The 144179-nt window shown below is 41.2% G+C and overlaps 4 protein-coding genes across 14 annotated transcripts in view; 3 read left to right on the top strand and 1 right to left on the bottom strand.

Moving 5' to 3' along the window:
• Nucleotides 1–30358: 30358 nt before the first annotated feature.
• Nucleotides 30359–46311, bottom strand: mettl6 (methyltransferase 6, methylcytidine). 11 transcript variants are annotated; one of them, XM_048557740.2, is made up of 8 exons: nt 46214–46307; nt 44036–44170; nt 41634–41719; nt 40777–41136; nt 38715–38849; nt 36655–36825; nt 36030–36171; nt 30359–31051 (listed from the first exon to the last, which is right to left on the bottom strand). In XM_048557740.2, the coding sequence occupies exons 4-8, from the start codon at nt 41113–41115 to the stop codon at nt 30897–30899; spliced, it is 942 nt and encodes a 313-aa protein (XP_048413697.1). In that variant the 5' UTR covers nt 41116–41136; nt 41634–41719; nt 44036–44170; nt 46214–46307; the 3' UTR covers nt 30359–30896. The 11 variants fall into 11 exon arrangements, with proteins under 11 accessions (XP_048413697.1, XP_048413691.1, XP_048413683.1 ...); XM_048557734.2 differs by lacking the exon at nt 46214–46307 and adding an exon at nt 46015–46150; XM_048557726.2 differs by lacking the exon at nt 46214–46307 and adding an exon at nt 45422–45955.
• eaf1 (ELL associated factor 1) lies at nt 45375–60276 on the top strand. Its single transcript, XM_048557809.2, has 6 exons — nt 45375–45793; nt 49270–49364; nt 52562–52698; nt 53668–53834; nt 56793–57077; nt 58957–60276. The coding sequence occupies exons 1-6, from the start codon at nt 45691–45693 to the stop codon at nt 59001–59003; spliced, it is 834 nt and encodes a 277-aa protein (XP_048413766.1). The 5' UTR covers nt 45375–45690; the 3' UTR covers nt 59004–60276.
• A 5314-nt stretch (nt 60277–65590) lies between these two features.
• mturn (maturin, neural progenitor differentiation regulator homolog (Xenopus)) lies at nt 65591–102991 on the top strand. The gene is made up of 3 exons (XM_059652790.1): nt 65591–66044; nt 93823–93945; nt 100796–102991. The coding sequence occupies exons 1-3, from the start codon at nt 65883–65885 to the stop codon at nt 100904–100906; spliced, it is 396 nt and encodes a 131-aa protein (XP_059508773.1). The 5' UTR covers nt 65591–65882; the 3' UTR covers nt 100907–102991.
• Nucleotides 102992–136431: 33440 nt separating this feature from the next.
• The window catches only part of znrf2b (zinc and ring finger 2b), a 217518-nt gene continuing 209770 nt past the window's right edge, over nt 136432–144179 (top strand). The window contains exon 1 of the mRNA XM_048522155.2: nt 136432–137875. Within this exon, the coding sequence (XP_048378112.1) occupies nt 137404–137875 (472 nt within the window). The 5' untranslated portion in view covers nt 136432–137403. The remainder of the gene's footprint in view (nt 137876–144179) is intronic.

Below are 144179 nucleotides of genomic sequence, written 5' to 3'. Positions count from 1 at the left end.
CCTGTCCCGCAGGCCCGACCAGTCCCCCTCCACTGACACCCTCATCCGCCTAGCCTAACTCGTCCTCGCCCTCAACAACTTCTCTTTCAATTCCTCCAACTTCCTACAGACAAAGGGGGTGGCCATGGGCACGCACATGGGCCCCAGCTATGCCTGCCTCTTTGTAGGTTACGTGGAACAGTCCCTCTTCCGCACCTACGCAGGCCCCAACCCCACCTCTTCCTCCGTTACATTGATGTCTGTATCAGCGCCGCCTCTTGCTCCCCAGAGGAGCTCGAACAGTTCATCCACTTCACCAACACCTTCCACCCCAAACTTCAGTTCACCTGGGCCATCTCCAGCACATCCCTCACCTTCCTGGACCTCTCAGTCTCCATCTCAGGCAACCAGCTTGTAACTGATGTCCATTTCAAGCCCACCGACTCCCAGAGCTACCTAGAATACACCTCTTCCCACCCACCCTCAAGCAAAACTTCCATCCCCTATTCCCAATTCCTCCGCCTCCGCTGCATCTGCTCCCACGAAGAGGCACTCCCGCACATCCCAGATGTCCAAGTTCTTCAAGGACCGCAACTTTCCACCCACAGTGGTCGAGAACGCCCAATTCTCAAAACAAATTATCTGCTCATTTGCTTCATTTTCTGTTACAGGAGCTTGCTGGGACTTCATAAGTACTTTATTGATTCAAAAATTGTTTTGTACATCCTAAGGCATGAAAGGGACACTGTAGATTCCCAGGCCCCAAGATGACTTTCCATATTAAGCAGATGTGCACATCTGCCAATGTGGTATACTGCATCCACTGTACCCGGTGTGGCTTCCTCTACATTGGAGAAACCAAGCGGAGGCTTGGGTACTGCTTTGCAGAACACCTCCGCTCGGTTCGCAATAAACCACTGCACCTCCCAGTCGCAAACCATTTCAACTCCCCCTCCCATTCTTTAGATGACATGTCCATCATGGGCCTCCTGCAGTGCCACAACGATGCCACCCGAAGGTTGCAGGAACAGCAACTCATATTCCGCTTGGGAACCCTGCAGCCCAATGGAATCAATGTGGACTTAACCAGCTTCAAAATCTCCCCTTCCCCCACCACATCCCAAAACCAGCCCAGTTCGTCCCCTCCCCCCACTGCACCACACAACCAGCCCAGTTCTCCCCTTCCACCCACTGCATCCCAAAACCAGTTCAACCTGTCTCTGCCTCCCTAACCGGTTCTTCCTCTCACCCATCCCTTCCTCCCACACCAAGCCGCATCCCCAGCTACCTACTAACCTCATCCCACCTCCTTGACCTGTCCGTCTTCCCTGGACTGATCTATCCCCTCCCTACCTCCCCACCTATACCCTCTCCACCTATCTTCTTTACTCTCCATCTTCGGTCTGCCTCCCCCTCTCTCCCTATTTATTCCAGTTCCCTCTCCCCATCCCCCTCTCTGATGAAGGGTCTAGGCCCGAAACGTCAGCTTTTGTGCTCCTGAGATGCTGTGTTCATCCAGCCTCACATTTTATTATCTTGTTACATATATAATCTCACTTCTCAAGCACACTGGAATTAAAACCATATTCAAGTTAGAGTTTTACAATGCCTCACCATTTTTTATTCCTAAAATTATTTTTAACAAATTGCAAAGAAGGTGCAGGTATACTCACGGGTCCTTTGGCCCAACTGGTCCTCTCACTTGCAAAAACTCCTTTCTATCTAACCTGATCAGTATAACCTCTGTTCCTTAGCTCCTTTGTGCACGTTTTTGAAATCTAGCTTCCCTTTTTGTTTGTTCATGATGTTGCCCAACTTTATACTGCTTTGTGGTCTGTACTTTTTCAGATGCATATTCTGCAATTTGTGATGTTTTGACCAAGAGATTCCCACAAGTTGACAAGGACTTTGCCTTTTCCAGGGAGGCATCCTCTAACAGTTTCTCTACCCTCCTGATAACTGCTTGTCATGGTGAAGCTCAGAATGGAGATCAAGGGATTTATCTATCTTCATGTTTTTCAAAATTTCTAGCACATCATCCTTCCAAACATCAACCTGTTCGAGCATATCTGCCTGTCTTATGCTATCCTCACAAAAGTCAATGTCCCTCTCAATGGTGAATACTGAAGCAATGCATTTATTAGCAACCTTCTCTACCTCCTCTGACTCCGCGCACAAGTTCCCTCCACTATCCCTGATCAGCTCTACCCTCACTCTGGCCATTCTCTTGTTCCTCACAGAAAACCTTGGGGTTTTCCTTAATCCTACCTGCCAAGGATTTTTCATGCCCCCTTCTAGCTCTCCTAAGCCTATTTTTCAGTTCCTTCCTGGTTACCTTGTAGCCCTCTAGACCCCTGTCCAATCCTTGCTTCCTCAACCTTAAGTAAGCTTCCTTCTTCTTCTTGACTAGATGTTCCACATGTCTTGTCATCCAAGGTTGCTTCACATTATCATCTCTTCCTTGCATCAGTGCAACAAACCTATCCAGTACTCATAGTAACTGCTCCCTAAACAACCTCCGCATTTCTGTTGTGCATTTCCCTGAGAACATCTGTCCCCAATTTATGCTGCGCAGCTCCTGCCTAATAGTACTGTAATTCCCCCTCCCGCAATTAAATACTTTTCCATATTGTCTGCTCAGTATCACTGAAATGCTCTCCCACCGAGAGATCTGACACCTGGCCTGGTTCGTTGCCGAGCACCAAATCCAATATGGCCTCTCCTCCAGTCGGCTTATCTACATATTGAGTCAGAAATCCTTCCTGGACACACCTGACAAAATCTGCTCCATCCAAACTATTTGCATTTAGGAGGTTCCAATCAATCTATAATAGGAAAGTTGAAGTCACACATGACAACAACCCTATTACTTCTGCACCTTTCCAAAATCTGCCTCCCAATCTGTTCCTCAGCATCTCTATTGCTATTGGGGGGGTCTATAGAGAACTCCCAATAAAGTGTCTGCTCCTTTCCTGTTTCTGACTTCAACTCATACTGACTTAGTAGACTAACCCTCCTCGACAACCTCCCTTTCTGCAGCTATGATAACATCACTGGTTAGCAATCCCACTCCCCACCTCTTTTACGTCCCTATTTCTTTTGAAACATCTAAACCCTGGAACATCCAACAACCATTCCTGCCCCTGTGATTCCAAGTTACCATAATGGCCACAACGTTGTAGCTCCATACTTTAAGTTCACCACCCTTATTCCTGACACTTCTTGCATTAAAATAGAAATAGATACACTTCGACCCATCACACTGATTGCAACTTTGCCCTATCACCTGTCTTTCCTTCCTCACAGACTCTCTGCATGCTGTATCAGTCTGTACACCAGCTATCCCATCCTCTGATGGATAGATCTGGTTCCCATCCCCCTGCCAAACTGGTTTAAAGAGCTCTAGCAAACCTCCCGCCCAGAATGTTGGCACCCCTCCAGTTGAAGTGCAACCTGTCCTTGTGTAGGTCCCACCTTCCCTGGAAAGTATCCCAATGATCCACATATCTAACACATTGGTACAGATGTGTACCACAACATCCTTTAGACTCAATCTGAGACATCCCTGACCCTGATACCCAGGAGGCAACACATCATCCGGGAGTCTCATTCACGACCACTGAACCTCCTGTGTGTTCCCCTAACCATTGAATCTCCTATCACTGTTGTTCTCCTATTCTCACCCATTCCGTTCTGAACCACAGAGCCAGGCTCAGTGCCAGAGAGAGACCTGGCCACTATGGCTTTCCCCGGTACATCATTCCCCCCCACCCACCCAACAGTATCCAGATTTTAAAAGAAGTGATCTTACACAAACAGGATTAAAGGAAAGCATAAGCATTACTTACAGAGGTAGTTACAACATAGTGAAAAAATTTTAAAATACAATTATTTGTTGGTAGGTATTCAAAGTTGTTGTTTATGTTCTTCATTCAGAAGATCATTATTAGGATCTGATCTCCTTGTACTGCACTAATTTTGTTATTTTGTAGTATTTTTAGTTGATTAAAGTTATTGCTAAATCTTTATAGTTGTAAGGATTCTTATCCTCATACTAGAACTGAAAGCATTTTAAGTTGTTAATGTTTTCAATGGCGTTTTCAATGTCCTTTCTCTTGATTTTCTTTAATCCTGTATAATCTTAACTTGCTGTTTTCTGTCAATCAGTAAATTGTTTAAAATGTTGTTATTGTACTGTTGGAAGTCTTCTGTTTGTCAACCTCACTTTACGGTTGGAAATGGAACTTTTTTGTCTCTTCCCTCAAGAGAATAAATCTGCTTTGGATGTCTCATAAGCAGCCACTTCTCACAGGTACTTAATTCATAATTATCCCCTTAGTTGCTGGTGGGCTTTTACTGCTCTCATTGCTTTTTCTTTAAAATGAACATGAACTGACTGTAAAGGAAACATTTTGAGATATACAGTCATCTGGTGGTTTTTCTCTGTAAGCGTATTCTGTTCAGAGGAATTTCCTTTACAAGAGTTGTTCAACTCTTCGGCTTTTCTGATTGCTAGCTGGTCTTAAATCTGCATCAATGTTACTTGGAAGAAATACTATTTGACTTGTTCACTTCTCCAGATGATGGCAAGCCTCTTTCTTGATGTTCAATGCTGCGATAATTTTCTAGGCATTGTATCCCACAGCTGCCATTATCTTTTATCATGTTGGTGCCACACTATGGGTTCAGATACAAGACTTGACTGGTTAAGGGGAAGGCAAAGACAACGACTGTTTTCAGGATTACTCTGAAAAGTAATACTAATCAGAATATAGTAACATTGCTGGAGTTGTGATGGTTGAGGGAGGCTGTCAGAGGATACAGCAGGAATTGAATCAATTAGAAAATTAAGCACAGAAATGGCAGGTGGAATTTAGTCCAGGCAAGAATGGGATGATGTATTTAGGGAGGTTAAATGGAAAAAGGAAGTATACAGTAAATAGCTGGACCATTAGAGGCATTGAAGGATTTTGGGGTCCATGTGCATAGCTCCCTGAAAGTGGCTATGCGAGTAGATAAGTTGGTAAAGAAGCTGTATGGCATGCTTGCCTTCATCAGTCAGGGCATTGAATATAAAGGAACAAAACCAAAGTTGCTGGAAAAGCTCAGCACATCTGGCAGCATCTGTGAAGGAAAAATCACGAGTTAATGTTTCGGGTCCGGTGACCCTTCCTCAGAACGTTGTTGGCATTGAATGTAAAGATTGGCAAGTCATGTTGCAGCTTCCAGATGCTTCTTCTCCACTTTGGGAGGTCTTTGGCCAGTAAATCCCAGGTGTCTGTAGGAATGCTGCACTTCACCAATGAAGCCTTGAGGGTGTCCCTGAAGTGATTTCTCTGTCCACCTGGGGCTCGCCTGCTATTTCGAAGCAGGAGCTCCTGCTTGGGGAATCTCATGTTAGTCATGTGGAGGACATACCAGGCCCATTGTAGCTGATCAAGGGTGGTCAATGCTTCAGTGTTGGCCCGGTCAACCTCATTGGTGTTGGTGTATCTTTCCTCCCAGCAGTTTCAACCTGCTCTTGTAGCCAATGTGTAAGATAAATCCCTGGGTCTTGATGGGATCAATCCCAAAATTTTGAGGGAGACAAGATAATAAATTGCTGGAGCATTGACAGACATCTTTGTATCCTCTTTGGTCACAGCTGAGGTCCCAGAGGACTGGAGAATAGCTAATGTTCTCCCATTGTTTAAAAAGGATAACAGCGATAATCCAGGAATTACAGGCCTGTGAGCCTCACATCAGTGGGAGTGAAATAATTGGTTCAGATTCTTAGGGACCGGTCTATAAGCAATTTAGAAACAGATAGACTGATTAACAATAAACAGCATGGTTTTGTGCAAGGGAGGTTGTGCATCACTAACTTGATTGAGATTTTTTTGGAGGTGACAAAGATGATTGTGAGGGAGAAGCAGTTGGTGTCTACATGGATTTCAATAAAACCTTTGATGAAGTTCCTCATGGCTGACTGGTACAAAATGTAAAGTCACATAGTATCAAGGGTGAGCTGGCAATATGGGTACAGAACTGGCTTAGTCATAGGAGACAGAGGAAAGCGGTGGAAGGACGCTTTTCGGAATGGAGGGTTGTGACTAGTGGTGTTCCACAGGGATCAATGCTGGAACCTCTACTGTTCATGATCTTATGATCAGGGGAGGCAATGGCCTAGTGGTACTGTTGCTGAGACCAAGATAACATTCTAGGTTCAAGTCCGGCTAAGGCAGATAATGGAATTTGAAATAAATGAAAAATTATCTGGAATTATGGATCTAGTGATGACCATGAAGCTGTTGTCGATTGTTGGAAGGGCCCATCTGGTTCGCTGGTGTCCTTTGGGGAGGGGGATTGCTGTCCTTGCCTGGTCTGGCCTACATGTGACTCCACACCCACAGCAATGTGGTTGACTCTCTGAGCAACTGGGAGATGAGCAATAAGTGCCACCAAAAAAGCGACACCCTCATCCTGTGAATGAATAAAGGATCCACGTAAATGATGTGGATGTAAACGTAGCTGGTCTAATTAGCAAGTTTGCAGACGATAAAATGATTGATGGAGTTGTGGATAGCGAAGAGGATTATCAGAGGATACAGCAGGATAGTGATCAGTTGGAGGCATGGGCAGAAAAATGGCAGGTGATGTTTAATCTGGACAAATGTGAGGTGATGCATTTTGGAAGGTCAAGTACAAGTGGAAATTATACAGTGAATGACAGAACCCTTCAGGGTATTGATATGCAGAGGGATTTGGGTGTGCAGGTCCACAGATCACTGAAGGTGGCAGTACAGGTAGATAATGTAGTAAAAAAGGCCTATGGCATGCTTGCTTTCATTGAAGGAGGCATCGAGTATAGCAATAGACATGTTGTGCCGCAGCTTTATAGAACTTTAGCTAGGCCACTCTTGGAATATTGTGTAAAGTTCTGGTCACCACATTGCCAGAAGGTTGTGGATCCTTTGCAGAGAGTACAGAAAAAATTTACCATGATGTTGCCTGGTATGGGGGATTTTAGTTATGGAGAAAGATCAGATAGACTGGGTCAGTTTTCACTGGAATGCAGGAGTTAGAAGGGCGACCTGATAGAGTAGCGAATGCATGGATAGAATGGAAAGTATGAGGTGTTCTCCAAGGGTGGAGTGAACAATTACAAGGGGACACAGGTTCAAGGTGCGAGGGGAGTTTAAAAGCCATGTGCGAGGCAGGTTTTTCACACAAAGGGTGGTGAGAACCAGGAACTCTGCCAGAGGAGATGGTGGAAGCAGACCCAATAGCAGTGTTCAAGAAGCACCTGGACGAATACATGAATAGATCATGTAAGTGAACACAGTTTTAATATGGAAGGGTAAAATGTATTGGCCTAGACTTGGAGGGCCAAAGGCCCTGGTTCCTGTGCTGTATTGTTCTTTGTTCTTAAATAATACTAGACATGGCAATCCAAGCTATGAATCTAAAGCTTCATTACAGGCATTCTTGATTTATGAACGCACAACTTATGAATGCTCATAATAACAAAAGCAATCCCATATGATGGCTCAGTACTTAGCTCCGCTGCCGCACAGTGCCAGGGATCTGGTTTCAATTCCACAGTCAAGCCACTGTCAGTGTGGAGTTTGCAACATTAATAGTTGCAGTGTAGTGTCCTATGGCTGGTAGAGATCCTTTGTCTCCTGGGTGTTTAAACTAAGACCGCTTCTGTCATATGCCACTATGCCTACATTGACGATGGAGCTTGGCTTTTTAGTGTACACACAGGCAAATATCATCAGCAATCTGCAGCTCAATGACGTGGTAGAAGTGGGTTTTAGTTTTGGACTGGAGGTGATGCAGGTTGAACATTTTCTAGCTCAAACTGTGGAGCAGCTCCATTTCAGCATGAAGCTTCAGGGATATGAGGTGGAGTGTTGTAGTGAGGAATACGATGCAATGACACAGACTTGAATGACTCCAGTATGCACATGGAGCAAATGCAATATCACCACTGACATGTGGGAATCGATTGCTCAAGAGAGGAAGCATCTGTGAAGATGGCAACCATTTTCAGCAGGCCTTCGTCGAGGTCAAGCACAAACAAGAGAAGGCGTATGTGAAAACTCAAACTCCCATTCACCCATCAAACACTACCTGTCCCAGCTGTCCTCAGATCCAACATTGGGCTGTTTTGTCACCTCAAGATCCACAACTCAGAGTGGTAGTCCTGATAGACTGCCCGAGCAATGAGAAGAAATTATGGTAGTGTGGTCCACATTCATACCACTCTCTAGGTAAAGAAATTTCGCATGAATTCTTTTATGGAAGTATTAGTGATTTAATTATATTTGTGTGCTTTCGTTTTGCTCTATCCCACAAGAATAGACTACCTTTTCTACATCTACTTTCTTAAACCCTTTAATTATCTTAAGACATCCATCAGTCCATTTTTCTTTTCTGGAGCTAATCCACAGAAATTCTTGCTATTGTTGTGCGAAATACCATGTTCTGAGAGTCGATACAATGTGATATTTCCCTCAAAGATGAAATGAACAATGTTATAATACTAGACATCACACTGAGTATTTCCATTACTGAACTTTGTACTTGCTGCTGCTGAGACAAATCCGTTATACAGTAATTTTCTTTTGCACAAGTTATTTTTAAATAGCTCATTTCAACCAAAAATTATTTGATGCGTACTGAGCATTTTAGAAAAGTGGCCACACTCACTCAGTGGCTAAAGATAGACTGAAAGAAAGAGCATCTCATCTAAAAGTGTATGGAATGAATGTCAGCCGGATTTCATACTGACTCAGAGGCAAGTGTGCTACCAACTCATTGAGCCTCTGCTGTAAGTATTCAAAAAACATGTGCAGAATAAATTTTCACCACGGGTACTTCTGTTTATTCTGAAGATCCTTTCACTCAAGTATCAGCACTGAGGTGAAATAAATGGGGAATGTGAGTGATTAAATTCATTTATTAGATGTATTCTCTACAGTGGATAGTACTTTGATTTTTGAAGGGAGACATTTTGATGACTAATGCAAAAGGACAGGAAATATCAAAATTCTTGAAAGCGTCACTGGTTTCTACAAATGAAAATAAAACAGTAAAATTTTTGTAATTACAAGATAAACACAAAACATGCTAGAAAACACAAACATTTGTGTGCACCTGAACAAAGAAAAGATTGACTACTATCTCAGGTCGAATCTGTCGGAATCTTATCTGATGCATTGCATCTGTATGGGAAATTCACTTGTGTTTTCATTTTCAGATACGCAAGAACCAGATTCATGTTTAAAGCACTTTTGAGGATTTTTAGGAAAATTTAAATTTCTGACAAGTTCTTTATATTTCAATACTTTAATTGCAATCATCTTTAGGTTCAATGTTGTTTTATCTTTTGTTTTGTTTTAGGGTCATGCGTCCTTCATTATTGTCACATTTTTTGAATGTTTAGAGCATGGGAGGGTTCAGAAATGCATGATGTTAAAATATATTTTTGAGTTGAATCTTACTTTAAGGAGATTAAATTCACAAGACAGCTAATAGTTGTAATCACTATTTAGATGGTTTGTCCAAAGCCAGTGTCCTTGAAATGACAAAAGATAATTTACATGTTTCTCAGACTATTCTAGAGCATACCTATTGTATTCAAGGGAACTCATAAGGGTTCTTAGCCAAAATTAGGTTGGTGAACTCTTTCCTTTGGGAGATGGTGGCATTTGGTTTGGAGAAAAAGTTGTTATTGGAATAAAGACAAAATACCACTGATGCTGGAAATCTGAAACAAACACAGAAAATGCAGGAGAAACTCAGCAGATCTGGCAGCATCTGTGGAAAGAGAAACAGAGTTAACATTTTGAGTCTTGTTTGACTTTTCGTAGTCAGCTTGTTTAAACAAAATTCCAAATAAAAGCCGAAAGAACTGCGGATGCTGTAAATCAGGAACAAAAACAAAGTTGCTGGAAAAGGTCTGCAGGTCTAGGCTGCAGCTGTGAAGGAAAAAGGAATGAGTAATGTAATTTTTCCTTCACAGATTCTGCTGGACCCACTGAGCTCTTACAGCAACTTTGTTTTTGTTGTTGTTGTTGTTAAACAAAATTCTACTGTTGTTGAGTTTGGGTTCTAGATGGTCTCGCTGCAAGGTAAAGATATAGTTAGAACCTTGGATTTTTTAAAAAAATTATAGAACATGGAACATACAGTGTACAGCACAGGAACAGGCCCTTCAGCCCACCATGACTGCGCCGGCCAGGATGCCAGTCTAAACTAAGCCCATTGCCTGCAGATGGTCTGTCTCTCTCTATTCCCTTCCTGTTCATGATTCTGTTTAAATGCGTCCTAGACATTGCTATTGGAAGTGCTTCTACTACCGCCCCTGAAAGCATGTTCCGGTATATATCACCCACCATGCAAAAACCTTGCCTCACACATCTCCTTTAATCTTTCCCCCTCTTTTCTTAAAACGATAGACCCTAGTATTTAACATTTCTACCTTAGGAAAAAGACTCCAACTAACCACTCTATCCATGCCTCTCATAATTTTATATAATTCTCTAAGGTAACCTCTTAGCGTCGGATGTTCTAATGAAAACAATCCAAGTTAGTCCAACCACTCCTTATAGCTAATACACTCCAATCCAGGCAATGACCTGGTAAACTTCTTTTGCACCCTTTCCAATGCCTCCACATCCTTCATCCAGTGTGGCGAACAGAGCTGTTCAAAATGCTCCAAATGTGGCCTAACTAAAGTTTTACACAGCTGTAATGTTACTTGCCAACTCTGGTATTCAATGTGCCAACTGATGGAGGCAAGCATGCCATATGCCTGCTTTACCCTTATCCACCTGTGTTGCCACTTGCAGGGAGCTATGGACTTGCAACCCAAGATCCCTCTGTATATCAATCCTCCTAAGGGTCCTGCCACTTGCTGTGTCCTTTTCTGTTGCAGTTGACCTCCCAGAATACATCACCCGAGACTTGTCAGATCAAAATGTGAGAAACGATTAAAAATGTGATATAATCTGAATGTGCATTTTAAAAATCCAAACATTAATAAGCAGAGTTCTTACTATAAACTTTGCACTCTACACAAAGTCTAAGCTTGCTCCAAGAGAGTAATAAAACAGTAAATAATAATTGGAAACGAATGTCGTATTGGTCATTTATTTCAGGTAAATAAGGTAGCTCAGACTAGTAGCTTGGAGATAGTAAGGACTGCAGATGCTTAAGCTAAAGTTAATAAATGTGGAGCTGGAAAAGCACAGCAGGTGAGACAGCATCCAGGAGCAGGAAAGTCATCATTTCTGGCTGAAACGTTTTGTTAGGACTGAGGAGGGGTGGGGGGGGTGACCCCAGAACTAAATAGAGGAAGGGGTGTGGGCTGAGGGGAGGGTATTTTCCTTCTGGGAATGCTCCTTCACTTCTCTTCCTGAGTTTCTCTTCAATGGTTGTAGCATCATCAATGACATTGCTTCCACAGTACATTCTCAGTCATTAACCCTTTATTAAAAGCAGACACAGGTAGGTCAGGCAATGAAGAGATTCAAGTAAGTTCTTCAAGGATGGTCAACTACAGCATGAGAGGTTCTGTTCTGAGCAGTTGGGCATGATGCTGAGTGATTAGCCTCTTTATTCAACTAAAATAGCCTATCCATATGGAAGTAGCAAAGCCTGCTCCTTATTTCATGTGATTATGCTCATTAGTTGTACCAAGTGAACTAAGTGACACTAGGCACACATCTGCACATTACTGTGAAGTAAATTAACTTTATACTCAAATTTGAAGGTGTCTTAAAGAAGCTCAGCCTGTGTTCAGGGGGAGACACATCTGCAAAAAAAAATAGTATCCAGTACAAATCATGAGGAATCTCTATTATTCTGTACCTAGACTATGCTTTGACACCAATATGTACAGTGCAGTGTTACGCAGCTTGCAGACAATCAGACTACTTTTGAAAGGAAAGTTCTGAGCAAACTAAAGCATTCTCCAATAACTCCTAGGTTCAGCTCGAGAGTGCAGTTTGATTGACACTGAGAACAAGTTACTTAGAAGGGCAATAGGGGACAAAAATTTCAGAAAGGAAATAAACTAATAGAAATTAAAAATAGATGTTAAAAAGTTTGGTTTCAAAACTAGACTGTCCTCACGAGTTTGAATCATGCAAGACTCTGTGAAAATAATGTATTTAGCTGACTTTGTGTGACCAATTAATATTTGTTTCAGAGGCTATAATCCCTGGTATTATTTTAAGGTCAATGTAACAACAACTTGCCACTAAAGTTTACTTTCTCAGAAATTTACAAAGTAGATTACTATGGTTCTTACAGTATTAGTTCTTATCTATTCAAGTACACTGACCCTATTGTACGTACTTCTTGAGAAAATGGCCTTCATTGTGTAGCTATCTCGGAAATGTACTTGGTGTTGGGTGTATTTTTACACAAGTGTTTCATTTTATTTCCCCTGCCGTTCTGGGTTTAAAACATTCCTTTCTACTCACGAATAAAGCCCATTGTACTGGAATTATTGAGCAGGAATCTATCGATATTCTACAAAAATGTTTAAAATGTTTTTCATTGAATACAAACAGTAACTTTTCTGATTGTTTCTTTTCTCCAGCCTTAGTTCAGTGTTGTCATTCTTGCCTCTGAATCAGAAGATCATGGGCTACAGACTCACTGCTGAAACTTGATCACATATTTCAAGCTGGGACATTAGCGCTTGAGGCAGTCCTGTACAGTCACAGGAGCTATACATTAAGTAGGGTTTTAAGCCAACGTTTTGTTTGCACACATTGCTGGGCATTATACATCCCCCTTTTCAAAGAGCAGGGATGCTGTTCGACAATGGCCAACATTTAACACACAATCTACACCACTGGTCTAGCGTTACTGGTCATTACCCCATTGCTGCCTATGGGAGCTTTCTCTGTACAAATTGACTACTGTACTTCCTTACAGTACAGGAGTAATCACGCCATAAAATACTGTGGAAAACTCAAGATCATAAAAGGTGCTATGTGAGTGCAATTCTTCTTTACTACAATATGTGAAAGAACAATGATAGAGAAACCAATTATAATGCTGGTTTCAATCAAACACTCCCAAGTTGAGCTCTTGGGTGAGTCGATATTTTTGGTTTTAATGTCAGAATAGTCCAAGAATCGTGACACATCTTTTCCCCCAGACATCATTCACTCATTAATGAAACTCTATACATCAGCTTCTCAGCACTAGTTACATTTTGAATGTTTTAGTGAGAAGTCAATGTGAGTGATGATGCTCTGGAAATAATCTGGGACTGTGGACAAATGCAGCAGCGGATTCTGCTGGTGACATCCGAATCTCAATGTCATTTCTTGACATTTAGCGCTTGCCATAGAAATTAAGAAAGACTCAGAGAGCAAGGGACCTTTAAACAGGTCGCATTGCCCCTCTGCCTCCTACATCATCAACTGAAAGTGGAGCCCTGTTCTTTTGGTCTCTGATTGGGTCCTTCCCTGCTGGGTGACCACTAATCAGCCATACAATGGTGGATTGGACAAGCTGATATGGCAGGAGTGGGAAGTGGCAGTTGACACAGCACTCAGTTTCTGTTTCACATGACTCACCCTCAACAAACATAAATTCTGGCCTATTAATAATCAGCCAACCAATTCTCAAAACAAATTATCTGCTCATTTGCTTCATTTTCTGTTACAGGAGCTTGCATGGTACTTCAAAAGTACTTTATTGATTAAAATTCGTTTTGTACATCCTAAGGCATGAAAGGGACACTGTAGATTCTTTTCTCTTTCTATCAGAAGTAAAAGCTGAATGGAAATAAAGTGTTTCATAAGCTGGTGTGGTTCTAGAGTTCCTGCAAGAAACCCAACAGGAAAGAAACCAGATTTATTGTTGAACACCAAAACAGAGCAACTGCTAATGGTTTACTTAGACTCGTCCCAGTCTGGGGCAGACAATTCTACAGACCCATCCCTGAGTCTGCTTTGTACAGGGCTCAGGTGATGAATTCCAGCCAGGCAGGCCATTGCCTGTTACCGAGCGAACTCATGCTCAACAAGGTCCACAGGGAGATAAATTAGTAATTAGCAGAACTGAAGGCTTAGACTGTATTTGCTTCAGTGCAAGAAGTATAACAGGTAAGAAAGATGAACTTAGAGCCTTGTTAATGCATACAATTATGATATTGTTGCTATCATAGAGACATGTTTGAAAGTGGGACAGGATTGGCAGCTTATCGTTCCAGGATATTGATGTTTTCGACGAGATGTGATGTGGAGGTGCCAGTGTTAGACTGGTGTGGACAAGGTCAGAAAGCAGCAAATTACCCAGACTTCAGGATAACATCGATCACAACACCACACAACGCTGCCATGGCAACCTGTGCAAGACATGTCAGATCTTCAACATGGATACTACCATCACACTTGGGAACACACCCACCACATACACGGCAGATACTCATGTAGCTCGGCCAACGTTGTCGACCTGATACACTGCAAGCAGGGATGTCCCAAGGCATGGTATATTGGCAAAACAATTCAGATGCTATGATAATGGATGAATGGACACTGCGCAACAATCACTAGACAGGGATGTTCCCTCCCAGTGGGGGAACACTTCAGTGGTTAAGGACAATTGGCCTCAGATTTTTGGGTAAACATCATTTGGAGTACACAACAGAGTCCTCGAGCAGAGACTGATTGCCAATTTCAGCACCCATGAGGACAGCCTCAACTGGGACCTTGAGTTCATGTTGCACTACAGGTGATACACCACACTTACACTCTCTCTCTCTCTTTCGCGCGATCACACACACACTCTCACACAGATCCTCTCTCATACACACAATGTCACACACACATACACACACACAGTCTCACACAGATCCTCTCTCATAAACACAATGTCACACACACATACACACACAGTCCTACACAGATCCTCTCTCATAAACACAATGTCACACACACATACACACACAGTCTCACACAGATCCTCTCTCATAAACACAATGTCACACACACATGCACATACACTCTCCCACACACACATACTTTCTCTCTCTCAGCGTGCACGCACACATACTTTTTTTAATCTCTCTCTCACACACACACAAATCTATGGGGTGAATTTTTATTTGCAGATACATTCTATTTGGTTCGAAAGTGCACAATTTATAGACAGTCAGTCAATGTGGTGTTTTATAAATTCTTACATTAGAAATAAAACCAGTCTGACTCCAAACCAAAACACAACCATATTCCAAACAAGGCCTCACACCTAATATGTATTGTCTGACCTAAAATCTCACCTCTCCTTTATACTGATAAAACTTTTAGATCTCTCAGGACAGGGGCTTGAAAGGAATTCAGGGATTTACATATACATATTGATCAATTAAAACCTTCTATTGACTAAAGTTTTAACAGCATTTTAGGTTTTTTTATACATACTCATCAATGATGTAACCCTTTGATCTTTTACATATAAATTCTGTGTCTGACACTACCTCTCTCACTAACACCTGAAGAAGGAATAAGACTCTGAAAGCTTGTGTTTTCAAATAAACTTGTTGGACTATAACCTGGTGTCATGCGATTTCTGACCTTAGATGAGACAATGGAGGAAGCAAGAGAGGTGGTGGCACTGCATTACTGGTTAGGGAGCATATCACAGCTGTGTAGGGGAAGGACAATCTCACGGGATCTTGCAGTGAGATATTATGGATAGAGCTCAGGAATAGGAAGGGTGCAATCACAATGCTGGGATTGTACTACAGATCTCCCAGCTGCTTGTGGGAGATAGAAGAAGAAATACGTAGTCAGATTCTGGAAAGATCTGAAAATAACAGGGTTGCTGTAGTGGATGATTTTAACTTCCCCTATATTGACTGGGATTCCCTTAGTGCCAGGGGTTTGGACAGGAGCAATTTATTAGGTGAGTCCAGGAGGGTTTTTTGAAACAGTATGTGGATAGTCCAACAAGGGAAGGGGCCATATATTGGAAAATGAACGCAGCCAGCTGATCAAAGTTTCAATGGGAGAGAATTTTGGAAATAGTGATCGTAATTCTGTAACTTTTCACATTCTTATGGATAAGGACAAGAGTGGTCCTTGGATAGAGATGTTTAATTGGGCAAAAGCCAACTATAACCAAATTAGGCAAGAATTGAAGAATGCTGATTTGGAGTGGCTGTTTAAGGATAAATCCACATCTGACATGTGGAGGTCTTTTAAAGACTAGCTGGCTACGGTGCAGGAGAGGCATTTTCCTGTGAAAATGAAGGGCAGGAATGGCAGGATTTGGAAACCTTGGATGACAGGGGAAAATATCAGCTTATTCAAAAAAGAGGAAGCATACCTAACATTTAGGCAACAAAAAAGGACCAAATCTTTTAAAAATATAAAGATAGTATGAAGGAGCTCAAATGGAGAATTAAAAAGACTAAAGGGGCCATGAAATGCCCTTAACTAGAATGTTTAAGGAGAATCCTAAATGAATTTTATACTTACATGAGGGTAGCAAGGGCAAAAGTAGACCCACTCAAGGCTAAATGACGGACGTTATGTGTGGAGCTAGAGGAAATGGGACTGATCTTTAACCAGTTCTTTACATTGGCATTCATCAGAGAAGGACACAAAGGATGTTGAGGTACGGGAAATGTGTGTGAACACTCTCGGGCAGGTCAGCATAATGAAGGAAGAAGTATCAGTCATCTTGAAATGCATTTAGGTAGACAAGTCCAATGGGCCAGATGTGGTCTATCCCAGCTACTATGGGAGTCAAGACAGGAAATAGCTGGGATCTTAACAAGTATCTTTGCACCCTCTTTGGCCTCGAGAGGTTCTAGAGCACTGGAGAATGGCCAATGTTGTTCCCTTGTTTAAAAAGGGAAACGGAGATAATCCAAGTAATTTCAGACTGGTGATCCTGACGTCAGTGGCGGGGAACCTACTGGAGAACATACTGAGGCAGGATTTATTCACATTGGGAAGCGAATTGACTTGTTGGTGATAGGCAGCATGGATTTGTGCAGGGAAGTTCATGTTTTGCCAAGTTAATTGAGTTTTTTGAGAAGGAGACATGAATGATTGATGAGGGAAGGGCAGTGGATGTTGACTACACAGACTCTTAAAAAAAAATTTCATAAGGTACCTCATGCCAGGCTGGTACAAAAGGTAGTGTCACGGGATCCGGAGTGAACTGGCTGGATGGTTGCCAAACTAGCTTGGTCATAGCAGACAGAAAGTAACGTGGAAGGGTATTTTTCAGAATGGAGATCAGTAAGTAGTAACAGGGATCAGCGCTGGCACCTTTGTTGTTTGTAATATATGTAAATGATCTGGAGGAAAATGTAGTTGGTCTGATTAGTAAGTTTGAGGATAGCACCAAAATTGGCTGAGTTGCAGACAGTGAGGAAGATTGTCAACAGGATATAGATTGCAAATATTGGCAAAAAAATGGCCCTCGGAGTTTAATCTGGACAAATGCAAGGTGATGCACTTTGCAAGATCAAATTCAGTTGCGAATTGTACAACATATGGCATAACCCTTACGTGCATTGACATACATTCAGATCTGGGAGTACAGGTCAACAGATTCCTGAAAGTGGCAACACAGAAGGATAAGGTGTTCAAGAAGGTATACAGCACACTGCCTTTAACAGCTGGGGCATCAAATACAAAAGCTGGAAAGTGGTGTTACAACTGTATAAACCTTTAGTTAGGCCACATTTGGAATATTGCGAGCATTTCTTGTCACTACACTAGTAGAAGGACGTGAAAGCTTTGGAGATGGTGCAGAGAAGGTTTACCAGGATGTTGCCCAGCCTGGAGAGTTTTTGGTATAAGGAGTGGCTGGTTAAAATCAGATTGTTTTGACTGGAAAGACAAAGGCTGAGGGGACGATCTGATAGAGGTCCACAAAATTATGAGAGGTATAGTTAGGGTGGATAATCAGAGGCTTTTTTCCCAGGAAGGAAAGGTCAACTACAAGAGAGCATAGGTTCACTGTGAAAGTGAGAAAGTTGAGGGGAGAAGTGCAGGGAAAATTTTTCACACAGAGGGTGGTGGGTGCCTGAAACACACTGCCAGTGGAGGTGGTGGAAGCAGCCACGTTAGCAACTTCTAAGGCATTTCTTGATAAGACAGGTGAATGGGAGGGAAACAGAGGGATGGAAATCATGTATGGGCAATAAGTAGCGGGTCTAAATAAGGACTAGAAATCAGCACAGATTTGGTGGGCTAAGCGTCGGTTCCTGTGCTGTATTGTTTGTTGTTCTTTGTTACAATTAGTTGAACTAATTATAAACAATTAAGTCAATAGTGCTTCCTTGGTTTAGTTATTTTTCATATACTAAATTATGTTTTTGCTTAAAAATATGAAACCTTGCGGCATTATCTGTCACTTAGTTACAGAATGCTGTGAATTCTCTTTAAACATTATCAAACTAAACAGGATCATTACAGCAGTGTATGTACCTGGGTTGTTTAGTCAGCAAGTGACATACACTATGAATAAGTGGGCGGTACTACATAAACAAAGCAAAAAACTGTGGATGCTGGAGATCTTAAGCAAAAACAGAAAATGCTGGAGAAATGTAGTAGGTCTGGCAGCAGCTGTGGCAAGAAAGCAGAGTTTATGTTTTAGAGTCCATTGGTCCTTCTTCAGAATTCAAAACAAGACATTTGCATGTTGGGAGCAAGTACAGGAGGCTCATGTACTTCAAGAAAATGTCAGAACTTACAAGTTTCAGAAAAGTCCAAGATGTACAAATTAATTCACCATATTCAAAAGTTGTGAAGTAGTAATAAAGAAAATAAATTGAATGCCGGCTTATAATGGCAATTATACTCACTGGTCACACTGTGCTGCACATTTGTTAGGTCACACATGGAATAATGCAATGTACCTAACTGGGAAAGAAGGATTACAACACAGGAATAAACTTCAAACATCTGGGCCAGACTGTAGATCGAGGAGTCGATGAATGACAGACGTCATTATAGTGTGAACAACTACAAATTCATAATGGTGGGAGAAGTTAACACACATAGGCAATGAAAGCTTAATTGTATTAACATGGAGCACCCTGTGTGGGAACTGGACTTTGTCAGGAGCCAGGAATGGGGAGGGGTGGGGTTTTGGAGATACAGTATTGGTGGATAGACTGATTTTAAAAAAAGTGGATAGTGCATACAGTGAAGCGGTCACACTGTTCGCTAAGATTCCACAGGAAGAAAGGAATTGGAAGACCACCAGGCAGACCAAGAGGATTAAGCAGACTGTGCAGGAGCCCCTGTGGCAAAACTGATATAACAAAGAGATTATGTGAGGAAAAACCGAAATAACCGTGGATGCTGTAAATCAGGAACATAACAAAGTTGCCAGAAAAGCTCTGCTGGCCTGGCAGCATCTGTGATGGAAAAAACAGAGTTAATGTTTCAGGTCTGGTGACCCTTTCTCAGAACAAAAACAAAAGTTGTGAGGAATGGTCACTGACCCTGAAATGTTAACTTTGTTTTTTCTCTCATAGATGTTGCCAGATGGTGTGAGGAGAGCGGTTCTGATTCCTAGGCTATTGGGACTAGTTTTGGTGGAGGTCAGATCAATACAAATTAGATGGGCAAATCATGGACAGGACTGCGACTAATGTTTGAAAAATACTTGCTAGCGTGGCTGTGGAGGTTTTACTAAAATTGCATAGGGATGGAAACCTATGCAAGGAGTCAAAGGAAGGGAATCGAAGACAAGAACAAAAGACACTGAGAGAAGTAAGAAAAGTGATAGGCAGAGAAATCAAGGGACAAAACAGAAAAATAATGGGAACTGGACAAGAAATGCCAAAAACAAACATTTGTGTCTTAATGCGTGTAGCATTTGTGATAAAGTAATTGAATTAATTTTGTAAATAGATGGGTACAGATACGATATAATCAGGATTATGGAGACATGGCTAGAACGTGACCAAGGCTGGGAACCGAATAACCAGGGGTATTCAGAAGGACAGACAAAAGAAAATAACAATGGAATTCTATTACCGGGTAAAGACGAAATTAAAGCAACAGTGAGGAAGGACGCTAACTCCAACCATGTGGAATATGTACAGGTAGAGCTGAGTTATATCAGGGTGATGTTGATAACTGCATTAAACAGGAAACTAGACATACATGTAATTAAGGAATATCTGTAATTATGAGCAACTTTAATCTGCATATAGTTTGAGCAAATCATATTAGTGACATTCTTCTTTCACAGTAATTTCTGGAGCATACATGCGATGGTTTTGAGGACCAGTACATCGAGGCTGGGTATTTTGTAATGAGAAAGAAGCAGTTGGCAATCTAGTTGTGTCCCTTGAGGATGAACAATAATATAATAGAATTCATTATCAAAGTGCAGAGTGACATAGTTACTTCTGAGACGAGGGTCCTGAATCTAAATAGAGGAAACTACGATAGATTGGGAGATATTACTTATAGGAATGATGGTGGGAAAGCCAAGGTAACCATTTAAGGAGAACATGGGTGAATTCAACATTTGTTCATTCCTGTCTGGTGTAAAAGGACAATGGAAAAGATGGCCAAACCATGGTTTACAGGGCAAATTAAAGGTAATATTAGATCTAAGGAAAAGGCATTCAAAGTGGCCAGAGAGAGAGGAAAAACAATAGACCTGAGGTTGGGAATAGTTTAGAATTCATAGAAACTAAACAATAGAGAAAGAGGCTGTTTGGCCCATTAAGTCTGCACCAACCCTCTGAACAGCACCCCACCCAAACCCAGCCCCCTATCCTATCCCCATATTTACCATGGCTAATCCACCTAGCCTGCATTTCCATGTACACTACCGGGCAATTTAGCATGACCAATCCACCTAACCTGCACATTCTTGGAGTGCAGAAGGAAACACACGCTGACGTGGGGAGGATGTACAAACTTCACACAGTCAGCCAGTCAAGGCCCGAATCAAACCTGGGTCCCTGGCACTGTGAGGCAGCAGTGCTAACCACTATGCCACTCTTCCAGCAAAGGAGGACAAAAGAATTGATTAATAAATGGAAAATAGACAAACGAGGAAACTTGTGGGGAGCATAAAAACTGACGATGCAAGTTTCTGTAGATATTTGGAGAGAAAACGATTGGTGAAGGCAAACGCAGGCCCCTTACAGTCAAAACATGAGAATTTATAAATGGGGAAACCAAGAAATGCGTGATGAACTAAATAGATCCTTTGGTTGTGTGTTCATAAAGGAGGTTACAAATGACGTACCAGAAATGATGGGGAACAAGGAAATAGAGAAACTGAAGAAAATCAGTGTTGGCAGGGAAGAGGTATTGGGGTAATTGATGGAAGTGAAGGCCAACAAATCCCCAGGCCCCAATAATCTACGTGCCTGAGTACTGAAGGAATTGGGCCTAGAAATAGTGGACATCTTCCAAGATTCTACTGACTCTGGAACAGTTCCATAGATTGGAGGGTAGCAAATGCAATTCCTCTTTTTAAGAAGGTTGGCAGACAGAAAACTCGGAATGATAGACCAGTCAGCCCAACATTAGTAGTGGAGAAAATATCGGAGTCCACTAGAAAATAATTATAATTGAGCATTTAGAACATAGTGGCGAGATCACACAGTCAACATAGAACATTACAGCACAGTACAGGCCCTTCGGCCCTCGATGTTGTGCCGACGTGGATTTACAAGAGCAAAATCAAACTTGACAAATCCAATGGATTTGTTTGAGGATGTAACTGGTAGAGTTGATGGGGGGCAAGCAGTGGATGTGGTTTATTTGGATTTAGAAAGGCTTTCAACAAGTCCCAAAAAGATCAGTGTGTAAAATGAAAGTGTTTGGGATTAGGCATAGTGTATTGAGATGGATAGGAAACTGTTGGCAGGTCGGAAACAGAGAGTTTCAATAGGTCCTTTTTCAAATGGCAGCAAGTGACTCATGGTGTACTGCATGGATCTGTACCAGGACCCCAGTTATTCACAATGTATATTCATGATTTGGATGGGGGAACTAAATGTAATATTTTCAAATTTGCAGATGACATGAATTTAGGTGGCAGGGTGAGCTGTGAGGAAGATGCAGAGATGCTTCAGTAAGACTTGGACAAGTTGAGTGAGTGTGCAAATGCATGGCCGATGCAATGTAATGTGGACAAACATGAGGTAATCTGCTTTGGTAACAAAACAGGAAGGCAGATTATTATCTGAATGGCTATAAATTGAGACAGGGGAATGTGCAATGAGACCTGGGTGGCGTGGTACACTAGTTGCTGAAGATAACTACGCAAATGCAGCAAGTGTTAAAGTAGGCAAATAGTATGTTATCCTTCATAGCGAGAGGATTTTGAGTGGAGAAGGGATGTCTTGCTGCAATTGTACAGGAGCTTTATGATACCACATCTGGAATACTGTGTGTAGTTTTGATCTCCTTATCTGTGCAAGGATGTTATTGCTATTGAGGGGGTGCAGAGAAAATTTACCACACCAATTCCTGGGATGATGGGAATGGTGTATTTCATAGAAATCCATAAGATTCTAACAGGATTAGATTGGGGAAGGCAGTAAGAGTGTTCCTAATGGCTTGGAATCAGAGTCTAATGATGTACAGTAGACCATTTCTTCACCAGAGTGGTGAGCCTGTAGAATTCACAACCACAGAAAGCAAAGGAGACCAAACATTGTATGATTTCAAGAAGGAGTTATATATAAACTTGGGGCTAAAAGGATCAAAGGATACAGAGAAAAGCAGGAAGACTATTGAGTTGGATAATCAGCCATGATTGCAATGAATGGTGAAGTACGCTCAAAGGGCTAAATGGCCTACTCGTACTCTCTGTTTCATAAAACAGAATATGTGCTGACACTACAATAATGTTCTCTGTACACTTGTGCAAAATCCGTACATTCAGTGCCCCTGTTAGTGTCAGCATTTTGTCCCATTGCAGAGTTATTGTATTAAATTCAGTGTCACCATGCCTTTTTTAATCATGGGATGCCAGTGTTGCTGGCTGGGCCAGCATGTATTGCCCATTCCTAACTTCCAGAGGGCAGATAAACATTAACCACGTTGCTATGAGTCATGTGCATACCAGATAAGGTAAGGATAGCAGTTTCCTTCCTTCTGTAAAGAACATTAGTGAATCAGATGAAAATTTTCCAACAATTAACAGTGGTTTCAGCGTCATTAGAATCATAATTCTACATTTCCCAAAAACTGAATTCAAATTCCACCAGCTGCCAATGCTGGATTTGAACCTGGGTTTCTGGATTAAGAGTATAGCAACATTTTTTTTTATTTTGTTGTAACCCTTCTGGGGATTCAGGAGAAAAAATACAAAGAAAAAAGGAAGACATTAACAAATGTAAACCTTCACATTCAGGAAGGACAACTTTAGGACTGATATGAGAAATTACTTCTTTCCAAAGGATCTGATGAGAAACTAAAACAAGAAGGGTAGGTATTTTCTAATCAACCTGTTCAGAGACAGTATTACATACCTCTCGACCAGATGAGTCTTGAACCCGGGCCTCCTGGTCTCAAAGGAAATGGTGCTACCAACCTATAAGTGCCCCCTAACATAAATAAAATTTATTAAATAAACACCTAGATGTTTTAACAAGTGAATGATTGAATTGGGTATTTTGTGAAGATGAGAGACAACAGGCTGAAAACTCCTTTTCATCTGAAGCTATCTTATGATAATGTGTATTCTTTACTAATGCAGAAAAGTTATCGATGAAGAACTCCAAGGGTAAATAGATACAGTGTTGAATAGTACAAGTTGTATCATGGAGACCTTTATTATTTTGGAGAGTCACCGCACTGCCTGATTATCTTATCAGTACTTACTTATACAGTACTGAAATTCTTTCTGGGAGAAAAATAATTGCAAATCATTGAAGGTGACCTTTGTGAATTCTTTAACATGGTGTTGTGTTCAAAGCCTCTCCTCAGTCCTGGTAACAAATAATCTTGGCTTGTTTGTGTTCTCATTGGTGGCTGTTATTTCTTAGCTACGTCCGATAACGAATCTTTCTTGTTCAATGTCTTTTTGAGAAAGTTAATTTTAATCAACTTGTTTGGACATGTTATAGCGCACCTTTGGGGCAGAAGGGACTTAAGCCTGCATCTGAAAGACACTACCACTGAAGCAGTCGGCACCTCTAAATTGTTTGCTTCATTCTGTCATTGGCAATTTGCACTTAAAGGTGCATAGTTATTTTTCATGATATTAAATATCAATGACACTCCAAAGTGAGCTTTCCTAGCAATTCTATAAACTAAAGCATCACCAAGTGGCTGGACAGGTGATTCACAACTTGAAGTTACAGAGATCCCCATGGAGTCCCATTGGATATTCAGTTTGTCGGAGATGTCTAACAAGCTTTGTGTAATACTTTGGAGATATGAAAATATTAGTAAGGTTTACAGGCAGCATTTGCCATTACAGAAAACATTATACTTTCCTGCATTCGAACTCACTGTTCTGGAATTTGGTTATGTTAATATAGCAAGTAGTAAATTGAGCTAATTGATTATTTAATCGGGTTGATATGAAGGGAGAATGCAAGTGCGCCTAGCGTGTGGAATAAGCTGTCAGCAATTAATAAACTCCATCCACAAAAGAAAGGTGTCTTGGCTTCCGTCTCACTGACTGGTATAAATTTGATTTGACAAGGTGTATATGTGAAAATTTTCCAGATCGATCATGAGCTACTGATTTCTTTCTTGGACTTCTAGTTCTTTTGATGACTTAGTGCAAGGTGAATGTTCATTACTGATTGACCAAGTCTGTGATCTGATCTACAGGCAAGTGATACGTACATCACTTGGATCTTTGATCTAGTGATCTAAATAACTGCTGCTCTCAAAATTGATGAGTAAATGCAATAGTGAATGAGTAGTGTACGATCCTCAGCCTTCTACAAAGTATGGCAGTTAGTATTCGATAACAAAAGTCTGACTAGCAAAACAGTTTGTATTACCATACTCCTGCACTACGGTGATACCTTGGCTATGTATTAGTGACAAAAAAACAGGGCTCAAGAAAGTCCATTAGCATTCCACTGCTGCATCTTCCAGTTTCAACAGGAGGACTATAAAACAAAAATTAGCCAACATCTTGAAGCTACTCCAAGAGTACTCAGAGCACTGCCAAATGGCTAAAAAGCATCTTCCCTCCTCTTTCTCAAATTGTTCACTCCTGGAATGTTGGTAATTTACAAAGAAACACTTCAAAGATATCCTGAAGCTCTCCTTAAAGCATGCAGGATTGAAATGAATAGTTCGAAGCATTCAAAATGATGACAATTTGTCTATCAAAATGCAACAAACAAATTCTCCAGATTCCTTACACTCCAGATCCCACTACCTTGTGAGACATCTTGCCTCCATGTGCCCAAGGATGTGTGGGTCAACAATGGGCCTGTTCATTGACATGAAGGCCACAGCAAGAACTCATGACATAGGTATATGTCACCATATAATTGAGAAGTAGTCACCACAGATACATATTTTGGAAATGCTGACTTCAGACATATAAACAGCATTTATGACCAATGTTTTATTTTCCTGATAACAAAGTGTGAAGCTGGATGAACACAGCAGGCCAAGCAGCATCTCAGGAGCACAAAAGCTGACGTTTCTCAGGAGCACAAAAGCTGACGTTTCAGGCCTAGACCCTTGGCCTGCTGTGTTCATCCAGCTTCACACTTTGTTACCTTGGATTCTCCAGCATCTGCAGTTCCCATTATCACTGATACAATTTTATTTTCCTGTATGGCAGTGCAAAGTTAATGTTTTATACTGCTCCAATGTAACAGCTATTGAACACAATATGTCATTCAGTAAGTAAATGTGTGTACCATGGAAAACTACATACAATACTGCTATTACAATTTTTGACATGAGTTGGAAACTGAAAAATAGCACTAAAAACATTAGAAATTAGTCTTAGGCAGCAGCACAATAATGACAATAGCCAACAGGTAATATTAATTAAAAACCAACAGAACGGTGGATGCTGTAAATCAGAAACAAAAACAGATGTTGCTGGAAAAGCTCATCAGGTCCTTCAGAACAGTGAGGAAGGGTCACCAGACTCAAAACTTTAACTCCGATTTCTCATCGTACATGCTGCCAGACCTACTGAGCTTTTCCAGCAACTTCCAGTTTTGCTGCAGGAAATATTAAGTTGTTTACAGATTTGCAATAGCTGACAAAGCTGCAATCTTATGTCAGAAGGAAGATGGACAATTTGCAATGTCATGAGATTTTGGCAAATTAAAATGAACCTAGTTCTGAGTACACACATCTTATGGAGCACATTAAATCATTACAGATTTAATATGAATGTTAATTTGATTGGCCAACTTAGTTGAAAATGAATACCACAAACCAATACTCAGGTTTTTCTCTAGTTCAAAACCAGCTGAAATCCAGAACCAGCTGAAATGGGGAAAAAAAATCTCGCTAGGGCCTCCTTGTGACCAACACATGTGCTGTAGGCCAACAGGTAATTGGTATTGACTCAGGAAATTCTATCCACAATTATTCCATCTCGAATGAGGGGGCTCTGAAATAAATAGGGCTGGGGGGGCAGATATAGCAGGTAGATAGTGGTGGGGATTGGTCAGTAAGGTGGGAGAGAAGATGGACAGCTCAAGTTGGCAGGGATGGTCTTGGGATGAGGTCTTGGTAAGTCTATCAAATTCAATCTCTCCGCATATGGCAATGCCACCAAGTCTGGAATCAGTCAGGTGAACATTAGTTTTTTAAAATTATTCACAGGATGAGGGCGTCGCTGGCTAGGCAGCGTTTATTACCCATCCCTAATTGCCTAGAGGGCAGATAAGAGTCAACCACATGGCTGTGGGTCTGGGATCACTCATAGGCCAGGCCAGGTAAGGGTGGCAGTTTCCTTCCCTCAATGAATATTAGTAAATCTGATGGGTTTTTCCCCAACAATCAACAATGGATTCACGGTCATTATTAGATGATGATTTGATCTCATCATCAGACTCTTATTTCCAGATATTTATTGAATTCAAATTCCACCATCTGCCATGGTGGGATTTGAACCAAGGTCCCCAGAACATTATCTGGGTCTCTGGATTAACAGTCCAGCAATCACCTCCCCTCTAGCGCAAGTATATCCTTCGTTATGGTAGGGAGACCGAAATTGTAAACAATATTCCTGATGTCATCTCAGCAAGGCACTATATAAATTCAACAAGGCACTTATACTTTAGAACTCAATCTTTTACAAATATAGGCCAACATAATATTAGCCTAATTACTTTCTAATCACTTTCAGTAACTCGTGAACAAGGACACCCAGGTCCCTTTGGAAATAATCTGCATTTTTATTTTGCTTCCCAACATGGACAACCACACATTTTCCACATTATATTCAAACTGCTATGCTACTGCCCATACATTAAACTGTCTAAATCTCCTTGAAGTTGTCTTTGCATCCTCTTCATAATGCCTATACCCAACAAGTTGTCATCACTAAAACTGAAAATATTACTTGGTCTTGGATGTGAATCCCCGATGTACTGTACTGATTCTCGCAGAACCCTACTAGTCACAATCTGCTGACAGGAGAAAGAACCTTTAACTCACACTCAGTTCCCTACCAGTTAATTCTCAATCCGTGCAAGTCATCCTCGAATCACACGTTTTAAATTTTGTTTAGCATCATGTGTACTTTTATCAAAAGCCTTCTGAAACTCAAAACAGAACACAGTCACTATTGCCTCTGAGGTATTCAGTTCGTTGTATCCTCAAATCATTTTGTAAATGAGTTCCATGTGATAAATCTATGTTGGCTTTGCTTCATGCTACTTTTAAGTGTCCTGTTATGATATTCTTTATATTCTCTTGCAGAATTTACTGACATTAGACCAACCGGTCTGTAGTTCCCCCATTTGTGCTCTACTTTCCTAAATAACATGGTTATTTTTTTCTATCTTCTAGCTTGCAAGAATGTTTCCAGAATCTATAGAATTTTGGAAGATGATCACAAATGCATCCACTAACTCTACAGACACATCTTTCAACATTATGGAACATAAATAATCTACAATCTACCAGCTTTCTGTCCAATTAATTTCTCCATAGTAGGTTTTTATTTTATTAATACTAATTTGTGTCATAGAACATAGAACAGTACAGGCCCTTTGGCTAATGATGTTGTGCCAACCTATTATCCTACTAAGATCAATCTACCCTGTATACCCTACCATTATACTAACATCCATGTGCCTATCCAAGAGTCACTTAAAAGGTCTCTAAAATATCTGATTCCACTATGACTGCTGGCAGCGCATTCCACACGCCCACCACTTTGTGCAAAGAACCCAACTCTGACATCTCCCCTAGACCTTCTTCCAACCACCTCAAAATTATGCCCTTTTGTGATAGTCATTTCTGCCCTGGGACAAAGTTTCTGGCAATCCACCCTTTCTATGCCTCTCATCATCTTGTAGACCTCCAGCAAGTCACCTCTCATCCTTCTTCACTCAAATGAGAAAAAACCCAAGTTCCCTCAAACTTTCTTCATAAGAACTGCCCTCCAGTCCAGGCAGCATCCTGGTAAATCTCCTCTGCACCCTTCCTAAAGCTTTCACATCCTTCCTATAATGAGGCAACCAGAACTGAACACAATATTCCAAATGTGGTCTAACCAGGGTTTTATAAAGCTGCAGTGCAACCTTGCGACTCTTAAACTCAATTCCCCTGCCAATGAAAGCCAACACGCCATATGCCTTCTTAACAACCCTATCAACATGGGTGGCAACTTTGAGGGATCCAAAGACTTGGACCCCAAAATCGTTCTGTTCCTCCACCCTGCCAAGAATCCTGCCACTAACCCTATAATCTGCACTCAAATTCGACCTTCCAAAATGAATCACTTCACACTTTTCTGGGTTGAATTCCATCTGCAACTTCTTTGCCCTGCTCTGCATCCTGTCAGTGTCCCATTGCAGCCTCCAACAGCCCTCCATGCTAGCCACAACTCCACCAACCTTTGTGTCATCGGCAAACTTACTAACTCACCCTTCCACTTCCTCATCCAAGTAATTTATAAAGCTCACTAAGAGCAGAGGTCTCAGAACAGATCCCTGCAGAACATCACTGGATACCGAGCTCCAGGTTGAATACTTTCCATCTACTACCACCCTCAGTCTTCTTTTGGACAGCTAGTTTTGTATCCAGACAGCCAAATTTCCCCGAATCCCATACCTCCTTACTTTCTGAATGAGCCTACCATGGGGAATCTTATCAAATGTCTTGTTAAAATCCATATACACTACAGCAATTCATTCTCACCAGTCCTTTGGTTACTAGGTATTTCTGGGAAGTTTATTTGTATCTTACTTCAAGACAGACAGTAGTTTTCTGACATCTAAAGGATGCAGTGCAGCAACCCACCAACTCTTCGACAGCTGTGCCAAATCCTCAGCTTCTATTGCCTAGGAAAGCATGATGCATGGGAACATCAAAACCCTCAAGCTCTCAACGAAGTCACAGAATATTCTGGCTTGGAATTATATCACTCTTTCTTCATTAATGAGCTAAGATAATGGAACTCCCTCCCTAGCATCATCTTGGATGCACCAATATCACATGGCCTGCAAGAGTTCAAAAAAATGGGTGACTACCAACATCTCAAGGATGGTTAAAAATGAACAATAAATGTTGGACTTAACATTGACACACAGTTGTCAATGAACAAAAAATAAGCTTACAATTACGTAGAGCCTACTGATGAATACAATTCCTTCTCTCTGCATGGAATAACAACTGAAACCCCTGGTCATTCTCGAGATGTAGTTTTTCTTCATCTGTGTAAAAGGGTGGAGTTGGAGATAAAGGTAATTGTGACAGCTGACTGTTAGAAACAATGAAAGATGGAGAAATGACATTGTAACATAAGGAGTAACACACCACGTTAATCCAGTTAACTGAAATCCAACTCTGCATTTGAACAACCAAAGAACAGAGTTCTGAGTGATGCTGTCTGCTTAATCATTTACAGAATTCTACTTTCTTTTCCAACGCTGTTTAATTCAGGTAAAGCAATATTTACACCAGGTTAACTGGTACTATATAACTTAAAATGCATGCGTGCACAGATGCAGTGAAACTCATTAGTCCGCCTAAAAATAACACAATTGAATGCAAATTTTTAGGCAGATTGAAGTGTACAGGTACTAGACATTATAAATTGAAAAATAATATAGAAAATCTATAAACCAGTAACCTGTAAATTCAAAAACATCCAGAAGTTACTAGTAATGTTCAGAAATATTTCAGACTCCAGATGTCTGTTTAAAAACAGTATTTTATTAAAATGAACAGCAAATTTCAAGAGTTTATAAAACTTCCATTATCACATACCTTATAAAATGTTAAATAGTTTAGAAAAGATGTAGCACTTCCAAAAATTCCAATCAGACATCATGCAATACAATAATTTTGTGTTTTATTTGCAAATGTAAGAGATCTCTAATTTTAATTCATGTGTTCTCTGGCCTGCTTGGGCTCAAGTGAAATTTTTCGCACATCGTCTGTTCATATGTATTTAAATCAGTGCTGCTCAGTCAGTCATCAACAAGACCACAAGAGTAACCCTGGAGCTCCTCTCCCTTCCAACTTTCCTGCACCTCTGTAGTGATATATTGAGCCTCCACTCAACAATTCTCACCCAGGCAGCAGAATAGCTGAGATCACCAACTCATCCCTTACTCCTACCTCAGATTTTTAAGACTCTTTTCATGTCGCAATCTTGGCGGAGTGCCAGGAGTTGGTTCCTCCGCCTGCACTTTCTGCTGGGTTCCAAGTACAAGATGGAAGTGTCAAACATTATAACTTAACTTCAAAAAAAGAGAGCAGCAGTAACTGTTCAACAGGTTAATTGTATCGATTTCTCTCTGGCTTCTTAAACTTGCATTGAAGAAAAACTCTTGGAACACAAAGACCTTCCTTCTTATTAACAGTTTCACGGAACACATATTCATTCACAAGCACTTCATATTCAGCAGCCGCCAGGAGCTGTGCCATGTATTCTACAATAAAAATACAGAAAATGAGGAAAAGGTTTTTAAATAGAGACAGAAACAAACTTCCACAGGAATGCAACTTGCCAGCTCCAGCATTAAACGATTAATAATTTTCTATATTGTATGGACATCCCTGTAAATAAATGTTTTTCTATGTCAAGGATCGTCAAATCTATTAGAATGGTAAAAGCAAACACTACAAATGTTGGAAATCTGCAACAAAAACAAAGTCCTTGACGTACTCAGGAGGTCCTGCAGCAATGGTGGAGACAAAAACATTTTGTGTTGAAAATGACTTAAGAACTGAAGAAAGGTAGAAATGCGAGTGGTTTAATGCTGCTAAAATGCAGAAAAAGTTAAGATTCACCTAGAATCTGGGATAATCTGTAAGTTAAAGATGTCAGCATAGATTTATTTTGACTATAATTTACTTATGCAACTGCAAAAAGCACAGAATGGATTGTTTTACTAAACAGAAGATTCAATCTTAAAGTCATGGTTGCTATAGTGTCTTATCAAAAATCAATTTGAATTATTTGAAATACTTTTGTCTTAATTGGATTACAGCTTTAAAAAATTTGTTTTAAAGTTGTGTTCTTAGTGTAAATCAATTTGTGCATTTACAAAGCATTATGTCTATATCAATGTAAGCAATGTTGATTAAGGCATAAAATTACAAAGATATACTAATAAATTAAGGAAATAGACAAAACTGGCAAATGTATTTCAATTAAGGAAAATTATAAGTCATTCACATTGGACCTAACGGATAGGACAGAGTGCTTTCTGACTATCAAAAAATTCCTAGGAGTCTACATACGTTGGTAATTAATAACATTACTGATCAATTTACCAGATAAACAGTAATAAAAGGGAGTCCATTGGAAGCAATCGCCACACAACCACTAGTGTCAGTCTGATAAAATCATACCCTGTCTGATTTTAAAACTCACCAGCATATTGACCTGATATAGTAACAGCCAAAGAGGCTACATAATATATCACAGGAGGGATCTGCACTCTATTTTGTATCAATTAAGGAGTCACTTAGCTGATATTAAAGAATTTAGCATCATAAGAATGACCCCACCTGATGTGGGTTATTCCTCTGTCTCAGAACACATGGGTTACTCCTCTCCATCTCAGAACATGTCAAAAGTATACAAACATGGAGTGGACAGGTTCTATCCATTTCTCAGGTGATTGATATGTTACAGGTATTACTGGTACCGATGTGTCAGGATATTCTGCATCACCTAGGCTTCTAATTTGATTTGTGCCCAAATAAATCCTGTCCACATAAAATGAAAGGTTTCAATGGGCATCTTCCATCTAAATAATGATTCATGAGAAATAATGTAAATTGATTGTATGGGTCCACTGTGCACAGCAAAAAACAAACAAACACAACAATGGCATCAGTTTATCTCCATTGTTATTGATAACAGTTATCCTTTAGGTAAAGTTTCAAGCCTGTGAAAATAATCTTACTATAGCAAAGATTTAGTGGGAGCAAAGTTCTATTGATAGCGTTTTCCAAAAAAGGCTACCAATGGCTCACATTTTACAGCAAAGATGTTACAAGAGGCCATAGACATAGGAGCAGAAATAGGCCATTTGTCCGAGCAACTCGACTCAGATTTAAGGAAATAAAGGTTATTTCAAAGACATAGGGAGGCCACAGGGGAACCTGAATACAAAGGTGAGGACTTTATGAGCAAGATACTATTTAAACCAGAAGTTAATGTAGGTCAACAAGTATAGAAAAGATGGGTGAATACGATCTTGGCATGGGCAAGCAGAGTTTTGAAATAACATGAAGCTTACAGAGGTTATAATCTGGAAGCCTGGCTAGTGTGTATTGGAACAGTCAAATCTAGAGGTAATAAACGTGCATTTGAGGATTTCAGCAGCAGACGACCTAAAGCAGCGGTGTAGTCAGGTGATGTTTCAACAAGGTGGTCTTAACGAGCAAAGCTTCAAAATGGTACGCAAAGAAAGGGATGGAGTCACTAAAGGATGGAGTTTTTTTTAGTGTGGCCTAAAACATAATGCTAACATTTCTTCCAAAATTTTATTGACAGGAAATTCTGCTCATCCAATGGTGGATGTCAGACCAGCAGTTTGATAATTTAGAGACAATGAAGCTATTGAGGAAGGTGGTGGTGAGCTAGAGCTGGATACTGTTAATACATGTGAAAATTCTCTTCATGCTTTAGATGATGTTCATGATGGCACAGCATGTAGGTTTGAAATAGAAGAAAGCCAAGGATTAATCCTTGGAGACCAGAGGCAATTGTGTGGGACATGGAAAAGAAAAGCCATTGCAAGTGATTTTCTGTTATGATTAGGAGGATACAGTGCAACCATACAAACAACTCCACCCAGCTGGAGGAGTACGAAGTGATGACAGAGAAGAATGGTGTGGTCAAGCATACAAAGTTTGCAGACAGATTGAAGAGGATGAGAAAAGAAAGTTTAACTTTGTCACTGTCGTATACTGAGTTCATTTGTAACTTTTGATAAAGAATGCTTTTGGCAGGGGTGGAAACCTGATTTGAGGGAATCAGACATACAATGAAAGACAGGCATGAATTTTTAAGATCACCACAAATTCAAGCACTCTGAAAAGGAAAAGGGAAAGGATGGTGGATTTCAAGGATGGCGGGGAAGTGTTGGAAGAGTGATGCTTGAAGGTTTGAAGAGGACAAAGATCTGTTAACAATATTAAAATACATTGTAACATGTGAAGAAAATACTTCAAAACATAATAAGAGGAAATTGAGTGGTCAAAGAAGCAAAAGTGCATTCATGGATAAAATTCAAAATATCAAGGCTAGAAGTAGTTAAATCAAGCAATATCTGTTGTCAAATAGTGCCAGTTGTGTTAAAAATGAACTTGAATGTATTAACGGGATTATGTGAAGAAAGTTATTAATAATTAAGAACCAAAATGGTAGGAACATCAATTGCACATGTTTCCAAGTGAAATGACCCAAAACAGTGAGAAGACAGCGGTACTGCAGCATGATTATAATGTGACCCAGCCATAATTGAGACTTCCCTGAAAATGTGCAAAATTGCTTGATTTTTCTCATTGGACACTAAATAGCACCATTCCTTGAAATGGAGCTGAAATCCATGAACACTGAACAAGAAATTCACAAAAATGTTACGACGCACATTTTACAAGACAATAAGCAAACACAACAGACAAACCAAGAAATCTTGAAGGTGGATGTGGTGACTTATATCGAATTATACCCATGGTTTAGGTTACTTTGGATGGCACCTATGATTGCACAAGTGACAGCACCCGTGATTCTAATCACTGTGTTATACTGTATGAGAAGATTAATGAAGGAATATAGAAGACAAAAGATTTAGATAGCAAAGACACTGAGGAAGTAAATTAAAATGTAAAGAAGAATACAATATACTTCATTACAAAAAAGGATGAAGCATGTTGATACATAAGATTGGAAAATCGGGAGAGAGAGAGATTGCAGGTTAAAGGTTAGCCAGGAAACAAGATGAAACCAGTACTGTCAGCTACAATGTTCAAGGTTGACAAAGTTGCAACAACAGAAAAGTTGTCGAGGTATAGCAAATTATCAGTGCAGATAAGCACATACTGAATTTCACTTAGAATTAAGAAAGGCACCACCGTATCAGGCATTATGTGGTAAAAGAAGCAATCAATCATTATCACTGATACAATTTTATTTTCCTGTATGGCAGTGCAAAGTTAATGTTTTATACTGCTCCAATGTAACAGCTATTGAACACAATATGTCATTCAGTAAGTAAATGTGTGTACCATGGAAAACTACATACAATACTGCTATTACAATTTTTGACATGAGTTGGAAACTGAAAAATAGCACTAAAAACATTAGAAATTAGTCTTAGGCAGCAGCACAATAATGACAATAGCCAACAGGTAATATTAATTAAAAACCAACAGAACGGTGGATGCTGTAAATCAGAAACAAAAACAGATGTTGCTGGAAAAGCTCATCAGGTCCTTCAGAACAGTGAGGAAGGGTCACCAGACTCAAAACTTTAACTCCGATTTCTCATCGTACATGCTGCCAGACCTACTGAGCTTTTCCAGCAACTTCCAGTTTTGCTGCAGGAAATATTAAGTTGTTTACAGATTTGCAATAGCTGACAAAGCTGCAATCTTATGTCAGAAGGAAGATGGACAATTTGCAATGTCATGAGATTTTGGCAAATTAAAATGAACCTAGTTCTGAGTACACACATCTTATGGAGCACATTAAATCATTACAGATTTAATATGAATGTTAATTTGATTGGCCAACTTAGTTGAAAATGAATACCACAAACCAATACTCAGGTTTTTCTCTAGTTCAAAACCAGCTGAAATCCAGAACCAGCTGAAATGGGGAAAAAAAATCTCGCTGGGGCCTCCTTGTGACCAACACATGTGCTGTAGGCCAACAGGTAATTGGTATTGACTCAGGAAATTCTATCCACAATTAAGTGGTAAAAGAAGCAATCAAGAACAGGTAGCAAAACAAAATCAGTGAAAAATCAGCATATAACTATTAGCTTTTTTTATATATTGGAGATGACTATTTACATACATTCAATTATGCCATATTGGCTCTGCTTGTACCTTGCTTTCTATGCTGAAGAATGATTGCATACAATAAAAATTTAAACTATTCCGGATAACACAAGAACAATAGTAACATGTGGTGTCTTTTACTACTTAAGCTGGTTTTTAATTAAACCATCCTACAGCTTGTGCACATTCCCAAATGATAAATAGATCTGCACCAGAGCCTGCTGATACTCAAGTGATAGTAGTCCACTCTGAGACATCAACTTCATGAAGAAAAATGTTCAAGAAATCTTCAAGTATAGCTTCACATAAGCAAGTACTGCACTTATAACCACCATAACCAACTAGTCAACTAGAAGCAGCAAATAAGTTTTAAGTAACAAATCTCACCATCCGAAAAGAAGAAAGATCTTGTTCCATCTTGACGAACGTAAAAATTTGGCCCAAGTTTGTGGCCATTTTTAAATCGAAGCATTGTGTGATCATACTGTCCATAATCTCTGAATAAGACACTTCCACCAGGTTTCAGTATCTGTCACAGGCACACAAGAAGCAGAGTCACAATTCTTTCACAACAATGTACAAAGTGGGCCTACAGGAATAATTCATCTGTATTAGTCACATTCTCAGGTGAATTAGCAAAAGCCAACATGAAGTCATAAGATATGGATGCATACAGCTTTATAAACAAGCCTATTTATAGCAAAGTATTCAAACAACTCTACTAATTTTTATTTTTCTCCATTTACAAGATAAATTTCTGACATGCCCATCGCTCTCCAATGGAGTCTCCTTCCAATTAAAAAAAATTCTTTTAGATATCATGTTGACTATTTTTAAGTTATAAAATGTACATGTTTCTGAGAGCAGATAGCAAAGCTAACATAGCATATATTAATTTAATTCAAGTTCAACCTCACCACTTTGACAGAAAATATTTATCTAATCTCTCTGAATGTTCCCTAATTAAATCACCATGAATAAGATGACAACATGTCTACCATTGACTACTAACTTTATATATATTTTCTAATGCCAGCAGCATCTTGTCAGGATGAATAGCAGAAAGCACGAAGATCAGTGTTACAACATCGACGGAGTCTGCTGGTACATTCTCCAGTAAATTGTCCTTAGTTAGATCACACTGAAAGGCTTTACATCGTTCAGCATTATATAAGTGATTTTGCTTTAAAAGAAACAAACATAAGAGTGGATAAGGAATGTGTACAGAATGTTCCTATCAATTGCACTTGAAAATATGATTAGTTCCAACAATTTTTTTTTTAAACATTCAACTGATATTCTAAATAGGACATGAATTAATAGGAGCATTTGAAGAAGTTGTTAAACTTGGCAACACAAGTACTTCTCTCTGGTACCTTACACCTATGACCTCTTATTATACCCACTTCCCACCAATTCTCAAGCCAAACCAATCTCACTATTTCATGCCACATCTTCCCTCACCTACTGTCAAGTCCAAACCCCAAGAGCAGTAACCTGACATGTCGTCTGTGCTGCCTAATCACTCACTTGGGGCACAACCCCACCTACACAAAAAGTAACAGCTGAATCACTCACCTTTGTCTCTCTTAACATATCCTCACTTTCAAGGAGGAAAGACTCTAGAAGGGTGACATGCTGCCTGACATTCAGCTCCTCACCCCTTAAGTGGACAGTGTACTGGTTGACTGCCAAATGACTGTTTCCAAGCCTCTGACCAAGTATCAAAGGATGCCCTTTATTTACTGTGCCAGACCCCTGAGCGACGGCTAGCTCCCTTAACTTGACTGAGGCCTACTGCCAACCACAACAGACTTACTTGTGTCTGGGTTCAACAGCAAAGTAAGACAAAAGTAAGGCGAGACTACTATCTCTGGCTGAGGGCGGTGTAAAGTGCAAAACGGCAAGACAAGGCAGGGATGCTATCAGCATTCAGCAATGCTCAGAGTGAGTGGATGCTGTGATAGCATGTTAAGAGCCCAGAGATGGGACCAGTCCAGGAGCAGTGTCCTTTCTGTAGCATTACAATGCTAGTTGCCAATGCAACACTGAAGTGCAGAAGCATATTGTAAATAACTGACAGATGTGCCACGAGGACTGTTAAAGGCTGACACAAATCAGATGCCGATGTCTGGGCCACAGGGCACGTGTGGCCAATGCCCATGATGCATGCCTGGAAATGCTGGTGCCAGGTGACCAAAATAGATGTCTTTCAGATCAAGTGGCAAACTGAACTCATTAAGTACTTGCTGCGGTTTCAATGTCTCGTTTTCTTGACATCTAGCTTGTTTAGCAAGCTTGAAAAAATAGAAAACCAAATATTAAACGCGGAGAACTGGATAGCATCAAGGAGTTTAACATGCAGTAATCTCTCTTAATAACTACTTGCTGGTGTCTAGCAAGGAATCTGCTATGCTTCTTGTCAAAAGCATAAAGAATGGAGGGCTCTTGAGGTGTAGTAGCAGTATCCCTATCTAAGGGCCAAAGGCCTGAGTTCAAGTCACAGCCGCTCCAGAGATACATCATTACATGCCTAAATAAGTTGACTAAGCATATCAAAAAGATAGAGGGAAATGATTCTGATGCAGAGATTGGCCTTGCTGGACTTCTTGTCTGACTCTGCCACAAATCCTGCCATAGTCCACATTGCTCAAGATCCCTACAAGATTCTGCCCTACATTTCAACTATTTAATTGGTTGCAAAGAACTTTGGGGCTACCTAAGGTTTTGCAAGGTCAGACACAAGTTTATTTTTCTTTCAAGATTCTACATTCAGATAAATGGATGTGAGTTTGCTCGCTGAGCTGGAAGGTTAGTTTTCAGACGTTTCGTCACCATTCTAGGTAACATCATCAGTGAGCCTCCGACGAAGCGCTGGTGTTATGTCCCGCTTTCTATTCAGATAAATGCTGTTGAGAACTAGTTGTATCATACATTTTCTGTGCAAACCACCTTTACTACTTAAAGTATTTCTACTGTACGCGTACCATCTGCTCTACCCTAAATACTTCAAAGATGTAAATTCAAATCAAGAAACACATTAAAGCCAATTACAAACAATCCTATGTGTACCTTCACAAATTCTATTGCTCGAGGAGAGAAATCACACGCATAAATGAAGACATTTAGATCATCCTCTAAAAGAGGGAATAAGCAGTTTCCAACTCCACAGCCAGCTTCCAAGACAATTAGTTTTTGATTCTCAAACTGTAAGAAGCAAACAAGCAATATTTTTTAAAGAAATGAACTTTTACAGAACACTTAATATTGTAAAATGATTAACTGCACTGCATGTCTAAAAAGTGGATATATTCAGCAAGAATAGAGATGACGAGGATGGTCAGGTTGGAGAATACATAAAATGTGGAGCTGGAGGAGCACAGCATGTCAGAGGGCAGAGGAGCAGGCAAGTTGATGCTTCAGATTGGGACTCTTCATCAGGGCTGGGGAGGGGTAAGGAAACTTTGAAACAAATGGGGCTGGGGAAAAAAAGTGAGCCTGGGGGAAGGTAGGGGTTGTAGAGATTCGTCAGCCCCACACAGCCCCATTTATTTCTGACTTTCCTGCCCCCTCCCCAGTTCTGACTTGACTTTTTGACTTTCCTACTCCTCTGATGCTATCATCATTTTATCAACTCTGACTTCCAGCATTCGCAGTCCTTGCCATCTCCTGGGCAGATTGGAGAAACTGATAGAAAGGAGTGGTTTCATGAGAATATTCAGACAGGTGAAGGGTCTGTCACCTGAGGAAGAAGGGTCTGTCAACTGATAGAGATGCACTGGGGGGAAAAAAAAATTAGAAAATCAAAGGATGCAGAGTGGAATGCAAGGTTGGAAGCAAGAATGGGGCAAGACTGAGAATGGGTTTTAAATAGATTTTGAGCTTAAGTTATTTTGGAGACAAGGCACTATTGGAGGTCAACAAATATGAAGTAACGAGCAATCGGACAGGATATGGCAACACCATGTTGAATGAGCTTGAATGAACCATTAAGGAGTCAAATCTTTCAATCACAAAAACATAGAGAAGACGTGCACCGTCAGTAGATGATGTGGAGGTGCCGGTGTTGGACTGCAGTGAACAAGATCAAAAATCACACAAACCAGGTTATAGTCCAACAGGTTTATTTGACAACACAAGCTTTTGGAGAAGAAGGACCGAGGCTCCTAAAGCTTGTGTTGTCAAATAAACCTGTTGGACTAGAACCTGGTGTTGTGTGATTTTTGACACTGTCAGTAGAGATAGACAATGCTCTACAGGTGGAAGTAGGCAATCATGACAGTGGATAAGGAATGGAGTTTTAAGTTTAACAAAGTAGCAGAACAATGAACTTTAGCACCCACTAAGTAAACAACTGGGAATGTGATAGTATTGTAGTGCGGGGTGCAGTATTGGAAGTCCCACGAAATGGATTCAGTTTTCTCAACATACTACTGTAGAGCAAATTTAGCCTGATGTACCTATTGATATTTGGTGGATGTTCTGCTAAAAGACGGGAATGACATTATTGATTGTTTAGAGATAAAGCTGGAGGACTAGCACATATGTTGAAACGGATCCCAAGTCTGTAGATAATGTTTTTGTTGGTAGCATATGAACAAAGGCATTGGCAAAGACAGGACCTTAGAATATACTTGGGATTACAACAAGTATTGGAAGGGGGGTGAAAGAAGTCATTCCTGAAGATGAGATAGTAGGAACTGCCGATGCTGGAGAATCTGAGGTAACAAGTTGTAGGGCTGGATGAACACAGCAGGCCAAGAATATCAGAGGAGCATGAAAGCTGATGTTTTGGGTCTAGATGTTTCTTCAGATAATCTGGGTCTAGACCCGAAATGTCAGCTTTCCTGCTCCTCTGATGCTGCTTGTCCTGCTGTGTTCATCCAGCTCTACACCTTGTTATCTCTTATTTCTGAGGATGAGATGGTTACACTGTTCAGATCGAAATTATACCAAGTGAAGTACTTCCCTGGAAATCATCAAGGCAAGATTTATGGAGTGACTGGCCACATTTACACCCCTTCATTTAAGAAAAAAAACCAGTATGCTCATTGCAGTTTTCACTGGACTTACTACAGCAATGGCAGTTCATTAAAATCACAAGTCTGGGTTTTCTTCATTCAATATCACTTACTTCTCTACATGCTTTCAATTCTTCAAATTCTCGGGTTGTCCAATGCCTGTCTTTGAAGAAATTTGTACTGTTTCTTTTGTAAAATAAATCCCAGTTCTTCTGTGCATCTCTTTCAAGCTTCTGTTGCTTAAAATCTGACACTAAGGTCTGATCTTTCATGAGCTTTTCTGCTTCTTCAGGGGTAAGGATCCTTCCCTTCTGCCCTCTGATTTGAGAAGGCATTTCTGATCTGGAGGGTGTTACGGTTACTATCTTATTGCTTAAAGACCAGTTGTTTATCCCTTCGGTTTGATATGGCTGGATATCACAAAAAGGATTTATTTCCATGTTATCTCCCATGTTTGCAGTATTCCAGATGGTCTTAATGCAAAAGAAAAATAAACTTCAGATTGTTATTTAAATTTCAAGACAGTACAAAGCAATTGAAAGCTTCTCCCCAGGTTAGCATTGCATTTAAAGATAATACAAAACGGTTTACTTTTTTTTAATAAAGTTGTGAACATATAGCCTTGCAGTGCACATGCTACACATTTTGTTGCAGCTATCTTGGGGTGTTCCATTGTATGTGGTATGTACCTCAGACCAAGATATTCTTTAGGCTGTATATCCAAGAGGGAGCCAAAGTTATCAAGGGGAACAGTTATAGAACATAGAACAATACAGCGTAGAACAGGCCCTTTGGCCCTCAATGTTGCGCCGACCTGTGAACTAATCCAAGCCCCTCCCCCTACCATCACCACTCACTGTCTATAGGAGATTCTTCCTCAAAACCTTCCTACATCATTTTCCCAAAACATTCAACCACAGAGGCCCTTATTATATATAAGGATACTCCAAGACAGTGTCATTTAAGGTACCTGCAGATCAGTGTATATTTCAAAGAGCTCCAGTTATCAGTCCACATATCTCAGAGAATGCCAGTTACTGGTCCAGGTCTAGAATCCTATAATGGTTACAACATGAGATCATTTAGCAGGTTGTCCATGCAAAAGTAACCGCTGTACCCCAGAATCACCTTGTCCCTTTACCCATAGCCGAGCAAATTCGCTTTTCAAATGCTAACCTAATGCCCTTCTGAAAGGCATAATTGTATCTGCCTCAAGAACTCAAGTGAAGACATTCCAGGTCTTAATCATTAATTGTACAAAAAAGATCTCCACATGTTCCCTTTGCTCCTTTTGTTAATCATGTTGAATGGCATGCTCTAGCTCTCAAAACTTCCGTCAATGGGAACAATTTCCTACATCTACTTTGTCTAGGCCCCTCAAACTTCTGAACGGCTCCAGCGCTTTTTTTTAAACACCCGACAGAAACCAACCTCAGCCTTTTCAACTTATCCACAGAATTGAAACGCCTCATCCCTGGAATTTTTTTGTAAATGTTTTCTACCCCTGCTCTCTAAAAAGTGAGGTGTCCCAAATCAAACATAATACTTAACTGAGCCTGAAAGTGTGTTTTAAAATATCATAACCTCATGGCTTTTGTGTTATATGTCTTTATTTATAAAAACTTATGATCTGCATTCTCAAATAATTGTTTTTTTTTCAATGATCCCCGTAACCCATTATTTATGCACATAAAGGCCCCAGCCTCTCTGGTTTTGCACTCCATTTGAACTGTATTTATTTTAATAAATGTCTTTCTTTGTCCTTCCTACCGAAGTGCATTACTTCAAACTCCTTTGCATTTGTCAACTTTGTTGTTGGAAATCACTCGCTAACAAATATGATTGCCCACCTAGGAAATTCTGTGTCACCGTTCATGTGTTCGGTGGGTCCTTGCATGGCTGCATTTCTACCTTATATTCGGCAGGATTTTACAGGAAGTGGGACTGATCCTCTGCCTGGAGATCTTTGGCATTCTTTTCTCTGGCTCCTTTTCCATACTTCCTCTTGCCATCAGGTGTTCACTTCACACAAGACTTTCCTTCAATTTGTTTTCTTCTGAACAAGGGTCTCTCACACGTTGACATCTTTGTTGCATTTCTTGAGAAAATCCTTCAGAAGTCCTCAAAACACGTTGTTTGCCGTCCTCTCATTCAACTGTCTTCCTTGAGCTGGGTGAAGATTTACTTCGGTTTGTGCATCCTAAGCACATGGCCAGCACAACAGAGTTGGTTTCAGATTATCATGGTCTTTATGCTGGTGCTGTTAGTTTGCTTCAAGGATGCTGAATGTTAATATGTCTGTCCTCCCAGATGATGTGGAGAATCTGTCTCAAACAATGTTCACGATACTTCTCAAGCGTCTTGCCAGGAACAAAACTAATCCATCTACGTGGCCTTCATCAACCTGATCAAGGGTTTTGACTCAGTCAGGAAGTGCCATGAAAGATCCTGTCAAAATCCAGTGAAATTCTCAAAATCCTCCAAGACAAAATGTTAGCAATGTCCTCATCAGTGGTAATGACAGAATATTTGAGGTCAAGACATGGACGTATCATCACTCCCACCCTTTTCTCCATCTTCATCACCAGCATTTCTCATCATGTCTAGAACAAGCTTCCCAGCCATCTAGACATTGTCTACAGGATGGACAGAAAACTTTCCAACTTCAACCAGCTGAAATCCAAGAAGAAAATGACACTGACATAATTCGTGGAAAATACAGTAGGCATCAACAAGATTCAAGTCCCTTACCATCCTGTCGCAGGTCAAGTTTTCATCCATCTCTCCATTAAGAAATCCACCTAAATATCATCTAACACTGACATCAATGTGGAGACTTGACATCACATCCAATCTGTGAGGGCCGACTTTAGGCTCGCATCCTTGGGTGCCTTCGACTATGATGTCCCTAATGATACTAAGATCCTTGTGTATCAGGCAGTCATCATTCCAACTCTTGGATATGGCAGAAACTTAGATTAGATATATACACCAATTCAAGAACCTTGAGAAGTACCAGTCAACTCTGAAACTGTCATTGTTTCTGTTATTGCATTGGCAGTAGATTTTTCTGACAAGTCCGTTGTGTGGCACATTATCAACCATGTATCCACCTCATTCTTTACCAAAAACTAAATCAAGTTTGTTGAACATAGCTTGCCTTAAACAGTTCCTTAATTAATCCACCCTTGTCCAAATGACAGGCAATTTCGTCCCAGATTATTATTTCTAAAAGCCTCCCTACCATAGAAGTTAGATTGGCCTTTAGTTACAGGGGCTATTCTCACATTCTGTCTGAGCAAGTCTGCAACATTTGCAGTTCTCTGGCACCACAAATGTAGCAATGGGTGATTGGAAGATTACAACCATTACCTCTGCAATTTCCTTCCTTGTCCTGTGCAGCCCTTCCAGTCCTGGTGATTTAACAACTTTAAGAATAGCTCATCTGGTGTATCAATTACTTCTTCTTCCATATGACATCAGCAGCATCTTCCTACATGATAAAGACTGACGAAAAGTTTTAATTTAGTACATCCAACAAGTCCCCTGTCTCCATGCAGATTCCTTTTTAACTCCATAAAATCGGGCCAATTTGTCCTTTTCCCACCCTTTTAATATGACATTCCTACAGAAGGTTTTCATAAAAAAAATGTATATTTTGCTGTCTATCAGATTATCACATCTTTGCTTCAATTATGTTCTTTGCACATTCCTCTGAACTTTCTATATTCAACCTGGTTCTTGTGTATTATCTTTCTGCTTCATCTTATTCTATATCTCGTCATCATCCAAAGCTTCTTTTTACGGACAGTCCATTATAATTTCACCTACTAATCTTTGAACTCAATTTACCTGGACAATCCATTCCCACCCCAATAAAACTGTTTCTTCTCCTATTGAGTACTTTTATTCTAAATCATTCCTTGTCCTGTTTTTAAGGATAACTTAAACTTCATGCTGTTTTGATCACTGTCTACTTAACATTCCCCTGAGCTAGATGGCCAACTATTTTCCACAAAACTAGATTTTACAATGAATGCTCCTTTCTTTGTTGGGCTCGCACACATTGATCAAGAAAATTCTCTTGACCACACTTCAGAAACTCTTCCAACTAAAAACTGAAATAACTCAGACACTGGAAATCAGGAACAAAAACAGAAATTGCTGGAAAAACTCAGCAGCATTGGCAGCTTCTGTGGAAAGAAATCAGAGTTAACTTTCAGGCCAAGTGACCATTCTTCAGAAGTTAAGAAATCCTTCTCCCTCGTGGTTACGCTCTTCCATTATCACTACACTAAACAAAACTAAAATATTACAGATTCTGAAAATTTGAAATTTAAAATAAACGCTAGAGGGTCTAGCAGAACCATTCTAAACAAAGGTCACAGCGCTGAAACAATTATCCTGGTTCCCATTTCCACACAAGCTGCTAGAATTGCTGAGTATTTCCAACATGTTATACGGATTTTTGTCCCTCTCCCTAACTTCCTTGGGTTTCAACGACGCGGTTACGAGTCCGCGTATCGCAGAGATTACTATTTATCAAACCATTTACCTGCCACCCTCGCTAGGCCTTGAGCCATTTTAAGAACTTCGAACCAAAACCAGAGCGCTATGTAAATGCACGTTGTTGTGGGGCGCGCGACTTGAGCGGGTCTGATTCAACCGGAGCAGCAGGGCGGGACACAAACCCACCCACAGGAAAACAAAACACAAACGTCAAGGTTAAAAAAATCTCCGAGCCTGAATATTTCTTACCGAGCAGACAGGACCATCCCTCCGTACCCCAGTGACCCACAGCGGACAGATCGCGTCCCCAGTCTCCACTCGCGTCGCTATCGGTGCGCGCGGGCGCTGCTCGCGAGCTCAGCACCATCACTGTTTGAATTTAACGGCCGCCGCACGCGGGTCGGTCGGTCGCGTTTTTGCTTTCGAAACATCCGAAAGCGGAGAGAGACCGCAAGGAAGGTCGGCTGGTTCGGAGGGCGGAGAAAAAGGAGAAGAATTGATGTTTGAAGCGTTCGGCGATGAATGGTACCGCGCAGCCGGCGCTGGGCAAGGAAGAGCACGTGCTCAAACTGGGCGAGAGCTTCGAGAAACGGCCCAAGAGCTCGTTCCACACCATCCGCTGTGAGTGAAGCCGAGGCGGGGGCAACGGGAAGGTAGGCCGGAGAGGCGGGCCTTGGGAGCGTGCCTGCGCCCCGGCTCTCAACTCCAGGCCGCATCCTCTGGCTGTGACATAGGGCAGGGAAAACAAAACAGAAAGGGGGGCGGAAGAGAGAGAGCATGTGAGTGAGTGTGTTCTGGTTCCGAAAATGAAGGGAACTGGCCCTCTTCACTCCCGTGTTTACCAGGCTGCTCTGAGAACTCCTGGCTGCCTACCACGACCTCAAGGCACGATGTCGCTCTGGGATTCACCGCAAAAGTTGTACCCGGCCCTCCGCGAAGCCCTCCGAAACAAAAACACTGCCTCCTCTGACTCCCTCTTTCTCTTCCCCCTCCCACCCACGGCAACTGTAAACGCGCAAGGATTGAAGTAGTAAATGATACCCCGATTTCACGTTTGCACGATTGGTGGGCCATCCAAGCGTAGACTTGCTTTGCTAAAGCGCTTCCCACGGCCTCGGGATGTCCCAAAGCGCTTTGCAGGGCTACAAATCCGGCAAACTAGCGCACACAGCAATATCTCATCGTTGGCAATGTAATAACATCGAGCATCCGCAGTATTCTGCTTTTCAGTTTTTTTGTGACTCCCCTGTCGTGGGATAAAATATTGTGGCTTCTCCCTGTTCTTCATTATAGCACCGGAGATAGAGTTTATACAACACGGAAAAGGTCCTTCGCCCCATCACGTCTGTGCCGGCGATCGAACGTCTGTTCTAATTCCATTTTCCAGCTCTTGGCCCATACCTTGTATGCTATAGCCTTTCAAGTATTCATCTGAATAGTCCTTTAATGCCTTCGGAGTTCCCGCAGAGAATTCGAGATACCCTCGACCTCCTGGGGGATAAAATAATCCCTGAAATCCCCTCTAAACCTCTCTTTTTCCCTATCTTAGAATTGTGCTCCCTGATTATTGACTCCTGTACGGGGAAAGGTTTCTGTCTAACTACCGATATGTCTATCAAACTTAAGCTTATATACCTCAATCGCGGCCCTCTTTGCTGTAAGCAAAACAATTCTCTTATAGCTTAGATAACAAAGTGTGTAGCTGGATGAACGCAGCAGGCCAAGCAGCATCTCAGGAGCACAAAAGCTGACGTTCCGGGCCTAGACCCTTCTTCAGAGCTCTTATCTCTATTATATCTTGTCGCTTTCCAGCAGTTTCGCTCCTGTTCAGTTGAAACTGTTCTCTTCCAGTACAGTCACATCCTTCCTATAGTATGGTGACCAGAACTGCACAAAGTATTCCAGCTGTGCCCTAACAAATGTTATTTACAGCTTCATCATAACCTACATGGCCTTGTATTCAGTGCCTTGACCAATAGAGGCAAATAGTCCATGTACCTTCTTACCCAGCATATCCACTGTCCTGCTGCCTTCAAGAAGCAATGGACATGCACATCATGGTCCCTTGGGTCCTCTGTTTTTCCTTGAGTCCTACCATTTGACATGTACGTGCTTGCCTTGTTAGTTCTCCCAAAATGCATCACCTCATACTTTTCAAGAACGAATTTTCCATTGTCAAGACCATCGGACCAGCCTGACTACGTAGCCTAAGCTCCTCACGATTTGCCACACCACCAATTTTGTTTCATCTGTGAATTTACTGATCATACCTCCTAGATTCATGTCTAGATCATTAATATACACAACAAATAACAGGGTCCAGAACTGGACCATGTGGTACTCCACAGGACGTGGGCTTCCAGTCAGAAAAATACCCTTTGATCATTACCATCTGCTTCCTGCCATCTACCTGAGATGCATGCAGTTTCAAGTCCCCAGCTGACAGATAGAATTGTAAATATTAAACATAAAATATAACACACGTTTTTTAAATACTACATTGAACTGCCAGTCTAAATTTGTGCTCTGTTGGCTTGAGCGCAGTCTTCCACAAATGATTACTGAGCCATGGCCAACATTGATCTGATTGATTGTGTTTATTAGGGTGTTGATTGGGTGGTTACCGCAAAGTTTTCTTTTCTTGGAACTCGTTCAGTGTAAAATTTACAATCTTAAAATTATGACTAAGGATTTTTGGAATAGAAATTAGAAGTCTTTCTTTAAAAAAGTTGCAGAAATTTGAAAGTCTTCCTTTCAAAGTACAATGTACAAATTTTAGACCGAGGTTAATATATTAGTAATCTTGGTTTAGGGAATATAATTGGTTAAGTAGAGATTGAAACAGATGATTTGTTTCAATGACAGAGAGTAAACTCAAGGCTGAATGGCATACTCCTGACCTATGTTCGTAGTATGCTAATATCTGGCCAGAACACTGCAGTAATTCTTCTACCGTAAGTGTTTCTCATGATCTATCTTACAGGGAGCATTGTAGACTGTATTTCAGACTGATTGAGTGTGTTTTCCACCTTAGTTGCAACCTATCTTGTGCAGGCTTGATTTGTCTGAGCACTGGAGCTCTTGTTTTTTCTCCCTATTTTCTACATTCCTTTCCTATACTGATGCATTGGCTACCTGTTGGACCTTAATTTCAAAGGTGTTGAGGACCCTCTTAGTCCTAAATCGACTGGGAACGTTGTTTGCAATTGCTGTTGAATGACATTGATAGACAAATGGTGTATACGGAAAGCTGGGTGATGACAGGGCTATGTGTGTTTATAGATGCTCATTGTTTGTAGATACTCATTGCCCATCTTCATATACAAAAAGTAGGAGAGTGCAAATAAATGTGAATATAATTGATGGAGAGCCCACCAAAACTTATTTCCCTAGTACTCCAACTTTGCCTTCATTTCGTCTAACTATTGTATTTTCGTTGCACCACAAGTCTGCCTTGTACTGCAAATCCCTTTGAAGACTGGTACTGTTACAACATTTAAAAGGCATCTGGTATGTGCATAGGAAGGGTTTGGAGGGCTACAAGCCAAATGCTGGCCAAGCCATATGGGACTAGATTGATTAGGATGTCTGGCTGGCATGGATGAGTTGGATCGAAGGGTTTGTCTTCATGCTGTACAATTCTATGACTCATAAGGACATATTTGTATGTTTGTAATAGAGCCCCTCTGCCCAAAGTGTTTTCACAACTGGCTACACTTACAAACAAATTTATCCCAATAAAACCCCATGTTCCGAACTAACCTTGAAGAATTAAAGTTGTTTACTAGTTCGTGGATATTTAAAATGTCACAATTATTTAATGCAAGGCCATTACTCAATGAGTTTTGAATTTTCGTCCGAGTATTGTTGTGTTCTGTGCTGTGTATACTGTTTTCTATAGGAGTTTAAACTGAAATATCGTCAAAGTGGCTAAGCAAAATGTTTATATAAGTCTTTCTAAAAAGGAGTAGTGGCACAATTTAAGAAGCAACCATCTACAAAGCAAATGAGGTGATTTTATTGGCTAGATGTAACCATATTTGGTCTGTTAAAATGTTCTGTTTTTGGTATCTGATCTATGCGCTTTTTCCCTTCAGATGACTTTAAACCAGCCTCCATTGACACCTCTTGTGAGGGTGAGCTACAGGTTGGCAAAGGGGATCAAGTCACCATAACTTTACCACACATCCCAGTAAGTTTTCAGACTTCTCATAAATCCTGTTTATATTCTTTTTTAATTGAAATTGTTTAATCTCTTAATAGGTTTTGTAAATCAAATAATATTTATCAAAACACAGCTCACTTATTGATTCCTCCAGCACCTAATCCTTCCAACTCCTTTTTGACTGTACCAATTTTAAGAGACTGTAACAAAGTCCAGATTCATGATCTGCAGCTTCAACAAGAATACTGTCAAGTCAGGTGTCCAAGGCAACATTTATATTGAATAAAATCAAAAATTGCTGGAGAAACTTAGCAGGTCTAGCAGCATCTGGAGAGAAAGCAGAGTCAACATTTCAGATCCAGTGACCCTTCTTCAGAACACATTTTAATTTGATCTTTTTTGAATCTTAATATGTCAAACATCCTCTCTTGGTTTTTGATTTCTTTTCAAATTGCAGGGAAAAAGAAAATTAATGTGCAAGTGTACCAGATCCTTCCTTTGGCTTGTTATTTCAGTAGAATCCCTACCCTCACTGAAATTGTAGTAAGGCTTCCTTCAGAAGGTCATTTTTGGACAGGTTATTTGGGAGAAAGTTGTCTTTCAATATCTTGAGTTGTTTTTCAAGTTCAGGCTGTATGCCACACAAACGAGAAATTGAGAAAGGTGAATCAAGTATGTCACTGTACATATGGGTTAGTGCCTCCCTACCTTGCTTCTTTTCTCTCCTTTTAAAAATATTCTTCAAAATTCTGTCAAAGTAATAGATCTCCTTGTTGCCACTTCTAACATTGCCTGTGAAACAGCTTTAAAATGTTTTCCTAAGTTTGAAAAAATCAGTATAAATGCAAATACAATGGGATTGCCAGTTACAGAGCTCGTGTGGAGCAAAGCCATCAAAGTATTTATAAGGAAGGATCATAATTTAGGAAACAGGGAGCCAATGGAAACTGGCAAAAATGGGGCCATGAGCAAGCAAAGTTAAGAGCAGGACAGTTTGTGGGTACTGGCGCCTGAAAAAGTTGAAATTGTGGTGAGTGGAACTTGGTATGTAATGAAGATGTTTCTGGAGAAATTGCAAAAATATTGATAGGCCTCTCGGGAGTGTTCATGAGGTATAGCAGAAGCAGTTAATTCTAATTGGAGCTGAAATTATTTTGACACAGGATTAATTGTTTGAAGCTTAGTTCTGTCTTTAATAATTCAAAATTTAAACTGTTTAGCAGCCAGGAGGTGCAACACCACAACCAATAAAAATAGGGGAAGTTTCAACTTGAGCCACATAGGATGCCTTCATTTGTGTGATTTTTGAATTGCAAAGCTTCTGGCGTTTGAAGAAGAAATTTGATAGCACTTAGGGGTAGCACGGTGGCTCAATGGTTAGCACTGCTGCCTCACAGCACCAGGAACCCGGGTTCGATTCCACCCTCAGGTGACTATTTCCGTGGAGTTTGCACTTTCTCCCCGTGTCTGCATAGGTTTCTTCCGGGTGCTCCGGTTTCCTCCCACACTCCAAAAATGTGCAGGTTAGGTGGATTGGCCGTGCTAAGTTGCCCGTCATGTCCAGGGGTGTGTAACTTAACTGGATTAGACATGGGAAATGTAGGGTTACCAGGAATGGGTAGGGGGTGGGTCTGGGTGGGATGTTCTTCTGTAGGGCAGTGTCGACTTGTTTTGCCGAATGGCCTGTTTCCACGCTGTAGGGATTCTATGATTTGAGCACAGTAGCAGGGATGTTTTACTGAAATCTTACAGGCCCTTGAAGGACACACAGCTGGGTATTGTGTGCAGTATTGGTCTCTTTTTTTTGAGAAAGGATGTTCTGGCTATGGATGGAGTACAATGAAAATCGATCAGATTGATTCCTGGATTGGCAAAACTGACATATGAATGGAGAATGATTTGGTTAGGACTATATCCACTAAACCGGAGAGGGAGGAATTCTTCTAGAAATCCATTACATTTTAGCAGGACTAGACCAGGTAAATGCAGGAAGTTCCTGATGACAGGGGAGTCTAATACTACTTAGTCATTTACTGCTTAGATGCAGCAAAATTTGTTCAGGGTGGTGAATCTTTGGAATTCTCCGCCACTGAAAGCAGCCAAGGCCAAAACATCATATGTTCTCAAGAAGGAGTTTGACATAATTCTTTGGGCTAAAGAAATCAAAGAAAATGGGGAGAAAGTGGAAATATGGCACTGAGCTGGATGATCAGCCATGATCATATTGAATAGAGAAGTAAGCGTATAGAGCTGAATGGCATATTCTTGCTCCAATTCTCTTTTTCTATGGCCTCAGGTCACCTAAGGAGATTTTTTTCTGAGCATTTAATTTCTTGATTGTGTTATGCAACTAAAGTTTGGATTTAGCATAATGCTTCATAGCTGTTAAAGATGGGATGCTTTGGTAATAACAATTTCAAGGAGAAAATTAGAGGACTACTAGAACTATGGTGTGAATGTTCATTCAGAAACTAACAGATCTATCACCTGAATTGGGGAAATGCATAGCCTCCACTTAGCAACTGACAAATTGAGAATTGAAATTGAAATCGAGAATTTAACAAGTGGGGATCTGTGGTCTCATCACATCTTGAATCAGCATCCTGAATGTTTAGTGAAAGTGATTCTTGAACATTGACAAGTTATATTACTGTATGATGAGTGAAATTTTGTGAAGAAAGTAATTCCAGTATGTCACATGTATTTTGTTATTTACCGTAAACCTTAATAATCAGTGTCATTAATGTCGTTTTGTGCAAATCTATTTGATTTGAAGTAAGTGCTTAATTCTTATTGTTACTTTAGCAAGACTTGTCACCCACCCCAACCAGCAAATATTTCATCCCACTATATTTAAGTACTGAAGAGACAGTAATTTTGAGAATCAGTGCAGTATACTCTTCATTTCAATTAGGGAACAAAAAATTGTCATTTTATTGGATTAAGTTCTAACTTTGTTATTGGCATTAGTTGATTTAGATAATTGGATAATTCAATACGAAAAAAAGTTGATATTTTCAGGAATACACTTGCTGAAATCAACTTTTAATATTTGTCTTTACCTTTCCTTGTATGTCGTATTTGCTGTGTGAATAATTACACAGGAGCTTTGCTGAAATATGGTAGAATAGTTAATGACTACTGTGGTATTGTTTTGCCAGTTTGAATTCTTGACACCAGTCGAAACAAGGTAAAGCAATAATATCATGTTTCTTGGTCACCAGGGGTCTACTCCACCAATGACTGTCTTCAAAGGTAATAAAAGACCATATCAGAAGGACTGCGTACTTATTATTAACCATGATACTGGGGAGTTTGTGCTTGAAAAGCTCAGTAGCAGTATACAGGTGAAGAAAACCAGGTAAAGATACATAATTATTCAAATGCTTTTAAAATATATTTTTGTAACTTTTCTATAGCATTTCCGACCATACTGTGCAGTGGCTTGTTAATTTTTTGTCTGATTTTACGTTGTATAAAAAGTCATAGTCTAAATATATCAACAGTGTAGTAAATATTTAATCATTGAATTTTATTGAAGAGAAATAGCCCATTGAACAAATTGTGCCTCTGCCAACTCTCAAAAATTATTCTTGTTCCTCTACTCAATCCCCAAACTCTTAAATTTTTTTATATTCTCCTAACATTAACCTTTTGTTCTTAAGTACTTGTTGAAACAATTGGCTGGTGATCACCTCCTCAAAATTATAAATCATATATACCTGCAGCGGCCTGATTTGTAGCATTTTGAGTCTTGACAATGTTATACCCTTCAATATTCATACAAATCCTGAAATCTCCTCTGGTTAAAATTTCTTCCTTGTATACTATCAGTGTTTTTATTCTAACCTTTTAAAATATAGTTTTATCCTGGGAAATCTTACAGAAATGATGCCAGAAAAGCTTTCTCGTGCCTGGTTGTGGGGGGGAGGCAGGGTTTTCACATGGAAGTACTTGTTTTATTGCTGAACACCACTCTTGAGTTATTCTTGGAAAATATTGATTTGTGAACATTGGGTGATGAAACAAGCAGTCTTTGTGTTAAGACTTTCAGAACTACTTGGTCTCCTGGCACTCAAGTGCATAAGCTCAGAGATAAAAATGGCTACTATGAAGCTATGTCCCATCCAGTGATAGTATCTTCACAAGATGGAAGCATAATATATAAGAAGTGAGGACACTTTTCTTCATCGAGATTTTCTTTTTCTAGACTTTAACAGTGTAATTTTAAGGAAATTTTTGCATTGATAATGTTATATAGTTTCTTATTCCTATGAAATGATTCATCGCTGACTCTCCCTTGATGTTCGATTACAAATTATTGTTTCAGAGCTGAAGGGAGCAGTAAAATCCAGGCTCAACTGGAATCACAGGCAGTGCGAAGATCTCAGCCTTCCTCTCAGTTTAGAGCACCAAATAAGCCATGTCCTGGACCAAAAACATCTCCAACAAAGGACAACCCATCACCTGAACCACAACTGGATGACATAAAAAGAGGTATACCAACGAAAAATCTGTGTAAATGGAAACATGACACTTTTAAAAGCAGGAAAAGCCACTTGATGAATCAAACCCCAGCAACCTCTTACTATTTAGTCTGTATTTTCTGTCCTCCTCCTTTTCCAAAACCATATATTGCTCTACAGTTTATCTGTATGCTTTGCCTGTTTATTTGTTTGACTTCCTGTAGTTGTTTACAGTATTTTCAAAATTGACAAAAGACAACGAGGAAATGGTATGGCGGTATTGTTTCTGCACTAGTCATCTAGGGACCCACCTAATGGTCTGAGGACCTGGATATTTAAATCACACCATGGCAGATGTTGGAATTTGAATACGGTACAAAATCTGGAATTAAAAATCTAATGATGACCATTTTTGTTTGTCATTTACAAAAGAAAACCCATCTGGTTCAACATGTGCACCATTCTGAGTGGGCTTAATAAGCAGTGTCCCCTGTCTTTTGTTTCCTATGGCGTGAACATTGCAGGTCATTGTGTGGCTGTGGCATCTGGAACTAAAAGTCAGTGTATTGTATGCTGACTGTGAGAGCATAAACTTAGACAGTTTAGAGGGACACTGTGAAAGAGTAGATGTTGAGGATATGTTTCTTGTAGTGGGGAAATTTTGAACTGGGGGACGTAGTTACTGAATAAGGTTGCACTTGTTGAAAACTGAGATGTGATGGACTTTATTCTCGCAGGAGGTAGTGAAGGTTTTGAAATTCCAGACAGTTGTGGAGGCTATAATCAATAAAAGTATTTAAAGAGGAGGTAGTTAGATTTTTGAAATGTTGGGGAGTGGAGGACTATGATAAGCTGGCACAAGAGAGGAATTGAGGCTTGGGGCAGATCAGCCATGATCTTGATGAATGGTGGAGCAGGCTTGAAGGGCCAAAGGGCCTACTCTGGTTCTAAATTTGATAAACTTATTTTCCTATTCCTGGGTCATCATTAGATTTTGACAGACAATGGTTTAGGTCCTTCGTATGTATGTATTTAAAAAAAATTAGAGAAGTGACCATCTTGGATATGTGGGATATAATGACTATACTGAAGAAATTTCAAGTGGCAATTGATGAGGTAATTTGTAAGTGACTTCTTGCAAAATTTCAAAATTGACGTAGATGGAGTTAACCAGCATTGACAGAAAATCGATTGACTAAGAATAAACAAAGTGCGGGTTACTAGGAGTGCATGCGATACCAGAAGCCTTAAAAGTAATGTGTCCCTTAGATCAATACAAGTAAAGAGTTTGGTGGGAAGGGAGGCAGTTGTCAAAAACTTAAAGAGCTCTTGGTTAGGTTAAGTGAGGCTGGCATTTGGCTGATACACGTTATACTGGAGAAGTGTGTTTAGTTTAAAAAACATATCTTTCAATAGTTTCTTTGTACAAATATAAGAAAATGGTAGTTGAACAGATTGGTATCACTTTTTGAGTTTTATAAATTGGGACATAGCATTAAGGATAAATGGTTACAGGTCATTGGTTGAGCTGTAGTTCGACACTGTACAATTTTTTGGACCCTAATATATTAAGGTATTGGTGCCAAAGAGGCATGCTGTATGGATCTACCAAGATGAAACCAAGAACGAGAAGTCAAAGTGATGGGGAAATACCTGGACAGCTGCTTTTAGGACAGAGTTGAAGAAGTATAGATTTTAGTCGGTTTTTTACTTTATGAAGAAGTTTGACAATATCCTGTAATGAGGGGTAATTAATAAAAATTATCACTGAATGAAGCAAGAGTTGTGAGAGTTTGCCCTGTTTTTACTGTAGAAAGTAGCTGAGGCAGACTTTTCTTTCTCAAAAGATGGCAGTAGCCATTTAAAACTGAGTGAGATATGTGGTTCTTGAGAGGGAGAATTAGACAGACAGTGATTTCTGGATTGCCCATTAAAAGGAGCAAGTACTGCATGAGAAGCATCTTTCCGATCTCTTAAACTCTGACTCAATCACCACCTAGCAGTATAATACCATTTAGACCTCTCTAGATTGAAAAGCAAATACTAGCCAACTTTTTCTTCTTTCACTGTTCCTCACACTGTTTCTGCAGTGTATATACACAGTTTTGCGTGTATCAAAACTTTGTGGCTGATCTGCATCTGAACTCCATTTACTAAACTTGCTTCTACATCACTTAATATTTTTAATAAATAAAAGCTTTAGAATAAAAAATGTTAAATTTTTTGAATGACCTAATCTCTAGACTTTTTTTGGGGGGGGGAAATGAGCCGTATCGCTACTACCTTTGTGTCAACATGATAGCACCTTGTTTGCACTACAATAAGATTTAAGTTAATACTATATTCATGGGACATTGACCTTCAAGTGTGACCATTTCTTCATGTGATGATGGAGCTTTTTTTAAACTTGCGTTATTTCTCTTACATAATTTGCAATTGTCATCATTATGCATTGTCACCTACAAATGAAGTCTTGGGTTCAGTTTATCTGTTGATCTGCACATGTTTTTGTGATACTAGAAATATCGAATCCCTTTATTCTCAAAAAGAAGGTAAAGAAATAGCTGTGTGTATGTTTGAGTCTCAATTTATTTTCACAAATGGATATTTTCTTTTTCCTCCCGTTGATAGCTCTTAACAACCACAGAGCACTTTTTCTTCACGAAAGTGTATGGTCTTGTTCTATTTACTCTACAATCAATCAGAATTAGCTAATGTTGATAAAGCTACGGTTTATGGATTTTAGCAGTATGGTGCTCTAAGGTGTGAGGCGTTGAAAGGGAAAAAGGACAGATTTTCAAAAGAATTTGATCATTAATATAGTTTCATATTGTTGCCTTTATTTTCTTTTACTGCGTTCCATCCTCTACAGAGAAAAAATGTTTGCAGAAATAAATGTTAAGAAAGGAATAGCCACATTTCTTGAAAGAAAGCTAGTGAATTTAGAGCTTATGTTCTGTGTTGTTAATTTTCTCCCCTGTCCTTCTAGAATTGAGAGCTGAAGTTGATATTATTGAACAGATGAGCAGCAGTAGTAGTTCTTCAGATTCAGGAAGTTCCTCTGGCAGTGATGATAGTTCCAGCAGTGATGTGGAAAATGAAGCTCACCCGTCCTCAACACCACCACAGATGCAACCTCAACAGCAACCTCCCTCCCAATCCCAAACCCAGCCCCAACAGCAACCGCAACAGCCATACCAGCAGTACAGTAACAGAAATGCTGCTACAAATGGCACCAGCAGACCAGGAAGCAATCAACTTATGAGCACACTGAGTAAGTAGGCAATGCTTAACTGAATTCTTAATTTTCTATTGTACAAGGTACAAATTTATGTTTATTCTCTGTGCTAGATAGTTGTAATTAGATGCATTGCACTGAATAATTCAATAATAAGCTAAAGAAAAGCACCTGCTGATAACATGAGCATGTTTATTTTTCTGGCAAAGATGCCCAAACCTGCTAGTTCATGCACAAAATATTACACTCTGTCCGCTATGATTACATAGTTTTCAAGGATGTCCCAAAAGGCTGTAGATATTTCCTGTCCATATAGAAGGCAGAAATTTGTTTTCTGTTTGAGAATATTTGAGAATGAAATGAACTTCTATCAAATTTTCATGTCTTGTACCAAATGTTCTCATGAGTTCCCCTCCTGTATAGTTAAAAAGTAGACTCCTATTAACTCCCTTTAATTCTGGTACGCTGACTATTGCTGATGTTGCATGTTGCTGCATTTGCCCCAGCTTCCTTCATGAAATTATAAATTAACACCCAAATATTTTGAAATCTATGCAGAACTTGCTTTACATTTTTAAGAAGTAATGGTTTATTAATTCTTGAATCGCTAGAAATGTTGCAACCAATAGATCTTGGAAGAGGTCCAGATATAATATAAGATGCCAGCCAGCTTAGTCCCAGGCCAATAAATGCAGTTTCTACTGCAGTTACTTAGAGTTATTTTGATTTTCAGTAGTTGATGCAATAAAACAACAGTGAAAACAACATGCATGGAGTACAAATATTAAGGTTAGTCTTCCTCTGGTCTATTTGTCCAACCCGACCGTCAGTATTAATAATTTCCTGCAGCTGGTTTGATTGCTACAAATTCTAGAATGGTTCCTGTGCATTTGCATCTCAACTACAGTCAGTATCTAGTTTGATTTGGCATTTTACTCAACATTTCAATTTCTGCATTGTCACACTTAATGTAGGGGGGGCTGTAACACCCCACATCCATCTCCACGTGTGAAAGGTGCATGAATGCTGTTTCTAGGTTGTGGTCATGTGGCATTGTTGAGGACAGCCTGGGCTCAGACTGTGCAAACTAGCATATGAGTGCTGTTGTAGCAGATTATGATATTCGTGATAAGCTCTGGATTCCTAATTCTAATTGGTTAGGTTAAATTGTTTTCCCACTGTTTCATCCTTTTTCACTAAAAATAGCTTGCAAAGGACATTGCTCGCAGTCTGCAATAAGCAGTGGTGGACAGAGGGCATTATAACTAGAATTTTATTTTTGATAGACCCCCTGAAACTTGTAGACTACTAAGCAGCTGCATATAAGTTGTTCAGAGGCCTTTCTTGTAACAGTCAATAGAATGCTTACAGCATGGATTGGTTCACAAGTTTCCTTCTTATTCTTGAATACTATTGTCCATAAAATATAAAGGAAATGAAATATTCCATTGGTTAAGTTTTTTTTTCCTTTTAATTATGGGATAGCTTATTATTGGAGTAGTTCGGTGAATTCCACATGGACAATTTGAGCTCTACCACCATAGACTCCACTTCTCTTCGGAAAATCTCTCCAGGGGCCCTTCACAGCAACGTCACAGCTGAGCTCTGAGCTTCAGGCCTTTGTAGGACCAAATCATTTTTTTTCTGTGATAATGGGAACTGCAGATGCTGGAGAATCCAAGATAATAAAATGTGAGGCTGGATGAACACAGCAGGCCCAGCGGCTGGTAGATTCCTAATGAAGCTTGTTTGTTAAAGTGGATTAAGTTTCTAACTGCACCTCATGGGCACATTGCCTAGCCAGAACTTAATATTTCCCTATAGAGGAGGATTGGCTGTAGAATAAAAATAATGTGAATAGTTACATAAATGTTGCTTTTTGTCCGTAACATGCCCGTAACTTTTTTATCTTTAGGAAATGACTTACAATTGAGTGAATCTGGAAGCGACAGTGATGATTGAAGTTTAAGAAAATAGACCACTACCTCCACGATGACCTACCACAGAGATGACATCGCTGTAGAAATTTGCTGAACCATTAGCTAGATTAGTTATTTTTCTGTAATAACGCATGTCCTTTCTGCAATTTTAATGTCAGATGTGAGTGTTGGATAATTAATGTACTGCTTTTAAACTTGAATATATATTTAGCTGGGTTTTCCTAAGTTAAGCTAGAGCATTTTGGTTTATTTGTATATTTTGTCAGCTGTTCTAATTTTTTTCTGAAAACTTATTGATCAAATATATTTTCAGTGGAATATATGTCAAACTTACATATCCAGAATTGAACAGACAGCTAAGTATAAACATTTTGATTATGTATAAAGGCATTATTTACCTTGCGTATTACTATGAATCGTACAGGTTTATATATGTATTAGATATCACACATAGAAGAAAACAAACAATTCTCTGGGAGGGCCGTGTCCTACAACTACCGAGGTGTTCATAAACTGACTGATATTAAGTTGGTAGTTTATATTGGTTATTGATATGAATCTTTAATGGATACTAATTTGAATTCTGTCGCTGAAGTCTTTAGTAAGGACTACAATTTGCACTGAAGACTTTATTAATCAGTAGCAGTATTGCTCATTTTTTAGAAGTAACTGTAAAAGGTGCTAGGCTGGGTTTTAGTTTCCAAAAACGCCTTTTGGGCACAGTGATCCGAACATAAAACAACAATGTGAACGAAATCCGTCTGGAACAGCATTGGTGTCTTAGCATTTAATGGAAAATTAAATGCTATGTTAATTGAGGCTATCCTGGAATGTTTATGTTTCTATATAAAATAGACAGTTCTTACTATTTAAGCAGTTTAGTGAAAAATTCTGTAATCTACATCCATAATTTTTTTTTGTTTTTGAATTTCTCTCATTTGAATTTTTCTAATTTTGTGTGCATAAAGTAGAGAACATTATTGTTTATGTCTGATTTTTCTTCTCCCTATTCACGATCATAGTATCATTCGTAATATTAATGAATGGGTGAGAGATCTGTTCCCAGATCTCTGCCAGTAACACTGAACAACCAGTCATTGGAAACTGTGTCGGGGGAAAGGGGTGCTTTTGGTGACTCATTTTACTGTTTTTGCACCACTTCCTCTGAACAACTCATCTAAGCTAAGAACGTCATCTGCAGGATATATGATTTGTCCATGAATATCACTCAGGATTTCCAGATGAGACAAATAAAGTGCCATGCACTGCTTTAAAATGGTGTATTGTTTTCCAGACTTTTGTGGTTATGTCCTTTCAATGTGGAAGCAGTCAAAGCATGCAGCAATATTTTCTTTAAGTAATTCATATTTACTGTTTTTAACATTATTCTGTAAAACTTGTAAGTCAGATACCGAAAGCCTTAGTGTGCCAAACCAAGAAGCTGTGAATGGAATGGCATAACTATTAATGTGAAATTTTGCAAGATGCATTATGCTTTACTAAATAGTAATTTTAAAATGAAATGACTTTTGGAAGGAATAACCTTATTTTCTCATCACTGAAAAGTTGGGACCAAGATTTCTCTGTTGTTCTCCATTCACCTTTGTGTTTTCCCCTATCTCTCACGTGGTCCTCTTTTTCTCCCTTTCCATGTCAAATCATCCCTTGAACCTGTTTATGATGACTATTTCAGAGCTGTTTTTCTTTTAACTTATTCTATGTTTGTATTGCCCTTCAGGAGGAGAATTTAATCACACTTCCACTGTGTCATCTGGACTCTACAGACTTCCCTTTTCTGGAGAGATTAAACTTATTTTCTTTTATCAGTAAGTTTCTGATAATGAGTGTTTCTCTACCTTCTCAAATGTAATAATACTATTCCAGTAATCAGAGGACCTCTACCATGGATAACTCTGTTGAAGGAACTGATCAACAACTTTAGATTTGCCAATATAATCTTGTACCATTTTTGCCTCAGCTTTGCATGGATTCACAAATTTATGTATATTCACCCATGATTCTTTTGTTCATTTAAAATTTTAAACATATAGTTAGTACCGGTGGTAAATGCATGTTAATTTCTATCACTTAGACTGGACTAGTATTTAAAGTGGCCCGCTGTGTTCATTCAGCTTCACACAGTGTTATCTAGTATTTAAAATATTAACTCAGGATGAGATCAAGGGGGCTAAGAAGCATGGTTTATCTAAATTTATTGTGTTTATTTCTTAGTTTCACCAGACACAGTGAGGGTTACACTAAAATGAAGGAAGTATCTGTATCAGGTTGAAAACTAAAGTTTGAATAGGTTTGAGATAAGGTGGTGAGCTGGATGAACACAGCAGGCCAAGCAGCATCAGAGGAGCAGGAAAGCTGACGTTTTGGGTCTAGACACTTCTTCAGAAAAGGGGGAGGGAAGGGGGTTCTGAAATAAATAGAGACAGAGGGGGAGGCGGATAGAAGATGGATAAAAGAGAAGACAGGTGGAGAGGAGACCAACAGGTCAAAGAGGCAGGGATGGAACCAGTAAAGGTGAGTGTAGGTGGGGAGGTACGGAGAGATAGGTCAGTTCAGGGAGGACGGACAGGTCAAGGGGGTGGGAAGAGGTTGTAGGTAGGAGATAGGGGTGGGGCTTGAGGTGGGAGGAAGGACAGGTTAGGGAGGCAGGGACGAACTGGGCTAGTTTTGGGATTCATTAGGGGGAGGGGAGATTATGAAGCTTGTGAAGTCCACATTGATATCATTGGGCTGCAGGGTTCCCAAGCGGAATATGAGTTGCTGTTCCTTTAACTTTCGGGTAGCATCATTGTGGCACTGCACGAGGCCCAGGATGGACATGTCATCTGAGGAATGGGCGGTGGTGTTGAAATGGTTCGCAACTGGGAGGTGCAGTTGTGGACTTCACAGGCTTCATAATCTACCCTCCCCCTACAGCATCCCAAAACCAGCCCGACTCGTCCCTGCCTCCCACCTATCCACTCCTCCCACCTCAAGCCCCACCCCCTTCTCTTACCTACTAACCCCATCCCATCCCCTTGACCTGTCCGTCCTCCCTGCACTGACCTTTCTCCCTACTTCCCCACCTACACTCACCTTTACTGGCTCCATCCTTGCCTCTTTGACCTACCTGTCTCCTTTCCACCTATCTTCTATCCGTATTGTATCCACCTCCCTATTTATTTCAGAGCCCCCATTCCCTCCCCCACTTCTGAAAAAGGGCCTAGGCCCGAAACATCAGCTTTCCTCTTCCTTTAATGCTGCTTGGCTGCTGTGTTCATCCAGCTCTACACCTTGTTGTCTCAGATTCTCCAGCATCTGCAGTTCCTACTATCGTTGAGTAGGTTTATTCTTTTAATTCTAGGTTTAATTATATGCCTGACTGTTAGGTCTTCATTGGGCTGCAGGTAAACAGAAGCTGTCTTTACAGCTCTGATGGAGGGTCTAGGCCCGAAACGTCAGCTTGTGTGCTCCTGAGATGCTGCTGGGCCTGCTGTGTTCATCCAGCCTCACATTTTATTATCTTGGAATTCTCCAGCATCTGCAGTTCCCATTATCTCTGTCTTTACAGTATCTTATTCAGACATTTAGAGCATCTTTTATACTCTACAGCTTTAAAGAATGTTAATCTCTTATAGTCATACAGCATGGAAACAGATCCTTCAGTTCATCTAGTACATACCAACTATTTCCCAAACTAAATACGTCTTGCCTGCATTTGACCTATATCCTTCCAAACCTTTCCTATTCATGGACTTATCCAAACATCTTTTAAATGTTGGAAGTTAATCTACATCCACCACTTCCTCTGGCAGTTCATTCCACATATGAACCACTCTGTGTGAGGGGAGAAAAAAGTTGCCCATCATGTCCTTTATAAACCTTCCTCCTAACATTAAAAATATGCCAAGATAATAAAATGTGAGGCTGGATGAACACAGCAGGCCAAGCAGCATCTCAGGAGCACAAAAGCTGACGTTTCGGGCCTAGACCCTTCATCAGAGAGGGGGATGGGGAGAGGGAGCTGGAATAAATAGGGAGAGAGGGGGAGGCGGACCGAAGATGGAGAGTAAAGAAGATAGGTGGAGAGAGTGTAGGTGGGGAGGTAGGGAGGGGATAGGTCAGTCCAGGGAAGACGGACAGGTCAAGGAGGTGGGATGAGGTTAGTAGGTAGCTGGGGGTGCGGCTTGGGGCGGGAGGAAGGGATGGGTGAGAGGAAGAACCGGTTAGGGAGGCAGAGACAGGTTGGACTGGTTTTGGGATGCAGTGGGTGGGGGGGAAGAGCTGGGCTGGTTGTGTGGTGCAGTGGGGGGAGGGGACGAACTGGGCTGGTTTAGGGATGCAGTAGGGGAAGGGGAGATTTTGAAACTGGTGAAGTCCACATTGATACCATATGGCTGCAGGGTTCCCAGGCGGTATATGAGTTGCTGTTCCTGCAACCTTCGGGTGACATCATTGTGGCACTGCAGGAGGCCCATGATGGACATGTCATCTAGAGAATGGGAGGGGGAGTGGAAATGGTTTGCGACTGGGAGGTGCAGTTGTTGGTTGCGAACTGAGCGGAGGTGTTCTGCAAAGTGGTCCCCAAGCCTCCGCTTGGTTTCCCCAATGTAGAGGAAGCCGCACCGGGTACAGTGGATGCAGTATACCACATTGGCAGATGTGCAGGTGAACCTCTGCTTAATGTGGAATGTCATCTTGGGGCCTGGGATGGGAGTGAGGGAGGAGGTGTGGGGACAAGTGTAGCATTTCCTGCGGTTGCAGGGGAAGGTGCCGGGTGTGGTGGGGTTGAAGGGCAGTGTGGAGCGAACAAGGGAGTCACGGAGAGAGTGGTCTCTCCGGAAAGCTGACAGGGGAGGGGATGGAAAAATGTCTTGGGTGGTGGGGTCGGATTGTAAATGGCGGAAGTGTCGGAGGATAATGCGTTGTATCAGGAGGTTGGTAGGGTGGTGTGTGAGAACGAGGGGGATCCTCTGGGGGCGGGGTGTGAGGGATGTGTTGCGGGAAATACGGGAGATGCGGTCAAGGGCGTTCTCAATCACTGTGGGGGGAAAGTTGCGGTCCTTAAAGAACTTGGACATCTGGGATGTGCGGGAGTGGAATGTCTTATCGTGGGAGCAGATGCCGCGGAGGCGGAGGAATTGGGAATAGGGGATGGAATTTTTGCAGGAGGGTGGGTGGGAGGAGGTGTATTCTAGGTAGCTGTGGGAGTCGGTGGGCTTGAAATGGACATCAGTAACAAGCTGGTTGCCTGAGATGGAAACTGAGAGGTCCAGGAAGGTGAGGGATGTGCTGGAGATGGCCCAGGTGAACTGAAGGTTGGGGTGGAAGGTGTTGGTGAAGTGGATGAACTGTTTGAGCTCCTCTGGGGAGCAAGAGGCGGCGCCGATACCGTCATCAATGTACCGGAGGAAGAGGTGGGGTTTGGGGCCTGTGTAGGTGCGGAAGAGGGACTGTTCCATGTAACCTACAAAGAGGCAGGCATAGCTGGGGCCCATGCGGGTGCCCATGGCCACCCCCTTAGTCTGTAGGAAGTGGGATTTTTTTTCCAGGCGGAATATGAGTTGCTGTTCCTGCAACCTTCGGGTGGCATCATTGTGGCACTGCAGGAGGCCCATGATGGACATGTCATCTAGAGAATGGGAGGGGGAGTGGAAATGGTTTGCGACTGGGAGGTGCAGTTGTTTGTTGTGAACTGAGCGGAGGTGTTCTGCAAAGCGGTCCCCAAGCCTCCGCTTGGTTTCCCCAATGTAGAGGAAGCCGCACCGGGTACAGTGGATGCAGTATAACCAATGTATGGCATATAGTATTAACGTTGCCTTACCTCAAATCGCTAATTCTTGTAAATTGTCCTGATGAGTGCAAGAGAAAAATCATTGACAAAAATCTCTTTTGTTAGAATATATCATTCAGCATTACTAAGAACATATGTTGTAAGCTACTACATCAACTGCTTAATGGGTAACTACATGATTTGTCTTCATTTTTTTTAACTGTCTGCAAATTTAAAATTGATAAAGGTCACACATCACAACCCTCATGCTTATATTCTGGATACAAAACAGTTTTATTCAGTCAAATTAAATTAATCAAATATCCAGTTTATATTTATGCAATTTTGAAAAGAAAATTGTAGATTTGCCAGGAATGGAGGGTTTGAATAGGCTAGGACAATTTTCACTGGAGCATGGGTTGATGGGTGATCTTACAACATAGATAAGGTGAAGCACAAGGGCATTTTCCCTATGGCTAGAGGGTTCAAAATATGCCCCCTAGTTTTGAATTGTTAGTAGAGTAATGCACACTGAAGTTACAGTCGGAATGCAGGTGAAAGATACAGTAATCTGCTTTAAAGTTGTTTCGAACATCTTGTGGTCCAGAAAGGTATTATATAAATTAAAGTACTTTTTTTAAGTTTAAACTTAGTTTATTTGTTTCTTAAGACAAAACGTGCAGTCTTTAAGAACGCAAAAGACGACTGACTTTACAAATGAGCAACGTAGGCGGATACCATATGTTAATCCAAGAATATACACGTGCAGCAATACCGCCGTCGGTGTGGGTGGGACTGCCCGCCCACCCAGCGCCGCTGCCATTCGCATTGGTTGGTGGCGAGCAGGAGCGCGAGCCGCACAGTGCGGCGGCGCATTACAGTGATAGAGGTGCACACCGTCCGTTCCACAAGCAAAGCAGCGACCACTCCCGTCCCTTCCCTCCCCCAACAGCGAAAACAAAGAGCGGCGCGCGCCATCAGCCGCGCTCTCCTCTGAGGCCGATGCGGCGGCAGAGATCGCGCCTGACGCTAACGGACCGGACTGACTCGTAAACACCCGCCACCGCATCTAACACCTCCGCCCGCCGGCCAGCCACACCGGAGAGGAGGAGCCGGAGGCGGCGGGCGGCCATGGAATTCCAGCAGTTCGTCGACATCGCGGACAAGTGGTGCTACAACACCCCGTTCGAGCTGATCGCCACTGAAGAGGCCGAGAGCCGACTGGATTTCTACGCGGACCCCGGCGTTTCCTTCTACGTCCTGTGCCCGGACAGCGACTTCAGGGATAATTTCGTGAGTGACCACAGAGCGATAACCCCTGCACCCTCACCCCCTCCCCCACTCGAGGGGGCTGCTGAATCCTCCTTCAGTTCCTCCGCGCTCCTCCCAGTAGGGATTCGAGCTCGTCCTTGCTGCGACACAGCGGTGGCCAGTTCCCCACGCCACTAGTCCGGGCTATCGGGTCCCTCTGACCGTCGCCTGGATTCCCCATCTTTTTCCCTCCTTCCTATCCTGTCAGAAATCCACAACCGAGGGAGCCCCCGCTGGGCCCCATAGTCTAATTCCTACTTCGCCCACCATCGTTGACAGAAACCCACCTATGGCTCCTCCACACCCCTCCCTCCTTTCCTGAGGGTTTGCTTTCCCCTCCCCCGCCCCCCCCGATAAGGTCCACGCGCAGGGAGCAGTGGTTGGGCTCATTGCTCCTCGGGTAATGGTGCCAAACAAAAGACCTGAGCGTCAGAACTGACTGCATTTGTTTTCCTCTCCCATAGTGAGATTGCTCATTCTTTCCCCCCTCCACCCCCCTTCCCACCACAACGTTTCCCCCACCCCCCCTTCCCACCACCACCCTTCCCCCACCCCCCCCCCCCACCACCACCACCCTCCCCCCCCCCACCACCACCCTTCCCCCCCCCCCCACCACCACCCTTCCCCCCCCCCCACACCACCCCCTTCCCCCCCCCACCACCACCCTTCCCCCCCCCCACCACCACCACCCTTCGCCCCCCCCCCACCACCACCACCCTTCGCCCCCCCCCCCCACCACCACCAACCCTTCCCCCCCCCCCCACCACCACCACCCTTCCCCCCCCCCCCCCCCACCACCCTTCTCCCCCCCCCCACCACCACCCTCCCCCCCCCACCACCACCCTTCCCCCCCCCCCCCACCACCACCCTTCCCCCCCCCCACCACCACCCTTCCCCCCCCCCACCACCACCCCTCCCCCCCCCCCAACCCACCCACCCTTCCCCCCCCCCCAACCACCACCCATCCCCTTCCCCCCCCCAACCACCACCCTTCCCCTCTCCCCCCCCCCAACCACCACCCTTCCCCCCCCCACCACCACCCTTCCCCCCCCCCCCCACCACCACCCTTCCCCCCCCCCCCCACCACCACCCTTCCCCCCCCCCCCACCACCACCCTTCCCCCCCCCCCCACCACCACCCTTCCCCCCCCCCCACCCCACCACCCTTCTCCCCCCCCCCCTTTCCACCACCCCCCCCTTCCACCACCCCCCCTTTCCACCACCCCCCCTTTGCCACCACCCCCCCTTTCCACCACCCCCCCCTTCATTCACCACCCCCCCCTTTCCCCCACCCCCCCTTTCCCCCACCCCCCCCTTTCCCCCACCCCCCTCTTCCCCCACCCCCCCCTTTCCCCCCACCCCCCCCCTTCCCCCCACCCCCCCCTTTCCCCCACCCCCCCCTTCCCCACCCCCTTCCCACCAACACGTTTCCCCCACCCCCCACATTTCCCCCCCCTTCCCACCAACGCATTCCCCCCCCCCACAATGCATTCCCCCCCACCCCCCCCACAATGCATTCCCCCCACCTCCACCCCCCCCCCCACAATGTATTCCCACCGCCCCCCCCCCCCCCTTCCCGACCCCCCCCCCTCCCGACCCCCCCCCCTTCCCTACCCCCCCCCCTTCCCGACCCCCCCCCTTCCCCCCTACCCCCCCCCCCTCCCGACCCCCCCCCCCTTCCCGACCCCCCCTTCCCACCAAAGCGTTCCCCCCCACACCCCCCCCCTCCCCACCAACCGTTCCCCCCACAACCCCCCCCCCCACCACACCCCCCCCCCTCCCACCACAACCCCCCCCCTTCCCACCAACCCCCCCCACCCTTCCCACCACACCACCCCCCCCTCCTCCCACCAACACCCCCCCCCTTCCCACCCAACCCCCCCCCCTCCCACCAACACCCCCCTCCCCACATCCCACCAACACCCCCCCCCCCCACATTCCCCAACACCCCCACCCCCCACTTCCCACCAACAACCCCCACCCCACTTTCCCACCAACACCCCCTCCCCCCTCCCTCCCACCACACCTCTCCCCCACCAACACCTTCTCCCCCCCCCCCAACACCCTCTTCCCCCCCCCAACACCCTCTTCCCCCCCCCAACAACCCTTCCCCCCCCCAACACCCTTCTCCCCCCCCAACAACCCTTCCCCCCCCCCAACAACCCTCTTCCCCCCCCCCCCAACACCCTTCTTCCCCCCCCCCAACACCCTCTTCCCCCCCCCAACACCCTCTTCCCCCCCCAACACCCTCCCCCCCCCAACACCCTCTTCCCCCCCCAACACCCTTCTTCCCCCCCCCCCCAACACCCTTCCCCCCCCCAACAACCCTTCCCCACCCCCCAACAACCTCTCCCCCCCCAACACCCTTCTTCCCCCCCCCCAACACCCTTCTTCCCCCCCCCCAACACCCTTCTTCCCCCCCCCCAACACCCTTCTTCCCCCCCCCCAACACCCTTCTTCCCCCCCCCCCCAACACCCTCTTCCCCAACCCCCCCCCAACACCCTTCTTCCCCCCCCCAACACCCTTCTCCCCCCCCCAACACCCTTCTCCCCCCCCCCAACACCCTTCTCCCCCCCCCCAACACCCTTCTCCCCCCCCCCAACACCCTTCTCCCCCCCCCCAACACCCTTCTCCCCCCCCCCCCAACACCCTTCTCCTCCCCCCCCCCCCCCAACACCCTTCTCCCCCCCCCCCCAACACCCTTCTCCCCCCCCCAACACCCTTCTCCCCCCCCCCCCAACACCCTTCTCCCCCCCCCCCCCAACACCCTTCTCCCCCCCCCCCCCAACACCCTTCTCCCCCCCCCCCCCAACACCCTTCTCCCCCCCCCCCCCCAACACCCTTCTCCCCCCCCCCCCAACACCCTTCTCCCCCCCCCCCAACACCCTTCTCCCCCCCCCCCCAACACCCTTCTCCCCCCCCAACACCCTTCTCCCCCCCCCAACACCCTTCTCCCCCCCCCCCAACACCCTTCTCCCCCCCCCCCCAACACCCTTCTCCCCCCCCCCCCCAACACCCTTCTCCCCCCCCCCCCCAACACCCTTCTCCCCCCCCCCAACACCCTTCTCCCCCCCCCCCAACACCCTTCTCCCCCCACCCTTCTCCCCCCCCCAACACCCTTCTCCCCCCCCTTCCCACCACCACCTTTGTCTCCCCCCTCCCTCCCCCCCCTCCCTTCCCGTCTCCTCCCCCCCCTCCCTTCCCGTCTCCTCCCCCCCCCTCCCTTCCCGTCTCCTCCCCCCCCCCTCCCTTCCCGTCTCCTCCCCCCCCCCTCCCTTCCCGTCTCCTCCCCCCCCCCCTCCCTTCCCGTCTCCTCCCCCCCCCTCCCTTCCCGTCTCCTCTCCCCCTCCCCCTTCCCGTCTCCTCTTCTCCCCCCCCTTTCCCGTCTCCTCTTCTCCCCCCCCCTTTCCCGTCTCCTCTTCTCCCCCCCCCTTTCCCGTCTCCTCTTCTCCCCCCCCCTTTCCCGTCTCCTCTTCCCCCCCCCCCTTCCCGTCTCTCTCCTCCCCCCCCCCTTCCCGTCTCTCTTCTCCCCCCCCCCCCTTCCCGTCTCTCTTCTCCCCCCCCCCCCCCTTCCCGTCTCTCTTCTCCCCCCCCCCTCCCTTCCCGTCTCTCTTCTCCCCCCCCCTCCCTTCCCGTCTCTCTTCTCCCCCCCCTCCCTTCCCGTCTCTCTTCTCCCCCCCCCTCCCTTCCCGTCTCTCTTCTCCCCCCCCCTCCCTTCCCGTCTCTCTTCTCCCCCCCCTCCCTTCCCGTCTCTCTTCTCCCCCCCCCTCCCTTCCCGTCTCTCTTCCCCCCCCCCCCTTTCCCGTCTCTCTTCCCCCCCCCCTTTCCCGTCTCTCTTCCCCCCCCCCTTTCCCGTCTCTCTTCCCCCCCCCTTTCCCGTCTCTCTTCTCCCCCCCCCTCCCTTCCCGTCTCTCTTCCCCCCCCCTCCCTTCCCGTCTCTCTTCTCCCCCCCCCTCCCTTCCCGTCTCTCTTCCCCCCCCCCTCCCTTCCCGTCTCTCTTCCCCCCCCCCTTCCTTCCCGTCTCTCTTCCCTCCCCCCCTCCCTTCCCGTCTCTCTTCCCTCCCCCCTCCCTTCCCTTCCCTCTTCCCTCCCCCCTCCCTTCCCTTCCCTCCCCCCTCCCTTCCCTTCCCTCTCCCTTCCCTCTCCCTTCCCTCTCCCTTCCCTCTCCCTTCCCTCTCCCTTCCCTCTCCCTTCCCTCTCCTTCCCTCTCCCTTCCCTCTCCCTTCCCTCTCCCTTCCCTCTCCCTTCCCTCTCCCTTCCCTCTCCCTTCCCTCTCCCTTCCCTCTCCCTTCCCTCTCCCTTCCCTCTCCCTTCCCTCTCCCTTCCCTCTCCTTCCCTCTCCCTTCCCTCTCCCTTCCCTCTCCCTTCCCTCTCCCTTCCCTCTCCCTTCCCTCTCCCTTCCCTCTCCCTTCCCTCTCCCTTCCCTCTCCCTTCCCTCTCCTTCCCTCTCCCTTCCCTCTCCCTTCCCTCTCCCTTCCCTCTCCCTTCCCTTCCCTTCCCTTCCCTCCCCCCCCACCTCCCTTCCCACCTACACAATGTATCTGACTGGTGGATGTGGGGGTGGGGGAACAGTTGTGTGTTGAATTGCAGGTTCGAGGTTTTCACACCGAGGGGCGGCTGACTCTGACATTCGTGGTACAGGCGCAGTTATATAATGCTGCAGCTGATGGCCCTCCCTTTGTCGTTTACAATACACAGAACAGGTTGTTCAAGATCACCCATTGAGCTCATTTTGGAAAGTTGCACACTTTTTATTACTTCTTTTCCCCTTTGGAAAAAGGAAGAATTTATACGTTTGCAGCCAACTATTTTTATGTCACAACTTTCTCAACTTAGCAACAGCTCAACAAACCATTTTGCGGGGCGAATTGGTTATAGAAATTCATGGCTCTTTCCCCTCTTCCCTTTCTTTTAAAAAATGTGTTGCAAGTGCTGATTTAACGGGGGAAAAAATCTGGAGACTCAAGCAAATCTGACACACGAAAACGCAAGGTTCCAATTTTTGCTCACATCAAATTATTTAATTTCTGCGCCCTTGTCACTATGACAAAATGGATTACTTGTCTCATTCAGCACAGCGCTTACACAAGCGTACGGATCACAAGTACATATTATTTATGACCCTTTGTTGCTTGATTTTGGAGAATTTAGTTTAGAATGATGTTTTAGTGGTGTTCACATAGTGCTTAAACTAATGGCACTTTTCTGTCCTAAGTAAAACAAAGTGCTTGAAAGATTCTCTCGTCTGACCCGGCCGAGTAATTGGCTAAACTGCACATCATCAAACTTACCCGTAAATTTTGGTAGGTAAATGGTATTAAAGTATTTGAGGGAAGGGTTGTCTATTCCCAATACAAAATGATCGTAGATGTGGGTGTTGAGCTTGGGTTTGATATCCTTCGGAGCTGTTTAGCCTGTCAGAGGTCAATGGGTTCAAACAAAGAATGGCACTTGGTAAGCTACACTAGGACAGTTGAAGCACTATTCCCCAGGATGTTTATGGAGGGAACATAATCATCATGAGCTATGAAAGAAGACATTGCATAAACTCACTGACCAAATATTTTAAAAACCCATGAGACCTTGTCTTAAAACAATGTTTTAAATTAAATTATCTAACCCCGCTTGCCGTTTGCTCGTCAATTTCATTGCCTTCCACCAAACATAAGATAGCTCTGGACTGAAGAATAATAGTATTTCTTTGTTTTGGTTGTTCTTCACCATTACTAAGTACCCATACTAAGACAAATCTTCCACATGTTATTCATGGTGGTTCATTATGGAGATTCCTTGATGCAAAATGTCACTGGCTGTCTGAAAGTGCTATCTGCTTGATTTCATTTTCTTGCTTTGTAAATATTTAATTTTCAAATAAGTATTCATATCACATTTTCGAGAAGCTGTAATTCTGTTAGTTAAAGGCCAATCTGTTGGAGCAATCATTACATAAAAAGTATTTGGTCTTAAGCCACCTTGTCCTTCGTGCTAGCAATATTTAATGAAATGATGCAACACAACAGTGGATAGGATCTGGAAATTTATGAAGAAGAAAGCATGTATTAGATGTGAGTAAGTTAAAACTTTTATTTAAAAGAACATCCATATGTCATAACTATGCCTAACTGAATCCAGATATGGGTGGCACGGTGGCTCAGAGTGCCAGTGAGCCAGATTCGATTCCACCCTTGGGCATTTCTGTGTGGAGTTTGCACATTCTCCCTGTGCCCGCCTGGGTTTCCTCCGGGTGCTCCGTTTTCCTCCCACAGTTCAGAGATGTGCAGTTTAGGTTGATTGGCCATGCTAAATTTCCTGTAGTGTTCGGGGATGAGTAGGCAGGTTGGGGTGATGGTATACAGTGATGGGTGTTGGTGGAATGCTCTGAGGGTCATTGTGGACTTGTTGGGCTGAAGGACCTGTTTCCACACTAAGGATTCTGTGAGACACGCATACTTTCTAAACAGAGCTTTTTCTCTCCATTAAGTTGAAAAAAAATCACCAAATTACATTCGGCTCTGTCATGTTTGGGGTTGTGCTAACATAAAAGATTTTCTTAGCATTATGATTTTAAAATAATTCATGCATCTGGATGGCCAATACTAGCTTTAAAGAAAAGACTAATTCGTGTGAGTCATTAATGTTTAACAGAATACTCTGGCAGTCTTTGAAATGTAAAAGCTGTGATTAACTGAGTTGAAGCAACTCTAATTTTTTTTTCTGGTCACTGCTCTACTACAAACATAACTTGTACATTTCTATTTTCTTCTGTTTGTGTTCCTGTTAATTCAGAGGTTGAAGATTGTCAAGCCCATGTTTGAAGTTTAGTTTTCTGAGAGGAGGGCTGATGGAATTCTCCCCTTGGACTTATAGAATAAATCGAAATGCTGCACTTAGCTCTGCCTTGAATCTACTCTCATGCCAAGATTATTTACATCTGATGCAACAGAGTGCCCTCTTGGTACCTTTGCTGCTTGAAACACCTGTGCATGTCTTTGTCATCTCCAGACTAGTCTGTGGCCAGTGCTTTCATGAGCCTCCATCATTCAATTGTTGCAAACTTGTAAAAGCACTAAGCCCTGTATGTCTCAGTGCTGTCTGCCCCACACTGACTCCCTAAGCCTCAGTGCCTCAAATTTGAAATCATCTTTATATCTCTCCATGACCTCTTCCCAACCTGCCTAAGTTTCTTCACTTCAACCCTATAGTTCCTTTACATTTCTGTTAATGCTGACTCTTTCCACTCTCTTCACCCTTTTAATTGGTGGCAGATACTTTTGTTTTCTTGGTACTCATTTGAATTCCCTCCCTAAACTCTTACAAGACATACTCTTCTCGTTTAAAACCCTTCTCAGATCTGTCAATACTGTTAGTGTTCCTTTCCAGGCTCACTGCTTTTCATATGCCTGTAAAAAAGACTTAGGATATTTTGTTAATGTAAATGGCTGGTTTATTTCTTTGTATTGAAACAGTTGTAATGTTTATATAGATGAGCTCACTTAAGGCAGCATAGCAATGTCACTTTCTAGGTCTAAATTCTAATTTTAATTGGTATTCTGACTTCTGTCAGTGACTGAGAATGACAAGGATTATTTTTTATTATTTTAAAATAACCGCTCCGATGTAATCACATTGCTGGAGAGATGGGACTTCCTGGCTCAGAAGTGGGGACAGTCCCACTGCACCGCACAAGCCCTGTGAATTTGTTCATTAGTTTTGTCCAGTGCGTGAAAATATCTTGTTGACGTGCTCAGTGAGGGATTCAAACTGACAGAAAGCAGCTGAAAGCACAACAAAGCTGTATTGAACGTTGTTCAGGGAATTTTTTTTTATCCAAGTGGGATTAGTAGTTTCTTTTAAAAAGAGCCCTGTATAAAACAGATGTTCTTACTTGCCCTAGTTATCTTTTCTGATTTTACAATAACTGAAGGGCTCTTCAACTGAGTGTAGTTGTTCTGTTCACCTTAACACAATTATGTCATGCTTGTCTCTGCAGTGGAAAGGTTACGTGCATGTATGTAAGTAGTAAGTGTAATGGAGTTTCTAAAATTATTTTAACCAAGAGCAATGTAGTACAGGTCACAGAATTACATAATAGGAACCAATCATCTAAGATACAAATTGGAAAGTGTATAGGTGATTTCCATGGAATTATTTTTTTCAGAATTCCTATAGTGTAAAAGCAGGCCGTTGACTCTACACTGACCCAGCAAAGGGCATCCCACCCACTCCCATGCCGTGACACTTCATCTTCCATGGCTAGCCTGTGCAAAAAGGGACAATTTAGCATAGCCAATCCACCTAACCTGCAATCTTTGGACTGAGGGAGGAAACTGAATACCCCAAGGAAACCCACATGGACACCGAAGAATGTGCAAACACCACATACAGTTGCCCGAGGCTGAAACCAAACCTGGGCCTCTGGCACTGAGACAGCATTGCTCACTACTGTGCCACCATGCCACACAATGTTAAAGTTTAACAACAACAAAGAATGCCATTTGGTTCACCATGTTTGTGCCAACTCCAGAATTACAGTCGGAATATTGCGTATTCCTGTGGTTTAAATGTTTGTTCAGTTTTTCCTTTAAAAATTCAATTTTTATTTCCTTTATTCATTCACGGGATGAGGGTGTCACTGGCTACACAGCATTTCTTGCCCATCCCTAATTGCCAGAGGGCAGTTCAGAGTTAACCATGTTGCTGTGGTCTGGAGTCACGTGTAGGCCAGGTAAGGATGGCAATTTCCTTCCCTAAAGGACATTAATGAACCAGATGGGTAAACCATTAGATTCTTAATATAAGATATTTATTGAATTCAAATAAGCCTCTTGCATGGCAGGATTGGTACCTGGGTGCCCATAACGTTATGTGGATCCTTGGATTAACAGTCTAGTGATAATACCACTAGGCCATTACCTCCCTCTTGCTCTGTCTCAACTGCTTCCTGTGTTTTGTGTCCATTTGTGTTTTATCTAGCCCCAAATATATTGTTTTGAGTCCTGTCTCTTCAATGAGAGAACACACCATGTAACTTCCATTTTAAATAAGTACATCTAATTCATTTTTTGAGATGGATTTTATGGACCGTTTTGACTCTTGTCATTTAGGATTAAAAGTTCTGGAGGGATCAGAAGAACTGTGATTGAAATCCCTTGATGGTGCAGCTTAGAATTCATTTATGTGTTGTAATTTTCTCATCTGCAAAAAAATTGTGTTGGTCAGAAGAAACTGGATAATGTGACCATCTGTTGTAGGTGATCGCTAATTTGCGATACTTTTTGGTTGATCTGCAATTGCTGTGTATAATATGACAATGCTGTAGAATCCATGGTACTCAAACCAATTTACAGATTTTGTTTCTGGGATTTAAAAATATCACTTTTTAGTAGATGTCTGCACGAGCTTCTCTCTTTGAATGAGTAACTATGTGAAACCAAATTAGAATTTTTGGCAAATGATTATTGTCACAAATCTTTTTCAGTATCAGAAACATCGTAATTGGCACAAGTAACACTTAGAAAAAGAAACTCCCGGAACTCTCTCTCTCTCTCTCTCTCTCTACTCATGATTTCTTAAGCAGTAACTGAATTGTACTCATTTGCCTGCTCTGGTATCTGGGATCTTCTAATTCCCAATGTTATAGAGAACGGGATGTAAAATGAAAGAAAAGCCCTGATATTCACTTTATAAGTAACAAGTAACTTTTTTTAAACACTACACGTAGGCATTTTTTCCCCCCTGTATAAATCTCTAAGCATAGAAACTCATTTTATCTCCTGAAGGAACCTACCCAACATCTAACACCTCCCACCCTTAAGGAAAAAAAATGAATGCTCATGTTATGCAAAGATGGATTTTTGCAACCCGCAACGTGTACAATCTATAAATTAAAAATGTTTAATACTAGACTCCAGTGAAGTAGTCTCATATTCTGGTCTTTATATATCTCTATTAAAGGTGAGAGGGTTGTGGTCTGTACGCATGACCTTCTCTGAAGTGTTGACTTCAAAAACAAAGTTGCTGGAAAAGCTCAGCAGGTCTGACAGCATCTGTGGTGGAGCAAACAGTTAACGTTTCGGGTCCAGTGACCCTTCCTCAGACCAAACCCGAAATGTTAAATGTTTTCTCCTCCACAGATGCTGCCTGACCTGCTAAGCTTTTCCAGCAACTTCTGTTTTTGTTCCTGATTTACAGCATCCGCAGTTCTTTTGATTCTCTGAAACATTGTTTGCAACATAAACATTAAAATGTTGCAAAGCCAATGTCAAACTCATAACTCTTTTTCAATGGTCGAGTATTTTATCTCGTGGATACAAAATCTCTTTAACAAATAACCAGTTGGCCTTTTAATTTTGCCATCATCTTCCTGTATCAACACAGCTCTGACCCCTACATTGCTGGCGTCGATAGGGTTTCAAGAAATTTGGTGTGGTGGTTAACACTGTGTGGAGCTGGTGGAACACAGCAGGCCAGGCAGCACCAGAGGATAGAAAAGTTGATGTTTCAGGTCAGGACCCTTCTTCTTTTCTGTAGCTGCGATACCATCCTTGATTCGCAATACCACTCCCCCATTTCTTTTACTAACTGCTTAAATTTATTCACATCCATTCAGATCCTGTACACGAACTGACCAGATCCCAGACTTGACACCCAAAACTGTTATAGAGCAGGCAATGTTAAATGATATAAAGTGAATATCAGGAATTTTCTAAGTAACACGTTACAATTTATTAATTTAACCATAACAATTAATAAATAAAGAACTACTAACAAACCGAACAATTCTACTCTTCTCCCCCCCACCACCAACGGATTCCTATCTGTTCACTAACTGAACAAAATTCCACAGGTATGCTATTCCAATAAACACAAGTCCCACTTATATAACCTAAGTAGTAAGAAAAAGAAATTAAAACCCAGTCTCTCAAAATCCATACAGAATGTGTCTTCCGGAATGCTCTACCTTCTCCACATTCTCTCCAGTCATAGACTCCTTTCTTCTGCTGATCCTCCTGTCAGATTTTTTCTTTGTGAAGACTCTTAAGAAGAAGTGCCTTGGTACCTTTTTATGGATAAGATCACACATTCTTGGAGAGCTTAGTGATATCTGGTGAGAGCAAAGTCCTTATTTCTCAGATGGTGGTTCCCTTTCTCACTGATTTTCTTCAAAAACCTCTTGTATACCTTGGATGACACGAATTTTCTGACAAATGGCATTAGTTTTGACAACCTTGGACCATCAGATTTAAATTCAGTTGGCTTTCAATTGCTAAGTGCTTTGTTTAAATTAATTGGCTGACTTCATATAGTTGCGAAAACATCAAAACAAGCCTAAGGTTTCCAATCACAGCGGTTCAGTTTTACACTGGCTGTACATCTTCAGCGACATGCAGGCACTTTTGTTTCCTGTGTATATATAAATCTCTGAACTTAGAAAAGCACTTTATCCCACTGTACTCAACTTCATAATACTAACTTGCTTCATCTTGATTTCAATTCTTTGTGTGCACTGTCATCACAATAAAACAATGGAGCATTTCATAATTAGTGAGAGATTGGAAAGTGTTGATGTCCAAAGGGATCTAGCATCTATTTAAAAAGTAACCCAAAATAAGCATGTATGTGCAGTAGGAAATTCGGAAGGCAAATAGTATGTGAGCCTTTATTGCAAGATGTTTCAGTACAGGAGCGAAGAAGTCTTGCTTCAGTTGTATAGAACACTGGTGACACTGCATCTGGAGTTTTGTGTGCAGTTCTTGCCACTTGTCTAAGGATCAATACACTTCCTCTATGGAAAGCATAATGGAAATTCATCACATTGTCTAAGATGATGAGACTGTCTTATGACTAGGCATTGAAGCAAATGGGTCTGTATTTCTTGAATTCCAGAAGCCATTAAGGACGCAAATGAAGAGGAACATCATCACCTGAAGACTGAATCTTTGGAATTCTCTACTCCTAAGTGGGAGTTTGTGATTAAATAAGTTCAAGACAGAGATTGACAGGGATTTAAAATTCCTAATGACATCAAGAGATTTGGAAGGTGGCTTTGAGGCTCATTGTTAGTCCATGATTCAGAATGGTAGAGCAGGCTTGAGGTCTGAATGGCCAACTGCTATGTTCTGAATGGGGAAAGCGATCGCCTGATAAAGAAGGTTGATCTTCTGTTTGTAGGAGCAAATTACTGCAGAAGCTGGAACGTGTACTGAAAACAACATGCTGGATATCCCAACAAGTCAGGCAGCATCCGCAGAAAGAGAGCATGCTTAACATTTCCAGTCTGGATGACTCGTCATCATAGCTGACGTGAAGTGTGGAGGAGGCAACGTTTATACAGTTGGTGGTGTGTAGAGTACTGTGGGAGAAAGGATGTTGATAGTTCAAAGTGATCTGAATTTGGGAATGGCAGAACAATGGTGTGTCTAACTGCCAGAGTTGAAAAAACAGACAGTCGTACAGGGGTGGTGGGAGAGGACGTGGTGACAGAAAATGTATCAGAGCTGAAGGGAAGGGATGGGAGTTGGTTCACAATTTGAAGGTGTTGAACTCACTCAGTATTAAATCTAGAAGGTTGTAAAGTGTCTACTATGAAGAAGAGATGTCATTCTTCCAGTTTGCACTGAGATTCATCAGAGCAATGAAGCATACTGAGTACAGACAAGTGGGCATGTGAGCAGGACGCTGTGTTAAAATGACTGGTTGTGGGAAGGTTGGGGTCAGGCTTGTGTGTGAATCAGAGGTGTTCTGCAAAATGGTCACCCAGTCTGTGTTTGATTTCTCCAATGTAGAGTAGGCCACATGGGGTACAGTGAATATGTGGCACGTTCCTATATAAACGCAGAAAGTGCAATCCCTGCCCCTCACCATCTTCCTGCTCACCATCCAAGGGCCTTAACAGTGCTTCCAAGTAAAGCAGCATTTCACCTGTACCACCTCTAATCTTGTGTATTGTATTCACTTTTAACACTGTCCTGTTTGCATGTCCACTTATCTGTGCTCGGTATGCAAGCAGTGCTTCAGTGAATCATAGAGCAGACTGGGAGAACAACATTTCATCTTCAGACTAAACACTTTACAACTTTATGGATGTTAATATTGAGATCGACACCTTCAAATTGTTAGCCAATTCCTTCCCATTCTTTTAGCTTTACTTGTTACTTTCTCTGTCACCACGTTCTCTCCTCTCCACCCCCAAAAAAATATTGCTGTCTGTTCTTTCAAGTTAAATGCACTATTGTTCTGTCGTTCTCACATTCCAAACACTTAATCTAAACTATCAACATCCTTTCTCCCCCAGTGCTCTACACTACACCAGCAACCCCCAACTATAGTATAAATGCGTCATGTCAATCTGAAGAGTCATCTAGACTTGAAACATTAGCTTGCTGTCTCTCCATGGATGCAGCTTGACCCACTGTGATCTCCAGCATTTGTTGTTGGTCTCTTTTTTTTGTATGACATGATGTAATGGACTACTTTCTCCAGTCCAAATTGTATTAAATCCAACCTGCCTCCTACTGTGCACCATTGGTGGTTTGTATTTTTGTGGCAAATTTACTAAGTTGGATATAGTTTAGGAAATGAAACATGGGATGTATCATTTAAAATACTGCCACACTTTAATAAGCTATGTGCAGGTATTTCTCCTACAACGCAATAGTTGCGTTCTTCTGTGACTACATGCTATAGAAAATTGCTATACTGTACAGCAGAAAGTTTGTGTTATCCAAACAGTGTCCACTATTCAACAATCACATTACACCCAATTCGCATTAACAAAACGCATTATAGCTGAAATATCTGTAATCCCTTTTTTGCCTGTTTTTTTGGCTGTAATAATTTAGAATCGTCCTGTTTTCATGCTGTAAACCTGTATGGCTTTATGACCTGAAAGGTTTTTATGAACTATTGATTTTTCAGGTATCCATTTTGACTTTTTTAATGCTAAACTGTAGACATCTTGGCTTACATCAGTGTAGAATTGAAGACATCACTGCCTTGATCCAGACATAAACAGAAGAGTTGAACTTCAGGTGAAGGGTGAGAGTGATTCCCCTGAGCATAAGGCAGGATTTGACCAAGTATGGCATCAAGGAGCCACAGCAAAACTGAAGTTAATTGTAATCAAATGGAAAGCTCTCCACTCGGTGGAGTCTTCCTTAGTCCAAAGGATTGATAGTCCAAGAGAAAGTAAGGACTGCTAGTGCTGGAGTCAGAGATGACACAATGTGGAGCTGGAGGCCAGGCAGCTTCAGAGGAGTAGGAAAGCTGACGTTTCAGGGTTGGGACCACCCTTCTTCAGAACTTGGTAGTCCAAGGTTGTGGTTCTTAGACATGAATTGTAATACTGCCAGGATATAGCTGCAGGAGTTCCTCAAGTTACACATTTCCTAATCACCCTGTTTAGGGATGTTATTATATACCTGTGGGCCAGGTGGAACCTGAATCTGGTCCTCCTGATCTCAGGTGGATACACAACACCATAAAAGCTTGAGTTCCTCAGAATAGTATCCTAGGCCCCACAGTCCTCAGTTGCTTTATTAATGACCCTTCCTCCATCACAAAAGTCAGTACTGGGGATGTTCTGCGATGATTGCACAATGCTCAGCACCTAATTTCCTCAGATACTGAAGGCGATGTGGTACAAAAGCTTTGCACAATCCAGTCTGGAGGCTGATAATGGTGAGCAACATTTCATGTGTCACAGTGCGAGGCAATGGTCATCTCAATAACGAAGTTAGGAGATAGTGGTGAGAATGAAATTCACAATGACGTTATCAGTATCAACATCTGGGGATTAGCACTGATCAGAAACTGAACTGGACCAGCAACGTAAGTACTAAAGCAACTAGAGCTGATTGGAGCCCAGGAGTTCTGTGGTGAGTAACATGCCTCTTAACTGTCAAAGGCACAAACCAGCAACATGATGGAATGCTGTCCAATTGCTCCATCACCAATACACAAAGGTGGCACTGCAGGGTGCGTTGCAGGAACTCATCCTGACTCTCTTGATGGTACCTTCCAAATGTATGATCCTTACCATCTGGAAAGTCAGGACACACATGAGAGCACCATGCCAACTGCATGTTTACGTTTGGATCAAATACAGTCCACGCTTGCAATTCCCTAACAGCGCTGTGGGTATATTTATCCCCTGTGGATGGCATAGAAGAAAGTGGTGGGTTTCTTGAGGTCAGTCAGGGACAGACAATAAATACAAGCCGAACTTGTTTAAATCTGTAAACAAATATTTGAGAAAAAAGATTTACCCTGCAGAATGTAGAGTCATAGTGTAGTAGGCTTCTATGTTGAGTAAGTGACAAAAGGTCCGTAATCTTCTACAGCATTGAATTGATTGCTGTTTGGGCTAAAGTAATCTGAAGAAGCAGCCCAAAAGTGTCCCATCATCTGCTTGGTTTGGCAGGCTCTTAAGCACAAGTCATAAAGAGAAGGTGCATAGTTTAAACTGAACTTGAAGGAAGTGAACATGCAAGCCCCATGGACCACAGAAACAGATTTTTTTTTCTTTTTTGGAAAATAAAACTTTCAAGGAAAATGGAATAACTAGTTGTGGGTGATGAGAGACAGTTAATCTTTAGGGATGCTGTATTCAACTTGAGAATCTTCTTTGTCCTGGTTGTGAATTTTGTGGTTAGATGTGCAGGCTAGGTGGATCGGCCATGCTAAATTGCCCATAGTATTCGGGGGGGGTGTGGGTTATAGGGGGATGAGTCTGGGTGGGATGCTGCAAGGGGTGGTGTGGACTTGTTGGGCCGGAGGATGTGTTTCCACACTGTGGGGAATCTAATCTAATCTAATATTAAAAGCTTTGTTAGTTAAACAGTACATTCTCTGCTAAATCACATTTTTACAATATGTGAGTTGATGAAGTATGTGTTGGGTTGATGTGCATTGGGAGGTTACCACGGGTGAGTATGTTTACCCTGTTTTCCTCGTGTTGCGCTTAGCTGGTGAGGTTTAAGCTGACGAGGTTCATGTACTAGGTAGGACAAGTGTGGAGGATGATGAAAGTACCTTAATAAGTAAATGAAAATGGAGATCAGAACATTCAATTGAACTTGGACAGACACAGTGGCTGGAATTGAGTAAGAAGACATTTGTATTCATCTGAACGACTAGTACAGTTGCAGAGGAAATGGTCAACAAAACCCATTTGAGTAAGTTTAGTTGGGGCCCATATTTCAGATTGAGTCTCAGGTTTGTACAAGAGTAATTTGCTCCAGAAGAATGTCCAGGAATTTCTAACAGTGTATAGACTTATTTCTTTTAATGAGAATAACTATTGTGATTTAATTTTCTGCAGGGCACTGGCTTGAACCATATTTACAATATTTAGATCAATAAATTTTGGGCTTTGTGCAATTTGTCAATTTGGATTTGGTGACTTCCACAACAAAGATTGGGTGATTTGATTGTTTATCTTCAGTTGATACCCAGTAGCCAAATTGCATTGTATCTCTGTTTTTAGTCAACTGGATGTCTGTTTCTAAGTTTGCTATGGTGTTAGGATCCCTCATACTCCCACTCATTTTGACTCCTTTCACAAATACCTGGAAGAAATATTGCTAGATACTGTAGTAGTTTTACTAACACAGGTTCCCTTTCCAGTGCTCTCAAATCTATGTTAAACCATGTTGGTGATTGTTTCCTGGCTGATACTGTGTGAGTTAACACCCTTCTTGATGTCAACTCTGCATTTCATCCAGAGCTATCCCATAGGGGATTTGTTGGTTTATAATTAATTAGTTGTTTTTATTTTGAGGGAATCCATGTCTGTTCTCCATGAACCGTTCTCAAAACCTTAAAACCACTAAAGCTGCCACAATCGGAAACATTCCAATGTTAGATGCTTGTTTCCTTGTCAGTGTTATGAAGCTCAATTTTGCTGAATCCCAAACTCTTTACAAGGTGACTATATCTAATGAAGTTGATCTTGCTTTATATACTGAACATTTAACCTCTTAGTCAGCCTGGCAGCCTTCTACAAACAGGGGCCAGAAAACATCTACCATGTCTGGTCTGCTTTTGTATCCATCTAAAAGAGCACCTGAGAGGAGACTCTTGGGTTTCTCTACCGGGAAACATCAAGACTGGTTAAGAATAATCAGAAAATATAGGATCTACTAAATCACTAACTAATGATTTCTTGAATGTGAAGCATGACCAAAATGCAAGGAAGAGGTTGACAGACAAAATTAAGGTCCAGAGAAAGAACCTGTGACCAAAATGACTTTTGATAGCTGGAAAGAGCAGAAAAAGTCCAACCACTCTGACCACCATGTCATCTATGGATTCTTCACATTTCAAACTGTCTATTGCCAGAGCACTCGACTTACCCCATCGAGGGGTTAGAATGGGGTGGGTCTCATAGAAGACAGAACAGCAGTTGGTGCTCCTTGGAAGGAGCACTGGAAAAATCTCTGCAGTCAAGATCCTTGATGTGACTGTCCATGACCTCATTCCTCAGCGTTTTACCTGTCTCCGTCTCAATATTAACTTCACGAGGTTGAAACGACCATCTGACAGAATCCATGTTGAAATGTGAAAAAAGGACTCGAAGCAATTTTTAGTGACTCCCTGTCCCTCATCGAAGGAAGAGGCTATGATGGGGGATTTGAGGGGCTGCAGTTGTGACGTTCTGCAAGAAATTAGACCAGACTGATTTGCGGTAACTACAGCATGGGTTTCCTACTGTCCACTGGAGGGAATGTCATTGCAAGAGTCCTTTACAGTCATCCTCTTTTCTATGACTGAAGAGCCACCATGTGGATTCCTTGCATCAAGAAGCACAGTGGATATGATTCTCGCAGCAAGATGAGCCCAGAGAGCTGTACGTGGCTCCTGTTGATTTTACAAAGGCCTTCAACTGCATTAACCTGAACGGGTTCAGTTTTGTTGCAAAATTTTGGATGCCATAGAAATTCATCACTGTTCTCCACCTATTGCATGATGTGAGAGTCGTGATTCTTACCAGTGAATCTACAACAGAGCCAATATAGGTTTAAACTTGGCTTTGAGCGAGGTTGTATCTTTGGATAAGCATGCTTGTCATCTTCCTTGCTGAAATACCTCCCACCCCATCTCCAAAAAGCTTCCTGCTGCAGTGGAGTTAATCTACAGGATGGCAGGAGACTAATTGTTCAACTTATGTCGCTACAAGTTGAGCACCAAGACTACCCCAACGACTATCATCAAGTTGCAGATTTCACGTGAGGCTTCAGTATGTGCACTTGCAGAAGTTGTACTCCAAATAACTGTTTATGTGTATGATAGAAGTGCCGTTTAGCTAAACATCATGAAGGTGAAGTTCATCTACCAGTGTGTTCCTGCCATACAGTACAGCCCTTTATAACTAACAAGATGTGGGGAGAGACAGGGAAGTGGAGTTGAAATGCCCATCAGCCATGATTAAATGGCAGAATGGACTCGACGGGCTGAATGGCCTTACTTCCACTCCTATGTCTTATGGAGACCTGGACAATGTGTGTCAGTTATGTTACCTTGGGAGCTTCCCTTTTTCACCAAGGGCAGACGTGATTCATCTCCAGAATGCCAATGTATACTTTGACTGGCTGACTAGCACAGTGTTTGACAAAAGACTTCAAACCTGGTGCTAAACTCATGACAGGGTAGTAGTGTTTCTTGCCCTTCTGTGGCCATTGGAATATCTGGGTTTAGTAGACCTAACCACCTTTAACCTCTGATCTCACCCTTGTTCTCATGCATTTGAGACATGGACATTGCACAACATCACCTTGATTTGATAGAAATATTACAAATGATGCCTCTGCAAAATCCTAGAAATCTATGGCAGGATAGTCACTCCAGTATCTATGACTGTTCTCAGGCCCTCATCCCTAGGATCAAGGCATTGTTTATGGTCAGCCAGTTACATTGGCTGAGCCACACTGACTGCATGCTTGATTCGAGACTCTCAAAATGAACTCTGTACTTGAGTTGCATAATGGTAAGCATTACTAGGGGGACAAAAATAACAGTCCAAGTGTTGTCTTGAAGCCTTCCTGAAAAGTGTAGTAATCTTGCTGACTTGTGGAAAATTACAGCTTATTTCATAACTGAATATTAAGTAAGCAGTCCAACGAGAGAAGCTGAGGGCCCACACACGACTTGCATGAAAACTGTAATGCTGAGCTTTTTGTTTATTTTTTCTAATTTATTCCTAAGATCCTGTACCACAGTACCTTTGCACCACTGGCACCAGAGGTAGTGACTTTACAAACTTTACAGTGCACTCATGTTGAGTACATGTGATAATAAACCTAATTCTAAGACGTTGTAGGAAGCTAAATCTGCCTGTCATACATCTGGAATTTATTCTTGTATCTGTGGATTATATCATCAAAGGGCAGTGTATAGGCAAAGAGGAAGGATAAGTATGACTGTACAAAAGTGTGTGTGTGTTGAGTTAAGGTAGTCAAGACTCTTAAACCTAGATATTCTCATCACTAGACAGTTGTTGGAGTACTGTGTCAGGAATTTCAAATGCAGAAGATTCCTTGGGAATTGTCTGGGAAATTCAAGATTCAGTGGGCATTTCTCCTGCATCTGGAACTCTGAAGAAGTCTGTTTTGAAGTTGCAGACTTTTGGAAAGTAGTTTAGGGTAAGTTAATAATCTAGGAAAAGTTAGAGGATTGAAAATCCAGTCCTGCTGTGGCTAAGTATTAAACTGTTCACTTCAGTCTAAATGACCGGACCCAACATGCTGACCTACCTGAGGACTCCATAGCTTTTCAGGTGCCTTAACCAGCAATCATTCTACCTTCAGACTTTGCTACAAATTTGTTCTTTCATCGGAGCTGTCAACGTGACAGGTTGTATAACTGGACATTTGATACAGAATATAGCATCTGCTGCTTTGAAGGAGCTGGGATTGGGATTTTCGGTCAGAAATAGAGTTCAAACCAATGACGTTATGTGAGAGTGGAATGACGATCCGACCCTGATATTTACTACTCCTCAGAATATCTGGACCGTAATTTCCAAAGTGTTCCCAAAATCCTAACTCTTTGTGAAATATCTATTCGTCATCTGTAAAAGCCACGTGGAGTGTTCTAAAGATGCAAGTTGGTGCTCAAGTTCATTTGTTTCCTTGCACAATGTAATTTTTATTCTTTCATGCATTGTGTTTTAAGGTCAAGACCAGCATTGATGCTTTGCCCTTATGTGACTAGAAAGGCAACTGCAGGGGCCAGTTAAGAGTCATCCGCATTGTTGTGGGTCTGGACTCACGTGTAGGCTAGATTAGGAAAGGATCTCCGATTTCCTAAAGAGCTTAAGTGAGCCAAGTGTTTTGTTTTTGGCAGCTATGATCAATTTTTGTTATAGTCACCATTTTTGAGAGTATCTTTTATATTCCAAATTGATTTTAATGCATTTAAATTTCTTCTGTTGCCTTGTTGGGATTTGAGACCATTTCCTCACTATAAATCTGGGTTTTTGGATTAGTATGCTGCACCACTGCACCCCACACCCCCAAAAAAACCAGTTTGAGTATAACTAGTCTCAGGAGTTGTGTACATCTCAATTTTTAAAAACTTATTTTCCTTTATTTTCTAGCTCACACTAGGATTTCTTTTTCTCTATTTGATTGTGTTCCTGCCATTGTTAGCATATGATCTGCTGAGTCACAGTGAATGCAGTTTTTGGGCAAAGGACCACACTAGAGCATTTGTGTTGCTTTTGAAAGTAAATACAGAGCTCTCGTTGATATTTTGCTCTCAATCCAGCAGCTTTTATCTCCTCTTTCTCTGACCCAAAATAACGTAACATTTTCAGTATAATGTGGCTGATCAGATCAAGGGAGACAGTAGAAAGGAGAGTTGGGTAGGATGTACAAAGTGACTGATTTGTTTCTGCCTGGTTTGCATCCATTTTAGTATTAAATTTTGTGTGCTTGGCACACTCTTCAGATCTGAAACATGATCAATTTTTAAATGCCAAGAATTTCATTGAAGCTGCAAACTGATTCATTTGCCTAACATACTGTACGTAAAGTGTACCAAACACATCTCACATCTCAAGTGATATAGATGTTAGTTAGTATAGTGTTTGGGTGGAAGAGTATAATAATTGAATTTCATAGAATTTTTCAGTACAGAAGGAGACCATTTGGCCCATTGTGTCTGTACCGGCAAAAAGTTGCCATTGACCAGAGAACCACAGGGTTACTGTCTCAGATGTCTGATGGTGAGAGGTGAAAGTAACTTCAGCTGGTACAGGAATTGAACCTTGATGATGTTGGTATCACGCTGCATTGCAAACCAGCTATCCAGCCATCTGAGCTAACTTCCTACTGAATAAGGAATAAAAGATACCATGTGCATGATTGTGATCTCAACATGATCCTTGCTAGAAATCTGTAACATCTGAGCGAAAGAACAAGCTCATTACTGCAGTAAATTACTTCACGAGCTTTCTGATTGTACAAAGAATTCCTACTTGGAGCTACTGGATGGCTGTTTAGTACTACTTAAACACTACCCAAACATAACTCGTTTCTGGGTTTAAAGAATGGGGAAAAATATATGTTCATATCAGTTCAGGAGTTTTCATCCAAAGTTTCATTTTTTGTACGGATATAGTGGGTAACTTTGAAGCTGGTAAAATATCTGAGTTTCGAAAATGTCACAATTTACCAATTTCCAAATAATTCTGCAAAATAATACTTGCACTTAGTTAACTGTTTGAGATTAACATCGCTTGAGTCTCCTTTCTAAATTTTTGAAAATGGTCACTGAATTTAAGTCTAACCTGGGTGTGTTGTTTGTTCAATATTTACTTTCTGAAGTAAATTTAGATGTTATGATTGTTTAAGAATGGGTCATGGGATCTTCTAGGTTATAATTTTAAAGCAAAATAAGAGCAGAAGCAGTCCATTCAGCTCTTCCATCCGACTTGACCATTCAACCATGACTGATCTGATGGTGGCTTTAACTCCACTTTGCTATGCTGCATGACCCTTCAAGCTGTCCCTTCAAAAATCTATCTAGCTCTTCCTTTTAAATATATTCAGTTACCCAGCATCCACTCATTCATGTGGAAGATAACTCCAAGATTTAATGACCCTTTTGAGAGAAGAAAGTATTCCATCTTTGACTTAGGACAGACCCCTTTGTGTCCCCCAGTTCTGTATTCCCATAAGAGAGGAAACAACATCTCAGCATTTATTCTGTCAACCCTTTTCAGAATCTTGCATCCTGCCAATAGCTAGTTTCTAATTCTGTTAAACTTCAGTAAGTTTCGGCCCAACTTTTCATCATGAGATGACTCCTGTCCTAATAATCACAGCATTCCAATGCAATTATATCCTCCTTTTAAATAGGGATACCAAAATTGCGCAGTACTCCGAAGTGTAGTCTCACCAGTGCCCTGTATCATTATAACATACCTTCCCTTTTATTACAAGGAGAATGAAGCATTAAAAAAAACACAGCATTCCATTTTCTAATAAGGACACCGGATTCCTCAGTAATACAAACTTCTGCAATCTGTCTCCAATTGCACATTTTCTGGCATTATATTCCATGGGTTTCTTCCGGGTGCTTTGGTTTTTTTCCCCACAGTCCAAAGATGTGCAGACTAGGTGGATTGGCCATTGTATTATTGCCCATAGTGTTCAGGGGTGTGTGGGTTATAGGGGGATGGTCTGGTTGGGATGCTCCAAGGGACAGTGTGGACTTGTTGGGCCAAAGGGCCAGTTTCCACACTGTAGGGAATCTAATCGAATCTATCAAATTGTTTACCCAGTTTTCCCATCTGTATCCCTTTGCGCACTCCCCATAACTTGCCTTTTTACTTTGTATCAGCAGCAAATTTCGCTACATTATAGTCAGTCCTTTCAACCAGGCCTTTAAAAGATCAGAGATCGCTGAGGCCCCAGCACTGATTACTCTGACACTCCCCAAGTTAGTTTGCCAATATATGGTTCATTTATCTCCATTCTGCTTCCTGTTAGTTAACTAACCTTCTGTCCTGGTTAATATATCACCCCCCTCAAACTATGAGCTTGTCTTTATGTGGCTCCTTCTCAAATGCTATTCAAAATTTAAATACACTACATCTATTAATTAATCTTTACCCACTCTATTTGTTACATCCTCCAAGCAATGTAATAAATCAGTCAAAACATAATTTTCCCCTCTGTTAACCATTATTGGCTCTACCAGATTGTATTTTTTCTAAACGTTCTACTGCCTTATGGCAGTTGTTAAACTAATTGGCCTACAATTGGCTTTTTGTTGCCCTCCTTTCTTGAACAGTGGTGTCATATTTAAGGATTTTTAATCTGCTGAGACATTTACAAAATTCTCTGGAATCCTGGAAGATTGTAACCAATCCATCCATCATCTCTGCAGCCTCTTCTCAAACTATTTCCCACTAACCCCATTCCAAAGCTTGAAAACTGTGGTGACTGACTAATGAGTAGTGATGGTAGTGAAGAGAAGAGCAGTGAACCTGATCAGTCATTGCTACCTCCTGAGCACACAACCTAGTTTGGGTTCCCACCCTAACTTTCATAGTGTTGTTCCTTTTTTTAAATTGTCCTTTGCTGGTTTCTTAAAACCTTCCAAATCTTCTGGTCCACAAGTAATTTTTACAGCATTGAACATCTTTTGATTTAATACCATCCATAGGCCGGAGTTCGCCAGCGATAGTGCATTCTTCTCATGAACTCATTTCTCATGTGTATTTCTTTATTTTTAAAGAGTTATGAAACATCATCTTAAAAGTCAGCCACTGCTTTTCTATCATCTTGCCTTTTAAACTATTTTCCCAGTCAGCATCCAACTGCCTTTATACCTTTTTTTGTGAGACCATAAGACAGAGGAGCTGAAATTCGACCATTTGATCCATTGAGTCTGCTCCGCCATTCAGTCACAGATTAGAATCCCTACAGTTTGGAAACAGGCCCTTCAGCCCAACAAGTCCACAGTGACCTTCCGAGCATCCCACCCAGACCTATCCCCCTAAACCCATCTAATCTACTCATCCCTGCACACTATAGGCAATTTAGCATGACCAGTCTACATAATCTGCACATCTTTGTGACTGTGGGAGGAAACAACACCCGGAGGCATCCCACGCAGACAATGTGCAAATACCATAAAGACAGTTGCCCAAGGTAGAATTGAACCCAAGAACCTTGTACTGTGAGGCAGCAGTGCTAACCACTGAGCCACAGTGCCCTCCGATGGCTGATAAGTTCCTCAACCTTTTTACTCCGTAACCTTTGATCCCCTTGATAATCAAGTACCTATCTATCTCAATCTTAAATGTACGCAATGACCTGGCCTCCATCTCCTTCTGTGACAATGAATTCCATAGATTCATCACTGTCTGGCTAAAGAAGTTTCTCCTTATCTCCGTTCTAAAAGGTCTTCCCTTTACTCTAAGGCTGTGCCCTCGGGTCATAGTGTCTCCTACCAATGGAAGCATCTTCCCAACATCCACTCTGTCCGGGCCATTTAGTATTCCTTCTAAATTCCAATGAATATAGTCCCAGAGTCCTTAAACTTTCCATTTCTGGGACTGTTCTCGTGAACCTCCTCTGAAACTGCTCCAGGGCCAGTGCATCCATCCTGAGATATGGGGCCCAAAACTGCACACAATACACCAAATGAAGCCTGACCAGAGCCTTATAAAGCCTCAGTAGTACATCCCTGCTTTTATATTCAAGTCCTCTCAAAATAAATGCTACCAATTGCATTTGCCTTCCTGACTATTGACTCAACCTGCAAGTTTACCTTGAAAGAATCCTGGACAAGAACACCCAAGTCCCTTTGCATTTCAGGCTTCTGAATTTCCTCCCCATTTAGACAATAGTCCATGCTTTTATTCTTACCAAAGTGCATGACCTCATACTTTCCCACGCTGTACTCCATCTGCCACCTCTTTGCCCACTCTCCTTTTAGGTTTAAGGTACAATACTAGTTTATGATGCAAGTTTCACTGCCTTGAACTGAATGTGAAAATCTATTATGTTCTGGTCATTCATTATTTAGAGAACCCTTTTGCCCTGAGGTAATTAATTAATAAATCTTTTCTCATTACATGTTACTAAGCATAAAATAGCCAGTTCTTTGCTTTCAGAACATGGTTTAAGGAACTGTCCAAATGCAATATGAACTCATCTATCACTTTGCCAGATCTACAGTAAATCCTTTCTATCCGTAAAATCACAAGTTTGCCTATCCACACCAAAAAATAAGTAGCAGCAAAAATCATGTACACCTGATTTTTTGACTTTTTGTTGACCTATTTTGAACACTCTCCCCACTCACGAATTTCATTATTCGTGGACCCTCTCCGGTTCGGTGCCCATGCAGATGCAGAGGAATGACTGTATATATAAAAGTTGAAATCTCCCAAGTTTAGAGTAAAACTTTTCTTGTAAGCTCCAATATTTATTCTGCTTTATAGTGTAGCAACTTCACCTGGACTATAAGCCACTCTCACCGGTTACTTTCACTTGCTATTTCCTACTTTGACTCAAACTGTTTTTGTGTTTTGGTCCTCTGAACCATGTCCTTTTGTACTATTGTCATCCTTGATTGACAGGTCTCAAACTATTTTCTTTCTTTCTTGTCATTTGTAAAATGCCAAATATCCTTGAAAATGCACACCCCAGCTCTGGCCACTTGTCCAGGGACGTGGTTGCAATCACACCATGCTCATTTTTAGTGTGTTATCAATTCATCTATCTTGTTACAAATATGTGTTTCCAGATAACAAGGTCAGTATATTGATGCTCTTACAGTACATTTTATCTACCATGGCTTGAAAGACTTGTGCATTCATCTTGCCTTTGCAACCCCTCTCAGCAGCTGAAAGAGTAGGCTTAAAATAATCTGATTTCTGCTGTTGCTTGTGTAAGATGCATCATGATTTTGGGAGGAAGAGAAGAGAGACCGAAGAAAAGAAACTATACCACAGAGCAAAGGTACCTTACTGGACCATGATTTTAAATGGCAAAAACCTCTTATTAATAGTATTCACTGTCTCTCTTGAAATCTGAACTCTGTTTAGATGGTTTGTACTAAATTAAATTTATTTCCACAAGATCAAGCTTTTTTTTCTTTTAAGTGACATACAGTGCACTTCAGCAATAAAATAAGGCTGTGTTTGACACCATTGCTTGTTAGACCACTGCACGTGTACTATCTCAATATATCTGTTGTTGGTGTAGTGTAATGATGGAGACAGGAATTCATGTACAAAACTCTGATTTCACTGGTATTAATGGATGGTTTCTTTGAAAATTTAGCACTTAGTGGGAGTAATACATTAAAACTTTGAATAAGCCAAACACTTATGTGATAAAATCATAGTAAACCTCTAACATTTCCAAACCTTATCGCATTAGTAGGTTACTGAGACACACTTGGATGGCTCCAGGCTATAACTCTTGTTTGGATGCACACAAAATAATGCATTGTACATCCCATAGTTTAAAAATTCCTGCCCTTATTAAAACGTGCATCCTCTGATTATTATGAATTCTGCAACAAAAGATCTGCCATCATTTCTTTAAAACTTGTATCAATCACACTGGATTAATCACAGATAAGTATACTTAAAACAAGAATTTCATTGGTAATCTGGGGCCCAAAGCTTAAAAGCAGTGCACTTTGAAGTTTAAAAAATAAACCGCAGAGTATATAAATAGCATATAACAAATTCATACCATCAGATACCAATAGATTTGGACATGATTTTATTCAGTCGTAGGACTTGAGCACCGTTGGTTGTGCTAGCATTTATTGTCCGTCCCTACTTGCCCTTGAAGGTAATGATGAGCTGTCTTCTTGAACCACTGTGATTCATATGCTGCAGATCTACAGTGCTGTTCGGAAGGGAGTTCTGGGATTTTGCCCTAAAAACTCTAAAGGAGTGGCGGTATATTTCCAAATCAAGGTGGTGGGTGGTTTAGAGGGGAATTGCACCTTCTGGTGTTGCCATGTATCTGTTGCCCTTGTCCTTCTAGATGGTAATGGCCATGGATTGGGAACATGCTGTCTAAGGATCTTTGAATTTTTGCAGTGCATCTTGTGTTTGGTACATGCTGCTGCTACTGAGTGTCAGTGATAGAGGGAGTAGATGTTAGTGGATGCACAAATCAAATGGACTGCGTTGTGTTGGTTGCTTTGGAGCTTCTTGTGTTGGAGCTGCACTCATTCAGGTGAATGAAGCGTATTCCTCCCCACTGCTGGCTTGTGTTTTTCAGATGATGGACAGGTTTTGAAAATTCAGGAGGTGAGTTGCTCACTGCAGTATTCCTGGAATCTGACCTGCCCTTGTCACTGTTTCCAGGCTAATCCAGTTCAATTCTGGCAATTTCATGAGATTATTCATGATACATTAATCTTGCATGGCCAACTGATTTTTAAAAAAAACACAATTGTACATGTGAGATAATAGGAGCTGCCGATGCTGAAGAATCTGCGATAACAAGGTGTAGAGCTGGACGAACAGAGCAGGCCAAGCAGCATCAGAGGAGCAGGAAAGCTGACGTTTTGGGTCTAGACCCTTCAGAAATCTTCTGAAGAAGGGTCCAGAGTCGAAACATCAGCTTTCCTGCTCCTCTGATGCTGCTTGGCCTGCTGTGTTCATCCAGCTCTACACCATGTCATCTCTAATTGTGCATAGTTTATATTGTTAAACTGTTGAGCTGTTTTTATTTAATGCATGCTTCCCCCTATCCCCTTATCTTTGTCTGTTCAGCATGTGTGGAGTGAAAGTGAAGACTGCCTACCATTCCTACAATTGGTACAAGAATACATCTTATCCTGTGGAAAGAAGACTCTCTCTGAAGTACTGGAAAAAGTCTTTAAGTCATTTAAACCTGTAAGTGCCCAATTTGCTATTTTAAAAGAAAATCTAGAATTAACTATTTGAACAAAATACTGTCTTGTTTGTTTATCTTTTACTTAAGCTGTGTGTTGATGGAAATAGAGTTTTTAGCTCTGTGCCTTGACAATTTGTTTAAAAGGAATCTGTTTTAGGCTAAGTGTCTCTTCATCTCCTTCCTTGGGTTTATCATCAATTATTCATTATTGAAATGATACTTACTATGGTTATTTTTCACTATAATTGTTAAACTGTTACTTTTGGGGTGCTGCAGCGGATTTACACAGCAGCCCTTTACTTACATTGTCTGGATTTGATGCAAATCCAATGTAGCTTCGTAAGGCACATGGGAAATCGATTTGGCTAGAATCAATGAAGTACCTATAAAATCAAAATTATACAGTTGCTAAAACCTGAAAGAGAAATGAGAAATGCTGGCAATAACCAGCACATCAGGCAGCATTTATGGAAGAAGAAACAAGCATTTTGGGCATTGTAAAGTCTGTGCTTTCCATATGAATGTGAGGCCGATGCATGGCTGGCTATAACATTTAAAGATTAATCTCTCAAAATATTACAATTAGTTTTGGAAATGAAAATATATGCATTGGTTGTAGTATGCAAGGAAAGTTTGAAACTGAAATGTGTTGTTGGGCAAAGTAGTGATTGACGATAATATTAGAGCCTGAAATGAAAACTGTTCTGTTTCCTAGCACTATTAAACCTCATCTATATTTCCCAACTGCTGCTCTTGTCTTCTGGCTTCTTGCTGTTCCTCTCTTCCTGTTTGTTGGAGGACTGGAAGAGTTGTCAGTTTTCAAAGAGGAGGGAGAAACATGTCCTTTAGTATGTCACAGTTATGACTTTACTTCAAATGTAAAGTTGTTGAAGGTTTTCTCATCTCTTTTATATAAAATTGGTGTGATTGCCGTAGGTAATTGAGCAATAACCATTTGTGCCTTGCCATAAACAGCATAAATAGTGTTCTTTTTGTAGTAGTTTTTAAACCACAATACAATAGCTTTTAGAGCAATTCAACATAGATCAGGAAATCTCCAAATTCTTCTTTGAAATGTTGAGTTCTGATCGTCATTTATTGTTTGAGCAAGGGAAATTAGCTGACATGACATAATTGTTGTGAAACCTCCAAAGGATCAGCCATTACAGTACATGCATGTAATTTTCTTGCAAAAGACTTCACATTTAAAAGATATTGATGTATAAAATATCTTTGGCACCAAAATGCGCGTTTGGGCCTATATGTCTATTTAGATGGCTGAATAGTTACCCATGTTTCATCTGGTAAATATCTCTTTGGTGCTATGTTTAGAGTCAGTACTAGTTTTTCACATCGAAAATGCATGTTTGGGATTATATCCTTAAGCAGACAATATGTTATTGCTAGGAGGTTGTGCTCACAACAGCACACATACAATGTCACAGCAAAATGCACATAATAAAACAGAAATGAATCCTGCAAAAGAAAGTATGAAGCTGGTTTCAAAGTAAAATTTGCAGCATTTGCTAACTAGTCAACTATCCATGCAAAGGAAAAGAATTTAGTGTTCACTGAAAAACTTATACAAGAATGGAAGGAGGAATCCAACCTGAAGACATTGCCTAAGACCAACTGCATCATGACAATAGGTACTGTCACAGTCCTGACTTTAATAAGCTTTAATCAGAATAGATCCTTAAATTGTCAGCGGTTACGTCAGCAATGCAGTGAGCATGTTTGCATTTAGTAGGCTAAACAAAGCCTTCGTTGCAGTAAAAAATTTCCAAGCAATATGCGATAGTACCTAAATGTCACGGTACTAAAATGCCTCTTAGATAGCTTCTTGTTGTTATACCTACACAAGATGTTATCTCGCCTCATCCTCCTTGATCCATCTGCAAAACCTGACGCAGCTGATCACAGCGTTTTCCCCTTCTACCTCTCCTCCAATGTGGACTTGAGTTGGTTGTCTAGTTGCAATCTTGTTGATATATTTATAGTCAGAGAATTGCCTGTAAGTAATATTCTCTGACTTGAACCATGACCTTTTGGCCTCTTTCTAATTCTTATTCAATGCTGTTCCTGGGTGACATCATCTGGAAGCACAGCATCAGTTTTAACATGTGGGTTGACAATAACCAGTTCCTCTTCAAAGCTTCTCTCTCAGTTCTTCCGTTGTTGGTAAGTTATCAGATTGTTTGTCCAGTATTCAGAACTGCATGTGCAGAAATTTTTTTCAATTACATAATGCAGTCATATGACTTTGGGCCCGAGCTGCTGATTTCAATCTCCACTGGCTACTCCTTGTGGCTGATCCAGACTGTTTGCTGTTGAATCTGGTTCCAAGATGTACATCTAATCATACACCTTGGCTCATCATTACATAGGGCACCTTTTTTTCTGGCTGCATAACTTTGCCTTACTCTGCCTGCCTCTCTTTCGTTCACATGGATTTTGCTTGAAACCTACCTTTATGTTCGAGCATTAGATCATCTGCCCTAATATCAGATTTAATTTTAACACTCCCATGAGGTATCTTGAGGCATTTTAATATATTAAAGGCACTATATCAATGTGTTGTTTTGAGTGAGTTGCAGAACCGTTATCAGTTGCCTTGCGTATTAGGAACCTGGTTCAGGAGATTCTGCTGTCAGATTTCAGGTGAAGAATTGAATGAGAAACTGTCGAGCATAACCCTTTACTCAAAAATAAAAGACTTTAGCATAAGTGGAAGATAGTCAATATGTTGGGCTGTATAGAGTCATACAGCACGGAAACAGACCCTTTCGTCCAACTTGTTCATGCCGTCCAGCTATCCTAAATTAATCTAGTCCAATTTGTCAGCATCTGACTCTCATCCTTCTAGAACCCTTCCTATTCATGTAGCCATCCAAATGCCTTTTAAATGTTGTTATTACACCAGCGTCCACCGTTCCTCTCGCAGGTCATTCCATACACCCACCATCCTCTGCGTGGAAAAAGTTGCCCTTCAGGTCCCTTTTGAACCTTTTCCTTCTCACCTTAAGTCTATGCCTCCTAGCTTTGGACTTGCCTAGCCTGTTGAAAAGGCCTTGGCTATTCATCCTATCCATGCTCTTCATGATTTTATAAACCACTATGAGGCCACCCCCCCCCCCCAGCCTGCAACACTCTAGGGGAAAATAGCTGCAGCCTATTCAGCCTCTCCCTATCGCGCAAACCTCCAACTCTGGCAACGTCCTCGTATCCCTTTTCTGGAACCCCTCCCTATAGCAGAGAGACCAGAATTGCACGTGATATTCCGAAAGTGGCCGAACCAATGTCTTGTACAACTGTAACGTGACCTCCCAACTCCTTTATGCAATGCACTGACCAGTAAAGGTAAGCGTACCAAGCACTGCATTCACTATCCTGTCTGCCTGTGACTCCACTTCCAAGGAACTTGAATCTGCACTTGAAGGTTTGTTTGTTCAGCAACACATCCCAGGACCTTGCCATTAAGTGTATAAGCCCTGTCCTGATTTGCCTCTCCAAAATGCAACTCCCCACATTTATCTAAATTAAACTTCATCTGCCACACCTTGATCCTTTGCCCCATCTTATCAACATCCTCTTGTACTCTGTGATAATTTTCTTTGCTGTCCACTACACCTCCAGTTTTGGTGTTATCTGTAATCTTACTAACCATACCCACTGTGTGCACATTCAAATCATTTATATAAATGATGAAAAGCAGTGGACCCAGCATGGGTCCTTGTGGAATCTTGTGGCACACCATTGGTCACGGGCCTGCAGTCTGAAAAGCAACCCTCCACCGCCACCACCCTCTGCCTTCTACCTTCGAGCCAGTTCTATATCCAAATGGCTAGTTCTGCCTATGTTCCACATGATCTAACCTTGCTAACTGGTTTTCCATGAGGAGATTTGTCTCACACTTTACTGACATCCATCTTGATCATATCCACTGCTCTGTCCTCATTAGTCATCGTCTTGTTAGATCTTCACAAAACTCAATCAAGTTAGTGAAACATGATTTCCCACGTGCAAACTATGAGAAAACTTTTGACAAAAGTATTTTAGTAAATGCTGTACCATTTACCAGAAATTGTGGCGGGGTGGAGAAATGAGAACAGATGAAGTGACTAATTCTTTAAAAAGAAAATTAATCAACTACTTTAGACACGTTAAATGAAAAACCTCCAAGGCAGGTGGAATTTGAACCTGGACACTACCATTGTGACATGAGTTCTAATGGCTGTTAATTATGTTTAATTATATTCAAGTAGTGGGCATTAATTGGGATTTGCTTGTGCTCCTATGGAAAAGGAATAGATTGAAAGTTTTTAGTTGGGTGTGAGAGAGTTGCATACCTCAATAACTGAAAACACACAAGATGGTAGAAAGTTAGGCTCAATTCTGAATTATTAGCTTCATTAACACACAAGGGCAAGACTTATACAATTAATGGTGGAGCTCTGGGTAGTGTTGTAGAACAAAGACCTAGGGGTTCAGACACATAATTCTTTGAAATTTATGTCACAGTTGGACAGAGTGGTTAAGAAGGCACTTAGCATGATTGCCTTCATTGCCCAGATGTTTAAGTAAAGGAGTTGGGATGTCCTGATGAGGCTGCATAGGAAGTTGGTGAGGCCTCTTCAGAGGTACTGTGTGCAGTTCTGGTTGCTCTGGAAGGATGTTATTAAATTGGAGAAGATTCAGAAATGATTTAGTGGGATGTTGCTGGGAATAGAGGGTTTGAGTTATAAAAATAGGCTGAATAGACTGGGACTTTTTTCACTGGAGGTTTGGGGTGACCTTTAGAGGTTTATAAAATCATTAAGGACGTAGATAAGGTGAATAACAAGGGTCTTTTTGAGAGGCTGGGAAGAGTTCAAAACTAGGAGCATATTTTTAAAGTGAGCGAAGAAAGATTTAAAAAGAATACTAGGGGTAACTTTTTGACAGTGTGGTTCATGGGTGGAATGAGCTGCCAGAGGAGGTGGTGGATGTCAGTACAGTTACAACATTTAAAAGACATTTAGATAAGAATATGAATAGGAAAGGTTTGGAGGTGTATGGCCTGAATGCAGGCATTTTTAGTTTAGGAACATGATCAGCGTGGACTTGTTGGACTGAAGGGTCTGGTTCCATGCTGTATGACTCTATAACTGGCTATGTAACTGCAACACACGAAAGAAGTGGAGAAAGAAAGGGGAAAAAAAAATGTAGTATTAATCAAGTGCCAGTTTAATCAAATGTGGTTTATTGTGTCAAAAGAACACCATGTGCTTTAGAATTGGAAGTAAGGAGTGTGAATGCTTGCAATGTTAAAACCTGATATGATACTTCATAATTTGCACAATAGTGGCACAGAATGTAACTGGAATGTAATGTGACACACCCAACTGATTAAAGTAGGTTGATGAGAATGATTACAGGTCAAATTGCATTGTACAAAAGATATGTTTCATTGTATACTCACCACTGTCTTCAAGAACTGTGTTTGCCGAAATATTTAGTCTCATTTTGTAAAATTAGGGATTTTTAACTGAACAATAAACGTCAGTACTACATGAAAGAATTAAGTGCTGAGTTAAGATTTGTAAAACAGAAATAGTTTGAAAATGTACTTAGGCTGAAGGTTGACTTTTCAGTTATGGACAAATCTTGTTTTGCAGTTAGTGTACATATTTTTAGTTTATCAAAAATTATTGTATCAAAACAAATATCACAATTCCCAGTCCTGAAGAAGGATCGCTAGATCTGAAATATTGACTCTGCTATCTCTTCAGAGATACTGCTGAGCTTTGCCTGCAATTTGTTTTCTTTTTCCCTTGTTTGCTCATTGCAGTGAACTGAGGGGAAACCCCAGTTTCACTCTTGCCTAACAGAGCTGAACAAGTTGATCTCCACTAGAGACTCAACATATAAGTACTGGAACTTTGCTTAACTTACTTCTCACACAGACCTTCATACTTGCCCCCTCCCCTTCTCCAATTTGCATGATTTTTGCATTTTTTTTCAAAAGAAAAAATTAAGTTTTGGCATTTGATCTCCTGTGATGGAAGTTTGTTACATGTCGTTAAATCTCAAGTTGATTTATTATAACTCCCTAATAGTGCAATGTAATTGGCAAGCCATTTCCTGAAAGGGTGAAGGATTTATCCACACTATATTGCTAATACAGTGCTTAAGTTCTACAGTTTGAAATACACTCTTTGAGGGTTTACCATGTGGTTCAAGACAGTTCTGGCCTGAGGCTAAATGTGGTGATCAAAATTATTACTTAGCAGCAAGATAATATCAGTGTTTTTGCTCTAAATCAGCATTTGTGCTGTGGAATAGTTGGTTCAGCGTAAGGACGTGTTTGGCAGGGTAATGGGTTAACCGCAGAGCATTAAGGTTCGCCTTTTATTTAATGATAGCTGCACAGTCTGCATACTTTGTTTGCAGCGCTGACACTTAGTAATAAAACTTAGCAATTATGATGCAAGTTGCTATAGTTATAGCTGACTCTTACTGGCACTGAAACCAGGTGCCTAACTGGAGCTGTTCCTTCTCACTGACATGCCTTGTGGGGAAAATTGCTCTGACTTGAAAGATTGTTTTGCATAACTAAAATAAATTTCACATTCCATGATTCTGAATTTAAGACACCATTCTACAGGCATGTGCAAGACTCGTGTATGCATGCTTTTATGGGTTGCTGTATTTGATAACTTCTATGTTTTATAAGAGTTAGTAATGTTCCTTCCTACTGCTTTTTAAATTGTACGTTTGGAGGTGGGGCAGGTTCAACTTTAGTTGAATTTTCTATTTCATTCATTTTGATTTTGATAATTGCACTAACTCAGCATTTTGTGCATTTAGTTACTGGGTCTTCCCGATGTAGATGATGATGCTTTTGAAGATTACAATGCGGATGTTGAAGAGGAGGAGCCTGAAGCAGACAGTCAGCATATGAGTGTCAGTCAGCAGTAAATGTGCAGAGAAAAATCAGTTTGTATGAAGTCTTTATTTTATTGATGATGACCCATGTTCTGTATTCCCATTCAGCAGTCTGAATAGTCTTTATTTGTATCAAGTTTGAAACAATATTCCTAAATATTATCTAGTTTGTTCTGTCATTTAACTTCATCATTTTGTCAAACTGTAAGGAGGTGTGCAAGTTTATCAGGCTATGTATATATATTAAAAGTGTTTTCTTTCTGAAGGGAGTATCCATTATTTGGATTGGCCTATATTGAATATGTAAAGCTGTATTAATTTCTGATTGTTTTTAAGTTAGACCTTTTCTTAAAGGATGGTTTAAAATTAAATTGATGCAATCAGAATTTCAATTAAACTAGGTTTTGAGCCATACCTCAGTGATTGACCTATTAAAATATTTTCATTGTTTTAAGAATTGTTCACTGGAAAACTTCATATTAGATTGATCAGTAAAATCACAGATGTTAGAGCACAGGAACAGGCCATTCAGCTTAACTGTCTTGTGCTGATGTCTTTGCCCCATAATGGCTGCCTTCTACTCAACTGTTCATCTAACCCTGTTTACATAGCTTTCCATTTATGCTGGTGTCATTTCATTTTCAAATACCTAGCTTTATTAAATATTTTTAAAGAATATTGATTGTGGGTATTTAACTGAAGTTGTCCAAGTATTTAAACTTGTTCCTAAGCAACCTTTGTGATGAGTCTGTTTTTAGTGCAGATTTTACTTTATAAGTTCTATCAGGTAGTTTTAGTGATTATTTCACTCAAAATATCCTTGAAGAAACTAATTAAAATGCAACACTGAATTAAAACGGACATCTGCTTGCATCAACTTGTTACATTGTAAAATCAAAGGAATGTGCTATTGTGTAGATGCTTGAGGGCATTGAATACCGTTTTCTGCTACTGCTATATGTACTGCGGGTACTGTTTACTGTACTGCATTAATTTATTGCTTGGCTTTTAATGCACTACAGTCTGTTGGCTACTTTACTGATTACTTCTATGCATCTTAGACAAAATATTTCCAGCTATAACATTCCCAGATGTAGATCAGAAAAGCACAGATTTTGGTTCTCTGTTAATGTGCGTTACTAGAAGGAGCTGTAAACTTGCTTTTAGTTGGGGGAATTGGGGGTGCAATTAGTCATGTGTTTCTGGAAGGATTTTTTAAAAAAATGTAATACTCATTGAATAATGGGTTGCTTATTCAAAATGTTGTAAGTGGTAAATTGTACTGTACCTGGCCTGTGGATCTCTTGTATTATATCTGTCTGTATACTGTAAAATGGAATGCCTTGTGTAATCATAGGACATTTGAGGTTGCAGAAAATCTTGGTGTTTTAAAATGCCTTCTACTGAGATGCTAATTTGAAGCAGATTGGAACATTCCTTGTGATTGGAGAGTCTGTTACTTTTATTGACTAGGGTAAGTTAAGGTCATAGATGAGTGTAAATGTAAATATTCTATTCTACAGTATATATACTGTACAGATAATCAAAGTAAAAGTTTGGTCTGTACTTTGTGTGAACAGCACCCACTGTTTTAATATGTCACGTGCATGTCTAATTTTGTTGATCCTGAAGGAGGGAGCAAGCATCCTGTTAACAGCCATCGAATTGCCGCTTTCTTTTAAATGCATGGCTGGTTGACACAGGAGGTATTATTTTAATTTTGGTAGTTTATAAAAAAAAATTACTTTATTGATGTAATGCTTTGTTACAACCTGCAGCACTTAATTTATAGATACCTCAATGCTTTTGTTGACCTAGCAGTCTGGATTTAAAAATGGTTTAAAAACAAATTACACAGACAGAATTCTCTAGCATTCACTAGCCTCACCTTTTGAAATTAGATAAAATAAATGATAATAGTGTTACAGAACTTGGTTCTCTCTCCTTTTAGATTGGTTTAAAAGTATTACTTTTGTGCATTTAGACTGAATGTGTAAACCAAATGTGCTTATTTGTTTTTAATAGATATGAAAGGGATTTTGGATAGGTGAACAAAAGGATACTGTACTTTAATATGCTTAACACTAAACATGCTGGAAATAAATTATTCAAACATTGCTATCGTTGTTCCCTTAATATGTAAAGTTTTTCGATCAAAGGTCTCTTCTGAAATGAACAGCTGTAAAACAGTGACACAAATTTGAGGGATTTACGCACGGATGATCTCTCTTGATTTTGTGAACTGAATAAATCTTTGGCATAACAAACTGACAACCCAAAATACTGATACAGAAACAATTGAGTGGATCATGTGTGCGTTCAAGTCATGTTCTTTGCCCAGTCCATTAAACCGGCTGTTCTAACAACATCTCCTTTCTCTTTGGGTACGTTGAGCATAAGAGAATGACCCTAACCCTGCACCTCAACTCTACTCACTCAGTGTAGCCAACTGTCCTGAGATTTTGGAACTATATTCCATGCCTGCATTGTGTCTAACCCTAATCAATTCTTACTTGGGTATCCTGTTTATATATAAATTTGTACAACAAAAGAAGTTAACAGTTGAGCCAATTTTTTTTTCCTTGTAGCCTGGTCTACAGATCTGTTGCTGTGAAGGCTGAAGAATTTCTATTTAATATTTAATTTTCTGCCTTTATTTACACAGACAAATTGTTCTTTTCTATCTTAACACATCATTTCCCCCCTCATATTTTCCCTTACCTTTAACCACTGGAATGTGATTGAGTCCATGGTTGGTTGTGGCCTTTTAGTGAATTGCTCAAGTACTTCTCTCTTTGCAGTCGTCTTCCAAATAGTTAATGATGAACCCGGTTATAAATATCGTGTCTCTGAATCATATGTTATCTTCAGTCTCTTTCATTCTGGGCTACTTTACTGATGTTATTAATGGCAAGGATCCACGTCCATTAAAATAGAACTATTTTTCAATGGGAGTACAGACTCTGGACCAATTAAGGAGCTAATCTGGACGTGTTACTGGAAAAGTAAGTGGACAGGACATTATAAAAGAATTTTTGGCATGAATTACTGAATCTTTATGGAGGAGTAAATAGACAATACAAGGTTATCTGAAAAATATTAGGTATCAAATAGTACAGTTAACAAAAAGCTGGATGACTACAAACTAAGCATCCTTTCACAACTGAAATACTAGCAGATAAAAGTATCTCATGTTGATAGGTGTAAACGTAATTAACTTTCATGATGTGACTTGTCAATGACAAGGCAGGGATTTAATCTTTCAAATTTTCACTTCATGGAATTTGTATTTACACTCCTGGATTAATCAGTCCTCCAGTAACCAATATTGTACTGATGTAACTGAATATATTTTAAAAATTGGATCAGGGTGTTAGTGCAAATCTCTTGCAAATGAGGATCCATTTAACATAATGCTTGACAAGAGGAAAAATCATAGTTTTTTTGTTTTTGAGATGATATTGCCATAAGAGTGGTGGTGTGAAATCTTGAATGAATAAAAATTTGCTCCAACTGGGCTTGGGAATCTTCCTGATAACCAGCTTCCCACAACCAGTTGCAATTTTGAATTATTAATCTTTCTTTAGAAGAAAGGGCCAATATTTATGATATTTCAAAAGCATTTCCCCAACCAATTGATCACATGAAAATGTAGAAACTGGTATGGCAAACATTGCATCCTGTGCAGGAAGCTATTTTCTGGCATGTTTTGGGGCCTCTCTGGTTAATCATTTATGGTGAGGCTAATGTTCTGTTATGGCACTGACCTTCTGCCATTTTGCTAATTCTGTTAATGTTGTATTGTTTAGCTGCAAGGGCCATTAAAATTTGTGAATTGCTTCATTGTTGCTAAACTGCTGGTGGCGTTGCCCCAAAATCTAGGGAAATCCTCATAATTCACACTACTCAACTCTGGAATTCTCAGCATTCTTTAAGTGGAGCACATCTGTAATCTGAAGCCTGCAAATTTATGGATGGCACTGTATAACATAGTACACGGCACAGTTAAACCCTATTCTTTGGCTATAACTAATTGTGGAACTTGTATTCAGGAACTGTAATTTTATTGAAGCAAAATAAAACAAATAGTGCTTGGCTTACATGGTGTACATGTCCAAAATATTTGTCATCTTCCTGGAACTTCTAAACTGAATCTTTAAAAGTACATTGTTCTCAGTAAAACTGACAACACCCATTGAACTGTTCTAACTTAGAAATTGGCAACCTGAGATACTTGTTTCATCCCAAAAAAAGTTTTCTTGCAATCGACATCATTGTGTGGTTAATCTGTTCCACTCTCAAGCAGATGTGAACTGCTTGTCTGTTTGTGGTTCATAAAATCGCCCCTCTAGCTTAAATTACAGCAGACTCTTGCCTTTTGTTTGCAACAAATGCTGCAATTTCAGAAGTCTTGTCTAAGATAGCAAACCTACTTTGTTTTTTGAGGAGCTTTTCAAACCATTAGGGTCTCCTTGGTTTTGAATTTGGCTGTCCCACTAGAGTACTTCAACATTGGAACTGTTAGAATTGTTTTTATTAAATGCGTGGCTCATTATGACCCACTGGGATAGCATGCCATAAATCGACCCATGCTACGGCCAGAGTTGTACCAATTTTTTTTTAAAATGTGTGCAATGCCCCAATTTACCTAACTTCAGAGTTGATTGAAAACACGGACCCAGTTTCTGTTCTAAAGTTGCAACCTGTTACTCAAGAACTAATATGCTTCACTTGTAGGCGACAACTTGGCTCCTGATAATTTGCATATTGCAGGAACCTGCAGCCACAAGAAGAGTTCACAACAGATATCAAATTCCTTGCTGTGAAATTATGCAGTATTCCTGCTAAATGCCTGTTAAAAATAGTTCTTAATGTTATGTTCACTGTCAACAAAATGCTTTTGTACTAACACTTTGCTTTTTTCCCTAAAATAAGGTCCATCAGTGCCTCATCCCATAGGACTGGCTTAGGAAACACTTGGATACATCCTTCTTTTGCCCCCCTCTAAGCATTTCACACTTTGTCTATCCTAGTTAATTTGAGGAAGTTGAAATTCCCTGTAGTTCTTCCATTAGTGAAATCCAGGGGAAGCTAGCTAATTGGATACAAAATTGACTGGAGGGTAGGTGATAAAGGGTTGCTTTTTGGACTGGAGCCTATAACCAGCAGTGTGCAGCAAGGATTAATGCTGGTCCTCCTGCTTTTTTGTCATTTTAGGGAAATGATTTGGATGTGAACATGGGAGGTATGGTTAGTAAATTTGCAGATGACACCAAATTTGGCAATGTGGCCAGTGAAGAAGGCTATCTCAGCACGATGAGATCTTGATCAGATGGGCTGAGGAGTGGCGGGTGGAGGTGAGATAAATGTGGAGTCTTTCAATTTGGTAAGGGCAGGACTTATATATTTAATGTTAGGGCCCTGGGCAGTGTAGCTAAACAGAGACCTAAGGGTGCAAGTGCATAGTACCTTGAAGGTGTAGTCACACGTATACAAGATGGTGAAGGTGGTGTTTGGTATGGGTGCCTTTGTTGGTCAGCGTATTGGATATAGAAGCTGGGTCTGTGTAGGACATTGGTGTAGCTACTTTTAAAATCTGCATTCAGTTCTGGTCACCATGCTTGAGGAAAGATTTGGTTAAACTTAAAAGGGTTCTGAAAAGATTTACAAGGGTCTTGGCAGGATTGGGAGGTTTACAGCTATAGGGGGAGGCTATATCGGTTGGGCTCTTTTTCCCTTGGAGCTATTGGAAGCTGAGGGTTGATATTTTATAGAGATTTATAAAATCATGAGGAATACGGACAGGGTGAATCCTCGGTCTCCTTTTGGAGGGTAGGTGAGTAAAAATAGATGGCATATATTTATGGTGAGAGGAGAAACTTTTTCATACGGAGTATGGTGCATGTGTGGAATGAGCTGCCAAAGGAAGTAGTGGAGGTTAGTACAATTAGAACATTAAAACACTTATGGACACGTATACGAATAGAAAGGGTTTAGAGGGATATAGGCCAGATACTGGCAAATGGAGCTAGATAAGTTTAGGATATCTGGTAGGCTTGTAGAGAGTTGAACTGAAGAGTCATTACTCTATGACTCTAATTCTTACATATCTGAAAATTACCAACACATATTTGCTTTGCTGTCTTTTCGTGATTGGGGTTATTGTGCACTCAAAACAATAAGATTTCCTGAAAATCAGAAAAATTAGATGATTTGAGTTTTATGTATTTAAACAATAAGAAACTCTCAATGATAATAGGATATTTCTGCTGTTTTGAGAGGCCAGAATGAACCGTGACAACTTCTTGAACAAAGGATTGGTATTTGAACACAGATGTTAAGAAATTTTGTTTTCAAAGTTGTGGGTCTTTGAGCATCCACAACCGTCAGACAGAAATTTTTCAACATTCAACACACTTGTATTTTGGAAATGGGGACAGAACAGGCACATGAAAGGGCCAAATGGTCACCTGCGGCTGCTATTTATGTGTACATGATAATGGTACTATGTAGATTAATGTTCCTATTGATAACTGGTCTTTGAGGACAGGTTCCTCTATTTAGCTGCCTGCTACATTTGTAAAAGTTAAGTCAACCACTGCTTTAAGAGGCATTTATCCTTGAAATAACTCCAGAGGCCGGTATCCTGCCATCAAGTCACTCTTTATTTGCTCATACATAGTATTTTGGTCTGGCATCGTGAAAGTCAGCTCTGAGTGAACAGAATCCTCTGACGCTCGTGTTCATATCTGTCAGCCAGGACACTCTGGAGCTGTTAATCTGGTCCCATCAATCAGGGAACTCATATGTAATGAGGCTGACCTTACAATCACTACAATTCCACTGCTGTTAATATTTTACTTTTTCATGGTAATAAATTTAAAATCCCCCAGAATTCCACATTTCTCCACCAGAGGGCTCCGTAGGGTGTATTTAAATAAATCAGGAATTTTATCAAGAATGTAAATAAACACCGAGTGGATAGTCTGCTGTTTAAAAGTTAGTCTATACTTAGAACACAATTTTTGCCTCAACTGCTGAATGTCAGAAAATAAAATTGCCTGGAGATGCCAAAATAAGACTCCTACAAGTACAACACTCCATGCTGATTATGCACAAATTTTGGAGAGTAGAGTACCTAGGCTGCTTGCATTAACCTCCATGGATTTTGCTGATGGAGCCACAATTGCACTTTGCTGGATGTCTCAAAGATTGAGGGGGAGAATGCACAGACTCTTAGGTAAAACAGTTTTGAACTATGAGGATGAGGTTTGGGGGGGCGGGGGTAAAAAGCGGAGTAACCACTTCTGAACAAGGGTCCAGACCTGAAACGTCAGCTTTCCTGCTCCTCTGATGCTGCTTGGTCTGCTGTGTTCATCCAGCTCTACACCTTGTTATCTCAGATTCTCCAGCATCGGTGGTTCCTATTATCTCTGATAACCTGTAGCCTGTTGGAAAGGGCCAAAGAGGTTGTCATGACCTCCTGTTCCTTCACCTGCGATTTCTATGGAGTTAGGCCTATTGTTGTTCCCCTTAGAGTCCTTTTAAAACTTGTTTTGAATTTCGAGTGACTAATGTAGAGGAAACACAAAGTTTTATGTTTTAAGACTAACGGTAACACATTTTTAAACAAAACAAAAATCAGCATCAGCTCAGTGTTACTTGGGCAATTCATTCATCAAACTACAGAACAGGTATTCCTTGCTAGTTTCAACATGACTGAGAAACTTTTAAATATTATGTCACACTCTCAGCAGAACTGTCATCTTGTTTTTGAAGTCCTGAATCCATCCTCACGTTCAATAAGTCCTTTTCTCCCTGTTGCACTGGGACAAATCTTCCTGAGACTTCTGAAGGTTTAAGAGAACATACAGAACTATGTACAGTAATGCATCATTTGGCAACTTCTTGGGCTTAAAATCTTTGCAAGGTCCAGCTCTTTCATTGCAATCAGTTCTCAAAGCCATTACTTTCCTGCATCTTCACCCAGTGGCATCTCATGCTGTCTCCAGGGTCTCTGCTTCTGACTGACTAAGACTCTAACCATCTGCAAAAAGTCAGGGAAGTCATTTCCTACTTTGTGTTCAAGTAGTAAATCTGGCATTTGGATTTCAACAGGATTTCACCTGCACCCGACTCTCCGTGACAACCACGTCATATTGATTTTTTTTGGGGGGGGGGGGGGGAGTGCAGAAGTAGTAGGTTGTCACCTGGTCTTTACCCTTGAATTAAAAAAGACCATTTGAAATATAGTACCTTAAAATCTTGCATTTGTAGCACCATGTGTTGCTTCTATTTCTCAGCAAGGGTCTAAGCAGAAAATGGTTTAGCCTGATTTGGGGCATGCACAGTCAAGAAACATACAACTTAGGAGTGTCCATAGGCTATTTGGCATCTTGGACATGACCTGCCATTAAATAGAATCATGATTGTGGCCTTAACACCATTTTCCTGCCAACCTTGATTCAATTTCACTTCCTTGTCACTCAAGAATCTATCTACCTCTGCCTTAAAATCTTTCAATGACCATGCCTCCACAGTTTTCTGGAGGAGAGGTGGAAGTGTGATCTCTGTATATATTCAAGTGGGGGAAGACCAAGATTAGTCTGAAAATAGCCCATGGACCTGTTTACATTCTGCATGGATAAGATGTTGGCATAAGCCAATTACCCCTTTCATGCATTCTTTGTACCTCTTAAACACAGAAAATGTGAGCAACAGTAGGCAATTCCAACAAGCTGGAGTGGTACAGCGCTTAACCTTTTTAAGAGGCATCTTCTTTTAAATTTGTGCAAAGCAATGTTGTGACTGGATTGGTGAAATCTTGACAAAATGCTTTGGGCATTCAGATATCCTTTTAGGATCTTCCACAAATTGGCAGGAAGTGACTGTTAAGAAATGAGTATAAAGGTTGAATTAGAAATCATCAACAATAACCCATTTTCTCACAAACACCAGGTAGAAGGTAACACTGAGACATATGCCTGAGCTTTAAAGTCCCACCTTTACCATAACCATAGCACCTGAATTTAGTGCTAAAAGTTGCCTCAGAAATGGTTGATATTTTATCCCACCCTGAAGGTGCAAAAAAATTTAATTGATCAGTATCCATGCTGCTCAATATCCAGTTTGTAGAATGTATAATGACCTGATACTTGCCATAAGCATCATCGAAGAAATATTGTAAAACCTTCTTAAAAGAAAGTGGTCTTTTTGCATTTTTCTTTGAACATCTTTACAAATGACTGATATGACTTGTTTTAATGCTATTTGATAGTGCTTGGCAGAAGAAGCCAGTAGGAAGGACCAACCACCTTATTCCCTTTTATATAGCGCTGAATAAAACAAACGAAAGAAGAGTTATTCAGCAGTGAAGTGGATTGCTATCCTGTTTCAAAGGCTGGCAAGCTCAGGAGGTTTCAAAACATTTTAAAACCTGCATCATACTTTTGAAATTCAGTTATTACCCTCTTTTAAGGAAATACAGAAGTCAACTTACACGTAACAAGGTCCCGCACATCACAATGAGATAAATATCCCAATCACTTGTTTTAATGGTGTTGCATTTAGAAAAATATTGGCTAGGATGCCAAGGAAAACATTCCTGCTATTCTTTGAAGGGGTGCCATACGAACATTTAGATCCACCTGAGAACATAGATAGTGTTTAACATCTGGCATCGATGAAAAAAAGGACAGAGGAACATAATATGAGGAATGATTATATGGTGATTTGGATTTTAAAACAAAGGGATGAGGATCAATCTGTGAAGATATTTAAGAAAAAACTGGCAGAGAATCACGTAAAACAATGACATAAGTCTATCAATTCCAAGAAAGCATGTGGCTGCAATCAAGTGCCTGGCAAAAACCGTAATGGTGTTAATGGATGAAATGTTTATACTGCTGAGTTTACAACATACCAGAAAGCTGTTTGTTTAGCTTTCTGACTTCAGAACAGAACATTTTAAGGAACGAAAACAGAAGTTGTTAGAAAAGCTTAGTAGGTCTGGTAGCATTTGTGAAAAGAAATTGGAATTAGCCTTTTGAGTCTGGTGACACTTCCAGGGCACTGGACCCAAAAAATTAACTCTGATTTCTCTTCATGGATGCTGCCAGACCTGTTGAGCTTTTCCAGCAACTTTTTTTGTTCTAATTTACTGTATCCACAGTTCTTTCATTTTCTTTAAGAATGTTTTAAGGTCTTGGGTCAGTTTTCAGTTGAAAAGATGTAACTAGTGCAGTGTCACAAGATCAGTCCTCAGACCTCAATTATTTAGATTCTGTCCCTTCCTCCAAGTCATTAATATAGACTGTCAGCAAATTTGGATGCATTACCATAGAAAAATAAATAGTGCTATATGTTACAATGATAATGTAAGAAATCTGCAAGTGGATATAGATTCATTGATTGAGTGGGCAACATTTGGTAGATGCATTTTAATGTAAGAAACAATAAATTCCTGCACTTTGATAGAAACAGGATCAAAAGGCAGACTAAATTGTAGATGGAGAGAGACTCCAGAAAAGTATAGCACAAATGGATCTGTGTGTTCTTGTGCAAGAAACATAAAGAGGTTAATATGTTGATGCAGCAAGTAACTATGAAGGTAAATGGAATTTTGCTTGTACTGCTGGAAGATTGGAGTTTAAAACCCAGTAAGTCTTATAACAACCATACAGAGCGTTGGTGAGGCCACACCTGGTGTTCTTTGTACAGTTTTGAGACCCATAATCAGGAAATGTTTAAACAAAACAAAACATTGGAGAAAGTTCAAAAGAGATTCACAAGGCTGATTCCTGCAATAAAGAGTCTTCTATCAGTTCATTTTTAATTTAAAGAATTCAAGAAATCATGTTAAGACTTTTAATTCCTAGACATTTCAAGACAATTCTGTAAAGTTGGAACATTATTCTTGACTGAAGTGTTTTTTCAATAGCATGTAGAGTTCTGTGGCCATTATCAGAAAGGCCAAGTAGAAACACAATCACTTTCCATATCTTTTCTTCATTGTACGTCATCCCAACCTAAAACATAGTGCGGTTCCTTCCTTATTGCCCAGTCAATATCCTGGAAACCTTCCTTAAGACTCTGATGGAAGGATTATTACTGTAAGGACTGAGACTGAAAGGAGAATGTCCACAATTTACATAGGGTCACTAGGGATCGGAATAAAACTAGCTTTTTCAACATTACTCACAGCACAGAAGCATGGGACTAAGGAGCAGGAGTGAGCCAGTTGGCCCATTGAGTCTTATCCAACATTCAGTAAGATCATTGTTCATCTTGTCACAGCAATAGTAGGAACTGCCGATGCTGAAGAATTTGAGATAACACGGTGTGAAGCTGGATGAACACAGCGGGCTGAGCACCATCAAAGGAGCAAGAAAGCTTGATATTTCAGGCCGAAACATCAAACTTTCCTGCTCCTGTAATGCTGCTTGGCCCGCTGTGTTCATCCAGCTTCACACCGTGTTATCTCATTGTTCATCTTGTGTTCTCACCTCCACTTTCCCATCTATGCCCCCTCACTCTTGAATGGCTTGTCTATTAAACATCTACACTGAGAATTCCTATTGCTGAGAAAAAAAATCAACTTTGCTCATCTCGTGACTAAAAATCTTGTCTTAAACAATGTCCCCTAGTTTTGACTCTCCGACTCTAATATCTCTTAGAAGAGAAAACATCCTCTGGGTATTCAAGCTATCCAGTCTTTTTAGGAACACGTGTTTCTATAAGATCACCCCACATTCTTCTAAATCTCATTAGACATGGGTCTAACCTGTGGAGTCTTATTTCACAAAGTCACCCTTTCATTGTACAAATAAGTTGTGTGAACCTTCTCTGAAATGCTTCTGAAGCAATTATATTTTTTTTCAAATGTGGAGTCCAAAACTGTACACAGTACTGCCAATTGTTCTCATCTTAACCCTGCAGAGCTGCACTAAAATTTCTTGAGTATGAATTTCTGAAGTACTGCTTTATACTAGATATATAGTCAGTCTGGTGTTTGTTGCATTGTCATCAGAAATTGATTAAAGTAAATGTGAAGAAAGCAGGAACTATTTTTATTTGTTCATTCATATGATGTTGGCATCATTGGAGGGGCAATAAATAATGGCCTAGGCATCAATACTCACATCTTCTGAATGGATAAATTATGAAATAATCCTTGCTTTCTTCATGTTTGCTTCAACAATTTATAATTGCAAAGCAAATGGAGTGATGCCAATGAAATCAATCCAAGCTTATGGCATGTGCAAACCACAGACAACGTTGTTCATTCAATTCGTAAAATGAAGACAGTGGATAATCTACTCTGATCAAACAAAAAAATGTCATCTACACTAATTAATTACCTTCTGTTTAGGAGCTTGAAAAGTCGTAAGAATTCAAGAAGACAGCTGGAAGTCCTATTTTGCAGGATGTCAATACTGTTAGGTGCAGCTGTCTTTACAACCTGTGGTTGACACAGAAGTACTTTCTTTGACTGGAAAACAAAGGAAAAGGACACTCTTCACTTTCTAAAAACGATCACCATCCTTCTGATGTCACTGTACTGCTGCTCCTGACCGTTACTTGGTCTCTACTATTAACCTTTTGCAAGTTTATTGTTTATTCTCCATACAGTTGCTCGCTTTGAGTCAAGTTCCAAGTGTAGTCTTCAAGTGAGGCACATGATAATTGGATAAGGATACTGATGTACTTCAATCTTTATTTCAAATCTTTATTTAGCCCTTATCTTGATATAAAGTTTGCTCTCCACATCTGTAACAGCAGTCACATTGTCATCACATACTCCTCTTAGTGGTGAAGCTACAGAGCCTCTGCAAGTATTTATGTGCAATTGCAGCCATGATAAGTGTAGAATGATAGTTTCATTTTACACGAAGAAAGTCAACATTGAATGGAAAATGTACACAGATCTAAGATTTTGAATAAGTTTCAATTTTATTGAAACAGCTCTGTGCATATAGCTTGGTAAATGCTCCAACATAAGGCAATAAAACAATCAAACCCTTTTGTGAAAATGCTACTGTGTCATTTATGAATGTTGTACAATGCATACAAAGACTATATTAACTTAAAGCTGGTACACGGCCTGAATACAGAGCCCACTGAATGCATGATGTTTAAACCATGTAGTTTTCACCTCTAAGATACATATGTCAATTATGTCTTGTCAGAGGCCAGAACATTTATAACCTAGGAATAAGAAGTTCTTCCTTGATCTAATGAGCATGAACAAATATTGTTGATTTCAATTTTGACTGATTACTGGCTAGCCGACCTTACATTGGTGGCAAGGAAACATTTAGAACTATAATCGGAGTTAAAATTGACATTAGAACAAAGCTAGGCTCATAAATAAAAGTCAGCCTAAATTTGTTAAAAGAAAAGTGATTTCGACTAATTTGCTTGATTTCTTTCCAACTTTCCAGTACTTTATCAATGATGGTAATGCGTTGATATTTGTATGGACTTTCGTAAGTTGTTTGACAAAGTATCGCTCAATAGATTTCTTATCAAAATTAAACCCAACGGAATTAAAGGGACAGTGGTAACATGGATACACAATTAGCTAAGAAGCAGAAAGCAAGAAGTAGTTTTTTCCAGAACTGAGTGAAGTATCAAGTACTGTTCTTTCAGCATTGCGATTAGTATGACTGTTTTCAATATGTGTTCACAGTCTAGACTTGGATGTACGATGCAAAATTTCTAAGTTCGAAGATTGTTGAAATGGATAAGCATAAGGCAGAAGAAATTTTCTAACAAAGAGATACAAAATTTGCCAGGACGAATAAAGAAAAGCAATAAGGAAAAGGAGCAATTTTGAAGAGGGCACAGAAACAAAGTGAACTAGGGTTTGAATGTATTTGAATCTTTGTTGCAAAGGAGAAATAGTTATTAATATATCAGAACACAAGGAGGTTATGCAAAACATTTATAGAATAATGGTTAAGACACAGCGGTAGTATTGTGTTTAATTTTGGAAACTATGCTTTAGGAAGTGGGTCAAGATGGTGGAAATGAGAATTAGTGGAATGGAATATATGAAGGAAATAATTATGTGGATTGTTCACATTGGAGCAGAGAAGGCTTGGTTTAGTTTTTAAGAAAAACATCTTTCGTAGTTCATGTGCATCACTGGCAATGTAGTATAGGTGGGACACATCTAATTGTCCTTGAACTGATTGGCTTGCACAGCCATTTTAGAGGATAGCTGAGTGTTGACCACACTGCTGTCGTGACATGTAGGCCAGGCAATTTAAGGTTGGCACATTTCCTTTACGAACCAGACATCAGCTGTTGATCCCAAATTTTTATTAATTGATTTAAATTGCAGCACAATAGCTAGCAAAATTTAAACCTATGACACCAGAGTATTAGCTTGGGCTTCGGCATTACTGGTCCAGTCCCATTCACAGTACACCACTGTCTTTCAATAGGTGTTAACATTGATGTTCAGAATCACAAAGGGTTTTGTTCTCATAAAAATGGAGAAAATTGTTAATGGCATAAGAACTGGCAGCTAGAGGATACATGCACAAGGTGATTGTCAAAAGAAACAGAGCCAAAAATAATCTGGAATTAAGAGTCTAATGATGACCATGAACCCATTGTCGATTGTTGGGGAAAAAACCCATCTGGCTCACTAATGTCCTTTAGGGAAGGAAACTTCCATCCTTACCTGGTCTGACCTACATGTGACTCCAGACCCATAGCAATGTGGTTAACTCTTATCTGCCCTCTGAGCAATTAGGGATGGGCAATAATTGCTGGCTTAGCTATCAAAAGGGTGGTGCGTGTATGGAATGATCTACCAGAGGAAGTGGTGGAGGCTGGTACCATTACAACACTTAACTGGCAACTGGACGGGTATATGAATAGGAAGGGTTTAAGGGATAAGGCCCTAATACTGGCAAATGGTACTAGATTTATTTAGGACATGTGATTGGCATGGATGAGTTGGACTGAAGAGTCTGTTTCTGTGCTGTACAACTCTATGACTCTATGACTTGTCATTTCAGAGGCTTAAATCATGTCCTTGATTTTTTTATGACAGTAATTTCAATTCTGTGACTTGTTTTGAAATGAGATATATGGAGTAGATTCAGAACAGATACAGCAGCTCAAAATGTGGCAACCTGTGTGCTTTGGAATTATATTCTATCATAATCCATATTCTCATAACCTGCATATTCCTTGCCTTAGTGTTACCCACGAAATGAAGAATCCGATCCTAGAATATGGAGGAACAGCTAAGGGCTTCTAAACGTGAGGTACCAGTCTAGTGAAGCCATGGCATAAGTCACATATATTATACATAAACTGAAGCAATCCTGCAACCAGCATACACATCCCACAATAAAACATGTACAAACTAGCATTTACAACAATCTTGCATCAATCATCATTAAATATGTTAGCTATTCGATCAGTATTGGCTGGTGGTGAACCATTAAATAACTAACTAGAGGAGCACATTTTGTGTACATGCCCATCCTCAATGATGAGTTGCAACGTGTGAGCAGCAAAGAAAAGGTTGAAGTGTTTACAAACACTCTAACATAAAAGTGCCATTTGGATGATCCATCCTGGCTTCCTCATCATCACAGAAGATAATTGTCACTCATTGGCATGATGTCTCAAAATGTCTGAGCACATTGAATACAAAAAGACTATGGATCTTGAGGAAATCTCAACTGCAGTGCTGCAGACTTGTATTTCAGCATTTGCCGTTCTTTTAACTAAGATATTCCAGTGCATCGACAATATTGGACACAGAGCAATAAAAATGGAAAATTGTCCTAGTATGTGTTGTCCGTTAAAAGCAGTACAAAGTGAATTCATTCAAATTCTTGCCCCATAAGCCTACCTTTACTCATCAGTAAAGTGATTGTATACATTGTCGGCACTGCTGTTAAGTGACACTTACCAATAATCTGGTCATTGATGCTCAGTTTGGGTTCAGTCAGAACCAGTCGTTATTACAGCTTTGTTTCAAACATGAACAGAAGAGCTGATTCACAGTCAGGAGCTTCTACATTTGAGCAGGTGTGACCTCAAGGAACCTGAGCAAAATTGCGGTCAGTGGATACCAGGAGGAAAAGGCTCCACTGCCTGGGATCATGCCAAGTGCAGAGGAAGGTAGTTGAGATGACTGGAAGCCAATCATCCCATCCCAGGACATCACTACAGGAACTGCTGAAGACAGTGGCCTAGATCTATTCTGGAATGCAAAACAAAATTGCAGGAAAAGCTTAGCAGGTCTGGCAGCATCTGTGGAGAAAAATCAGAGTTAACGTTGAGTGACCTGAAATGTTAGCTCTGATTTCTGTCCATAGATGCTGCCAGATCTGCTAAGCTTTCTTCAGCAATTTCTATTTTTGCCTCTGATTTACAGCATCCACGGTTCTTTTGGTTTCCATTCCTGAATGTGCCCTTTTCACAGGCAGGACACATCCGTCATAGGTAACAGCAGAGTCACCGTAGAAGTCCTCACCTTTAATGTAAGTACCATGAAGTTTCATGGGCAAGAAAAACCCCACTGATTACCACCCACCACCAGAAAGATAAATTACGACTACTTAATGTTGGATATTGCTTGGAAGAGAAACAGAATGTAGCATGTTCATAAAATGATTCTGGGCAGCTTCAGTAACCACCACAATTGTGATGTGGAACACCACAATTGGATAAGCAGGTTGAGGTTTGAAGGACACAGCTGTTGTATTGGCCTGAACGGCAGAAGATGAGACATTCAGGTTACGGGAAAATAACGATGATTTCATCCTCCCCAATCTACCCATCAGAGATGCATCTGACCACGGATTGATTGTGTTATTGCAGTGTCATTGTGGTAATGAAGTCTCCTTTTCACACAAAAAAAATCTCATTTTGTATTTTGTGGCTCCAGTGTAATATCAAATATTCAGAACTGACCTTGCAGCTCAAAACAGGTCATTCATGAGATGCTAAACACCCATCAGGTAACTGTTGGTCGCCAAAAACAACAACTTGTGCTTTTAACAAAGTGCCCCAAAATGCTTGACAAGAGTGTTCAATAAAAAAGTGATAATACTGAACCGCAGAAGGAGACATCAGGAGCAAGGTCTAAAAGCTTTGTTAGAGCAGTTAATTTTGTGGAGTATCCTAATGGACGAAAGCGATGTCAAGGAGAAGGAATTTAAAGAGGGAATTCCATAACATGAGGTGAAGGCAGCTCAATGCATACTCACCTATTTGCAAAAAAGGCTGAAGATTTTAAAATTAGGTTGTTGTGAGACCAAGAGTCATTCTGTGCCAGCACACACGGTTTTGGTCAGCGAACAGAACTTGGGATGATTAAAACATGGGCAGCAGATTATAGGTGTGTGTAAATATGTATGGGTGGATGATGAGAGGCTAGTTGGGAGACTATTGGAATAGACACCTGGTTCCAGTAGAAAGGTGCTGGATGCAGTATCCAATCATTGATTATAAAATAATCTTCAGTTATGATGCCAAAATCTAGCACTGGGGGAGTGAAGTTCAGCCTTGTTTGTTTCCATTTTTCTCTCTGTAAATATAAGCTCATGTTTGTTCACATATTTGTCCAATTGCTTGCCTGTGTTTGATATTCCCCTACTGGACAGTAATAAGATTCAGGGGTTCAGTAGTCAATGGTGATAAGGCAGTGCTAACTTAAAGAGGGTGATCAAACAGGATGCAGTGAGGGACAAGTAAAGTGTGTGGCCCGATGGTTAAGCAGTAACTAGGGTGAGAGAATGAGGTTCAATGTACAAATGAGGTTCTATGTACAAAATCATGCCAATTAAGTGGTGTGCACTGCGTGATTTTGTGGCTGCTGTGCCATTATGGTGCCCAGTAAGAGACAATCACAGGTTGCTTGTCCAGGTGCATAGCAATCTTTCAAAAATGGCACTTGGATGTCCTTTCAGTGCCAAGCCAGGAACAGTATGTGGTAAGACATATTTTTCTTATTCACAGTATTAGGGTGTCACTAGCTAGCCCAGCATTCATTGCCCATTCCTAATTGCTCAGAGGGCGGTTTAGAGTCAACCACATTGCTGTGGGTCTGGAGTCCCATGTAGGCCAGACCTAGTAAGGATGGCAGTTTCTTTCCCTAAAGGGGATTAGTGAAACAGATGGGCATTTCCTGACAACCATCACTGGATTTAATTCCAGATTTTTTTATATTGAATTCAAATTCCACCATCTGCCATGGCGAGATTTGAACCTGGGTCTCCAGAACATTGTCTGGGTCTCTGGATTTGTGAAGATGTGAAGGACATTGGACATGAGAGAAGCCACAGGGACGTGGCAGGTAATTAATGAGGCGTGTTTGCTAGGATAGTACTCGAAGCCTTCTAGCGATGAAACTCACACTTTGCCAGAAAAGAATCAGCCCAGTGCGTTTTGTGTCATTGCTACGATGATGCATAACGGTTTGAATAAAAGGCAAGCATGATAAGTAGATGTCTTACAAAATCTGAATCTCTAAAATGTCACAAATAAAAAATGTGAGCTGAAAACGTCAGATAACCTTCCTTGTATTTCTGAAATGACTCAACTAGTATAAGGTTGTGTGATGTAGGGCACAGCCTGTTTGAGCTACCTAATGTTATTCATTGATTGCTAAAGTGTATATGAGTCTGGTAATGTCTGGTAAAATGAGGGTGCCTTTCCACCCAGTGAAAAAGAGTGCTATTGGTGGTTTGTTGGTTTGGCAGATGCTCGAGGTGTTACATAACATTTCTGTAGCATTCACCAAGTAATTTCACTAATTTAACTTTAACTAGTCAGATTACCGCGTCCCTAAAGCACTTGTCAAGGACGTCAAATTGTGAAGGCTGCAAAAGTGTCCAGACCAGACTTCTACAAATAGGAAAGCTGTAAAAAAAATAATTCTGCACTGCAGCTGATTAAATCTCTGCAGTAAGTTAGCCAATCTGCTGTTTACATATTGGTATTCTAAAGATCATATGACTTCTTTCAGAGATTGCAGCAGCAGTTGTTTATTGAACCTTAAAATGCCCTCGGCCTTCCTATGGAACATATCAGGTGATCTGATGAAGTAATGAAGTCATTCAGAGCTGTGAGGCAGAAATGAGGGCTGCACAGTGTCAGACAAGGTTTTACTCCACTACCATCTTTGGAAATTTCCTTTCTCTTTGGAAGTGGTTTTCCCCAAAATCTAAATCACGAGCAATTTGTCTACATCTCTCAATAACCAGAGGGACACCCTTCATAATCATTGTGCTGCAATATCCCTTGATCTCTGTCTGTGAAGAGACAGGTAAAAACTGAAAGGGGAATAATATGCAGAAAACTATAGCAATAAAAGTCAGGCTCACGACAGAGCAGGAGGCTGCAGCAGAGAGGTTTCTGCCCACAGCTAAGTGCAGAGGAGTCATTTGGTATAAACTAAGTGAGATGAGTTACTATTGTTGGTTAATGTGGTGCCTTCACTGGTTGATAACATTACACTCTTTCGGAAACTAGGAACACCGGGATTCCGGGAATAATCACAAGTTAATTCACCGTGCATATCTGTACTGAAGTAATTTTCTAAGGGAAACTCCAAGAATATATCAGCCTATGTTTTTCATTAATTTAATTAATTCAGTGCTCCCAATTAAAGACCTTTTCCTTTTTCAATTCCACGTGTCATTAATGCCTAACCCCAGCTGCATAGTCTGAAAGCAGAATAAATTTGTTTTTTCTTTGAGACATTGATGATCATGAAAATTATTACATAAATAATTCTTTCTGCTTTTTCTTCTTCTTTTTCAGCTCTATCCCAAATACAGGTCACTTTGGCCATAAGAATAAAGAAGGAAAATGTATTTTAAAAGGTGTGAAATGTGTAAGTGATGATGTTCAAAGTGACTTGAATCTGTAGGACATCAGTGTTTAGATGCATGGCATTGGTCTGTGGGTGCAGATTGTCAGCCTGATGGTGCAGAACAAGATCACATGGGTGCAGAACATCAGTACATAAGTGCAGAATGTCAGTATAATGGCGCAGCAAGTATAGGGCTGTGCGATAAAAGGTAAAGTTATCCTAGTCCCACCAGATCATAGGACTGCTGTCTTTTAAGAGAGAGAGAGAGAGAGAGAGATGACTGGGAGTGGTAGTTTAGCCTGAGGGTCTCAGTTAAGGGGAAGGTTGAGAAGGTGTGACTTTCATGGTAACTTCAGCTAGTGCAAGAATTAAACCTATGCTGTTGGCATCACTGTGTAATGCAAACTAGGCATCCAGCCAATTGAACTAATGTATGTCTGTGATAACAAGGTGTAGAGCTGGATGAACACAGCAGGCCAAGTAGCATCAGAGGAGCAGGAAGGCTAACGTTTCGGGCCTAGACCCTACTTCAGAAATGGGGGAGGGGAAGGAGGTTCTGAAATAAATAGGGAGCGAGGGGAAGGCGGATAGAAGATGGATAGAGGAGAAGATAGGTGGAGAGGAGACAAACTGGTCAAAGAGGTGGGGATGGAGCCAATAAAGGTGAGTGTAGGTGGGGAGTTAGGGACGAGATAGGTCAGCCCAGGGAAGACGGACAGGTCAAGGGGACGAGGAGCTCGAACAGTTCATCCACTTTACCAACGCCTTCCACCCCAACCTTAAGTTCACCTGGACCATTTCTAATACCTCTCCCTCCTTCCTGGAACTCTCAGTCTCCATTTCCAGCAACCAGCTAGAAACCAATATCCATTTCAAGCCCACCGACTCCCACAGCTACCTAGAATACACCTCCTCCCATCCACCTTCCTGCAAAAATGCCATCCCCTATTCCAAATTCCTTCACTTCCGCTGCATCTGCTCTCAGGATGAGGCATTCCACTCCCGTACATCTCAGATGTCCTCATTTTTCAAGGACCGCAACTTTTTCCCCTCAGTAGTCGAGAACACACTGGACCGTGTCTCCCGCATTTCCCGGAACTGATCCCCCGCACTCCCTCCCCGCAATAAAAAAAACAAAAACAGAATCCCCCTCATCCTCACGTACCACCCCACCAACCTCCAGATCCAACAAATCATCCTCTGACACTTCCGCCATCTGCAATCTGACCCCACCACTCAAGACATTTTTCCCTCCCCATCCTTATCTGACTTCCAGAGGGTCCACTCTCTCCATGACTCCCTTGTCCGCTCCACACTCCCCTCAAGCCCCAACACACCTGGCACTTTTCCCTGCAACCGCAGGAAGTGCTACACCTGCCCCTTCACCACCTCCCTCACCCCCATCCCAGACCCCAAGAAGACTTTCCACATCAAGCAGATGTTCACCTGCACATCTGCCAATGTGGTATACTGTATCCACTGTACCCGTTGTGGCCTCCTCTACACCGGGGGACCAAACAGAGGCTTGGGGACCGCTTTGCAGAACACCTCCACTCGGTTCGCACTAAACAACTGCACCTCCCAGTCGTGCCATTACAACCCACCTACACTCACCTTTATTGGCTCCATGCCCACCTCTTTGACCGGTCTGTCTCTTCTCCACCTACCTTCTCCTCTATCTATGTTTCATCCACCTCCCCCTCTCTCCCTATTTATTTCAGAACCTCCTTTCTCTGCCCCATTTCTGAAGCAGAGTCTAGGCCCGAAACGTCAGCCTCCCTGCTCCTACGATGCTGTTTGGCCTGCTGTGTTCATTCAGCTGTACACCTTGTTATCTCAGATTATCCAGCATCTGCAGTTCCTACTATCTCTAATGTATGTCTGTGTTCCACAGAAAACAACTTCATTCCAACTGGTCTTTTTTCAAAGCTGGAACTTTTCATCCCAGGCAACATTCTCCTCTGCAATGTCTCCACAGCAATTACGTCCTTCCAATAGTGTAATGATCAGAGCTGCACAAAAACATCTTATACAGCTCCATTAAAACCTTCCTGTTGCTGTATTTAATGCATTGAGTCATAAAAATATGCTCTGGTGCCTTCAAAGATTGTCTGCACATGAACAGCAAGGACCCTCTGATCCTTTCTACCTCCTAGGGACTTGTGTTGACTCTACTGCTTTGTTAGCCCTCCCAAAAGGGTGGCACGGTGGCTCAGTGGTTAGCACTGCAGCCTCACAGCACCAGTGACCTGGGTTCGATTCCAGCCTCGGGCGACTGTCTATGTGAAGTTTGCACATTCTCCCCATGTCTGTGTGGGTTTGCTCCGGTTTCCTCCCACAGTCCAAAGATGTGCAGGCTGGGTGGATCAGCCATGCTAAGTTGCCCATAGTGATCAGCGGTGTGTGGGTTATAGGGGGGATGCTTCAAGGGGCGGTGTGGACTTGTTGGGCCAAAGGGCCTGTTTCCACACTAGGGAATCTAATCTAAAAACATATTGCCTCACATCTTTTCAGTTCAAATTCCATTTGCCAGTGCTAGATCAAATTCCGTTGCCCATATGACCAACTATCCACGTTGTCCTGTAATCTAAGGTTTTTCTTCTTGCTATTGACCATACCGCCAATTTTTGTAACAACTGTGAATGTAATGTAATCAAAACTTCACTATTCATGTCTGATTATAATTCATCTCTAAAACATTACTGTGCACAACAAACAGCAACAAATTCAGCACCAAACCCTGTAGTACATTAATTGACACAGACTTCCAGTTACAACTTAGCTTTTGATTATCATCCTCTGCTTCTTGCCACTAAACCAATTTTGATTGCAATTTGCCAAATTACCCTGGACTCCATGGGTTCTTACCTTCTTAACCAGTCTCCAATGCAACATGTTATCAAAAGCCTTAATGAAGTCCATGTAGAGAACATCAACTCTACTCCTTCATCTATTCACAGAGTCTCCTCCTTAAAAATATCAATTAAACTTGACAATATCCCCAACTGACAAAGTTATTCTGACTCTCCCTGTTTAATCCTTGCTGTTCTAGGTGGAGACTAATTTTGTTGTTCAGAATATTTTCCAAAGTTTTCCCTATCTTTGATGCTAGACTCATTAGTCTATAGTTCCCCATTTTATTACTGTCATGCTTCTTGAAAAATGGTATCACATTAGCTGTCCACCTGTCCTCTGGCAGCACAGGATGTCATTCACTTGGCATTCTACACTAAGACTATGTAACATTTCTAAAAATAATGATACACTGAATGGTGAAGGCTTAAAATAAAATCAACTAAAAAGAGAAATGAACATTGTCAATACTTTGAAATCTCATCCAATGGAACTTGTTAAGTGTTACTGTAGTCTTCAGTTTTATGCACATGATGACGTTGGACAACATTTTGTCCACATGAACATTGGATGTGTTCCTCTTTCCACAGCCTTATTGAGCTGAGTCAACTCTACACAAATGTGAATTGTATCTTTTGTTTGGGGACGGGGACCATTCCTGAACATCATTTCATTGGTCTCATGACTAGAAAATGACTCTTATCCTGATCCTCTCTTTAAGCTTGAATCCAACTTTCTTCATTTATGATTGTGGTACTTTTCAATGTGTAAAAGACATAGGTTTGGCTGCTATTCCTCAACGAGATGCTGAATTCTGTTTTAAGTCTTCCTCATCCAGTGAATGATTTCACAAAGTCTTTTTGGAATTGACTTCTTGCCTCCTGATCATTGACTTCTTTCACTTTCATCAAGCTCTTTCCAAAACAGAGAAAATCATTAATTAATTAAACCATAAAATGTTTCCAGTATTTGTATCGCTTTGCACTCAAGTGATGCTTGTAGTGGTCCTTTAACATTTAATTTTTGATCCCACCTGATCTAACAAATGGCATTCCTGTTGATTGGAACCAACGTCTTGCTAATGTTCCTTGCTCCTGTGTCTAACTCATCTGACCATCGACATTGATGTCTATGGTCTAAAATATATTATTAGGGTGCTTGATCTCCCTGGGAAGCTTTTCATCTTGTGTTTTGCTACATGTCATGGATAATTCTGTTGTTGAAGACTGTACCTTTAGGTTTTTAAAACGTCTGACTTTTGGCACATGTTTGAAAGCAACCAATTTTTGAAGCATTAATTCCAGGACACTGATCTCGCCGGTGAAGCATTTTTGTGCCAGTTCTGTGGCATCTTACACTTTTCTTTTTGATGTTACCTTCCTTTGTATGATGCCTTTCATCATTTTGAATTTTAGGCATTGTATTGATACGGGAGGTTGCCTGTATACTGTTTTTAATTATCTCTGTGGTTTGCTCTGTTCTGCTTTTGAACTCTAATTGTCTCTCTCGTTGTATTGTTTCTTCCAGAATGGAGACTTATTTTAATTGTATTAAATCTGATTAAGATTCATCAACTATTCAAATAATGTTATGGTACCTAATCAATTCTATTTTCAAATCTTGTAGTCACAGCACTCATCCAAACTGCAGAAATCATTTATGAAATCTTCTTTCAATTTATCTGGTTGCTGAATTTTTCCATTAAACCTAATACTTTTCAAAATTTTATTTGTTTTGACATTGAAATAATTCTCAAACTTTGTCAAATGTGTCTGATTTTTCCTTAATTTCTTGCCTTGTTATCACACCATCTGCTACATCATCAACAGAATTTTAAAAAAATTGTGTTAATCTGCCGTGATTTAGAATTTCCAGTTATCTAATCTTGAAACAATTCTGTATCTTAAGATTGTTTGCCCAGTTTTATGCCACGTTTAGTTCATTGATATATTTAAATATTCCTGGCAGAAAAACTTCTAAAGGCACCCTTTTTTTCTAAAATTCCAATGTGCATCAATTTCTTTCTTTGAACTGTGTTTTAGAAATAGATTTCTTATCCTGTTTCTGAACCTTGTTATGATTCTCAATTTTTTAAATTCGATTTGGTTTCAATTTGCAGATCCCACATTGTTACACTTTGTACCCAAACTTTGTCCTTTTAACAATTAATCTAATCTAATTGGTAAAGATGCTGAGACTACTGTATTTGATAGAGTAATTATTTTATTACCACTGTTAAATATTTATATGAGGTATTTCAGACAAGTCTGCCTCCAGTAAAGACTAAGGAAGAAGTCCTTGCCATTTGATCTCTGATAACATCAGTATGGGTGATGTCATTCACATTCTAAGGCTCCTAGACCTGCTTCCACAGACTAGATCAATCACAGCTAAAATGGTGATACAATTAATGATTTGATTGGAGAACATAATCCTTGATCAATGATGACAAGAACACAATCAAAGAGAGCTGTAAAAACACTGCAAATTTTGACTGGTGAAATTCAGAATTTGCGGGGAGATAGCGTGAATATAAATAATTCAAGTAAATAATTTAAGCAATTGGTTTAATGATGCTTAGATAAAATTGAGTTCTTGGTGAAGATGTAGAATAACAAGCTGTATATGATGATGCAACAGTGAAAACAATTGTCATGTACTAGACTCCTCAAAGAGAGTAGCAGCACGATATACCAGAGAGGGAAATGTATGACTTCACAAAAGAGCAAGTATTAATTACTTTTGCTATTTTCTGTGTTGATATAAGGAGTTTTGCAGAAAACTGCCACTTTCGAACTATTGCCACTCTTAGGGAAAGACAGGCCACAATTACCTGAAGAAGCATCCAAGTAGAATCCAAAAGTGGAATGAAACCACATGCCAGCAAGCGATTAGGAAAGCAAATGATATGTTGGTATTTATTGCAAGGTGATTAGAGTACCGGAATGGAGAAGTCTTGTTCAAATTTTATGGTGTTTTAGTGAGACCGTATCTGGAGTATTGTCCACAGTGTTGGTCTTCACATTTATGGAAGGACATATTTGTGACATAGTCAAAGTTCACAAAATTCACAGAACTCAAACATTAGATTTTAATCTTTAAATGATGTTATAAAACAATGAAAATATTTTACTACTTAACTACAGTGGGTTGTCTCAATTTAAACAGAGTGACTGCTTTGTATTCTGTCCTCAGCAGTGGAACAGAATCCCCTCCTAAGATGCTGCTTGGCCTGCTGTGTTCATCCAGCTTCACACTTTGTTATCTCGGATTCTCCAGCATCTGCAGTTCCAATTATCCCCTCTACTGCTGTTTCCTTTTCTTCCCTGAAGAACTCTTTGTTATCAGATTTATCAGCATTGTTATTCCCCTCCAAAAACCTAGCTTCTTCTCCTAATATTATCTCTCACTTCACAGAGAGAGCTCAAAGAACTTGTCAACACATTAATGCTGATGGTCTGATTTCTGAGAGAAGCAGACAAATTGCCTATTGTTTAGTCTGCAGAGAAAACTCCATTTCTATTTAGCTGAGGAAATTTACAATAGTGTTACCCTATATGCAAGACTTCACTGATGAGGAGAGACTAAGAAATCCATGATTGTTCTCTTTGGAGAAGAGCAGACTGCGGGGAGATTTAACAGTGTTGTTTTAAATCAGGAAGGATTTTGTTGAATTTGCCAGAAGCTACAGATGAGATAAGGAGAAATGTTTTGTTACTATAATCAAGAGTGTTTGGCTTGTAAATGTGATGGAACCAGATTCAATACAGCCATTAAGAAGGTAGATTTATAAATGTTTGAAGAATGAAGTAAGTACAGATGAGTTAGATTAATTTGTTAGTTTGTTAGGTCTATCAAAGATCATGTGTAGATATGATGGATGGCATGTCTGTCTTATACATATGAATCATTAGAATGATACAACTGATTACCTTGAAACACTTTAATTTTCACTCACAAAAAGTTCTCAAAAATTCACTTTTGCTTTCAAAATGGTTAAAGTAGTTCATACTTGTCAATCTTTTCTGTGGAAAAATGCTCAAAAAATCCTGAAATGTTGATGATGCTTCAATCTCAGGTGATGTCGTACACATGTATCCTTTGAGCCAAAAGGGTAAATCCTGACATGAGAAAAGTGAGTGAGTTATGTGGCAGGGAAAGGAGTTGGAAGGAAGACTATATATATAGACTATATATATATATAATTATATTATTAATATTATATTAATATTACTATATTATTATATTATTAATTGCCAACTGCCAATCATGAGGTGTGTCTCACAAGCTAGTAGCCACTTAATAAGGTACATCTGCAAGATTTTCAAGGGCAATAGCTAGTCAAGTCCAAGAGACAGAAAGTGCTGGAGAAACTCAGCACATTTGATAGCATCTGCAGAGACAGAAACAGAGTCAAAGTTTTGAGTCCTGTATGACTATTCTTCAGAACTTCAGTTATTTTTCAGTTCTACATTGAGTACAAAAACAGGGAAGTGATGTTGAACTTGAACAAGACACTTGTAAATCTCATCTGGATTATTTTGTAGCTTTTGGGTGCCACATTATAGGAAAGATGTGATTGCATTGAAGGGAATGCAGAAGCAATTTACAAAAGTGCTTCCAGGAATGAGAAACGTCAATTCTGGGGTTAGTTTGAAAATGTTGGGACAGTTCTCCTTAAGAAGACTGAGAGGAAACTTGATAGAAGTTTTGAAAATTATGTGCGAACTAAATAGAGCAGATGCTCTTCCTGCTTCAAGGCTCACCCCCATTTCCTACCTACGAACCTCATCCCACCCCCTTGACCTGTCCGTCCTTCCTGGACCGACCTATCCCTCCCTACCTCCCCACCTACACTTACCTCTACAGGCTCCGTCCCCACCTCTTTAATTTGTCTGTCTTCTCTCCACCTATCTTCTCCTCTATCGATCTTCGATCTGCCTCCCCCACTCTCCCTATTTATTTCAAAACTGTCTCCCCCTCCCCCATTTCTGATGAAGGGTCTAGGCCGGAAACGTCAGTTTCTCTGCTCCTAAGATGGTGCTTGGCCTGCTGTGTTCATCCAGCTCTACACTTCGTTATCTAAGAAAGAGAAGGTACAGATTTAAAGTGATGTGCAAAAGAAATGAGGGTGATATGAGAAAAAATAAAAACTGAAAGAACTGTGATCCTGTAAATCAGGAACAAAAACAAAACTACTGGAAAAGCTCAGCAGGTCTGGCAGCATCTGTGAAGGGAAAAACAGAGTTAATGTTGCAGGTCCAGTGACCCAATTCTGAAGAAGGGTCACCAGACCCGAAATGTTGACTCTGTTTTTTTCCTTTACAGATGCTGCCAGATCTGCTGAGCTTTTCCAGCAATTTTGTTTTTGATATGAGAAAAAAGTGTTTTCACACAGCAAGTAGTTGAGGAAAGGTATGCCCTGCCTGGAAATGTAGTGGAGGAAGATTCAACTAAAGCATTCAAGAGGACATGGATTATTATTTGGATTGAAATAATGTGCAAGTGTATGGAGAAAAAGCATGTATGATATGACACTGGGTAATGACACCTATTTGAAGCATAATGTGCCAAATGGCCTCCTACTGAACTGTAACAGTTCTATGTTTCTGTGATTCTGTCAATAATCTTTGCACCTTTGAGTTAGCTTGTTTTCAGTATTAAACAAGATATTTGCTGTTGATAATAAAATGTGGCTTATTGGTTCTTAACTGTGAAACTGGCACAGTCTGAGATCGCTATAATTGGCCAATTTAAAATTTGCTATGATTAGTGCTGGAGTGACTAGGAAGGAATTGAATTAGTGCACCCCTCTGGCCTTTGATTGTAACAGTGTACAATTTTTCATTTTGTGTATTTTATGTTTCTCTCTCATTGCTCTTGCGTGATCTTTCTATATCTATCGTTTCATGTACTTCTTTCTCTCTCATTGTTAGAGTGGTATCTCCCTGCATATTCTTCCATATCACTCTGTTTTTACTGTTGCTGCAAAAACTCTCTGTTGTCACATACTCACAGAATTGCTATGGCTCACAAGCAATGCTTTGTGCATGCAGCTGTCCTATTCCCTAGTGCCCACCTTCTGCCTTCTTCCCATATCCCTGCACACAGCTTCTACCTAAATAATCATTTTACACTCTCCTGAGTACCTCAATACAACATGCGCCCATCATATTTCTAGGCGGTGCATTCTCTACCTCACTACACACTGAGTGAAAATGTTTTTCTCACATTACCCTAGTTTCATTTGGATACCATGTTAAAATGATCATTAACCTTTTTTTTGTTGCAAGTAATTGGTATGTGGTATGCTGTAGGGACCAGAACATGGTGAACTTTGTAATATTCAGAGGAATGACAGTTCAGAATGGTTGCTACATTTGCTGGTTGGGTTGCTGAATTCAGTTCTGCCTAGCAATAGATTTTCAGCAATTCCAAGGTTTTCAATGGATCAGTGAAGACAACCTGGTGGTCGCAGGTAGTTGAGAAAGAGGGTGTACAAAGACAATTGAAGGCTCAATGCAAAAAGGAACCATTAACTTGTGCTGTTGAGATGTGACATATAGTCAGAACTTAGCAAGTGGTTCTAGGATTTATAATCAGTGAGATAGCAATCAATTCTCATAGAGTCATAAAGTCACACAGCATGGAAATAGACCTTTCAGTTCAACTACTCCACACTGACCATGTTCCTCAACTAAACTAGTCCCACATGTCTGTGTTTGGCCCATGTCCCTCCAAACCTCTCTTATTCATGTACTTATCCAAATGTCTTTTAAATGTTGTAACTGTACCTGCATCCATCACTTTGTCTGGGAGTTCATTCCATATATGCGCCACTCTGTGTGTAAAAAACTTGCCATTCATCCTTTTTAAATCTTTTTCCTTTCACATTCAAAATCTACCCACTAGTTTTGAACTCCCCATACCTGAGGGAAAAGACCTTTGCATTTCACCTTATTTGTGTCCCTCATGATTTTAAAAAGCCTCTCTAAGGTCACCTGTCAACCTCCTATGTTCCTGTGAAAATGTTCCAGTCTATTTTTATAACTCAAACATCCATTCCAAATCACATTCAGCTAAAATGTTTCTGAACCCTTTCCAGTTTAATAATATCCCTCCTTTAGCAGGGCAACCAGACTGTACACAGTACTCCAGAAGAGGCATCAGCAACATTCTATACTACCACAACATGATGTCCCAACCTGAAGATGCAAAGGTGTGAGCAATGAAGGCAATCAAGCTAAACAATTTCTTAGTGACCTTGTCTAACTCTGACATAAATTCCAAAGAATTGCGCAGATGAATACTTAGCTCTCTCCGTTCTCCAACACCACCCAGGGCCCTGTCACATTAAATATGTAAGTCCTGCCCTTGTGTGGTAATGAAGTTAATTAATGTACTGCAGTTCTTTTACAGTTATCCAATTCTAACACATTTTTATCAAATTTCAGTATCATCGCTGCTCCATAATTAATAGTACTGTTGGGGCTCAGTGAGAAATAAGGAGCAGTTGTACAACCATGTGCAGGTGGAATACAGGAGGAATCTTTGAGAGTTGGTAGGTAGCTAGGTGTTAGAGTTAAATATTTAAAGAAGCCTGTCCTCAATTAATAGTTTGATAAAGTCGAGAGGGGTGTTGAAAGCCCATGAGCATTAATTGCAATAAATGAAATAGTCTGTTGATGATCTCTGCATGTTTACATGAGTAGGGTCCCTTTGCAATAACCTTCATATTCTTGGGCGACTGAAGTAACCAGGCTGACTTGTTTCTAAAGTGTACACAATTGTCGCATCAAAACCCTGGTTAAACTTAAAATTTGTTAAGCCCAGTCGAGCAACGGAATAGAAAGCAATCAGTGCACAATTCCAACATTTGTTGTAAAAGTTGCATCCAGGATTGAACCAGTAGATGAAGGAGTGTAATTGGACCTGGGACAGGGAATAATAAATATTAAAAAGGAAATGGCAGTACAATACAAATTTTGTGCACTCTAGAGTTTAATCATACCATCTGAAATGTACAACTTTGATGCAGTGTATTGTTCAATGTTTCCTTCCAGCATCGTTACAGTGTGATTTCACTGTGTGTTGTCTATGAATCTGTCTCTGTCATTATTACTGTGAAATTTCTCTGTGTTGTTTCACGTCTCACTCCCATTGCTATTGTGTGATCTGTCTGTGTATTGTTACAAATCTATATCACTCATTGTTATTGTTTGATTTCTGTGCATATTCCATCTGTCTCTTTTTCTTATAGGTACACATTATTGTTCAATCACTACCTCACTCATTGCTGCTGTTTGATTGCTTTCTCCCTAATCAATCCTGTGTGATCTCACTGTAAACTGTCCAAAGTCCATCTATCAAACTGATAGTGTGAGATGTCTGTGTCTGTTGTTTTACACTTCAATCATACTGTTATTCCGCTTTCTTTCTGTTTACTATCAATGCGTAGTCACTAGGAATTGTCCCATGTGTCACTCTCATTATTTTTCTCTGATCTCTGTCTATTGTCCATGTTTCGCTCTCATTGTTACTGTGTGATCTCTGTATGTTGTTCCAAGGCCTTCTCTTGTACTTTTACTTGTGTGTTCTCTATTTATTGGTTCCATGTGTTTCCCTGACTGAGTGATCTCTCCTTGTGTCACTGCATGTCTCAGTCTCATTATTTTTGTGTGAACTATCTGTGTACTGGTTATGTCTCACTTTCTCATTGTAACTGTATGATTTCTGTGTGTTGTTCCATGTCATAGTCTCATTATTACTGTGGGATCCCTCTGCGTATTGCTCCATGTATCTCCTGCTTGGCTACTGTGTAGTCTCTCTGTGTGCTGTTCCATCCCTCTTTATGTCACTGCTACTGTATGAACTCTGTGTTTTTCCACTTCTGACTCATAGTGTTACTGTGTGACCACTGTATTTGATCATGTCTCTCTCTCTCTCTTATTATAACTGTATGACCTCTGTGTGTTTCCCTGTCACATTCTTGTTGTTACTGTGTGATCCGCCTGTGTGTTGTTGCATGTTTCTCTCTGTAATAGTTACCATGTGATTTTGCTGTGCATTTCCCACATATCACTCACATTTTTGTATTGTTCCTTCACATTCTTTCATTGTTGCTGTGTGATCTATCTGTGTATTATTCCTTGTCACTCTGTAATTGTTACTGTGTGATCCCTAGGAATTTTTGTATGTCTCACTCCCATTTTTACAGTGCGATATCACTTTTTTTCACAATATCTATCTCTCTTCCATTGTTAATGTGTCATCTCTCTGTATTTCTTCATGTTTATCCCTCAGATTGTTACTAAGTGATTTGAGTCCATATTGTTCCAGTCCTAAATCTCATTATTACTGTGTGCTTTTTCTGTGCATTTTTCGATGATAATGTTGCATTTGCTGATTATTGATCCATCTTTCTCTTGCTCATTGTACAATGCACAAATATCAGAGTCACAACATCTGATGCTCATTATTACTGTGTGATCACTGCGTATTGTTCCATGTCTCACTTTCATTTTTACTGTGTGATCTGTCAGTGTATTCTTCCATCTCTGTCTCTCTGGTTGTTACTTTTGATATTTCTGTGTATTATTCTTACTCTCATTGATATTATGCACTCTCTCTGCATACTGTTCTGCCTCTCAAGCACTCTTGTTGTTACTTTCTGATCTGTCTGTAATGTTCTGTGTCTCACTGCCATTTTAAATGTATGATCTCTGCATTACTGGCCCATAGCTCACTCTCACTATCACAGTATTGTTTCACATTTCACTGTGGTCGTTGTCATTGTTGTTGTGTATTGTTCCATGTCTCCTTTTCATTGTTGTGTTATGACATCTCTGTCAATTGCTCTATGTTCATTTGTGTTATTGTTACAATTGATATTTCTTTGTATTGTTCATATGTCATTCATTGTTACTGTGAGATCTCCATGTCAATTCTCACAGCGCCACAGTGCAATATCTTTGTCTCATTCTTTTTTCCACATCTCATTCTTATTATTTCCAGTAATTGCTCTGTGTATTGTGCCTGGCTCAGTCTCATTTTTACTGCATTATGTCTCTGTATATAGTTCTAGCCTCTCTCTTTGTGACTGTGCAATCTTTCTGTATTGTTAACATATCACTCTTAGTTACTATGTGATCTCTTTCTGTATTGGTCCGTATCTACCTTTGTCATTGTTACTTTGTGAAGTCTCTCTGTGAAGTCCCATTACTCTCTTCCTTGTTGGAACTTTGTGATCTATCTCCATGTTGTTCCACGTGTTAGCTCATTGATTGTTACTGTGTGATCTTCTGTATATTGTTCCAAAGCTATCATTTCAACAGTTACTGGTGATCATTCTTTGTATTGTCCCATGTTACTGTCTCACTGATACAATGTGATCTCTGTCTATACTGATCCCTATCTATATCATTCAACGTTACTGTGTGATCACCGTTTGTATTCTACCCATGCCTGTCTCTTAATTTGTTGTTGTGAGGTCTGTGCATTGTTCCACACCTTTTTCTCACTTTGTTGCAATGTGTTCTCTCTTTGTATTGTTCCATAGTTCACTCGGATTGTTACTCTGATACCACCCTGTGTGTTGGTCCATGTCTATCTCTCTAATTCCTACCATATGATCTTTGTGTATTGTTCAAAGTCTCATTTTCACTAGTACTGTCTCTTCACTGATTTCTCTATATTGTTCCATGTTTCTTGTCTCTCATTGTTTCTGTGTGATCTCTGTTCATTGTTCCATGTCTAACTTTCACTGTTATTATCTGTTCTCTCTGTTCCATGTCTCTCTTTCTGTCCCCATTGCCTTATTATTGTTGCGTGATTGCTGTGTTTTGTTCCATTTCATAGAGTAATAAAGGATAGAAACAGGCCATTTGGCCCACCATGTCTATGCTGACCAGCAAAAACCAAACTACATTTTCCCACTTAACTGCACTTGATCTATAATCTATTATGCCCAGGCATTTAAGTACACAACCAGATGCTTCTTACATGTTGCGAGGGTATCTGCTCCCACCACCCTCTCAGGCAGTATGTTCCATATTTCTATCACACTCTGGGTGAAAAAATTATTTCTCATATTTCCTCTAAACTACTTGCTCCTCACCATAAATGCATACTGTCTGGTCTTAGGTACATCTGCCATGGGGAAGAGATTTTCACAATCTACTCTGTCTAGAGTGTGGAAGCAGGCTTGGTTCAGACCATCAAGTCCACACTGATTCTCCAAAGAACAGCCCACTCAGACCCACTCCCTACCCCTGTAACCCTACATCCCCAGTGGCTAATCCACCTAGTCTGCATGTCCCTTGACACCATGGGCTATTTAGCATGGCCAGTCTACCTAACCTGTACAGCCTTGGACTGTGGGGAGAAATCAGAATATCCAGAGGAAACCCATGAAGACACAGGGAGAATGTGCATATTCCAAAGTCACCTGAGGGTGAAATTGAACCTGGGTTCCCTGGTGCTTTGTGGCAGCACTGAGCCACCTTGTCATCACTCAGGATCTATGCCTCCCATAATTTTGTATACATCAATCAGATCTTCCTTCAGTCCCCTCTACTTCAAGGAAACTTAACCCAGCCCACCTAGTGTCACCTCAGAATTGAGACTTTCCATTCCAGGCAACATCCAGGTGAATCTCCTCTGCACCCTCTGCAGTGCAATCATGTCCTTCTGATGGTGTGGCAACCAGAACTGCACACAGTAGGCCATCTGAGGCCTAATAAATGTTTTAGCAATTAACAAGACTTTTTTGCTCCAATATTTTATGAAGGCAAGCATCCCGTATGCCTTCTGCAGCACAATGTCTACCTGTGCTGTACTTCCATTGTTCAGGTCTCTCTCTTCTCATTATTATTATGCAATCTCTGTGTATTGTTCCATGTCTCATTTTAATTGTTGCTGTGTGATCTTTGTGGATTTCAACCTCTCTCTCATCGTTACTTTGTGACCTGTGGATTATTTTCTGCCCCCTCACTCATTATTACTGTATGATCTCTGCATTTTTCAGGATCACATTTTCATTGTTACCATCTGATCTCTGTGTAATTTTCCCTATCACTCATTATCTACCTCTCTCTGTTTTACTGTCTGATCTTTGTGTATTGTTCTATATCTCACTGTCATTGTTACTGTCTGATCTATCTGTATTATTCCCTGGCTCTTCTCTCTCATTGTAACTCTCTAATCTCTGTCTATGATCCAGTCTCTCACTCTCATTGTTACTATTTTATCACTGTGGATTGTTCCCTGTGTCTCTCTTTATTAATGTATAATCTCTTGTATTGCTCCCTACCTCTGCATCTCATTAATACTTTGTGATCTCTATAGATTGTTCATATCTCTCTTTTCATTGTCACAATGTGAGCTCTGTGCATTGTTCCATCTCTCTTCCTAATTGTTACTGTGGTCTCCGCACATTTTCCCCGATCTGTCTCTCATTATGACTGCATGATCTGTGTATATTGTCCCAGCCTGTCCTTCTCATTGTTACTGTGTGTTATCTGTGTACTGTTCCTGCTTCTCTCTCTTTCGTTGTTATTGTATGATCTCTATGTTTAATCCTGTCTCTCCCTCTCTCTGTTACTGTATGTTCTCTATATATTGTTCGTATCTCTCTCTCTCTCATTGTTACTGTGTGATCTCTATGTATCGTTCCTGCCTCACTCTCTCTCTCATTGTTACTGTGGGATCTCTTTGTATCGTTCGTCTCTCTCTCATTGTTACAGTATGGTCTCGATTCCAGTCTCTCTCATTCTCATTGTTACTGTGTGGTCTGGATTCCAGTCTTTCTCTCTTTCATTGCTACTGTGTGATCTCTATGTATTGTTCCTGTCCCTCTCTCATTGTTACTGTGTGGTCTCAGTACATTGTTCCCTGTCTTTGTCGTCGTTAACCGTGATATCTGTGTATTGTTTCCCCCACGTCTCTCTCTCTCTCTCTCTCATTATGACTGTGTGATCTCTTCCTGCTGTTTGTGACGTGCCCTGACGCGAGGAAGGGGGTGGCCAGTCAGTCAGTCATTGAGTAAGTCTCCGTGTTTGTTGTGAATGTGCCTCGGTGTTATCTGGCCGTCCTCTGGACTTTAATGATGCGTGCGTGTCGGCGTTTGGATGTCCCCCTGTCGAACAGAGTGCCAGGAGCTCCCGAAGCATGAGGAAGGCAAAACGGGGTGGGGGCAAGAGGAACTAGTTGAACCAACACACATACACAGAGAGAGAGAGAGAAAAAGAAGGGGGGGGGGCTGAAAACAAAGAGAGAGGAAAAGCAACAGCTCACTTTTGTTTTTGTTCTGATTGCCATGCTGTTGGTTTAGCGCTGCGATGGCGGATAGAGCGGGGCGGCAGCAGCAATCCGGAGGAACGGCAGTAAGAGCAGGAACTGAATCGGGAGCGGAGCCAGCGCGGCACTCCCGCCGGTTGCAGTACACTCACCCGCGGGCCACTTGCTGAACCTTTCTCCCTGTCTGCAGCGCCGCCTCGGATCTCCTGCAAAAGGGCTGCAGCAGCAGCAACGGTATGCACCAAGGCTGACTCGCTTTCTTTAACTGGGATCTTTCTGTTCCTCAAGTAATAAACACACACATCCCGTGCTTTTTGTTAAAAACAACTACCCCCCCCAAAAAAATACAAAATCAGCGGAACAAGGGGCAGCAGTGGATTCGAGAGAAACATTGGGAACCTCAATCTTTTGGGGGGGCTGGGGAAGAGAAGGATTCAGAAGCGGAAGAAAGTGGCTCAGAAGTTTGTTAGCGACCGATTTGAGAAGCCCCTACCTTTCCCCCCCTTCCTCCTGCCCCCAGGTCACCCCCATGGGGGCGAAGCAGAGCAGCCCGGCTCCGAGCGGTCGCACCCGGGCTTACTCGGGCTCCGATCTGCCCTCGCACACGGTCAGCAGCAGCAGCAGCCGCTCGGTTGGGGGATCTGCCGCCGCCGCCGCCGCTTCATCATCATCATCGAGCGCCTCGGGCCACGGCTCAGTGGCCGGCTACGGGTTGGCCCCCACGTCCAGCGGCCGCTTCCACTTGGTCTCACCGCCGCCGCCGCCTCCTCCTCCTCCTCTTCCACCTCCAGCCGCCGGCGGTCCCAGGTCAGCGACTGGCGCCGGCATCAGGAACCAGTCGGTCAACATCCCCAACAGCGGCGGCACTTGCAGCTCGCAAGAGGAGTCGGAGGGCAGCACCCCGGAGGAAAGGACACCCGAGCGGCCGGGAGCACACAGCTCAGCTCCCCGCTTACTCATCGGCTCGCTGCCCGCTCACCTGTCTCCTGACCTATTCGGAGGTAAGCGCCTCTTTAGAAACCGGGCGGTGTGGGAAACGCGCTTTCCCGAGAGGACAGGACCCCGAGCCTAACGGGACGGGCTCCCCTGTACTGGGGGGGTCCTACCCTTCTGATGGAAGAGGGGTTTTTCCTATTGATATTGCTAAAAGAATAACTGGAACGAATTTTAACAGGTTCCATTCCTGTCTCCCTCCCTCAAAACGCGGATCCCTCAAACCCTTCAGTGTTCCTTTGTGAACAAAACAAAAGCAATGACAAAAAAGAAGTTCCAGAGATTAATCGGGACCCCTGTTGCTGACAGCACTGCCTTATCAATATGCGGACTTTCAAGCGCTTGCGTACATTCTGGCTCTTTCATTGGGAAAGCGGTCATGCTTTTGAGAATATCGCCCCCCGCCCCTCACCATTTCCCCAAGTACCGTGTTCCGCACAGATTTGATGTCCCCACCGATCTCACAGGCACCACGGACTGAGGCCCATGGCAATTTTTGTTTTTTTTTGTTCTGGGGCACCTTCCCATTATTTACATCTGTGTTTTCAAAACATGTCGTCCCCGCTCTGGGGCTGGCTGTTAACAGGTGATGTGAAAAGGGGCTCTGTGCACCGAGCACTCTCAACTGGAGACTTGCACAGCTCCGACCGGCGACACGTTGCTTATTCCTCGATGCATTATTTACTCGAGTACCGGGTTCTGATTCGGGAAAGCAATTTGCAGCCCCCCGGGTGTTTATATAGTCACTTTACCCGAAGCCAGTAAAACGTGAAACCGCGGTATAAACTCGGCTGTGTGATTGAGGAGTTTGAGATTACAATGTAGATTGCAACTTGGTTGACAAATTGTCAAGTATCCTGCTCACACACTCGCCCCTTTCTCAAGGCGCGGTGTAGTAGAATCAGTGAGTTCCTCGTTGCTCTGGGCGATCCCTGGTGAGGGATCTCCATTATTATTAGGATGTTTTCTGTGGAGAACTGTATGGCCTCCCACCAACACCTCGTCTCAGTAGCGTGTCCTAGGTCAGCTCAGCGAGTTTGGACTATTCCAGGCAGCACAGTGGTTGTTCCTGAATGTGTTTTGCTCTCGTTACATAGCTCATCGCTCTAGTGCTGAAAGTCTCGCCGTGTGATATAGTAAATGGCTAGTAAGGATGAGTTCATCGTTGACACATCAACACAGTTTAGAATTGGGCAAGAGAGATGAATGAGAGTTTTAAAACCTACAGAGGCACATAACTGAAAATTGTATAAATACTGTGATTGTCACAGAGTTTATTTTTCTTTGTATTCCTCATGAATTTCTTCCAAACCCATTATTCTACCTGGAGATAGTAAACTAATCTGCCGCTATAGCCAGGAAGGCTGGTGAACAGTTTGTGACCAGGCTACGGAAATATTTTCCCAGTATACGTTAGGAGGGGTACTAAGGGAGACTTCCACCTGCCTGTGTCCTCTCTACAGGGAGGGATAGAGAGTGCACTCAGCTCTGTTCATCCTGTGGTGGTCAGTTATTATGCGACTGGTAGTCAGTTGTCGGGAGGTTTAGAAATATGTACCTGTGACTAATTTTTATGCTTAAGGAATTTACTTCCAGTTTTTAAATAGGTACCTTTAAATAGGCTGTGCAATGGTTATGATTTTGCAATAGCAGGAGCCCAGGGCTAAAAATAAAAAAAAGTGTGCCAAATCCCAACATTACAGTTTATGTTTAAAAACAAAATGAAACTAAAAAGCTAGAATTAGATGAAGGAGCAATGTAGATTATTCGGCCCATCAAGTCAATTCTGCTATTCAATGAGATCATGGGTGATCTACTAACCCTCAATTCCACTTTCCTGCCTTATCTCTTATAGACCTTGGTCCCCTTGCTAATTAAAAATCTGTCTGTTTCAGCCTTGAATATATTTAACAACTCAGCCTCACCAGCCCTCTATGGTAAAGCATTCTGTAGATTCACCATCCACCGAGAGAAAAAAATTCCTCATCAGCTCTGTCTTAAATGTGCTACTCCTAATTCTGAGATAATACTCTCTGGTCCTGTATTGTCCCACATAATAACCCATCTACCCTTTTGAGTCTCCTAAGAGTCCTGTTTGATTTGATAAGTACTCCTCTAATTCTCCTAAAGTGCAATGAGTACAAGCCCAACGTACTCACCCTCTACACCTGGGATCAACCTAGTGTAGCTTCTCTGGACTATCTCCACTGCCAGTACATTTTTCCTTAGAAAGGTCAACCAAATTGATCACAGGAGTGCTGTCACTAGTGCCTTGCATAGTTATAGCTTTTGTTTCCATTCTCTTTACTTCTCTTCCCTTTGACATAAAGGCTAACAATTTGCCTTCCCTATTACTCAATGAATGTGGATGCAAGTTTTTTGTGATTCATGTATTAGGACCCCAAACTCCTCTGTTCTTCAGTTTTTTTTTTGCCAGCCTTTCCCTATTTAAATAGCATTCAGCTCTTTTATTCTTTTTGCACAAGAGTTTAACCTTACATTTTCCATCTGCCAAGTTGATCCCACTCACATGACCTGTCTATATCTCTCTGATGACCCATCGTATCATCCCCACTATTTACCTTGCCACCCGTTTTTGTATCATCTGCAAACTTGGCTGTAGTACATTCATTCTCCTCACCTAGGTTATTAACACATGTTGTAAATATCTGTGGCCTCAGCACTGATCTCTGTAGGAATCCACTAGATACAGGTTCCCATCTTGAAATGCCCCCTTCCCTTATCCCAAGGGAATCACCTGACACCCCTCCAAGCTAAAAAAATACCCTCAACACCATGGCCTCTTATCCTATTAAGTAGCATTTTTTGGGGAAAGGGATTATTCAGTTTCTTATACTTTCTTCCATTAGCCCGATCTCTGTTATTGTTATAAAAACCCAACTGGTCATTTTTTGCTCATTTTCCTACCTGTTCTTAATTTATGATTAAAAATACTTTTTGAACATTTCACCTTTGTTTTCCTAGGTAGGGATGAATTTATTTAGCAGTCCAACATGTCCAGCAGGTCCACTTCTGGGAGAGACCATGAGTACAAACCAATGTTTCAACCTGTTCAGCTTGTTTCTGTAAAGGTCAGAGAGGGATGATGAACACATTAGTCTTTTGATTGACCTGACTTTGAGAATCAAACTATTTTTGGAACCGGTCTAACAGCAGGGGAATTCCACTGCTCTGTAATAAACTGTTGGATGAGGAAGTTACAGTTCTGATATTGATAAGCAAGCCTAGTTTAAAACCGAAACTGTTTAAAAGGGACAGAGTCTTCACAAAGAAAAACCTGTTTTCAATTTGAAGAGCTGTAAGGTTGTTTCCGTTGCATCAGAGATCCTTGAACAAACAAAGGTGAATGCTGTGGAGCACTTTTAATGGAAGTGTACATTAAGTAAATGACAAATGATGCTGTCCTATCAGAGTTACTCTAATAAATGTAAATCTGACTGGAAATTCAGAAATAATGTCATATTAAGTGCTATGTAGCTTTACAGTCTTTGTTTTTAACTCCCACTGTCCAAAACCTGGTTATTTCATGATGATTGGAACCCAAACAGTTTCTCCAATATCTTAGCAAACTTGATGTGGAGATGCCAGTGTTGGACTGGGATGGACAAAGTCAGAGGTCTCATGACAGCAGGTGTAGTCCAACAGGCTTATTTAAAATCACAAGCTTTGGGAGAGCTGTTGCCTGATGAAGGAGCAGTGCTGCAAAGGCTTGTGATGTTAAATAAACCTTAGTTAACCTGAGATGTTGATTAAGAAAAAAGTTGTTGCTTAATTTATTTTTAACAAGTGACAACTAACAACTTCAATATAATTATCATACCCAATATGATGAATCTGGCTGAACAGAGACTTCTGAATTTTGACTGTGCAAACACAGTATTTCAGATTTGTAACTATTGGTGACATGGTGCTATTTATTAATATATACTGTGATGAATTCTCAATACAAGAATCTATTGTGGTTCTGTGAATATTCTCTAATAGTTGTTTGACAGCTGTTGAAAATGATAAGGAACCCCTTGTGTAGTAACACATGTCCTGCGGTAATGGGATATAGGGTCTGTCACGAGTTGCTGCCAGCTTTCAGTCGGCCTGTCTGTTGGTAAACACTGAATGGAGGCTGGGCACTTCTACAAGGAAGTGCTTAGGTTTTGCCACAGTTGCACATTTCCAGGCAGCTTTTGTTTTGGAAGTATTCATTGTTGAGATCTGGACGACACTGGCAAGGTTAGCATTTATGGCCTAATTTTTGTTTTCTTTTGGAAGGGGTTAGTGATTTATAAGCATCATTATTAGTGGCATGGTTGCAGAGTAATGAATCTTGCAAGAGAACAGAAAGGGAGAATGCTATAGTCACTGATTAGAGTCACTGGCTCAAGGAAGGAATGATCGGGAGATTAATGGCCCAAATCTTCCTGTCAGCAACAATGCAATAGCTTACACTGTTAACTCTATTTTAAATTACATTCTTAGCTTTTACATCAGCTACAGTGGGAAGCTTTCTCTTGTGTCTTCAGCATGGATCAATTATTGAGAGGAAATTCGTGGCCTGGTGGCAACAGGTCGTTGAGGCAAAACTGTGCCCTTGAGGTCTACCTTCAGTTCAGTTTTTACAAGTGTTTTAAGGCTAATTTTAAATCAATTTTCACTCTAGTTTCTTCAACTACATCCCTGCATCTGTACCTACCGAGAACAGCATTATACCATTCAGGGTTTATAAAAGAAGTAATCTAGGTAGGTCCTGGATAAACAGCCCTGGTTTACTCATTGACAAGTCCCATTGGAGCCATATCTAGTGAACAGGAAGATTGGAGTTCCAGTAAAAAGCAAAAGAACTGCAAATGCTGTAGTTCTGAGAGTCACCGGACACTAAACATTAACTTTGATTCTTCTTCATGGACGCTGAGCTTTTCTAGCAACTTCTGTTTTTGTTGGAGTTCCAGTGTAAGTTACACCCTGGAACCTCTTGCAACCTTCAATAGCTGAGAATGCCTCCTGATTTGCAGCTACTAGGACCTGGAAGTTCTGCATCATTGTTCCTGTATCTAGGAAATTAGGAAGGGAAAAGGAGGGGAGAGGTTTTCAAATTATGTACTGTAGCAGTAAATGTAATCAGACGTATGGCAAACAATGAGGAGAAGAGCAGAAACTTTCAGGGGAAGATAAGCTGGTGAAGTAAGCAGATGACATTTAAATGCAGAGAAGTGTGTTTTAGTTCGAAGAATGAGGAGGTATGAACAGTACAGTCTTAGAAAAGGACTTAGGAAATGAGAATCTTGTGGTGTACAAGCATGGTAAAAGAAGATGAGAAACATGTGGAATTCTTGGTTTTATCAGGAGAGGAAAAGAGTACAAAATGAGGGTGTGATGCTAAACCTATCTAAAATATTAGTTGGGCTTTAGCTGGAGTATTGTTAAAATTCTGGGTATTAAGGAAGCTAAGTTTTTGAAGGGAGAACAGATTTACTGGAATGGCACCATAAATGGCTATGAGAGTAAATAAGAAGAAATTGTTTCCAGTGGCAAAATGGATTGCTAACTGGAGGATGCAAATTGAACATGGTTTGCAAAGGCATCAGAGACAACAAATGGAAACATTTTCTTTCAATATGGAAAGGCATTCCAATCTGGAATGCACTGTCTTAACAAGTAATGAAAGTAGATTTGGTCGTGATATTCAATAGTAAACAAGATAAAAACTTGAAGGGGAAAATAATTACAGTACAATGGGAAAAGACTAAGAGGATGATTTAATTGGATAGCTCCAACAAACAGCTGGTACAGGTCACTTGTCCACTTTCTGTGCTGTATCATTCTATGGTTCTGTGATTGGTTTGAAAAAAGATTTGATAAGAGTCCTGTTTAGGTAAACTATTCTAAAGTCATTTCTAAGAAATTGGAATGTAAGAAGTAGGAGCAGGAGTAGTCCATTCAGACTCTTGAATCTGCTTTGCCATTCATTTGGACCCACCTTGGCTCATTTCCCCCATACGGTGCCTATTTCCCTTGATAACTTTAATATCAAGAAATCTACGGATCTTTGTCTACAACAGGCCGAATGACTGAGTTTGCACAGATCTCTGATGCACAGAATATAAAGGATTTCCCAGCTACTGAGTGAAAAAAACCCTCCTTGTCTCACATCTACATGGTCTACATATTATTCTGAGACTATGTCCCTTGGTTCAAGACCAATCCTCCCCAGTCGATGGAAACATCCTTTCTGCATCTACCCTGTTCAGCCCTGCAGGAATTTTGCATGTCAATAAGATCCTGCCTCTGGGCCAAGAG

This window comes from Stegostoma tigrinum, chromosome 2 (genome assembly GCF_030684315.1).
Source record: "Stegostoma tigrinum isolate sSteTig4 chromosome 2, sSteTig4.hap1, whole genome shotgun sequence".
NCBI lineage: Eukaryota > Metazoa > Chordata > Chondrichthyes > Orectolobiformes > Stegostomatidae > Stegostoma > Stegostoma tigrinum.
This window is presented reverse-complemented; position numbering and strand designations above follow the sequence as displayed.

What these genes read in the sequence shown, in the direction of transcription:
- mturn (XM_059652790.1), top strand. Translation starts at nt 65,883, where the DNA reads ATGGAATTCCAGCAGTTCGTCGACATCGCGGACAAGTGGTGCTACAAC. An exon ending in GCGACTTCAGGGATAATTTC is followed by an intron (nt 66,045 to 93,822) that starts GTGAGTGACCAC and finishes TTGTCTGTTCAG; the next exon opens with CATGTGTGGAGTGAAAGTGA. An exon ending in TCTTTAAGTCATTTAAACCT is followed by an intron (nt 93,946 to 100,795) that starts GTAAGTGCCCAA and finishes TTGTGCATTTAG; the next exon opens with TTACTGGGTCTTCCCGATGT.
- eaf1 (XM_048557809.2), top strand. Translation starts at nt 45,691, where the DNA reads ATGAATGGTACCGCGCAGCCGGCGCTGGGCAAGGAAGAGCACGTGCTC. An exon ending in CTCGTTCCACACCATCCGCT is followed by an intron (nt 45,794 to 49,269) that starts GTGAGTGAAGCC and finishes TTTTCCCTTCAG; the next exon opens with ATGACTTTAAACCAGCCTCC. An exon ending in TAACTTTACCACACATCCCA is followed by an intron (nt 49,365 to 52,561) that starts GTAAGTTTTCAG and finishes CTTGGTCACCAG; the next exon opens with GGGTCTACTCCACCAATGAC.
- mettl6 (XM_048557761.2), bottom strand. Translation starts at nt 41,115, where the DNA reads ATGGGAGATAACATGGAAATAAATCCTTTTTGTGATATCCAGCCATAT. An exon ending in AATTGAAAGCATGTAGAGAA is followed by an intron (nt 38,850 to 40,776) that starts GTAAGTGATATT and finishes TGCTTCTTACAG; the next exon opens with TTTGAGAATCAAAAACTAAT. An exon ending in CATTAGAAAATATATATAAA is followed by an intron (nt 36,172 to 36,654) that starts GTTAGTAGTCAA and finishes TGCCTGTGACAG; the next exon opens with ATACTGAAACCTGGTGGAAG.